The sequence below is a fragment of the Bos javanicus genome, chromosome 3 (assembly GCF_032452875.1).
Source record: "Bos javanicus breed banteng chromosome 3, ARS-OSU_banteng_1.0, whole genome shotgun sequence".
NCBI classification, from domain to species: Eukaryota; Metazoa; Chordata; class Mammalia; order Artiodactyla; family Bovidae; genus Bos; species Bos javanicus.
In genome coordinates, this window is record NC_083870.1 from 119,187,100 (window position 1) to 119,331,278 (window position 144,179).

Consider the following 144,179-nt stretch of genomic DNA (forward strand, 5'->3'; position numbering starts at 1 on the left):
GACAGCTGATGCGGGATCCCCGGAGCCCCTCCCCTCTGACCTCCTACCTGCACCTAGGTGGTCCCACTGGGTCTGTTCCCTGCTCAGGCTCCGAGGGGACACTGCACACCCCACCCTGGCTGGGGTTTCATGGTCCACTCAGGCCATCTCTTCCTCGCTAGACCCTGAGGGCTGCCGTGGCTGGCTGAGTCTCCCTCACCTTGTTTATCTGGCATGGACCTTGGACCTGGCACAGAGGGATGACCAGAAAGGGAACCAAATGGTAGCAAATGCACATGGCTGAAGGGACACGTGCAGAGCAGAGATGGGCCGGGGGTCCAGGCAGCACCAGGCACCGGCTTTGAAAGCCACTCACTTGGCATCCCCCCGTGCTGGTGTGAATCTGATGAATTTTACATGACTCCTAATGAGAGAGTGAATGAGAAAGGGCCTGTGCATGTCTCTATGGGTGCAGGACCCAGGAGGGTTAAGGGGTAGAGACCTCAGGACACAGAGACAAGGTGGAAGCCAAATCTCTGGGGCCTCCACAGAGAGAGGTGATCCATACAGAGCAGTTGAAATGCCCTGAGGTCGTCCGTGGTCTCCATAGCCCATCCCCCTTTCCTCGTGTTTCCAAACCTGGCCCTGGTCGTGTGGGTGCTCCTCAGATTATCTCTTTTTGATCCCAACTGCCTGACTGACCAGGGTTTGAACTCTGCAGCCTATCAGAGCCGTGTGGAAAGCTGTCTGATGTTTTGAGAGCCCTGACCTCTCTTGGGCCCACATCCCAAGATTCTGACTCTGCGGTCCCCAGGTGGCAACTTGGTGACCTCGCCCCTGAGGGATGCTGCTTCTAAGATGCCAGCTCCTCTTCAGGACACCTGGTGGGCTCCTTGGAGCATGCGGCTGAGGGGTTAGTGCTCCTGGTTCCTCCCTACAGATGGCTAGAACCTCTTGTTTGTACCTTGGGGAATTCCTTCAATAAATATTGGTGGGTTGCCCACCAGGCACCATGCAGGGCTGCCAGGGTCTCTGCACATGGCTCTCCAGTGGCCTGGGCACCTGGGTGTGTTACAGGTCAACCAGGATCACCTTGTGCGGTAAGAAAACTCATTCTCTCAGCAGTGATAGGTGAGGGGTGGGGGCTTATATACAGAAGACAGAGGGGTGGAGTCTAGCTGGGACCTGAGTGGAACAGGACTTTAACATTTAAACCAAAATCTACAGGCCCTGATGATTCCCAGACACACGTTGCTCTGTGGACATTGGTGCTCGGTTCACTGCCTAGTTCAAGGGCTCCATTCCCCAAAACACCGCACTTTGTTTAGGACGTGAAAACCTCAGATGACCTGATACATTTCACTGTTTCCCAAAAGGCGCAGGGTAATTTCAAAGATGAGGAAGCCTGCCTTTGCCTAGCCATAAAATAAGGAAAAGCTAAAGGCAAAGGAAAAAAGGAAAACTATACCCATTTAAATGAAGAGTTCCAAAGAATAGCAAGGAGAGATAAGAAATGTTTCTTCAGTGATCAATGCAAAGAAATAGAGGAAAATAACAGAATGGGAAACACTAGAGATCGCTTCAAGAAAATTAGAGATACTGAGGGAAATTTTCATGCAAAGGTGGGTAAAATAAAGGACAGAAATGGCATGGACCTAATCAAAGCAGAGGATATTAAAAAGAGGTGGCAAGAATACACAGAAGAACTATACAAAAAAGATCTTCATGACCCAGATAACCATCATGGTGTGATCACTGACCTAGAGCCAGACATCCTGGAATGGGAAGTAAAGTGGGCCTAGGAAGCATCACTACGAACAAAGTTAGTGCAGGTGATGGAATTCCAGTTGAGCTATTTCAAATCCTAAAAGCTAATGCTGTGAAAGTGCTGCACTCAATATGCCAGCAATTTGGAAAACTCAGCAGTGGCCACAGGACTGGAAGAGGTCAGTTTTCATTCCAATCCCAAAGAAGGGCAATGCCAAAGAATGTTCAAACTAATGTACACCTGCACTCATCTCACACTAGCAAAGTAATTCTCAAAATTCTCCAAGCCAGGCTTCAACAATATGTGAACTGTGATCTTCTAGATGCTCAAGCTGAAGTTAGAAAAGGCAGAGGAACCAGAGATCAAACTGCCAACATCTGCTGGATCATAGAAAATGCAAAGAATTTCAGAAAAAAACATCTACTTCTGCTTTATTGATTACGTCAAAGCCTTTGAGTATGTAGATCACAACAAGCTGTGGAAAATTCTTCAAGAGATGGGAGTACCAGACCACCTTACCTGCCTCCTGAGAAATCTGTATGCAGGTCAAGAAGAAACAGTTAGAACTGGACATGAAACAACAGACTGGTTCCAAATCAGGGAAGGAGTATATACATCAAGGCTGTATGTTGTCACCTGCTTATTTAACTTCTATACAGAGTACATCAGGTGAAATTCCAGGCTGGATGAATCACAAGCTGGAATCAAAATTTCCAGGAGAAATATCAATAACCTCAGATATGCAGATGTCACCACCATTTTGGCACAAGGTGAAGAGGAACTAAAGAGCCTTTTGATGAAAATGAAAGAGTAGAGTGGAAAAGTTGGCGTAAAGCTCAACATTCAAAAACCAAGATCATGGCATCCAGTCCCATCACTTCATGGCAAGCTGATATGGAAACAGTGACAGACTTTACTTTCTTGAGCTCCAAAATCACTGTGGATGGGGACTGCAGCTGTGAAATTCAAAGACACTTGCTTCTTGGAAGAAATGCTATGACCAACCTACACAGTATATTAAAATTCAGAGACCCAACTTTGTTGACAAAGGTCCATTAGTCAAAGCTATGGGTTTTCCAGTAGTCATGTATGGATGTGAGAGTTGGACTGTAAAGAAAGCTGAGCGCCAAAGAATTGATGCTTTCGAACCATGACATTGGAGAAGAGTCTTGAGAGTCCCTTGGACTGCAAGAAGATCCAACCAGTCCATCCTAAAGGAAATCAATCCTGAATATTCCTTGGAAGGACTGATGCCAAAGTCACTCAGCCACCTGATGTGAAGAGCTGGCTCATTGGAAAACACCACGATGCTGGGAAAAATTGAAGGCAGGAGGAGAAGGGAACAACAGAGGATGAGATGGTTGGATTGCATCACTGACTCAATGGACATGAGTTTGAGCAAACTCTGGGAGTTTTTGATGGACAGGGAAGGCTGGCGTGCTGCAGTTCATGAGTTCACGAAGAGCTGGACGTGATTAAGAAACTGAATTGAACTGAAAATGCAGAAAATAATGGCATTATCATCCCCACAGCTATTGTATCAGCATCCATGAGCTTAAAGGGAAAAACTGATGTGGAAGTAAATTTTAAAATAAATGAAGCACTGCAACGATGCAATGCATTTCCATGATTACAAATAAATGTCCTCAAAGAGAAGAGGTGTATTTTCAGATTCTGTTTCAGATGAACAGAATGAAAGCCCACAACATGTCTGCTACAGTGAAGCTCGACCAAAGCCCAGGGCCATTTTCAAGGCACCCTTGAACTCTTTGTTCCTCAGACAGTAGATCAAGGGGTTGATGATTGGGGTGAGGACAGTGTAAACAGCAGAGATGAGCTTGTTGGAGCTCCGGGAATCAATGGCCCGGGGCCGAACATACGTGAAAAGCAAGGCTGTGTAGAAGAAGGTGACCACGGTGAGGTGAGAAGCGCAGGTGGAGAAGGCTCTCCAGCGGCCCGAGGCCGAGGGGATGCGCAGGACGGCCAGGGTGATGTGCCTGTAGGACAGCACAGTGGCCACGAGTGGGAACACCAGGATGAGGAAGGCCAGGACAAAGTCGACCAGCTCTGTGGTTGAGTAGTCCATGCAGGCCAGTTTGAGGATGGGGGAGATGTCACAGAAGAAGTGGTTCAGGACGTTGGAACCACAGAACGTGGCGCTGGAGATAAAATAGACCTTGATCACGGAGATGGTGAAGCCACTCATGAAGGAGAAGGCCACCAACTGGACACACAGCCCTGTGGTCATGATGGCTTGGTAGCGCAGGGGGTGGCAGATGGCCACGTAGCGGTCGTAGGCCATGGAGGCCAGGAGCACACATTCGGTGCACACCAGGGAGCTGAAGAAGTAGAGCTGGGTCATGCAGCCCACGAAGGAGATGCGCCTCCTCTGCAGGAGGAAGCCGTCCAGCATCTTGGGGATGATGTCACACACGTACCAGATCTCCAGGGAAGACATGGAGCCCAGGAAGTAGTACATGGGCCTGTGGAGGGAGGGGCTGCCCCAGATGGTGAGGATGATGGCCAGGTTCTCCACCAGCACAAAGAAGTAGGTGAGCAGGAAGAGGAGGAAGAGCAGGTACTGCAGCCGGGGGGCCGTGGGGAAGCCCACCAGGATGAAGGCGCTGACCTGGGTCACATTCTTCCCCCTCATTCTCTTGTGCGGGGCACCCAGGGCCACAAACAACCTTCAGGCCAGATGAGGGCCAAGGACGGCTGGGGAAAGAAAGCAGAGGTCAGCCTGGCGGTGGGTTTTGACCCAAGGAGTGGGCGCCTGTGTCCTTGGACAGCAGGGGAACAGAAACTGTCTCTAAGTTAAGCCTGAAGCATTCAGTGTGGGGGGGGTTCTAGGTCTCCTGTGGACTGGACACCCTGAGAGCAGGTGGGGCTCTGGAATAGCCTGCCCATTTCCTCCCCCGGTTGATCTTCAAATCATCTGATTGCTTTTATAAGCTGGACTTTCCCGAAGGCGTCTAATAGCCATAAGGGATGTCCGCAGTCCTTGGCTACATTGGAAGATAGTTGTCCTTCACCTGGTTTCAGAGATGCTTTTGTAAAAGGAAGGGATACCAGGGGCTGGTAAGGTTTATGGGTCTCTCTGAGCAGCCAGACTCCAGACCCATGGCATCTCTCCACAGAGCTGGGGGTGTGAAGAGCAGGAGGAGCCTCCCAGGTCAACAGGAGAGAGTTGTCACCTCAAGCTCCCCTTGAGATCTGGTAAAGGATGAAAAGATAAAGCCCCACAACATCAGAAACTCCTGGGGGGAGTACCAGCAAGGGGAGGTGTCAACGGGGTTCCGGAGGAGAGCAAACAGAAGGCAGAGGGGCTGGGGCAGCAGAGTGGGGGAGTCCAGAACATTCTCAAGGGGCCTGTCACCGCTGAGGGAGGAGCCACCTGCCCAGCGAGCCCATGACCAGGGTTAAGGGGGTGTGTGTGACAGGGGCATAAAGACAGAGCTCTACATGCAGTGTCTGCAGAACAGTCCAGGGGCTGCCCCGGCACGCTTTCTCCACCTGCAGGTGGGTCCCCCAGAGCCAGCCTGTAGACTGTAGCCCACCAGGCTCTTCTGTCCATGGGATCCTCCAGGCCAGGATACTGGAGTGGGTTGCCATTTCCTTCTCCAGGGGATCTTCCCGACCCTAGCCCTTATCATATGTCAGATGTAACTCACATAAATTCCCTCTTGTAACCCTCACCATGGCCATGGGGAAACAGGGCTCAGATTTTTCACGTGAAAATCTGAGGTTCATGGTGAAAAATTCAGGAACTCACGAAGACACACGGGTCCTCAGACGCTGAGGCCACAACTCTTCCCAAGGGACGTCAACAAGAGAAACAGTGAGCCCATTTGGGTGCAGGCTAGAGACTCGGAATTATTAAGATGGACTGTTAGAGCTTTGGGTTGCCCTCTGACACTATTCTAACAGGCTATAAAACAGAAAGTCACAAAATAAATAGTATCATCAGAAGAAAAGGCAGAGGTTTATGCCGTGGTTTTCTTATAGCTTAATTTCACAGATGAAAATGACATGCCAAGAGCTTAGACAATTCCTAAAGGCACTCATGGGATGGCCAACATTAGAGTCTCAAGGTCTCCACTTTCTGAGAAAGCTGACAAGACAGAAGGCCCCATGTCCCCACGATATAAACACAAGAACTGTTAGAGATGCTTCAGAGACAGCCATGGCCTCAGATGCTGTACCAGAATGAATCTCCCTCTTCTCTCAGGAGCAGAGCTTTCTCGTGGCTTATAAACTGTCGCAGGGTGCGGGGATTTCCCAATTCATTTCACCAAGTGGCAATTCTCCACGAAAGGAGAACTAGGTGCCAATGACCTAGTGTGTGTGTGTGTGTGTGTGTGTGTGTATTTAGTGTAGTTACAAAACTCAAATGAAAAGCCAGGAGGTAGCACCCAGAAGCACGTTCAGACAGCAAATGCCACAGACAAGCAAGCGTGCCCATGCTCAGAGCGCAAGCTGCTGCCGGGCGATCAAACGTATCAGAGTGATGACGGGAGTCTTGCTGATGCAGAAAGGCTTTGACCAAAAACGATCCCAAACTTTGTATACATTTGCCATCCCCAAATAAGCGATTTATTTGAATATTAATATATAAAAAATCTCTGATTCAACATAGAAAATAACCTTATGGTTACCAAAGGGGTAAGTGGGGGGTACTTTAGGAGTTTGGGATTAACAGATACATACACACTACTATATATAAGATAGAGAGCCAACAAAGGCCTTCTCTGTAGCAAAGGGAACTACACTCAACATCTTGTAATAACCTATAACCGAAAAGAATCTATGGGTGAATTGCCTTCGGGCTTCCCTGGTGGCTCAGAGGGTAAAGCGTCTGCCCGCAATGCAGGAAACCCAGGTTCGATTACTGGGTTGGGAAGATCCCCTGGAGAAGGAAATAGCAACCCACTCCAGTATTCTTGCCTGGAAAATCCCATGGATGGAGAAGCCTGGTAGGCTACAGTCCATGGGGTCGCAAAGAGTCGGACACGACTGAGCGACTTCACTCACTCTTCACTCACACCTGAAACTAACACACCATTATAAATCAACTGGACTCCAGTAAAAATGTAAAAACAAGTCAAAAATGTCAATACCTATTGCAGTAGATTCTCTTAGCAATGACTTCCAATGAATCATGACTTCAGGTAAGAAAAAATATCTCTCACTCAGCCAACAGCCTGTGACATCCCTGTGGTTAGTATCAGAATCACTCACATTCTGCTGAGACTAGGATGAAGATGGGTATTCTTTAAAACCACCAAGAAGTAAGAACGCCGCCCTCTACTACCTACTACAAAAATGGATAAAGAAGTAGACAAAACTGTCATTATTTCCAGATAATGTGTCTTTAACCTAGAAAACCCAGATTATAATTGATTGTTGGTGTTGTTCAGTCACCAGTTGGGTCTGACTCTTTGCGACCCCATGGACTGTAGCACGCCAGGCCTCTGTGTCCCTCACCGTCTCCCGATGCTTGCCCAAGTTCATGCATAATTGATTAAGGGATTTCAAAATGATATTAAAGCTGTAGTCATCCTATATGGCTTCCCAGGTGGCACTGGTGGTAAAGAACCTGCTGATGAAGGAGGCGTAAGAGACACAGGTTCAACCCCTGGGCTACCAGCAATTAATCATGAATATGTCCCTTGAAGATATATTGTAAAGCTGTCAATATTTCCAAGTGGATTTTAAAATTTAACTTGACTATAGTTGTGCATGCATGTGCTAAGTTACTTCAGTTGTGTCTGACTCTGTCCGACCCCATGGACTGTAGGCCCCCAGACTCCTCTGTCCATGGGATTCTCCAGGCAAGAATACTGGAGTGGGTTGCCATGCCCTTCTCCAGGGGAATGTTCCCCAACCAGGGATCGAGCCCCCGTCTCTTACGTCTCCTGCATCTGCTACTAGCACTACCAGGGCAGCTTTGATCACAGTTGAAATCTCACCAAACTTTATTTTCCTTAAAACAGAATGAAATAATCCTTAAAATCATCTTCAAGTAAGAACAGATGGGAATATCAAAGAAGGTTCAGGAAAAAGAAAGGCGAGGATTAGTGAAGAGAACTTGCTATTTTGGAGATGAGAAAATGCAATTAAGTGAAAGTAGAGAGAAAGGCAGTGCCAAAGACCCTCAGACCAGTGCACAGCTGCACGCACCCCACACGCAGCAAAGCGCTGCTCAGAATCCTCCAAGCCAGGCCTCAGCAATATGTGAGCCGTGAACTTCCTGATGTTCAAGCTGGTTTTAGAAAAGGCAGAGGAACCAGAGATCAAATTGCCAACATCTGCTGGATCATGGAAAAAGCAAGAGAGTTCCAGAAAAGCATCTATTTCTGCTTTATTGACTATGCCAAAGCCTTTGACTGTGTGGATCACAATAAACTGTGGAAAATTCTGAAAGAGATGGGAATACCAGACCACCTGATCTGCCTCTTGAGAAATTTGTATGCAGGTCAGGAAGCAACAGTTAGAACTGGACATGGAACAACAGACTGGTTCCAAAGAGGAAAAGGAGTTCGTCAAGGCTGTATATTGTCACCTTGCTTATTTAACTTATATGCAGAGTACATCATGAGAAATGCTAGGCTGGATGAAGCAAAACTGGAATCAAGATTGCTGGGAGAAATATCGATAACCTCAGATACGCAGATGACACCACCCTTATGGCAGAAAGTGAAGAGGAACTAAAAAGCCTCTTGATGAAAGTGAAAGTGGAGAGTGAAAAAGTTGGCTTAAAGCTCAACATTCAGAAACCGAAGATCATGGCATCTGGTCCCATCACTTCATGGGAAATAGATGGGGAAACAGTGGAAACAGTGTCAGACTTTATTTTTCTGGGCTCCAAAGTCACTGCACATGGTAATTGCAGCCATGAAATTAAAAGATGCTTACTCCTTGGAAGGAAAGTTATGACCAACCTAGATAGCATATTCAAAAGCAGAGACATTACTTTGCCAACAAAGGTTCATCTAGTCAAGGCTATGGTTTTTCCTGTGGTCATGTATGGATGTGAGAGTTGGACTGTGAAGAAAGCTGAGCACCGAAGAATTGATGCTTTTGAACTGTGGTGTTGGAGAAGACTCTTGAGAATCCCTTGGACTGCAAGGAGATCCAACCAGTCCATTCTGAAGGAGATCAGCCCTGGGATTTCTTTGGACGGAATGATGCTAAAGCTGAAACTCCAGTACTCTGGCCACCTCATGCAAAGACTTGACTCATTGGAAAAGACTCTGATGCTGGGAGGGATTGGGGGCAGGAGGAGAAGGGGACGACAGAGGATGAGATGGCTGGATGGCATCACTGACTCGATGGACGTGAGTTTGAGTGAACTCGGGGAGCTGGTGATGGACAGGGAGACCTGGCGTGCTGCGATTCATGGGGTTGCAAAGAGTCAGACACGACTGAGCAACTGAACTGAACTGAATGGTTTGATAAAAGAAATGTTAAAAATAATGAGTGCTGCCACTTAGTCTATGGGACAGTGTGAAAACAGTATGTTGTTGTTTAGTTGTTCAGTCGTGTCCGACTCTGTGACCCCATGGGCTGCAGCATGCCAGGCTTCACTGTCCTTCACCATCTCCTAGAGTTTGTTCAAACTCATGTCCGTTGAGTTGATGATGCCATTCAACCATCTCATCCTCTGTCATCCCCTTCTCCTGCCCTCAATCTTTCCTAGCATCAGGGTCTTTTCCAAGGAGTCCCCTCTTCAACTATCTCTATCTCTAGTTCTTAGATAGAAAGTTCTAAATCAAATCTTATGGGGTATAATTAGGAAGAAAAGGGAAGATTGCTTAATGAATGATTCCAAGGTCATCTGTTAAATATTTGTTAAAAAACTAAATGAGTCTTTTCTTTATATGTAACACCAGAAAGCAGGGTTCTGATGGATAAGACATCAGTACTCAAAGGTCCACCGGCCCTGTCCTTGTCCACGGACACCATGGAGTGGAGAGCGTGGCCCACATGTGTGGAGGCAGAAGCCACTCTTTGGAATTTGGTTGTTAATGAATAAGTCAAAGATTAAGAGTGACATTTTAAAATACCTGAGAGGTCAGATTTCGTGGTGGGGCAGAGGGAAAGCTTAACTGGAGCTGAGCGAGTCTGAGGGTCCTTCCCAGACACCGGCGTGTTATCACACCCACATCTGAAAATTCTTTACACCCTCACTTTGGCCACTGTTTTGGACAGTCAGAACATTGCATGGAGAAGCACAGATTTCTGGTTTCTCTTGAAAAATTAAAAGGTCAGGGGTGGGGACAGCACGGTCGGAGTTCCTGCATGCCCACACAGGCCAGACCCTCAGACAGGCTGAACCCTAGGACGGTGTGAGAACCACTCCTGCTCCCCAGGCTGCCCTCAAATTGTTCACACCCATGGCCCCTCTGTTACCTGGCTCCAGCCATGGGCGCTAGGCTCCCACAGAGCTGAGCCATCCCCACCGCCCTGCGTGCGCCCTGTCCAGTCTCCTCCTGCTTCTTCTCTCCTTTGCCGTGGACTCTGCTGAGCGGTTAGACATCTCTCTGACTCGGGATCCCTGCTGTACCACCCTCTGTCTCATCTGCAACTGCTCAGCTGCGCCATGGTCTTAGCCCCCATGCCCACAGGCTTCTGTCCGCACACCAGCAGTCCCTCAGGTGCCTGTGACCAGCCCATCCTAATTTCCGGGCCACGATCCAGTTCTTTCTCCACCCGCCTCTCCTCCACGTGTGCTGCCTTGACCCCAGCCATCTTCTCTCACCGTCCATGCTCAGCAAGGCCACCCACTCCCAAGTCTCTACCTGGTGAGGCCCACACTCCCATCTCTCTACCGATCCTGCCCATGTGTCCAGCCAATGACGAGAGGCCTCCACTGGCCCTGGAGTCCAAACCCTCCTCCTTGTGTTCGTCATCAGGCAGCGGCACCATCATGCACCCAGCTGCCCCTGGCAGATGCCCAGCTTCAGTTCTTCTCCCCAGCGTGGCTCAGCCAAGGCTGGTCCTAGTCGTCCTGCATCCTTGGCGTCTCTAGAACTGGCTCCCTTGTCTCCACTCTCCTGGGCTTCCGCCCAGCTACCCTGCATTCAGGTTTCATCACCATGCCAGAATGACGGTCCCTGAACTCTAACTGATCCTCACTCGCCTTCCTGACTCCATCTGGTCCACCCTCCACAGGGTGGAGAACAGCATGCGGATCTTCCAGCCACATCCATGCAACATTCCTGGTACGAACTCTGCTTTCGCAACAGACCCGTCTTCTCCCCCCTCACCTCCTCCCCCTCCAACAACAACAGTCCTGCCCAAGGAGCCACTTTCAGTCCCTGAGAGCACCTTGCTGACCTCAGGTGCCCCTGATGCCCCGCCGAGGCCAGAACTCGGGCATCCATCAGGTCTCGGATGTCTTCTTCCCCAAGGGCTGGCTGGGCCCCCAGTGCTGCTCTGAGACACCCTGAAGGGGAGGCTTCAGGATCTGGGCGCAGAGGGGAGAAAGCATGCTTGCTAGAGAGGGGAAGAAAAAGCTGGGTTTGGGCTGTGCTGGATCTGAGGGACCCCCGTGTCCAGACCCCGCGAGTAGGGCCCTGATGTCCAGACCTCACGGGGTAGGGGGAAGGCAGGGGAGGGGCCAGTCCCTATCCATCTGACACTGAGCGCCCACTACTGGGAAGTTAGGATTGCGAGGCACTTGGGCTCAATCAGGAGAGAAAACAGTCTACAACTTCCGCCTTCATGAAATGCAAGTTCTAGGAGAGGCATAGAAGCAGAAAGAAAGGGACCTACACTTGTAACTTGCAGATCAGTTGCTGAGGGCGTTCCCAGGTGATGAGAAGATGTAGGGCAGGTCAGGGCGGGTGGGGCTGGCGATGCTGGGTGTGGGAGTGGGCATTGGTGAGGAGCTGATGCGGTGAGGACTGGCCGGGCAGCTGTATGGGGAGGACCCTAGGGTGCATCTGAGAGCGGGGAGGACAGCAAGGAGACAAGCCCATTGGAGCAGAGTGGGACAGTGCAGCCTCCGGGAGCTCCGCCACCAAGGCGGGGGGGGGGGGGGTCACCCCGTGGAGGACGAGAGGGCAGGAGCAGAGGATGCCAGGGTAGCCCTACCCCAAAATCAGGGGTCCCTTCCACTGAGACTCAGGTCTCCCCTGATGGGGGCGGTGGGCAAAGCGGAGGTCTCCCACCGCACCTGCTGTGACAGCAGAAGACAGAGCAGACGTGGACCAGCGTCCCTGTCTGATCACGTCCCTCCCTGTCCATCCCTGTGAGGACAGGAGGGGACAAAAGCAGGGCAGGGAGGCAGGGCCCAGCGGGGGCAGGGGAGACGCAGAGCAGCCTTGAGCAGCCTGGGGTGCCGGCAGGGGCAGCTGACCTCGGTGGAGGTGTCCCCCACATTTCTAGAGCAGGGGGACATCTCCTGGCGGACAGAGTGGATGATAGGAGGAGAGCCTGGGACCCTCCATGGATACCTTCAGAGCTCAGGGGGAGGATGCTGGAGATGTGGCTGGGTGGTGGTGGAGGGAGCGTGGGAGGGAGGAAGCCCTCGTCGTGAGATCAGGGAGGGGGACACAGGTCGCAAGGGGCCTCTCAGTCCTGGCCCCGCTCCACACACTCCCAAGACACCGGGTCCAGCCGCCAGACAGGCCCCTCGACCGAGAGGAAGCACCCCCAGGAACCTACCTAAGGGCCACAGGCGCCGCTGGCTTCCCCCAGCCCAGCACAGGCTGCTGTCGCCCCCTCTGCCCACTGACCCCCAAGCAGACAGCGCCCGTGTGATCTGGCCTTTCCTGAGAGGCAGCTGGCCAGCTCTGGGGCTCTGCTGGTTTAAAGGAGGTGCCGGGAAGAAGGCTGTTGGCTTCCTCCCCATCCCTCCCAGACGCGGGGCTCCAGGGTCTAATTACCCTGCCACAGAGACGTAACTGCCCCCACACCACCAATTAGCATGGAGTCTCCCAGCCTGCGCCTCCGGGCCCTGCTGGTGGCATCTGCTGACACAGCCCTGCTGGGCTTCAATGCTGACCCACCCTTGCCCTGTCCAGGGGTCCAGGCCCTTGATGGAGCTTTTGCCCCTGTCCACTCAGTCTCCCACCACAGAGTGCTGTCTTCACCCCAACCTCTGATACTCCTTCCCGTCATGACTGTGAAGGGGTATGACTCCTGTTTGGGGCCAGGGGGTGCTCCAGGGACAATGACCATGATCTTCTCCAGGGAGATGGACTCAGTGGGGACCCTGTGCTATCTCAGGGTTCATGGACGTTATTATTCATAAAGGGGCAGGGAAATTTGAGTTTTTGATTCAAGAGAAGAACATTTTCCACACATACATAATCAACACACACACCATTGTATCAGTTCAGTTCAGTTGCTCAGTCGTGTCCGACTCTTTGCAACCCCATGGACTGCATGCAGCATGCCAGGCCTCCCTGTCCATCACCAACTCCTGGAGTTTACTCAAACTCATGCCCATTGAGTCGGTGATGCCATCCAACCTTCTCATCCTCTGTCATCCCCTTCTCCTCCTGACCTCAATCTTTCCCAGCATCAGGGTCTTTTCAAATGAGTCAGCTCTCCGCATCACGTGGCCAAAGTATTGGAGTTTCAGTTTCAACATCAGTCCTTCCAGTGAACACCCAGGACTGATCTCCTTTAGGATGGACTGGTTGGATCTCCCTGCAGTCCAAGGGACTCTCAAGAGTCTTCTCCAACACCACAGTTCAAAAACATCTTCTGTGCTCAGCTTTCTTTACAGTCCAACTCTCACATCCATACATGACCACTGGAAAAACCATAGCCTTGACTAGACGAACCTTTGTTGGCAAAGTAATATCTCTGCTTTTTAATATGCTGTCTAGGTTGGTTATAACTTTCCTTCGAAGGAGAAAGTGTCTTTTAATTTCATGGCTGCAATCACCATCTGCAGTGATTTTGGAGGCCCCCAAAATAAAATCTGCCACTGAGTGATGGGACTGGATGCCATGGTCTTAGTTTTCTGAATGTTGAGCTTTAAGCCAACTTTTCCACTCTCTTTCACCTTCATCAAGAGGCTCTTTAGTTCTTCACTTTCCGCCATAAGGGTGGTGTCATCTGCATATCTGAGGTTATTGATATTTCTCCCGGGAATCTTGATTCCAGCTTGTGCTTCTTCCAGCCTAGCGTTTCTCATGATGCAGTCTGCATATAAGTTAAATAAGCAGGGTTACAATATACAGCCTTGACGTACTCCTTTTCCTTTTTGGAATCAGGCTGTTGTTCCATGTCCAGTTCTAACTGTTGCTTCCTGACCTGCATACAGGTTTCTCAAGAGGCAGGTCAGGTGGTATGGTATTCCCATCTCTTTCAAAATTTTCCACAGTTTATTGTGATCCACACAGTCAAAGGCTTTGGCATAGTCAATAAAGCAGAAATAGATGTTTTTTCTGGAACTCTCTTGCTTTCTCGATGATCCAGCAGATGTTGGCAATTTGATCTCTGGTTCCTCTGCCTTTTCTAAAACCAGCTTGAACATCTGGAAGTTCATGGTTCACATATTGCTAAAGCCTGGCTTGGAGAATTTTGAGCATTACTTTACTAGCATGTGAGATGAGTGCAATTGTGTGGTAGTTTGAGCATTCTTTGGCATTGCCTTTCTTTGGGATTGGAATGAAAACTGACCTTTTCCAGTCCTGTGGCCACTGCTGAGTTTTCCAAATTTGCTGGCATATTGAGTGCAGCACTTTCACAGCATCATCTTTTAGAATTTGAAATAGCTCAACTGGAATTCCATCACCTCCACTAGCTTTGTTCGTAGTGATACTTCCTAAGGCCCACCTGACTTCACATTCCAGGATGTCCGAATGTGGGAGTGATCACACCATCGTGATTATCTGGGTCCTGAAGATCGTTTTTGTACAGTTCTTCAGTGTATTCTTGCTACCTCTTCTTAATATCTTCTGTTTCTGTTAGGTCCATACCATTTCTGTCCTTTATTGAGCCGATCTTTGCATGAAATATTCCCTTGATATCTTGAATTCTCTTGAAGTAGTCTCTAGTCTTTCCTATTCTATTGTTTTCCTCTATTTCTTTGCATTGATCGCTGAGGAAGGCTTTCTTATCTCTCCTTGCTATTCTTTGGAACTCTGCACTCAAATGGGTATATCTTTACTTTTCTTCTTTGCTTTTCACTTCTCTCCTTTTCACAGCTATTTGTAAGGCCTCCTCAGACAGCCATTTTGCTAACTCCTGGGAGAGGGCTAATTAGTCTAAGCCTGCGCGCTTAGCATGGTTATCACATCCGTTTGCCCATCACCATGAAAACAGCAGCACAGCGTTCAGTGCACTGCATTGGCTGGCTCTTCTGTGCTTCAACCAGGGCTTTCCCATCAGTTGGTCATAGGATGGCAGGATTCCAAACAGGATGCTGCCTGTCCACCTGCAGCTGCCCTTCCTAAACCAGGACGCTTGCAGTTGGTCACTCAAGAGCCACTCGTAGGACGTTGTCCATGTGGCAGTGGGGTCTGGCTGCTCGGCAGACGTTCCTAAAGCCAGCCCTGGAGAAAGAGGCACCCAGCTCATGACACCAGGCTCCTGAACGGCCATTTCCGTGTTATCATGGAACTCCCCCCTTATTGCAGTGTTTCTCTGACATCACCCAAGACTTTATGGGTGTCTTGGCTTCAGGATTATTTCACATCATCAGTCCTGGGGACACTTGCACCCAATGCTCAACAGTAGCTGCTGACTGTCCCTCAGATGATAAGTTTCATCATCCCTGGGTCTAAAAGTGCCCTGCCCCAAATCCCGCTGTTTGCCACTAGGTGGCACTCACAGGCTTTAACCATGCGCTCCAGTCCGCAAAAGTGTGACTTACAGATTCTTCCCAAGCCATGTCTGAGATTGTATGCTCTTCAGGGCCAAGGGCACACTGCTGCTGCTGCTAAGTCACTTCAGTCGTGTCCGGCTCTGTGCGACCCCATAGACAGCAGCGCACCAGGCTTCCCCGTCCCTGGGATTCTCCAGGCAAGAACACTGGAGTGGGTTGCCATTTCCTTCTCCAATAAGGGCACACTAGAGACTCAGATATAAGCTGCTGTTGTTCAGCTCCCCTTCAGACATGGCTTCTGTCAGGTGTGGGTAGGAGCCAGCAGTCTTCAAATGTGGCACTTTGCATCCTCTGAACAACCCAACCATGCATGGCGTTTCTCCTTAGTTCCACGGAGAGGCAAGGACTGCAGTCTGTTTTCAGATGCCTGTGGGATGTCAAGGGTGGCTTCTCCTGTGTCGTTCCTAAGAATTTCTCTGTCTGCTGGGCCCTTCTGTCTTTGCTGGACTCACCTACCGGCTTCTGTTAGTCACGTGCACCAGCAGTGTACGTAAGTCACTCCCAGCTTGCTCTCCAGTGTCTGACATTACTGTGATATCAGTTTAGTGGTTATTACAGTCAGGCCCTGCATCAAGTACAAATGTCCTCCTACCAAATTATGACAGAAAGTTGGCAAATTCAGGAAACCCTGTGACTAGACGGTAAATGTAAAATGGGGTGCTTTCCACATGGAGACACACTGTGGTTGACTTCTATATAAGACTGAGATAAGAAAAAGGCCATCTGCAAGACCCATCCCTGAGTACACATCTCCTTTAGCTTGCTTGTTTTTTATTTTTTGCATTACTGAAACCATACGAAGAACTTCTGATGCTATTGGTGGTATGTGTATGCTCTGTCCTTGGGATTTCCCAGGCAAGAATACTGGAGTGGGTTGCTATTTCCTCCTCCAGAGGATCTTTCTGACCAGGGATTGAACCCACGTCTCCCGTGGATCCTACCCTGGCAGGCAGGTTCTTTACCACTGAGCCACCTGGGAAGCCCCGTTATGGGTGGTATTTGAGCCTTAATAGTCTATGTGGTGGAGAAGGCAATGGCACCCCACTCCAGTACTCTTGCCTGGAAAATCCCATGGACGGAGGAGCCTGGTAGGCTGCAGTCCATGGGGTCCCTGAGAGTCGGACATGACTGAGCGACTTCACTTTCACTTTTCACTTTCTTGCATTGGAGAAGGAAATGGCAACCCACTCCAGTATTCTTGCCTGGAGAATCCCAGGGATGGGGGAGCCTGGTGGGCTGCCATCTATGGGGTCCCACAGAGTGGGACACGACTGAAGTGACTTAGCAGCAGCAGTCTATGTGGGTCTCCACTAGCAGTCTGATTCTCTCACAGGTTGCACAGGGCTGTTGTACAGAAATTTGTTTACAAGCATCCCAGTTTCTAACATGTTATTAACTAAAGTTGTTATCTCTTCTTGTCTACTATACATTCATTTATAATTCTGCACTATTTCAAGTTAACAACCTGTATGGGCTCAGGCAATTCTTTGGGCACCCATGTGGTATACTGAATTAACACTGACTGAAGGGTGAGCTTACACATTTCCCGTATTACAAAACTAGGCAGGGGAAGTGTTGCCAAGTCAGACACAGTATCTATCCCAATAATATAGTCAGGTAAATGTGATGCAGCCACTTCAATGAAGTCCATTCAAGTATTCCAGTTTTCATCCAAACTTCCACCTTAATCCCATCACCGCCCTGTCTAGCTCTATTTCCTCCCAATCTACCTGTATTTTCCAGGTGGGACTCTACCTGGAAGGTTTACCAACAGGTTTTGGAACCAAGTCGGGCTCCTGTGTCAAGGTTTCCAAGACAAATATTTTCTCCACCCTCTGGTCATTTTTCCAACAACTACACTTATGTGCTAAGTCGATTCAATCATGTACAACTCTGCAACCCCACGGACTGTAGCCCATCAGGCTCCTCTGTCCATGGGATTCTCCAGGCAAGAACACTGGGGTGGATTGCCATGCCCTCCTCCAGGGGATCTTCCCGACCCAGGGATCGAACCCAGATCTCCTACACTGGCAGGTGGATTCTTTACCATCTGAACAACCAGGGAAGCCCAGATTTCTCCCTTACTCCTGCTTCTGTCTTTTCTCTCTCCCTATATTTATGATGTCTTTTGTAAAAAGTACATAGGTTTTATACAGGTTTTTTTATTTAGCCAATCTGATAATAAAATATTTATTACATTAAAGCTTAGTGTAAATGGTGTATAATTTTATTAACATGTGTTGCTTGTTTTCATTTGGCCCCTCTATTTATATTTTTTATCTACATGCAATTGAATGGATTTTTTTTTAGATTTTTGCTTTCCTCTTATTATTACATTACTGCACACTTTATACTATTATTTTCTTGCTATCTTACGAAAGACAACATGCATTATTCTCTCAGTGTAGTCAAAGGAGAACTATTATTTTGTAACTGCTATGATAATGCTAGAGCTTTAAAAGTTCAAGTTCACTTACTCTCTCCCAACTTTTGCAAATTTCCACATAAATCTTAGTCCACATATCATTTGTCTTATTTTTATACAACCAAAAAATTTAATATTTATCCATCTGTTTATGCTTAAATTACTCTTCATTGATTTTTACATTATTCTATTTCCATCTGGGATCATTTAAGGGAATTTGAAAAGCCTGAAAGTGAAAGTGTTAGTTGCTCAACCATGTCTGGCTCTGAGACCCTGTGGACTGCAACCCGCAGGTCCTCTGTCCATGGGATTCTCCAGGCAAGAGCACTGAAATGGGTTGCCACTCCTTTCTCCAGGGGATCCTCCTGATCCAGGAATCGAACTCGGGACTCCTACACTGCAGGCAGATTAAGGGAATTTAGTGTTTGTATTAGAAAAGTATGGACATAATACATTTCTCTATTAGGTCTATTTTAATTTTCCTTTTCAAGGTTCTGCAATTTATAGTGCAGACCTCGTGTATGCCTACTATTAAATTTATTCCTTATTTTTCTACTATCATAAATAGCTTTCACATTAAATTTTTTCCCCCGTTATTTGTTGCTTGTATATTAAAAAGCAGTTCATGTTCTATGGCTTAATTAAGTTCATTATTAGGCTGAATATTTGGGTTGTAGATTCCCGAATACTTTATACAATGAAAATCATATTATTTGTAAATAAATAGCATCTTAAATTTTTGGTCAAAATGGCTACGTCTCATGTCTTTTCTTTGTCTTCTTGCCCTTGTTGAAGTCTCCAGCACAAAGTTAAATGAGGATAGGGGGAGCAGACAGCCATGCTCCACTCCTGATCTTAGGGGAAACATTCCAATTTTCACCGTCATGTGTGATGTTAGCTGTAAGTTTAGAGATGCCCTTTTTGGCCAGATGACATTTTCGTTAGTTATTCTACTCCTACTTTCTCAGATATTTTGAAATGAGCATTGAATTTTGTCAAAGGTTTTTTTTTTTTTTTTTTCATGCATTTATTGAGATCATCATGTTTTTTTTCTCTTCTGTTAACTTGGTAAATTACCATAAAAATTTTTGAACATCCTCCAGCCTGGAATGGACCCTGCTTGGTCATGCCATGACACCCTTCCTGTATTTCTGGGTTCTTTGCTCCCACTTTGAGAGACTTCTGTGACTATGCTAATGAGAAAATGATCTGTTGTCTTCTGCTCTTGTAACATTTGTGTTTTGGAAGCAGGCTTTTACTAGCTTCAGCCACAGATTTTCTGGCAGTGTCTGTGGAGTGGGTATTATTTTTCATTACCTTTTTATAGAGATTTCTGTGAAATCATATGGACCTAGAATTTTCTTTGTTGGAAGATTTTGTACAAGTTCCATATGTTATAACTGAAATCTGTCTATGAATGCTTTCTACTGTGCCCGATGTCATATTTGATACGGTGAATTTCTAAAGTATGTAGATTTTTCATCCAAGTTGTCAAATTTGTTGGTGCTTCCCAAGTGACTCAGTGGTAAAGAATCTGCCTGCCAATGCAGGAGATGCAAGGGATGTGGGTTTGATCCCAGGATCAGTAAGGTCCTCTGGAGTAGAAAATGGCAACCCACTCCAGTGTTCTCGCCTGGAGAATCCCACGGACAGAGGAGCCTAGTGGGCTGCCATCCGTGGGGTCACAAAGAGTCGAACACGACCTAGTGTCGGAACAACAGCAGCAGTGAGAATCTACCGTACGCCCGGGGAACTCGACTCAGCACCGTGGTGACCTAATTGGGAAGGAAGCCCGTAAGAGAGGGCATCTGCGCGCACGCGTGGCTGACGCACCTTGCTGCGCAGCAGACACTAACGCAGCCTTGTAAAGCGCCTACACTCCAGTAAAAACTAGTTTAAACGTGTTGTTAGGCTCCTGGGACTTAGAAGAGGGAATCTTATTAGAGCTTCCGTTCAAAGCAATGTTGTGCTAACACTAATCACATAGGTCACATTAGGTTTGACTATGAATTTTGGAGCTAATTGTAAGATGAAAATTGGTTTTGACTGTCCAATTTGTGTTGGGTTGACAATTTTACAGTCAGAAATTTTTGGAGAAAGCTTCTGCTTTCCTTGGCCTACATTCCCCCTTCTTCCTGGGAAAGGGAGAGTGGTAATGTATTCTTCAGCCTTTTCAATGCATATTTATTTGAGAAGAAAAATGATTGCTCCTATTTTTCAGAGCTTAGAAAGCCACTAAGGAAAGGAGACAGGCCTCTCGGAATTCTTGGATAAGCACAGGGAATCTGTGCCAACAGCACTTTCAAAAAAATATCTGCCTTTTTAAAGCAAGGTTACTGATTTTTAAGTTTAACAGGCTTAAAAAAAATAAAGGCAAGAAGCTGCTGTATTACACAGGGAGCCCAGCCTGGTGCTCTGTGAAGACCTAAAAGGGTGGGAGTCCAGAAGGGACTTATGGGCTACAGTCCGTGAGGTTGCAAGAGTCAGACACAATCGACTGACTGAGCACACACACACAACCAATATCTTACTAAAAGTGGCTTAAATAAAAATGTCCTTATTACCGTGCCAAGGGTACAGCCCAAGAGTAGTTGGACTGAAAGTGCTCCAAGTGCTCAAAGATGCAGGCTCCTTCCTCCTTTTGCCACATTCCTCAGAGTATTGAGTATAATACTCAGGGTTTCAACGTGACTATTATAACTCCAAACATCACATCCACCCTCAAACATATCCAGAGAGAGAAAGAAAGGGACCATGGAGGAAAGTGTGTACTATTTAGGATTTGTGAGTGATAGAAAACCCCAAACAACAGTGGCTTAAATAAGAAAAAAAGTTCACTTATTTCTTGTTAACCCTTCCGGGTAGATAGTGCAAGGCTGCTGTGGAGCTCCATGTAGCAAGAACTCACATTTCTCCTTCCTTTTTGCTCCACCCATGTCAATATGAATTCATGGTCCAAGCTGGTAAGATCTGTTATAAATGGAAGGCCAGAGGAAGAGACAAATAAAGAGCAGAGGGTATACGTGTGCCATCTCTTTAGAAAGGTCCTGGGAAATTGTTCAGTTCAGTTCAGTCGCTCACTCGTTTCTGATTCTTTGCGACCCCCATGGACTGCAGCACGCCAGGCCTCCCTGTCCATCACCAACTCCTGGAGCTTACCCAAATTCATGTCCATAGAGTCAGTGATGCCATCCAACCATGTCATCCTCTGTCGTCCCCTTCTCCTCCTGCCCTCAGTCTTTCCCAGCATCAGGGTCTTTTCCAATGAGTCAGCTCTTCACATCAAGTGACCAAAGTATTGGAGTTTCAGCTTCAACATCAGTCTTTCCAATGAATACCCAGGACTGATTTCCTTTAGGATGGACCGGTTGGATCTCCTCACAGTCCAAGAGACTCTTAAGAGTCTTCTCCAACACCACAGTTCAAAAGCATCAATTCTTCAGTGCTCAGCTTTCTGTATAGTCCAACTCTCACATCCACACATGAATACTGGAAAAACCATAGCTTTCACTAGTTGGACCTTTGGTGGCAAAGTAATATCTCCGCTTTTTAATATGCTGTCCAGGTTGGTCATAACTTTTCTTCCACGGAGAAAGCATCTTTCAATTTCATGGCTACAGTCACCATCTGCAGTGATTTTGGAACCCAAGAAAGTAAAGTCTCTCACTGTTTCCCCATCTATTTGCCATGAAGTGATGGGAGCAGATATCATGATCTTAGTTTTCTGAATGTTGAGTTTTAAGCCAACTTTTTCACTCTCCTCTTTCACTTTCATCAAGAGGCTCTTTAGTTCTTCTTCACTTTCTGCCATAAGGGTGGTGTCATCTGCATATCTGAGGTTATTGATGTTTCTCCTGGCAAACTTGGTTCCAGCTTGTGCTTCATCCAGCCCAGCATTTCTCATGATGTACTCTGCATAGAAGTTAAATAAGCAGGGTGACAATATACAGCCTTGAAGTACTCCCTTCCTGTTTTGGAAAAATAAAGTCAGGAAGCTGCTATATTATACAGGGAGCCCAGCCTGGTGCTCTGTGAAGACCTAGAAGCGGGGGAGGGAGGTTCAAGAGGAATAGTATATATTTCCACCCGCCAATGCCAGAGACACAGAGACGCAGCCTTGATCCCAGGATCAGGAAAGTCCTCTGGAGTAGAAAATGGCAACCCACTCAAGTATGTTTGCCTGGAAAATTCCACGGACAGAGGAGCCTGGTGGGCTACAGTCTATGGGGTGGCAAGAGTCAGACACAACTGAGTGACTGAGCACACACACACACAAAACAAATATCTTACTAAAAGTGGGAAATTGCTATATTACATGAATCAGAACTCAGCTACATCGCCACACCCATTGCCAAAGAGAATGAAAATTGCTGTCTTTCTTCTGGGTGATCATGTGAACAGTTAATAATAGGGATGTTTTAGAATATAATAAAAGGAAATGGATGTTGATGGAAATTATTAGTCTTTTCTGCAGAGGGTATCTTGGCCTCCTCTCCCTTTTGAGCATGAGTAAACTGTTTGCCAGATCATTCCGCTTGACATCTCCTTGGTCACAACTGCACCAACATAAGTACCCCAGCTATAAGGTGGTAAAAAAAGCTGGGGTCTGGCATTTCTAATCTCTGCCATGGATGGTGGCTATGCTAATGAGCAGATAACAAAGAGAAGGCCGCTTAAGCAACAGTGAAAGAAAGTGAAAGTGAAATCGCTCAGTCGTGTCTGACTCTTTGCAACCCCATGGACTGTAACCTATCAGGCTCCTCTGTCCATGGGATTTTCCAGGCAAGAGTACTGGAGTGGATTGCCATTTCCTTCTCCAGGGGACCTTCCCAACCCAGGGATCGAACCCAGGTCTCCTGTGTTGTAGACAGATGCTCTACCATCTGAGCCACCAGGGAAGCCCAGTACAAGGTAAGCAACAGTACAAGATAGCATTACCTTTATAATACATGTGAATATCCGCTGGGGGAAAAAAAATCTCTCCTCATTGTTCTTTTTCAAAGTTTTCAGTTATTTTCAGTTTGTGATTGACATCTGAGTTTGCACAACCTGTTGTATCACCATTTGTCTAGGTCCCATTTTCTTTTGCCATCAAATGATAGGATTTGGCTATACGAACTTCTGGATATTTCCGAGGTTTCCAGTTCTGGTCCCACAAGACAGTGAGCTGTTCAGAAGCCAGTGTTTGACAGCTTAGACCGAGGAGGAGCATTTGTGTTTGGTGGGTGCATGTCAGAACTACAGAGTGTGAGGCTTAGCTTTGCAGCTGTTGGTTTGTCAGCATGGTGGTTCACCAAGGTGGTGCCCTGGAAGCTGGGGTGGAGACCTCGTGCTCATTACCACATGCACTTTGATCCAGCATGCTCATTGGGAGCTGGTTGTGCGCCAACCTCGCTCATTAGAACCCCCAAAGCTTCAAGGCTGAGTTCTCCAGGGGTTCAAATCTCAACCCTCCTTGTCTCAGAAGCCGCATCCTCTGAGGACCTTTCCTTGGCTGCGCTCTATCCATGTTTGATTACCTCATTAGAAACTCTTTAATGAGGCAAGAGTTTCAGGATGGTTAGCAGCAGAGTTAGCTTGAAGACAGAGCCCAAGGGAGTATATTACCTCATGGTTGGGGAAAAACAGGCTCTGGTATTATTGGTAAACAGTCCGAAGCCATAGTTAACTCATTTCTGATAAGGCGAGGTTAGAAGGCAATAGAAAAGAGCAGCTTTCATGCAGAATCAGTGCTAAGCTTGTATTATAAGACCTAGACCTGAGTCCCAGTTCAATCGCTAGGAGTAGGCTCTCTGAAAAGAGCCAATTACCAGGTACTATTACTACTCGATTCACAGTGGTGTTAGAATATATTTAAATAAGCATGTTAATGCATTTTAGCTGCATAGCATAGAATAGAATAGGTTGATTAGGATTATTATTTTGAAAGATGTATTTGAATACAGCATCTAATCACTTAAGTATTAGCATGTCATTTAAATACACTCAAATATATATCTGGCTTCCTTGGTGGCTCAGATGGTAAAGAACATGCCTGCAGTGCAGGTGACTCAGGTTCAGTCCTGGAGTTGGGAAGATCCCCTGGAGAAGGGAATGGCTACCCACGCCAGTATTCTTCCCTAGAGAATTCCATGGATAGATATAGTAAAGTGATATGTTAGTACTCATGTGCTTAGAAATTTTAAAATGCATTTTAACCCTCTGAATCTTTTTCAATCTCTTCATTGAATAAAAATTAATTAATTTGGAAGTTAATAAAAATTCAGATTAAAAATCCAAATAATAGGTGTCACTTATTGTATTGTTATACAAATTGAAACTGTATTGGACAAATGGCTGAATAAACACGTTTGGTTTTTGTGTCCACTCCAGATTTCATTAAATGACAGAAAAGATCATTTCTAAAATGTAAAACTGCATTAATAATTAGGAAAGTCAGAAGTAATGTCATCAGTTAGCAGATATTTTATAGATTACTTAGAAAGGAAAAGCCCTGTGAAGTGACTGAGACAGTGCAGATGAAAACCCCCAAATACGCAGGGAAGATGTCTATGAAGATAAGCATGATCGGTTTTCTATTAACAGATGCAAGAGGCAGAAACCACTGCAGGGCTTTGCCAGGTGATTAACTGGGGAGCTACTTGAACGAGTCTGCATGAACCAGTTCCTCCCCAGTTTTCTTAGGGTGCATTTGTTCACAGTTCAAAATTACTACTTGTTGAAATCAGAGCCAGAGAAGTGTGGTCCTGTATAGGTAGCCACAGATCCAAAAAGGTAAGACTCTGGTACATCATGTTTACCAAGTAAAGGAGATAATTGTATGTGATACACTCCAGTAAAATAAATGGTTCAAAAATGAGAGAGACAGGGGATAAAAGAAGTCAGGGTGAAAAACAAAAATGTAAAACATATTTTTAAGCCCATGACTTTTTATATAGAATGTAATACAGTTTTTTTTTTTTTTTTAAATAGAATCTGGTTCTAAAGTGCTAAATAATGTTAATTTTAGAGTAGTTGGTTTGGGGGAAGAGCATGCTAATGTTCTTGGTTTCTTGAAGCGCATTCTGATTCAATACAAAATATGTTTAATATGTGTTAAAAATGCAAGAGAAACTATAAAAAATATCTATAAATGTGAAATTTCCAAAATACTGAGTAAAAAGTGGAAGAAAAATCAATTATACAATTCACTGATAAAAGGTAAGAAAAATGACCAGATTTTAAATACCAAATAACATAATAAATACATGAGTTACAAATCAAAATATATCAAAAATTTCAATGAAGAAAAATGTAATAAATTAAACTTTTCATGGAGAATTGCTCTTCAGTTCAGTTCAATTGCTCAGTCATGTCCAACTCTTTGCCACCCCATGAACTGCAGCACGCCAGGCCTCCCTGTCCATCACCAACTCCTGGAGCTTACCCAAACCCATGTCCATTGAGTCGGTGATGCCATCCAACCATCTCATCCTCTGTCATCCCCATCTCCTCCCTCAATTTTTCCCAGCATCAGGGTCTTTTCAAATGAATCAGCTCTTCACATCAGGTGGCCAAAGTATTGGAGTTTCAGCTTCTTCATCAGTTGTTCCAATGAACACCCAGGACTGATCTCCTTTAGAATGGACTAGTTGGCTCTCCTTGCAGTCCAAGGGACTCTCAAGAGTCTTCTCCAACACCACAGTTCAAAAGCATCAATTCTTCAGTGCTCAGCTTTCCTCACAGTCCAACTCTCACATCCATACATGACTACTGGAAAAACCACAGCCTTGACTAGACAGACCTTTGTTGACAAAGTAATTGCTCTTAGTGCAATTAAAAAAAAAAAACTACATTTTTTTGATACTTTATCTATAAACTACATCTAAAACAAAATGGCATGGAAGGGTCAAAGAAGAAATACTGAATGCAAGAAAATATTTGCAAATGATGTGACTGACAAGGGGTTAATATCTAGAGTAAATGAACAGCTCACACAACTCAACATCAAAAAAATAAAGAAACAATCCTATTTAAAAATGAGCAGAAGACCTGAAAAGACATTTTTCCAAAGAGGAAATACAGATGGCCAACAGGCTGTGAAATGATGTTTCACATCACTAACTATCAGGGAAATGCAAATCAAAGCCTCAATAAGATATCACCCCATACTTGTCAGAATGGCTGTCAGCAAAATGGACATAAGAAGCAAATGTTGGTAAGGGTGTGGGGAAGAGGGAACCCTTGTACGCTATTGGTAGAAATGCATATTGGTACAACCATTGTGGAAAACAGTATAGATGGTTCTCAAAAAAGTGAAAATAGAACCAACACATGACCCAAGAAAACATCTATTCCCGCTTTATTGCCTATGCCAAAGCCTTTGACTGTGTGGATCACAATAAACTGTGGAAAATTCTGAGAGAGATGCGAATACCAGACCACCTGACCTGCCTCTTGAGAAATCTGTATGCAGGTCAGGAAGCAACAGTTAGAACTGGACATGGAACAACAGCCTGATTCCAAATAGGAAAAGGAGTACGTCAAGGCTGTATATTGTCACCCTGCTTATTTAACTTCTATGCAGAGTACATCATGAGAAATGCTGGGCTGGAAGAAGCACAAGCTGGAATCAAGATTGCTGGGAGAAATATCAATAACCTCAGATATGCATACGACACTACCCTTATGGCAGAAAGTGAAGAACTAAAGAGCCTCTTGATGAAAGTGAAAGAGGAGAGTAAAAAAGTTGGCTTTTAGCTCAACATTTAGAAAACTAAGGTCATGGCATCCAGTCCCGTCACTTCATGGGAAATAGATGGGGAAACAGTGGAAACAGTGTCAGACTTTATTTTTCTGGGCTCCAAAATCACTGCAGATGGTGATTGCAGCCATGAAATTAAAAGATGCTTACTCTTTGGAAGGAAAGTTATGACCAACCTAGATAGCATATTCAAAAGCAGAGACATTACTTTGCCAACAAAGGTCCATCTAGTCAAGTCTATTGTTTTTCCAGTGGTCGTGTATGGATGTGAGAGTTGGACTGTGAAGAAAGCTGAGCGCCGAAGAATTGATGCTTTTAAACAGTGTTGGAGAAGGCTCTTGAGAGTCCCTTGGACTGCAAGGAGATCCAACCAGTCCGTCCTAAAGGAGTTCAGTCCTGGGTGTTCATTGGAAGGACTGATGTTGAAGCTGAAACTCCAATATTTTGACCACCTGATGCAAAGATCTGACTCGTTGGAAAAGACCCTGATGCTGGGAAAGATTGAGGTCAGGAGGAGAAGGGGATGACAGAGGATGAGATGGTTGGATGGCATCACCGACTCGATGGACATGGGTTTGGGTGGACTCCAGGATTTGGTGATGGACAGGGAGGCCTGGCGTGCTGTGATTCATGGGGTTGCAAAGAGTTGGATATGACTGAGCAACTGAACTGAACTGAATATACTAAACAATAGAAAAAGAAAAAAAAGATACTAATTTGAAAAGATATGTGAATCCCAGTGTTCATAGCAATCTACAAATGTCAGTAAAGGAAGCAAATTAAGTGTTCATCAACAGCTGAATGACTTAAGAAATGTGCTATTTGTGTATGTATAGTTGATTTTCAGTCACTAAGTTGTGTCCAACTCTTCGTGACCCCCGGACTGCAGCACATCAGGCTTCTCTGTCCTCTACTATCTCCCAGAGTTTGCTCAAATTCATGTTTATTGGGTCACTGATGCTATCCAGCCATCTCATCCTCTGCTGCCCCCCTTCTCCTTTTGCCCTCAGTCTTCCCCAGCATCAGGGTCTGTTCCGATGGGTTGGCTCTTCACATCCGGTGCCGAAGGATTGGGTCTTCAGTTTTAGCCTCAGTCCTTCCAATGAACATTCGGGACTGATCTTTAGGATTGTCTGGTTGATCCCCTTGCCGTCCAAGGGACTCTCTAGAGTCTTCTCCAGCACCACAGCTCTAAAGCATAAATTCTGGCACTCAGCCTTCTTCATGGTCTAGATAGTAGTCCACAAGAAGGATAAAATAAAAAGAATGAAATTTTGCCATGGTTGAATTTGGAGGACATTACGCTAAGTGAAATAAATCAGACAAAGACAAATACTGTATTATTATCACTTATATGTGGAATCTATAAAACTCTGCAAATTAGTGAATATAAGAAAAAAGAAACATACTCACAGATATAGAGAACAAACTACTGGTTACCAGTGGGGAGAGGGAAGGGAGTAGGGCTTATATAGGGGAAGGGGTTAAGAGGTATAAATTATTACCTATATAATCCACAAGAATGTATTGCACAGCATAGGGAATATAGCCAATATTTTATACTAAACATAAATTAAGTAAAACATTTAGAAATTGTGAATCACTATATTGTACATCTATAACATAATATTGCACATTGAATATATTTCAGTTTAAAAAGCATATATTGGGTTTATTTTGTTTGTTTATTTTATAGAATATTCCAAAATTACATCTTTGCTTTGACATAGATTGAAATCTTCATAAGTTTAAGTGGCTAATTCATGCTGATGTACGGCAGAAATCAAACCAATATTGTAAAGTGAAAGTGAAAGTCGCTCAGTCGTGTCCAACTCTTTGCGACCCCATTGACTCTACAGTCCATGGAATTCTCCAGGCCAGAATACTGGAGTGGGTAGCCTTTCCCTTCTCTTCCCAACCCAGGGATTGAACCCAGGTCTCCCACATTGCAGGCTGATTCTTTACCAGCTGAGCCATCAGGGAAGCCCATATTGTAAGCCAATCATCAATCAATTAAAAATATATAAATATTTTTTAAAAGTCATTTGGTCACATACAATAAAATTTAAAATATTTATTCAAAGGGGGAAAATCCTAACTTTTGGAGACTTAGAAACATGTTTCTAAATGTGCCTTGAGTTAAAGAGAAAATAAAAAGGGAAATCATAAATTAATTGAAAAGTAATAAAGTAAGAAATTCTTCTACTAACTTTGAGCTTTTTTTTTTGCTTTTGCTAGTTCCTTGAATTGTATGGTTATGTTGTTTGAGCTCTTTCCTATTTCTGAATGTAGGTACATATTATCATTAACTTCCTTCTTAGAATTGTTTTTGCTGCATCTCACAAGCTTTGATATGCTGTATTTTCACTTGTCTCAATAGACTTTTTATTTCTCTCTTGATTTCATCTTTGATGTGTTGGTTTTTCAGTAGTATAATGTTTAAGCCCCATATAACTGTGAACTATCTAGTTTTCTTCTTGTATTTAATTTCTAGATTCATACATTTGTGGTAAGAATAAGTACTTAACCTGATTTCAGTCTCCTTAAATGTATTAAAACATTTTTTTTTTTGTGACCTAACATCTGGTCTGTCCTGGAGAATACTTCATGTGTGACTGAGAAGAGCGTGCATTCTGTTGCTGTGGGATGGAATGTTTGGTAAATGTTAAGTCCATCTGCTCTAATGTTAAAGTCTGATGTTTCCTTCTTGATTTTCTGTCTGGATAATTTACACATTGCTAAAAGGGGGCCACTGAAATTTCCTGCTATTGTTGTATTGTCTGTTTCTTCCTTCATGCCTGTTAATTCTTACTTTATATATTTAGGTGCACCTACGTTGGGTGCATATGGGCTTCCCTGATGGCTCAGACGGTGAACAGTCTGCCTGCAGTGTGGGAGATCTGGGTTCCATCCCTGGGTTGGGAAGATCCCCTGGAGGAGGGCAAGGCAACCCACTCCAGTATTCTTGCCTGGAGAATCCCATGGACAGAGAAACCTGGTGGCTGCAATCCACAGGGTTGCAGAGAGTCAGACATGACTGGAGTGACTAAGAACATATGCATACATTGCTTTTAGGGCTTCCCTGGTAGCTCAGGTGGTAAAGAACCTGCTTGCAATGCAGGAGGCCCTGGTTTGATTCCCCGGTCAGCAAGATCCCCTGGAGGAGGGATAGGCTGCCCACTCCAGTATTCTTGGTCTTCCCAGCTGGTCAAGAATAACCTAATTAACTGTCTTTAAGTAGATGTCCATAAGAAATAAAATTTAAATATTGGGAAATTTAAGACACAGTCTTTTAAGTAACTCTCAAGTCAAAGAAGAGATAATTAAAAGGTAAGTACATAAAACTAAATGATACGGAAAACTCTGCATATCAAAACTTAGGTAATCCAGCTAAAGTAGTATTTATATGAAACTTCATGGCAATGTTTTCACTTGATAAAATGTATCTATTAGAATCATACAGTAGACAGTAGTGAAACATTAATGTGTTTTTCTCCAAAGATATAATATCTTTTTGTATGGCCCAGCTAGCTCAGTCAGTAGAGCATGAGACTGTTAAAGATTTAACATTGAAAAAAAATACACATGAGTTTATCCTCTTACAGTTTTGGAAGGCAGAAGCCCAAGTCAGTTTCAATGGGTCAAAATGAAATTGTCTCTTGAACTGTGTTCCTCCTGCAAGCTGTAGAGGAAAATCAGTTTCCATGCCTTCTTCAGCTCCTACAGCCTGCTTCCATTCCTCGGCTTGTAGCCCATTCCTCCACCTTCAGAGTCATTCCAATCACTGTTTAAAGATTCAATATTCTTAAAATGCCCATACTACCTAAAATGATCTACAGATTAAACACGATTTCTATCAAAATCTCAATGACACTTTTTAAAGAAATAGAAAAATTTTTTCTGGATTCATATTGAATCACAAAGGACTATGAATATGCAAATCATTCTTAAGAAAGAAGAACACAGTTGAAAGTATTACATGTCCTAGTTCTAAAATATATTACAAAACTACAATATTCAAAAGAGCATGATACTGGCATACAGACAGATTTACAGATCAGTGGGACAGGATAGACAACCCAGAAAGAAATCAATGCATATATGATCAACTGATCTTTGACATGGGTGCCAAAAATACATAAGAGGGAAAGCATAGTTTCTTCAACAAATAGTGTTAGGAAAATTGTATATCACATGCAAAAGAATGAAATTGGATCCTTATCTTACACCACACACAAACATTAACTTGAAATAGATTAAAGGCTTAAACATGAAAACTGAAATGGTAAAACTCATAGATGAAAATATAAGAGAAAATCTTCAAGATTTTCGTCTTGGTACAGACAACATAAGGAAAACTAAACAAGTGGAACTATCAAATCACCAATGATATTCAGAACTAAAGCAAAAATTTTTATAATTTGTATGGAAACACAAAAGACTAAATAGCCAAAGCAATCTCGAGGAAGAAAAGCAGAGCTAGAGTAATCAAGCTCCCTGACTTCAGACTATACTACAAACTACAGTAGAAAAGACAGTACGGGCTGCCCTGCTGCCTCAGCTAGTAATGAAGCACCTGCAGTGCAGGGGGCCTGGGTTCAATACCTGGGTCAGGAAGGTCCCCCGGAGGAGGGCATGGCAACCCACCTCAGTATTCTTGGGCTTCCCTGGTGCCTCAGCTGGTAATGAATCCACCTGCAATGCAGGGGGCCTGGGTTCAAAACCTGGGTCAGGAAGGTCCCCCGGAGGAGGGCATGGCAACCCACCTCAGTATTCTTGGGCTTCCCTGGTGGCTCAGATGGTAAAGAATCACCTGCAATGCAGGAGACCTGGGTTCGATACTTGGGTCAGGAAGATCCCCTGGAGGAGGGCATGGCAACCCATTCCAGTACTCTGGCCTGGAGAATCCCCATGAACAGAGGAGCCTGGTGGGCTACAGTCCATGGGGTTGCAAAGAGTTGGACACAACGAGTGACTAAGCACAGCACAGCATGGTACTGGCACAAAAATGGAAATAAAAACCACAGGATAGAAAACCCAGAGATAAACCCATGCACATATTATCATCTAATCTTTGAAAAAGGAAGCAAGAATATACAATGAAGAAAAGACAGCCTCTTCAATCAAGGGTGCTGGAAAAACTAGACAGCTGCTTATAAAACAATGAAATTAGAACACTCACTAATGCCATACACAAAAATAAACTCAAAATGGATTAGAGACCTTAATGTAAGGTCAAACACTATAAAACTCTTAGAAGAAAACATAGGCAGAACACTCTGATATAAATTTTAGTATCTCTTTTTCAACCTACCTCCTAGAGCAATGAAAATATAAATGACAATTAGCAAATGGGACCTAATTAAACTTAAAAGCTTTTGCATAACAAAGGAACCTATAAACAAGATGAAAAGACAACCCTCAGAATGAGAGAAAACATTTGTAAATGAAGCAAGTGACAAGTTAATCTCCAAAATATGCAAACAGCTCATGCAGCTCAATATCAAAAAACAAACAATCCAATAAAAAAATGGGTGGAAGACTTAAATAGACATTTTTCCAAAGAAGATATACAGATGATCAACAAACACATGGGAAAATGCTAAATATCATTAACTATTAGAGAAATGCAAATCAAAGCTATAATGAGGTATCATCTCACATCTGTCAGAATGGCCATTATTAAAAAATCTACAAACAATAAATGCTAGAGAGGGTGTGGGAAAAAAGGAACACTCCTGCACTGGTGGCAGGAATGTAAATTGACACAGTCACTATGGAGAACTGTTCCTTAAAAAATTAAAAATAGAATTACCACATGACCCAGCAATCCAGTACTGGGCATATACCCAGGATGAACCGTAATTCAGAAAGGCATATGCACCCCAGTGTTCATTGCAGCATGATTTGCAGTAGCCAGGATGTGGAATCAACCTAAATGTCCATCAACCGAGTAATGGATAAAGACAACGTGGTACATACATGTGATAGAATATTAATCAGTCATTAAAAAGAACAAAGCCACGCCACTTGCAGAAACGTGAATTGACATGATTATCATACTAAGTGAAGAAAATCGGCAGAGAGAAACAAATATTGTATATTAACACATGCCGGGAGCCGGCATATTGCATATTGAGTGCATATTGCATATTGAGTGCAGCACTTTTCAGGATCTGGAATAGCTCAACTGGAATTCTATCACTGCCGGGAGCCAGCGTGAGGAACTCCGCCCATGACAAAGGTCATGAGGAAGGAGGCTCGGCATACGCAAAGGCGGGATCGAGCCTCAGGAGTCCCCCTGGAAATCGAGCATATAGTCTGCCTACTTTCTGCTTTAGGCTGTCCCCCACTACCTCTCTGAAAAGTTAGCTTACAGCTCCAGTTAATAATTCCTGGGTGTGACAGTGTTTAACCTACAAACTCCTTGGAAATCCTCTAGCCTGCCTGAATAGGTTTTTCCGGCAACATGTGATTGTTCAGAGCCTCCCAACTGTGAGAAGCAGGAGATGTTCTAACTGTCTAAACACAGATTCTTTTGAGTAGTTAAAAGATTGATTAGAAATTGTATTGATGAAGGGATTTTCACTTGTTGGGCCAATGTTTGCTGCTAAGTCTCCATATCCCTTACCTGCTGTGTCCCTGGCAGTGTATTGGTTAATATAATTGGTGTAAATAGTAGCTTTAATGTTTGTAACCTGGGACCCTTGAGTTAATGTAGCCCACCACACCTTTGCTCTGTAGGAATGCAACTTTATCTAATGCTTTTGGAGGGTGGCTCCTGACCAATCACCTTTAGAGAAAAATAAGTTTTCTGAAGAAAAGGTCTTAAAATGTTAACAGGCCTCCAGGCCAGAAGATGATGCAAATCACCTAAGCTTTTGCATATGATAAGTTTGCAGGAAGAAAGCCTGGTTTGCTGCAAGACTCTACCCTTCCCCCATTATCCTCTGTGCATAACTTAAGGTATAAAAACTACTTTGAAAAATAAAGTGGCCTTGTTCACCGAAACTTGGTCTCACCATGTCGTTCTTTCTCTTACCTTCTGGCTGAATTATTCAGCCTCTTTTCTCCACTGAATTTCCTCACTGAGCTATCCTTATTTCAGCCTCTTTTCTCCACTGAATTTCCTCACTGAGCTATCCTTATTTCAGCCTCTTTTCTCCACTGAACTTTACTGAGTTATCCTCATTCTATTACTCTTTATATCCTTAATTAACATTTAATTAAGCAATTGTTTCCTGATCTTCGCCTATCGAATACCTGGTTCAGCTGGTGCAAACACATGCTTGTGGAATCTAGAAAAACGGTATAGATAATCTTATTTGCAAAACAGAAATAGAGACAGATGTAGAGAACAAATATATGGGCACCAAGTGGGGGAAGGGGGGTGGGGGGTGAACTGGGAGATGGGGGTTGACATACGGACACTACTGACACTGCGTACAGATCAGATAACAAATGAACAACTATTGTGTAACGCTACCCCATCTTCTGTGGTGACCTAGATGGGAAGGAAATCCAAAAAAGAGGAGCTGTGTGTAGCTATAAGAGGAGCTATATGTGTACATATACCCGATTATCTTTGCTTTACAGTGTACGTATACAGGATACATAAGTAAATCAGCTATACCTATACATACAGCTCCTCTTTTTTGGATTTCCTTCCCATTTAGGTCACCACAGAACATGGAGTTATACACAGAACATGTATAACACCACAGAGAATGTTATACAATACGTTCTCATTTGTTACCTATTCTATCAGTTCAGTTCAGTCGCTCAGTTGTGTCTCTTTGCAACCCCATGAATTGCAGCATGCCAGGCCTCCCTGTCCATCACCAACTCTCGGAGTTCACTGAGACTCATGTCCATCGAGTCAGTGATGCCATCCAGCCATCTCATCCTCTGTCATCCCCTTCTCCTCCTGCCCCCAATCCCTCCCAGCATCAGAGTTTTCCAATGAGTCAACTCTTCGCATGAGGTGGCCAAAGTACTGCAGTTTCAGCTTCAGCATCATTCCTTCCAAAGAAATCCCAGGGCTGATCTCCTTCAGAATGGACTGGTTGGATTTCCTTGCAGTCCAACGGACTCTCAAGAGTCTTCTCCAACATCACAGTTCAAAAGCATCAATTCTTCCATGCTCAGCCTTCTTCACAGTCCAACTCTCACATCCATACATGACCACAGGAAAAACCATAGCCTTGGCTAGACAGACCTTTGTTGGCAAAGTAATGTCTCTGCGTTTGAATATGCTATCTAGGTTGGTCATAACTTTCCTTCCAAGGAGTAAGCGTCTTTTAATTTCATGGCTGCAGTCACCATCTGCAGTGATTTTGGAGCCCAAAAAACTAAAGTCTGACACTGTTTCCACTGTTTCCCCATCTATTTCCCATGAAGTGATGGGACCGGATGCCATGATCTTCGTTTATGCAGTACCAATAGTGTATGTATGTCAATCCCTATCTCCAAATTCACCCCACCCACAATATACTCCAGTAAAAATTAATTTATAAATAAAACAGATGAATAGGATTATATCAAACTAAAAAGCTGAACAACAAAGGAAACACTCAACAAAGTAAAATGGATATGAAAGAAAATATTTGCAAACTATCTGATAGGGCTTCCCTGGTGGCTCAGATGGTAAAGAATGTGCCGGCAATGCAAGAGATCTAGGTTCAATCCCTGGGTCAGGAAGATCCCCTGCAAGAGGGCGTGACAGCCCACTCCAGTATCCTTGCCTGGAGAATCCCATGGACAGAGCAGCCTTGTGGGTTACAGTTCATGGGATCACAAAGAGGGACACGACTGAGCAAAAAGCACAGCACATATATCTGATAGGAGGTTAATCTCCAAATACTTAAAGAATTCCTACAATTCAAACAAGCTGAATTTAGAAAAGGCAGAGGAACCAGAGGTCAAATTGCCAACATTTGCTGAATCAGAGAAAAAGCAAGGGAAATCCAGAAAAGCATCTACTTCTGTTTCATTGACTACAGTAAAGACTTTGACTGTGTGGGTCACAACAAATTGTGGAAAGTTCTTCAAGAGGTGGGAATACCAGACTATCTTACCTGCCTCCCGAGAAACCTGTTTGCAGGTCAAGAAGTAACAGTTACAACTAGACATGGAACAACAGGCTGGTTCAAAATTGGGAAAGGGGTATGTCAAGGCTGTATATTGTCACCCTGCTTAACTTAACTTATATGCAGAGTACATCATGTGAAATACAAGGCTGGATGAATCACAAGCTGGAACCAAGATTTCCAGGAGAAATATAAACAACCTCACATAGGCAGATGATTCCACTCTAATGGTAGAAACTGAAGAGGAACTAAAGAACCTCTTGATATGGGAGAAAGAGGGAGTGAAAAAGCTGGCTTAAAAATCAGCATTCAAAAAACTAAGATCAGAGCATCCACTCCCATCACTTCATGGCAAACAGATGGGGGAAAAGTGGAAACAGTGATGGATTTCATTTTCTTGGGCTCCAGAATCACTGCAGATGGTGACTGCAGCCATGAAATTCAAAGACACTTGCTCCTTGGAAGAAAGTTCAGTTCAGTTGAGTCGTGTCCAACTCTTTGTGACCCCATGGACTGAAGCATGCCAGGCTTCACTGTCCCTCACCAACTTCAAGAGTTTACTCAAACTCATGTCCATTGTGGCGGTGATGGCATCCAACCATCTCATCCTCTGTCATCCCCTTCTCCTCCCACCTTCAATCTTTCCCAGCATCAGGGTCTTTTTTAGTGAATCAATTCTTCTAATTAGGTGGCCAAAGTATTGGAGTTTCAGCTTCAGCATCAATCCTTCCAAAGAATATTCAGGACTGATCTCCTTTAGGATGGACTGGTTGAATCTCCTTGCAGTCCAAGGGACTCTCAAGAGTCTTCTCCAACACCACAATTCAAAAGCATCAGTTCTTTGGAACTCAGCTTTCTTTATGGTCAAACTCTCACATCCATACCTGACTACAGGAAAAACTATAACCTTGTTGGCAAGGTAATTTCTCTGCTTTTTAATATGCTGCCTAGGTTGGTCATAGCTTTTCTTCCAAGGAGCAAGTGTCTTTGAATTTCATGGCTGCAGTCACCATCTGCAGTGATTTTGGAGCCCCCCCCAAAATAAAGTGTATTCCACTGTTTCCCCATCTCTTTGCCATGAAGTGATGGGACCAGATGCCATGATTTTAGTTTTTCAAATGTTGAGTTTTAAACCAGCTTTTTCACTCTCCTCTTTCACATCATCAAGAGGCTCTTTAGTTTTCCTTCTCTTTCTGCCATAAGGGTGGAAGAAAAACTTGGAAGAAAAGCTATGACAAATTTAGACAGTGTATTAAAAATCAGAGACATCACTTTCCTGACAAAGGTCTGTATAGTCAAAGCTATAGTTTTTCCAGTAGTCATGTATGGATGTGAGAGTTGGACCATAAAGAAGGCTGAGTGCTGGAGAATTTTTGCTTTCAAACTGTGTTGTTGGAGAAGACTCTTGAGGGTCCCTTGGACTGCAAGGAGATCAAACCAGTCAATCCTAAAGAAAATCAACCCTGAATATTCATTGGAAGGATTGATGCTAAAGCTGAAGTTCAGATACTTTGGCCACCTGATGTCAAGAGCTGACTCATTGGAAAAGATCCTGATGCTGGGAAAGATTGAGGGCAAGAGGAGAAGGGGACACAGAGGTTGAGATGGTTGGATGGCATCACTATCTTAGTGGACATGAATTTGGGCAAACTCTGAGGGATAGTGAACGACAGGGAAGCCTGGCGTGCTGCAAGTTCATGCAATCACATAAAGTCGGACACAACATAGGGACAAAAACATAAATAGGCTAAGGACTTAAGTAGACAGTTCTCCAAAGAAGACATATTCATACAAATATTCAACAGACACGCTGAAAAATGCTCAACATCACTAATCATCAGGGAAATTCAAATCAAAAGCAAAGTGAAACATCATCTAATACTTGTCAGGATGGCTATTTTCAAAACTGAAAATGCAAGGCAACGGATTTTGGCAAGGATGTGGAGAAACCGTACAGTGTGGATGAGAACGCAGAGTGATGCACGTCTATGTAAAAAGTATAAACGTTTCTCAAAAAATGACAACTAGAACTACACATGAACGAACAATCCCTTTTCTGGGTATTTTTCCAAAAGAATTGAAATCAGCATCTGGAAGAGATTTTAGCATTCCTGTGTTCACTGCTGCAGTATTCACAGCTGCCAAGACGTGGACACAATCCAGCTGTCCATCAACAAGTGAATGAACAAAGAAACTGCTGTCTGTACGTACAGTGGAATACTATTTACCCTTTCAGAAAAGGGAAGTTTTGTTCACAAATTTTATGCTAGTGTCCATTGTTGCTTTGCACACCTTATTCAAGAGTCCACGTTGTATTTAGTTGCATTGAGCAGCTTCAGCACATGCAACAAATTCTGACAAGTTCTTTTCATTTTTATTGTTACAAATGTCTTCAAATTTTCCTTGTTTTGGCATCTTAGACACACCCATCATTTAAAAGTGGACATTTAATTTCCAAAAATTGGGTTTTTAAAAATATCTTTGAGATTAACTAATCATTTTGATATTAATTACTCATTTAAAGACTTCCTTCTCTACAGTCACCCTCTGTGCTTTTCCATTCTTTTAATTTTATCAAGGTTTTCAACGGCTAACTCAAAGAGCTCTCTCGGAAAACGTCACACTGCAATTGAAAATATGTGGGCTGTTTTCAAATATTTTTGATAGTTACTTCTAACATAATTCCACAGTAATAAGAGAGCAGCCTATGTGTGATTTCAATGCCTCTACACAATGAAATTTCTGCACCTTGTTTTATGTCCCTGGATATGTTCCAGTGTCTCCTTGTTTATAGTCTATGGGAACTTGAATAGAATTTGTATCCTGCTGTTGTGTGAAAATTGTGTAAATCTTTTTTTTTTTTTTAACTTTATTTTATTTTTAAATTTTACATAATTGTATTAGTTTTGCCAAATATCAAAATGAATCTGCCACAGGTATACACGTGCTCCCCATCCTGAACCCTCCTCCCTCCTCCCTCCCCATACCATCCCTCTGGGTCGTCCCAGTGCACTAGCCCCAAGCATCCAGTATCGTGCATCGAACCTGGACTGGCAACTCGTTTCTTACATGATATTTTACATGTTTCAATGCCATTCTCCCAAATCTTCCCACCCTCTCCCTCTCCCACAGAGTCCATAAGACTGTTCTATACATCAGTGTCTCTTTTGCTGTCTGGTACACCGGGTTATTGTTACTATCTTTCTAAATTCCATATATATGCGTTAGTATATTGTATTTATGTTTTTCCTTCTGGCTTACTTCACTCTGTATAATAGGCTCCAGTTTCATCCACCTCATTAGAACTGTAAATCTTAACTATATTGAATTGGTATATAGTGCTTTTCAGGTCTACTATATCCTTCTACTTTTTGTCTGTTCTATGAATTTTTGAGAAAATAATAATTAATTTTTTCTATTAATATTGAAACTCCAACTAAAAATCTTATCTAGTTAAAAAATAATTATAATACATAGTGGAACTATATGTAACCTGTTCTGTATTTTCCAAGTCTCCTGTAAATGTGTTATCATACTTCCATAACTTAAAAAATAAAACATTTTTTACAAAGGGAAATTTTGCACTATGCAAAAGCATGGGTTTATTATGCTAAGTAAAATAAGCCAATCACAAAATTGTATTATTCCACCCATTTGAGGTACCTAAAATGCTCAAATTCATAGAATCAAACAGTAAGCAGGTGGTTGCAGTGCAACTGGGCAGAGCTATTATTTAGGAGGCATAAATTTTCATCCAAACAAGATGAATAAGCTCTAGAGTTCTGCTGTACAATATTGTACCCACAGCCAACACGTTAAATTTTGTTAGGCAGTAGGTCTCTAAGTGTTCTTTACGTAACAACAACAAAAAAATAATGTGATGTCCTAAATATTCATTTTCGTGGAGTTCAGTCAACAAACTGTGATCTTCCCATACATTGGAGACACTGAAAGCCTGGCTTAGAAGGACAAAGATTACAGTGTTTGGTTAAAAAATCGCAGGCCTGATGTGTAGTGTGACCGTATTTTTGTAAGGAAAAATCAACTTCTACAAAATGCACATGCTCGCTGATGCCACCTCCTCCCCTCATGGTTTCAGAAGTGGACATCAAACTGCTGGCCAAGGTTAGGTCAGGGATTGGCAAAGACACAGGGGCATCCTCACAGCTGGCTCCAAACACCTTCTATTTGCCTGACTTTGTCAGACACTTTTATGGTTTTGAGAATCAAGATTGTTCAGTTATCATGCTTCACTTTCCTCCATCCTCCCCCGGGAAAGAAATATATTTAGGGTGGTCTTCTCTCTCTCATGGGGAGTGACTTGCACAAGGTCAGGATCCACTGGAGGGAGGAGCCCAGAGGGGTCCAGAGGAGGATTTGCTCCTCAGCAGCCATTTAAGACAGAGCAGCGCACTTTGGGTGGAGGAGGGGGGGCGATGGAGCAGCTTTGGACCCCGGCATCCACCCCTGCCACCCCGGGGGACATGTCCACTGAGGTCACGGGGGCTCTGGGCTTGGCTCCTGTTTGCCCCTCTGGAAGCTGAGGGGCTTCTGGGCTTTGCTCACTGGACCTTGAGGTGAAGCAGGATCAGACAAGGGCAGGTGACTGGGGCCCCAGGAGCACACGGAGTCCCAGTTTACCGCAGAGGCTGGGACGCAAAGCGGCTCACCTAATTAGCCACTGGAGGCAGCAAGTTTCACCATGCCCAGTAGAGAGGTCTCCCCAGCAGTGACCCCAGGGTAGGGGCCTGACCTGCTGCCTGGGTGATGCAACAGGAGCTGGGCGGGCAGGTGAGCTGATAGACTCCCCTGCTTCCACCAAGACCCAGGGCCTTCCCACTCCAGAACCCAGAGCACTGGCCTGACGCTCGCTGACACCACAGCATCCTCCCCTACCCACTCCCCACTGGCGCTTCACGGCGTGGGAAGCCAGAGGTGAATGGGGAGGGGTGGGGGTCCTCGATGCCACCTCAGATGCAGCACAGACCTGGGTCAGGAGCTCAGGAGACCTGGGCAAGCAGATCCTGCATGTGTGGGCTTGAGTGAGTCACGACCCTCACCCGGACAGGGTAAGGTCAGGGCAGCCACCCGGAGGGGCTGCAGGAGTGGGAGGAGACCATGTGTGTAAGGGGCAGCAGGGCCGTGTATACAGTAAGCACTCAGGTCTCCTCTCGGCAGGGGAAGTGGGGGTACCCTCCCGCCTGACCAGCCCTGCCTGTGGGCTGCAGGGCCATTTAGACTAAAGGGACAGTTTTCATTATAAACAGAGAGCACCACTGTCTACTTCACTTTCCATGCATTGCTCAGGGTCAGATCAGTACCACCAGACCCTGAGCACGGGCTACTAGGGCACAGACCCCATGCTGGGGGTGCACAAATAACAGACCAAGGCCAGCCTCAGGCCACAGACATGGAATCAAGTACCTGCAGTTTGACATGACCAGGACAGCAAGAGGGGGCATGATCAGGCTGCTGACGGCACAGAGGAGGAAACAGTCACAGCAGAGCAGGCCACAGAGGGTCCCTGGCGAGACGAGAGAGCTAGTGACCCCCGCACGGTGGACAGGGCTAGGCAGGTGTTTCAGACAGAATGAGACAGTGGAGGAGTCTGCCTCCTGAGAAATCTGTATGCAGGTCAGGAAGCAACAGTTAGAACTGGACATGGAACAACAGACTGGTTCCAAATAGGAAAAGGAGTGTGTCAAGGCTGTATATTGTCACCCTGCTTATTTAACTTATATGCAGAGTATATCATGAGAAACACTGGGCTGGAAGAAGCACAAGCTGGAATCGAGATTGCTGGGAGAAATATCAGTAACCTCAGATATGCAGATGACACCACCCTTATGGCAGAAAGTGAAGAACTAAAGAGCCTCTTGAGGAAAGTGAAAGAGGAGAGTAAAAAAAGTTGCCTTAAAACTCAACATTCAGAAAACTGAGATCATGGCATCCAGTTCCATCTCTTTGTGGCAAATAGATGGGGAAACAGTGGAAACAGTGAAAGACTTTACTTTTTGGGGCTCCACAATCACCGCAGATGGTGACTGCAGCCATGATATTAAAAGATGCTTACTCCTTGGAAGGAAAGTTATCACCAACCTAGATAGCATATTAAAAAGCAGAGAAATTACTTTGCCAATAAAGGTCCATCTAGTCAAGGCTATGGTTTTTCCAGCAGTCATATATGGATGTGAGAGTTGGACTATAAGAAAGCTGAGTGCTGAAGAATTGATGCTTTTGAACTGTGGTGTTGGAGAAGACTCTTGAGAGTCCCTTGGACTGCAAGGAGATTCAACCAGTCCATTCTAAAGGAGATCAGTGTTGAATATTCACTGGAAGGACTGATGCTGAAGCTGAAGCTCCAATACTTTAGCCACCTGATGCAAAGAGCTGACTCATTGGGAAAGACTCTGATGCTGGGAAAGACTGAAGGCAGGAGGAGAAGGGGATGACAGAGGGTGAGATGGTTGGATGGCATCGCTGACTCAATGGACATGAGTTTGAGTAAACTCCGGGAGTTGGTGATGGACAGGGAGGCCTGGCGTGCTGCAGTCCATGGGGTCTCAAAGAGTCGGACTCTTTGCGGAATCACTCGGATGACTGAGCGACTGAACCGCACTGAACTGAAAGAAATGAAGGAAGTGGTCAGAGAACCTGGCTGGGGACAAGCAAAGACTGGGGTCACCAAGCCTGAAAGGAAAAAGTCTAGAGAGGGAGGAAGCAGGGGCAAAAAACTGCTTGTTCATCTCACGTGACTTGAGGCAAGGTTACTTCTAACTCATCCTGGTGTCTGTCTGATCCATAAGGAAGCGGCATCTGTGCAGTAAATTAAGTGCTGTATGTGTTCCCTTTCAGTCTGGCTTGAGATCCTTCAGAGGAGGCGGTGGCGGCTGCTCCCCGGGTCAGCAAGGGCAGGTCTCCTGTGGACCCCTCTCCAGTGCCACGGCTTCAGGACGCGGACAAGTGCTCCAGCCCTCCACCTTCACTACAACACATGCAGAAGTGTGCACAGAGTCACACTCGGTGTCCAGGCATGATAGCAAAGCAGACCCCCGCCTAGGAAGCATGCAGGCCAAGACACGCTCTACCCCTCGTCTCAGCTCAGCAGTTCACATGCCCCACGTGCCCTGGCTGTTCAGGAGCCCCAGCTTCCATTGATCCCTGGTAACGTAGGCACTGTCCTGACGTTTAAGGTAATCATGGTATTTCTTTTCAAACTTCAACTTTTTATTGTATGTTGGAATATACTTGATCAACAATGTTGTGATAACTTCAAGTGTACAGCAGAGTTATTTGGCTAACGTACCTGTATTCACTCCTTTTCAAATTCTTTTCCCATTTATTTTGTCACATAGCATTGAGCAGAGTCCCTGTGCTGTGCAGTAGGTCCTTGTTGGCGATCCATTTTAAATATTGCTGTGTGCGCGTGCATCCCAAACTCCCTAGCTATCCCTTCCCCCCAGTCTTCCTCCCCAGTGACCATAAGTTTGTTCTCTAAGTCTGTGAGTCTGTTTCTGTTTTGTAAATACTTCTATCATTTCTTTCTAGATTGGGCATATATGCAATATCATGCAATGTTTCTCTTTGCCTGACTTCACTCAGTATGACAATCTCTAGGTCCGTCCATGTTGCTGCAAATGGCATTTTTTATTCTTTTTAATGGCTGAGCCCCAGGTGGGTAGTAATCAAGAACCCACCTGCCAACGCAAGAGATGCCAAATTGATGCCTGGGTCAGGAAGATTCCCTGGAGAAGGAAATGGAAACCCCTCCAGTGTTCTTGCCTGGAAATTTCCTTGGACAGAGGAGTCTGGTGGGCTACTGTGCGTGTAGTTGTGGAGTCGACGCGACTGAGCAGCTGAGCGCACACACACGCGCAATGCTCCCATAACGTGTTTCCGCGTCTTCCTTGCCCCTCCTCCGCTGATGGGCATTCGGGTTGCTTCCATGTCCTGGCTGCTGTGAACAGCGGGGTGCAGGCATCCTTTCAGACCATGGTTTTCTCCAGATACACGCCTAGGAGGGGGATCGCTGAATCATATGGTAGCTCTATTTTTAGTTTTTCGAGGACGCTGCCTCCAGTTCTCCACAGTGGCTGCACCAATTTACATTTCTACCAACAGTGGAGCTTGCCTGCGTTCTTCATTTCCTTCCATTCCTTTGCATTCACTGAAAACTGTTATTATTCCATTTCTTCTTTATATTACTTGGGATGTTTCACATTCCTTCACTTTTTCTCTCAGTTGTTACAAAAAAATTAAACTTGCATTTTTGAATTAATACAACTCACAATAGCATTTTTATTTACTTTCTGAACAAGGCAAAAAGCCTTAGACTATTTGTACCCTAATTGCCCCCTCCTGAATTGCATACATTTGGTGTTTTCTATTTTAATCCCTCTCTGTTTTAACCTTCAAGCATTTTATAAAATCCACATTTATTTAGATATCTCAATATTTTCGCCCTTTCCCTTGATTTCGTTGTTTCTGCCATCTCTGAGTTTCCATCTGGGATCAATTTCCTTTTACCTGAAGATCATCTTTCAGGATTTCCCGTGGTTTGTGTCTGTTAGTGACAAACTCTCTCCGTTTTATCTTGCTGGTAAATCTTTTTATAGCACCCTCCTTCTTTTGTTTTTGTTTAAATTGAGAAACAATTCTTATATGACAAACTTTTACAATTTCACAATTTTAAAGTGTATAAGCAGGTGTGTTTTCCTTTTTGTTTTAGCATATTCACGATGCTGTCTGTCATCACCACTAGCTAGTCTCAGAATATTCTCCACCCTCCTGGTCTCCCAGCCCCTGGCTACTGCTAATGTACTTTTTGCCTCTGCGTTTGCCTTTTCTGGACATTTCCATGGAATCATAGGATTTGTGCCCTTTCAGATCTGGTTTTGTTTACTTAGCATTGTTTTCAAGGCTTCTCCATATTTTGTCTTGTATTAGAACTTTATTCCCTTTATGGCTAAATATTATTCCATTCTACGGCTATATCAAATTTTGTCTATTCCTCATTTGATGGACATTTGGCTCACATCCACTTTCTGGCTATTATGAATACTGCTATTATAAATATTTGTGTACAAGCCTTTAAGTGACTTTATGTTTTCAGTGCTCTTGGGTTACATGCCTAAGAGGGGATTGTTACTGTACACTCTGGTAGCTCTACTGTTTTCTGGAGCAGCTGCGCCACTTTTACATCTATATTAATGTTGTGTGATGGTTCCAGTTCCCCCGCATCCTCACTGACAGGTGCTCTCCTCTGCTTTTTCACTATGGACGTTCTAGTGGGTTGAGTGGATCTCATACTGGGCTTCAGCCCTGATTCCTCTAATGACTAATGATGTTGAACATCTTCTCCTGTACTTAATGGCCATTTGTGTATCTTCTTTGGAGAAATGCTTATTCAAGTCCTTTGCCCATTTAAAAAATTGATTGTCTTTTTGTTGCTGAGTTGTAAGAGTTCTTTATGGTTTATGGAGATGAGGTCCTTATCAGATATATAATCTGCAGACATTTTATCTCATGGTTTTTATTTTCATTTTCTTGATAATGTCCTTTGAGACATAAAGTATTTTAATTTCGATGAAATCCAATCATTTTCTTACTATTGTTGCTTGTGTTTTTGAGTTATATTTAGGAAAATGCTGACTAATCCCAGGTCATGACAATTTACACTGACCTTTTCTTCTATTCTAATAGTTTCAGTGCTTACTTTTAGGGCTTTTCCTGTTTTGAGTCAATTTTTGTAAGTAGTGTGAGGTAGACCTTTTCATTCCTTTTTTTGCATGTGGATTTCCAGTTATTCCATCACTGTTTGTTGAAGATTTTATTCTTTTCCTATTAATTGGTCTTGGCACCCTGTTGAAAATCAACTGGCTACAAATGGATGGAAAGCCAACCCGAAGTCTTACTGCTGCAGTAGATTCTTTGAAGGGACAGTCTGTTTTTCCTCAGGCTGCATTTGAGACTTCTCCCTCTGTTTCAGTTTTAAATATTTTTACTCTGATATACATGAATGTGCTGTTCTTTGCATTAACTCTGCTTTAATTTAATAGGCCTCGTGAATCTGCAGATTAATATTTTCCATTGGTTTGATAAAACACTTGGCCATCATCTCTTCCAATTCAGATTCAGCCTGTCTCTCTGTCTCCTTTTTTAGTAACTTACTTCTGTGGATGCATCCTTGGTGGTTCCGAGTATCAAATACATGTTTTGCAAGTTTTTTTTTTTTTTCTATTGTCACCAGTAGTTCCACAAAACAAGCAACAGAGCAAAAAGTCACTGCCCGGGCACTGGGCCTCTCGGACTTTCTTTCCAAAACTGGTTTATGTCTCCAGGGCAAAGAACTCTCAGCACTGGAATCCCCGGTCCTCTGTGTTTATCTTGAACTTCGTTAGCAATTCTTCACTAAGTCATTAACTAACTCTCCTAAATGTTCAATCAAATTTCATTTTTATTGTTGATCTTTTCTAATAGTCTTCAGCAGGAAGTTTAGTTTGGGTTAGCTAGTTCACCATCACTGGAGGTGTAATTCTGCTGGTCTGAGGACTGAGGTCATGTCACCCCATGGAAATGGAAACCTCTCAGTAATGACTTTTCAGGAGTTCTTGCTGGAGGGATTTGAGGGTGGTCTGCAGACCCAGGCCCTGCTCTTTGCTCTGTTCCTGGTCCTGTACGTGGTGGCCATCCTGGGGAACCTCACCATGATCATGGTCATCACCCTGGATGCCCGTCTGCACTCCCCAATGTACTTCTTCCTCAAGAACCTCTCCTTCCTGGACCTGTGCTACTCATCTGTCATCGCCCCCAAGGCCCTGGTCAACTTCCTGTCCTCCTCCAAGGTCATCACTTTTGCAGGCTGTGCCACTCAACTGTTCTTCTTCTCCCTGATGTGCACCAGCCAGGGGTTCCTCTTGGCCGTGATGGCCTATGACCGCTTCGTGGCCATTGGCAGCCCCCTGCGCTATCCCATCACCATGTGCCCCTCAGTCTGTGCCCGCCTGGTGCTGGGCTGCTACTGTGGGGGCTGCCTCAACTCCATCCTGCAGACCAGCTTCACATTCAGCCTCCCGTTCTGCAGCTCCAACCACGTCAACCACTTCTTCTGTGATGTGCCCCCCCTGCTCCGGGTTGCCTGTGGCGACACAGCCCTCAATGAGCTGCTCTTGTTTGGCATCTGTGGGGTCATCATTGTGGGTGTGACAATTGTGGTCTTCATCTCCTATGGCTACATCATAGTGACCATCCTGAGGATGCACTCAGCAGCTGGACGCCACAAAATCTTCTCCACCTGTGGCTCCCACATGACTGCAGTGACGGTCCTTATTGGGACTGTCTTTGTCATGTATGCCCAGCCGGGAGCTGTGGAGTCCATGGAGCAGGGCAAGGCGGTCTCTGTCTTCTATACCCTGGTCATCCCGATGCTGAACCCTCTCATCTACAGTCTGAGAAACAAGGATGTGAAGGATGCCCTGCGGAGACTGGGCCAGAAGCACACAGCCACGTGAAGGAGGGTGGCCAGAGAGGAGGCATGGATTTGATCCTTGGTCAAGGAATTAATATCCTAAAACTGTTCTCTTGAATTTTTGTGTACTTAAAAAGTAGGCAAAATTAATTTTAATAGAATAAAATTGTCAAAGGACTTAAACAACTTGATTTCAGGATTTACTATAAAAACCAGAGAAATCACAACAGTGTAATTTGGGCATACTGAAACAGAATCAAGAATACAGACTAAATTTATGTATATAAGGTCCATTTATTTTTGACGTAACTGGCAGGCTAATTCAATGGAGAAATAGTGTTTTCAACAAGTTGTTCTGAAACAATTGAACATCCATATGCAAAAAGACACACATCAACCCCAATAATGATTAACTCAAAATAGACAAGATTCCTAAGTATAAAGTGTAAAAATTTAAAACCTGTGGAAGAAAATGCAGGAGACCATCTTTAAAACTTTGGGTTAGGCAAGCATTTCTTTGATAGGACACAAGTTGTGTAAGCTACAGAGGGAAACATTTGATAATTAGAACTTTATACAAGTTAAAAATATTTAGTTTACAGAGACACATTGAAACAGTAAAAGAAACAGACATGAAAAAAATATTTGCAAAACATGTATTTGATAAAAGACATACTTAGAGTATATTAAGAACTCTTAAAACTCCATAATAAGATATCTGAATTAAAAAGACACCTGAATTATAAAAAAGGCCAAAGGGGACCTCTGATTCCCGGTTCCACATGTAAAACTCTTAAAAATTGCCACTCCATCCCGATAACAAATAAAAAGCTAAACAGACTGACAAAATTACAACCATATTCTTGGATAACTTACATTTGTATAGCATAGTTTATAAACATAATTTTTTTCAAAATGATTGTGTAACCATGTAAAGACATTATATGGAATCATGTAAGCTGGATTGTTAATATAGATTATCTAAGGCAATGGCACCCCGCTCCAGTACTCTTGCCTGGAAAATCCCATGGATGGAGGAGCCTGGAAGGCTGCAGTCCAAGAGGGTCACTGAGGGTCAGACACGACTGAGCGACTTCACTTTCACTTTTCACTTTCATGCATCGGAGAAGGAAATGGCAACCCACTCCAGTGTTTTTGCCTGGAGAATCCCAGGGACAGGGAAGCCTGGTGGGCTGCCATCTATGGGATCACACAGAGTTGGACACGACTGAAGTGACTTAGCAGCAGTAGCAGCAAGGTCATACACTGGAGAAAGGAATAGCAATCCACTCCCGCATTCTTGCCTGGAGAATTCATGGACAAAGGAGCCAGGTGGGCTACAGTGCATGGGGTCACAAAGAATTGGACACAACTGAGTGAGTAACACACACACACACACATCATACATGGCTTTCCTGATGGCTCGGGTGGTAAAAAATCTGCATGCAATGTGGGAGACCTGGGTTCTATCCCTGGTTTGGGAAGATCCCCCAGAGAAGGGATGGTACCCACTCCAGTATTCTTTCCTGGAGAACTTCATGGACAGAGGAGCCTTGAGGGCTACAGCCCATGGGGTTGCAAAGAGTCAGACACAACTGAGTGACTAACACTTTCACACTTTTCACACAAGGTCATATATGGGCTTTCTAAGTGGCTCAGTAGTAAAAGAAACAAACAAAAAACAACAAAAAAAAGACTACCTTCAATGCTGGAGATGCAGGAGATTCAGGTTTAATCTCTGGATTCAGAAGGTCCCCTGGAGGAAGAAATGACAACCCATTCCAGTATTCTTGCCAGGTAATCCCATGGACAGAGGAGCCTGGCAGGCTACAGTCCATGAGGTTGCAAAGAGTCAGACATGACTTAGCTATTGAGCATGCACGCACCTAAGGTCACATATAAGCTTGTGTTATATGCTTATATGTTAGGAAGGAAACTGATCCAATTTTTTAAAGGAAAGGGGAAAATGACTACAGAAAACTCTGCCAACAATCATAAAAACAGCTTAAAAATCTGTATATAAAAATGTTTATTCATTTAAAGAAATTATATATTTGTGTATATAGAAAGAAATTAAAAACTATTTACATTCAGAAATTGAAACTTAATCATCTTTAAAGGAGTGACCCAAGTCTAGAGAACCTAGCACTGAACCTGGGCACATACAGAAACATGGCAAATGTGGGCAGAAGACATTTGGCTACAGGCACAATACTCAGGAGCAGCTTAGGCTGCAAGGACATGCTATTTTATATTACAAGATGCAAGAAATCAACTCCTTGTGCTTTTCTCGGATTACCTCCCATCGTCACTGCAGTTTTGAACACAGTTGTCAAGCACAGACATTAAGGTAGTCCTCACAGGGAAGGTCAAGAACTAGCCAAGCAAGTATCCCAGGAAGACAAAAGAAAAGCAGGTGCTATTTTGACCCAAGAGGAAGTGTGGCCAGCATGCTCGAGAAACATTAAAGAGGCCACAACAAGCTATCGAAAATTCTTACAGAGATGGGAATACCAGACCACCTTTCCTGTCTCCTGAGAAACCTGTATGTAGGTCAAGAAGCACCATTTAGAACCAGGCATGGGACAATGGATTGGTTCCAAATTGGGAAAGGAGCATGTCACAGCTGTATATTGCCACCCTGTTTATTTAACTTATATGTAGAGTACATCATATGAAATTCTGGGCTGGATGAATCACAAGCTGGAATCAAGATTACCAGGAGAAATACCAACAACTTCAGATATACAGATGATACCACCCTAATGGCAGAAAGTGAAGAGAAATTAAAGAGCCTCTTGATGAGGGTGAAAGAGGAGAGTGAAAAACCTGGCTTAAAAATCAACATTTAAAAACTAAGATCATGGTATCTGGTCCCATCACTTCAATAGTTGGGGAAAAGGTGGAAACGGTGGTAGATTTTATTTTCTTGGGTTCCAAAATTGCTGAGGACAGTGACCCACAGCCACAAAATTAAAAGACACTTGCTCCTTGGAGGAAAAGCTATGACAAACATAGAAAACATATTAAAAAGCAGAGACTTAACTTTGCCAACAAAGTTCTATATAGTCAAAGCTATGGTTTTTCCAGTAGTCATGTACAGATATGAGAGTTAGACCATAAAGAAGACTGAAGAATTGCTGAAGAATTGATGCTTTTAAACTGTGGTGCTGGAGAAGACTCTTGAGAGTCCTTGGATAACAAGGAGATCAAACTAGTCAATCCTAAAGGAAATCAACCCTGAATATTCACTGGAAGGACTGATGCTGAAGTTGAAGCTCCAACTGACCACCTTGTGCAAAGAGTCAACTCATTGGAAAGGATTCTGAGCTGGGAAATATTGTGGAACTGTAAGATGAGATGATAAGGCTATGAAGCCAGATGATGTCATTCAGCCAGTGACAGCAAGGAGGAAAACTCAGACCCCGAGTCCTGGGCACTGCCACAATCAGAAGTCAGCAAGTGCAAGATCCATAAGGAAGCTAGGAGGAAGCAGCTGGTGAGTCAGGTTAAACAGGTCAATCAGCTATGAGAGTGTGGCTTCCAAGGACTCATACCGCACCAATAGGTACCTGGATTCTTAGAGGAATGCCCAAGTCAGAACAGCGTGCCATTTCAGGAACAAAAAGGTGATCAAAGGCTGGTAGGTCAGGTCTAGATTTGGACCAAATAGAAGAGCTGCCCACTGGCTAAAAATGAGACAGTTTGATGTTATTAAGGATAGTAATTACAATACATTCAAATACATCAAATACATTCAATATGAATTCATAATAATACAAAAAAACTTAGTCACCATTGGAGAATGCTAACGAATCAATTCAATGTTTTTGAACTGCTCCTGATAAAGAAAGAAGCAAGTGTGCTGCTTCTCCTACATGAACTGAAGCCCAAAGGAATCGGAGAGTAGAGGAGGAAGTTCATCTTTGTAGGTGGCATTAGAGGGTATTAACCTAAGTGAGACGAGTCAGACAGGAAAAGAAAATACCGTATGACTCCACTTACATTTTGAATCTAAAAACAAATAAGCAAACAGAACAGAAATAAACTCACAGATACAGAGAATAAATGAGTGGTCGCCAGAAGGGAGGACACTAAAGGGGATAAATAGGTGAAGGGAATGTACAAAAATAAATCACTGGGCTGTCATATGCAGCATAAGGGATGTAGTCAAAAGTGTTGTAAAAACTGTGTGTGGGGACAGATAGTTACCAGACTTGTTCAAGTGATCATTTCATAATATATGTAAATGTCAAATCACTATGCCGTACACCAGAAACTAACATAGGATTCAACATCAACTATAACACACACAGACTCACATACATACTACAATTAAAAATATGTTCACATGGCCAGGCTCACCTGAGATAATGTATGTGAATAAAACACCTCAAGCAATGACTAGTACAAAAGATATGATTGATGGGTAAATTTTAATTGTGCCCTAATGGGTGATGATTCCAAAGAGAAACCAAATATTTAATCTTTCTTTCATACTTCACCCAAACCGAATATCCATGACCCTGTTTTAAATAACAAGAATGATAATTTAAATACATGGCCAAAATACTCCCTAAAGTGAGTCTGATGCCAGTAGGAATAATTTTGGCTGAGTGCCTCTCACATAGGAGAGAGGTCAGGGGTCTGAGGCAAAATCTTGTTTCCATTTGGGGCAGAAACTCTCTTGGGCTCCTGGTCTATCATCCAAGGGCATGGAGGGTATTTGCACTGGAGTTGGTGCCCAGAACTCCAGTCACAGCATTCACCTTTCTCATCTAGGACAGAAAAAATGATTTATTTTTATATTACACACATTTAGAGAAAAAATCATGAAGTCATATTTACTCATAGAATTCACCATCTTGCAGCTAAAGAGAATGAAATTTGCCTAAATGCCACTATAACTTTTGCCTGTTCAAAATTGTTGTCCTCCAAAGTTAAAGATTTTCATGATTTTATAGATTGATGCTATCCGCCCTTGATAGAGTTCCTACACAATGAACAAATTGATTAAACATAGAATGCACCATGTCAAAGGATATCCAAAGGAATTAAGGAAAAGAAGCAGGAGGAAAATGTCCTGAAAAAAATCACTTCCTCTAAGTGCTATTCCAGCGGAAACTGCAGTGTTGTCACATATCTAGTATAAAAATGAGAAAATGCCAATGCCTGAAAATACTTTGAAAACTTAGGAGAATTCATTGGCAGCAGGAAACACAGATAAAAACAAAAGGGTAGAGATTTAGCACCTTATGAAAGTAAGGGTAAATGGGGAAACAAAGAATCCTACTGCTCATTTTGTTTCATTGGTAAAATCATGTCAAGAAATACTTAGGCAGATAAGTGGCTAAATAGTATGTGATGCAGTTGCTCATGAAGAGTGCTGAAGGGGCAGAATGATTTACAGCAAGGACGATTCACCCTCTTGTTCTCATGGAAGTTATGAATGTAGGCAGTCCAGACCCATAGAGACTTGGTGAAAAAACTGCAACAGAAGAGAGGAATTGTCATGGATTATCAATCCTCTGTTCATGGGGTTCTCGGTGCAAGAATACTGAAGTGGTTTGCCGTTCCTTTCTCCAGGCTTCAACAGTATGTGAACCATGAACTTCCAGATGTTCAAGCTGGGTTTAGAAAAGGCAGAGGAGCCAGAGATCAAATTGCCAACATCCCCTGGATCATAGAAAAAGCAAGAGAGTTCCAGAAAAACATCTAATTCTGCTTTATTGCTATGCCAAAGCCTTTGACTGTGCAGATCACAGTAAACTGTGGAAAATCCTTCAAGAAATGGAAATACCAGGCCACCTGACCTCCCTCCTGAGAAATAAATCTGTATGCAGGTCAAGAAGAAACAGTTAGAATTGGACATGGAATAACAAACTGGTTCCAAATCAGGAAAGGAGTATGTCAAGGCTGTATATTGTCACCCTGCTTATTTAACTTCTATGCAGAGTACATCATGAGAAATGCTGTGCTGGATGAAGCACAAGCTGGAATGAAGATTGACAGGAGAAATATCAATAACCTCAGATATGCAGATGACACCACCCTTATGGCAGAAAGTGAAGAAGAACTAAAGAGCCTCTTGATGGAAGTGAAAGAGGAGAGTGAAAAAGTTGACTTAAAACTCATCATTCAGAAAACTAAGATCATGGCATCCGGTCCCATCATTTCATGGCAGATAGATGGGGAAACAGTGAGAAACTTTGTTTTTATGGGCTCCAAAATCACTGCAGATGGTGACCGCAGCCATGAAATTAAAAGACACTTGCTCCTTGGAAGAAAAGTTTTGGCCAATCTAGACAGCTTATTAAAAAGCAGAGACATTACTTTTCCAGCAAAGGTCCATCTAGTCAAAGCTATGGTTTTCCCAGGAGTCATGTATGGATATGAGAGTTGGACTCTGAAGAAAGCTGAGTGCCAAAGAATTGATGCTTTTGAACTGTGGTGTTGGAGAAGACTCTTGAGAGTCCCTTGGATTGCAAGGAGATCCAACCAGTCCATACTAAAGGAAATGAGTCCTGAATATTCATTGGAAGGGCTGATGCTGAAGCTGAAACTTCAGTACTTTGGCCGTCTGATACAAAGCGCTGACTTATTTGAAAAGACCCTGATGCTGGGAAAGATTGAAGTCAGGAGAAGGGGATGACAGAGGATGAGATGGCTGGATGACATCACCGACTCAATGGACATGAGTTTCAGTAGACTCTGGGAGTTGGTGATGGACAGAGAGGCCTGGCATGCTTCAGTCCATGGGGTCGCAAAGAGTTGGGCACAACTGAGTGACTGAACTGACTGAACTGATCAACCCTCTGTGCCCACAGTTATCCAACACTGTGGTCACTGGAGCAGCTTATAGATCACTTCTCTCCCATGGAACCAGGACTTCTTAAAATGGAAAGTTTTAGAGTTGAGTAGAGTAATTGAATGGCAAAAACTAAGATGGAAGGAAAGGAACCTTAATAAAGTAAGATTAAGATGAGAAAATTAATGAGCTTAAAAAAAATGTGCCTTTCTACTCAGGAATACACATCTAGATATCCACTTAAGAGGGGAAGATGTCCATTGCATAATATTCGTTACTGAGTAAGGAATATAAAGAAAGAAACAACCTAACGTGTCTCTACTAAGCAGATTCCACAAGTAAATTGTTGTACATTACCATGTTTAAAACAATTGAAATAACTGAACTAGAATATGGAATAACTGGGAAAGATGCTGAAGATCCCTGCAAAGTGCATTTTGACATAGAGCTGGAGAACAAGATAAAACAGTAAAGTGTATTGCTGACTTTGCCAAGTGAAAGCAGACTCCCTCACCACCCTCCTGCTTCAGTCACCAGGGCCACCATAGCTAATTAACACAAATTTGGTGACTTATAGCAAAAGGAATTTTACTCTTAGGTCATAATGCTGCTGCTGCTGCTGCTAAGTCGCTTCAGTCGTGTCCGACTCTGTGCGACCCCACAGACGGCAGCCCACCAGGCTCCCCCGTCCCTGGGATTCTCCAGGCAAGAGCACTGAAGTGGGTTGCCATTTCCTTCTCCAATGCATGAAGGTGAAAAGTGAAAGTGAAGTTGTTCAGTCGTGTCTGATTCTTAGCGACCCCATGGACTGTAGCCCACCAGGCTCCTCCATCCATGGGACTTTCCAGGCAGGAGTACTGGAGTGGGGTGCCATTGCCTTCTCCGGAGGTCGTAATGATAGATGTTCAAAATCAAGTTGTCAGCAGAGACCACTGCCCTTGAAAACTCTCGACAAACATTCTTCCTTGCGTCTTCCTGGAGGCTCCTGGCATCTGGGGCATTCCTCCCCCTGTGCTGCGTCCCTCCAACCTCCGTCCATCTTTACATGCGCTTTGCCCTGTGCCTTTGTGTCTCCGTGTCGTTTTCTCTTCCTATAAAGACCCCAGTCATTGGACTTAGGGTCTACCTAATCCAGCATGACCTCATGCTAGCCGATTCCTTTGGAAATAAGATCCTACTCTGGTTTTCTGGGTAGACATTATTATTATTATTTTTTTTTGGAGGGAGACACTTTTCACCTTATTACAGTGATATTCTGGTGTCTCGAGGGCATTTAAATTCTGCAGTTGCTGAGTGTTTTTGACTATTTGTGCTGAGGAGGTTCAATTAGTTAATATTTTAAATCTAACGTATTACTCTAATTTTCCCCTTGTTTTATCAATTACTGGGAGATGTATGATAAAATGTGCACTATTATTTGGATGTATGTATTTCATTTTTAAATTAATTTCATTGGAGTGCAGTTGTTTTACGTTTCATTAATTTCTACTGAACAGCACAGTGAACTAGCTACACATACACATATATTCCCCCTTGGATTTCCTCCCGGTTCAGGCCACCACAGTGTGTTGGGTCCAGTCCCCTGAGCCATACAGTAGATTCTCATTAAGCGTCCATTTTATACATCGTATCAGTAGTGTATGTGGGTCAGTCCCAACCTCCCAATTATTTGGATGTATATATTAATTTAAATTATACTTTCTGTATTTTTCTAATAATCACATATCACCTTCAGACAGTGAAGAATCTGCCTGCAATGCAGGAAACTCAGGTTCAATCCCTGGGTTGGGAAGATCCCCTGGAGAAGGGAATGGCAACCACTCCAGTATTCTTGCCTGGGCAATCCCATGGACAGAGGAGGCTGGTGGGCTACAATCCACGGGTTCGCAGAGAATCAGACACAACTAAACTACTCACTGTCTCATTTTCACTTTGGATTTCTAACCAGGATTACAGTGATCCAGCACATATATTTAAACTGATTTAGCACATATATTCAAGTCTTCATTGAGGGTCAGGCCACACCGAAGACAGGACACTATTTCTGTGCATCTAATGATAATAGAATAGAAAGGGCTGTGCTTGGAACACAGGTCCAGATTTATTACCCATCAGTTTTCCTCAAAACAACCAGTGGGGGTGGGGTGGGGGTGGGGGGGTGGGGATGGGCCATGGACCAAGATGTCACACCTGCTGCCCGGAGGACACCGCTCCAAGGAGGGCCACTGGGCCCCTCTAAGTTCTCTTCCTTCTCTCCTGTTGGCCCCCTGTGCTTCCTGAGGGGGTTCAGGCTTCTTGCCTCCTCTGTCTTGCATTGAGGGGAATCAGAGCAAGATTGGCCACGGGAGGGCAGCTTCCAGGGACCCAGGGAGTTGGGTGTCCCAGTGCACTAAGAGCCCAAGTCTCACCTAATTGGCCATTTGAGGCCTGTATTCCCAGCTAACTGAGATAGATACATCTTCCCCAGCAGAGAGACCCTGAAGTGCAGGTTTCAGGACATACCACCCAAGCACAGGATCAGATCTAAAGGAGCAAGTGAACTGAATCCTCCTATCCCTTACTTGTTCTAAGACCCAGGAGCTTCCTCAGCAAGAACATGGACACTGGACAGACCCTCACTGGGAACACAGGAGTCCTCTGCTAACCCCTCCCCACTCTCACTTCCCTGCACAGGAAGCCAGAGCTGAACAGGGTAGTGTCCTGGGCTCCACGTCATCATCAGCACTGACCTGGGTCAGGAGTCCCATCCTCCCCGGGAGCACAGGGTCCTGAGTGAGCCGTCCCCCTCCTGACATCACAGGAGCAGGGCAGTCATCACTCAGCAGGGCGTGGTCAGCATCACTGACAGGTGAGTCCTGGGGGCCGGCCCCCGTCCACCCCTGCTGCACTGCACAGGGTCGTTGAGGGCAGCCGGTCTGAACTTAAAGAGAATAGAAATAATCAGTGGGTCTCTTATAAGTGTGGGGTTTAGTTCATTGCCTGAGGCTCTCTTTTCTGACAAGCTCCAGGCTCTGCTGGATGCTATAGGCCCTCAGACCACATGTGAGATCAGCTCACAAGGAAGGATTCAGCCATAGTTAACACAAATTGAGGCTTGCAGATAACAACTGATTTTTTTTGCTTTATTAGGCAAGACTTTCTCAGGCTCAATTCACACAGGTTTACTAAAGCCACTAAAATAGCCTCACTGGATCATCTCAACAAGCCAAAGGAATGTGTGAGTTTGTTTTTTATAACAAAGCTGGTAGCTTGGCTTCCTAGAAGAAAAGCCAGTCCCTCCTCTGGGGCTCCCCCAGGCATCCTAGGGTCACTGCTGTGATGACCCGAGGCCCCTGATGCAGACGAATTGTCCTGGAAAACATTCACAAACATGAAGCTAGGAACCCCAAGGACATAGGAGCAAGGCCAGTCAACCTGAGAATGGTGGAAGATGGTCACTTTGGTCACATTTGCCAGGATTATGTTTGTGAGGACCTGGCTGAGCAGAGGTGGACAGCTAGGTCATGGCCACCTCAGCTGTGAGCACAGGGGCACAGGAACTGGCTGGGTACCAGGGTGTGCAGCCAACATGTGTAGGGCAGACCCTCAACTCCACCCTGAGCACCAGCTCCAGCCCTGAATTTGAGAGGGATCTGCCTGGACATCCAGGTCAGACTGTCCTGCTCTGCTGTCATGTGAGGGTGGGGGTCAAATAGCCCAGGAGAGGAAAGCTGGACAACCTCCATGGTCATCAACCACTCCTTTGTTGGAAAGTATAGAATCTTTCAGGGCACCTTCTAAGAAAACTTCAAGAGAAGTTCCTGAGAAGAAACGTGGAGGTCATTGCTTCTCCAGAGGAACCACTGACCACCCAGCCTCTGCTGGCACACCCCCTCTCTTTCCAAAGTAAGCCAGCTCGCGATGCTATAGATCTGACCTCTAGACCACATGGGCTCTGCTCTGAAATACACCTTCTTATTGATCCTCATCTACACTGTGGGAGACGCTGCAGCTCTGGGCCCTCCATCCTTCACTACTCCTCCCCCTTCAGGCTGCATCTCCCCTGATAATTCCTCTGGCCATCACAGAGCTGGTCCCCATGTGCCATGAGAGTGTGGTGGTCAGCCCTGCTCAGGGCAGACCAGGGAGGTCTGGGCTGTTGCAGGGACAGGAAGCAGCACCCAGCAGGAGGACGGAGACACTGAGCAGATGTGACAGTGTTGGAGGCTCCCACTGCTCCAAGCAATCACTACACAGGGTGTGCAGAGGAGCCAGGGGCATGGAAGTAAGGACAGGAGAAGACATGCCCATCTCCTGAATGAGTCACAGCCCCTGTCCTGCTGCTTCTCAGACTGTGCAGCTGGGTTATTTCCTTCCCAAATTTGTCCAACACTAGAGGTCCCCCGAGATCCTCAAGGATGCACAGTGCTCTGGGGACAGAACGATAGTGTAGTCCAGGTTCCAAACAGTGATGTTGAGATGGGGCTCAGGGTCTGCAAAACAAAACGACAGAAATTCGCCCGATCATTGCTAATTCCTGCTCTCCTTCCAGCTTGGTCTTCCACGTGGGCAGGAAGCACTCAGTAAACATTTCCAAAATTTGTGAATGGGTTAACAAGGCAAAAAAGTGTACGATTAGATGTTGAAGAAGGACAGGTAATGACACAATTCAGAAGCATCCCCTTGGGGATGGAAACCGTGTATTAAAGGAGGCACAGGGGCTGCAACACTCCTCACACTGAAGGTCCTGAACTCTGCAAAGCCCCTGATATGCCCCCACCCCACAATGACAGCAGCTCAGAGCCTCTGACAGAGGGAATGAACTTGCATACTTATGAATCAGTGAACTGGAGGAAATGTTCCTTTCCAGGTCAGTCTGAGCTCATCTGGCAGCAGAATTGGGCAGCTGGTTGTCTCTTGGTCAGTGGGCAGTGAGACACTGAAGGGCTCCTATTCTCCAAGAGAGTGTGACCCTGTGGCCTTGACCTGCTCCCTCTCCCTGCCTCCCACCAGCTCTCTGCTCTCTGCCCTGTGTCCCCCAGCTCAGGACCATGTCAACCCCCCAAAATGGAAACCTCTCAGCGATGCCTCTGCAGGAGTTTGTGCTGGATGGATTTGCAGGTGATCCACAGACCCAGGCCCTGCTCTTTGCTCTGTTCCTGGCCCTGTACGTGGTGGCCATCCTGGGGAACCTCACCATGATCGTGGTCATCACCCTGGATGCCCGTCTGCACTTCCCGATGTACTTCTTCCTCAAGAACCTCTCCTTTGTGGACCTGTGTTACTCATCTGTCATCGCCCCCAAGGCCCTGGCCAACTTCCTGTCCTCCTCCAAGGTCATCACCTTTGCAGGATGTGCCACCCAGTTCTTTTTCTTCTCCATGCTGGTCACCACAGAGGGTTTCCTCCTGGCCCTGATGGCCTATGACCGCTTCATGGCCATCTGCAGCCCCCTGCGCTATCCCATCTCCATGTGCCCCTCGGTCTGTGCCTGCCTGGTGCTGGGCTGCTACTGTGGGGGCTCCTTTAACTCCATTGTGCAGACCCCCTTAACATTCACCCTCCCGTTCTGCGGCTCCAACCACATCGACCACTTCCACTGTGATGTGCCGCCTCTGCTCAAGCTTGCCTGTGCTGACACTACGACCAATGAGCTGGTCATGTTTGGCCTCTCTGGCCTCATCATCACGGGCACCACACTCGTGGTTCTCGTCTCCTATGGCTACATCACAGTGACCATCCTGAGGATGAGCTCAGGAGAAGGGAGACACAAGCTCTTCTCCACCTGTGGCTCCCACATGACAGCCGTGTCCCTCTTTTATGGGACCCTTTTTGTCATGTATGCCCAGCCAGGAGCTGTGGAGTCCATGGAGCAGGGCAAGGTGGTCTCTGTCTTCTACACCCTGGTCATCCCGATGCTCAACCCTCTCGTCTACAGTCTGAGAAACAAAGATGTGAAGGATGCCCTGTGGAGACTGGGCCAGAAACACACAGCCAAGTGAAGGAGGGTGACCAGAGAGACCCAGTGTCCTGAGGGCTGGACAAGAAGACTTGAGGGGAGGCACTGGGTTTGGTTTGAGGAATTCACTCTTTATTCATCTAATTCATTCTTTCATCCAGCATTTCATTCAACCCTTCTTGGAAACAAATCATGGGTCGCCCATTTCAAGGGTGAGTGGCAAAATCTTTGCCATCAGATAATTAATGGTTCATGATGATGAAGGCCCTAATCTCGAAGCTAAGGTAATATAGTCAGTAGAGTCATGACTTTCCTGGTGGCTCAGGTGGTAAAGAGTCTGCCTGTAATGCAGGAGACCTGGGTAGGACCCCTGGCTCAGGAAGATCCCCTGGAGAAGGGAATGGCAACCCACTCCAGTATTCTTGCCTGGAGAATTCCATGGACAGAGGAGACAATTCATGGGATTACAAAGAGTTGGACAAGACTGGTGACTAGCACAACACACCAGAGTCATATAAGTAGGATAGGTAGGAGTCATAGAAACAGGCTACATTCTCTACCTCAACTCTACATGACAAGACCTTTCCATTCATGGCTGATACATGAATCTCTTGAGGCTGAATGGTTTACTGATGGGAGCAATTTTGTAGAAATAGGAACCTGAAAGGCAGGCTGTGCCACAGTTAGTCTAGATGAAGTCATAGAAGAAGAAAGAGGAGGAGGAGGAGGATGAAGAGGGCAAGGGAGAAGGGAGTGGAGGAGAAGGGGAGTGGGGAGGAGGAAAAGGGGGGAGGGACTGGAGAAGTTGGGGAGGAGGACGGGGAGGAACTGAGATAGAGACACAGAGAGAGGAGAGACACAGAGAGAGGAGAGACACAGAGAGGAGAGACACAGAGAGGAGAGACACAGAGAGGAAGCCCGCCCTCTTAGGTGGGTCTTAGAGACACTGAGACAATCACAGAGAGCACCTGTTTTGATACCAATTAAAATAAATGCCATTTAAAAGCATTTATTACATTTATGAGATAGACATTCAAGCAACAGCTGATATTTGATGATATTAAAGAATTTATTTATTGTGGATATTCTTTTCTTTTAGAGATGCATGCTGAAATACTTATAATTGAAACCCTATTTATTTAATACTTACTTCAAAATAATACAGGGGCTATGGGAGTAGGGTAGGGGCTAGACAAGCCTGGCCAAGAGTTGATGGCTGTTAAAGCTGGGCATTGAGTAATCGGGGCTCATTACACCATGTGCTCGTCTTCTTTTTTTTTTTTAATTTTATTTTTAAATTTTACAATATTGTATTAGTTATGCCAAATATAGAAATGAATCCACCACCGGTATACCCGCGTTCCCCATCCTGAACCCTCCTCCCTCCTCCCTCCCCCTACCCTCCCTCTGGGTCGTCCCAGTGCACCAGCCCCAAGCATCCAGTACCGTGCATCGAACCTGGTCTGGCGACTCGTTTCATACATGATATTATACATGTTTAAATGCTATTCTCCCATATCTCCCCACCCTCTCCCTCTCCCACAGAGTCCATAAGACTGATCTATACATTGGTGTCTCTTTTGCTGTCTCGTACACAGGGTTATTGTTACCATATTTCTAAATTCCATATATATGCGTTAGTATACTGTATTGGTGTTTTTCTTTCTGGCTTACTTCACTCTGTATAATAGGTTCCAGTTTCATCCATCTCATTAGAACTGATTCAAATGTATTCTTTTTAATGGCTGAGTAATACTCCATTGTGTATATGTACCACAGCTTTCCTATCCATTCATCTGCTGATGGGCATCTAGGTTGCTTCCATGTCCTGGCTATTATAAACAGTGCTGCGATGAACATTGGGGTACACGTGTCTCTTTCCCTTCTGGTTTCCTCAGTGTGTATGCCCAGCAGTGGGTTTGCTGGATCATAAGGCAGTTCTATTTCCAGTTTTTTAAGGAATCTCCACACTGTTCTCCATAGTGGCTGTACTAGTTTGCATTCCCACCAACAGTGTAAGAGAGTTCCCTTTTCTCCACACCCTCTCCAGCATTTATTGCTTGTAGACTTATGGATTGCAGCCATTCTGACTGGCGTGAAATGGTACCTCATAGTGGTTTTGATTTGCATTTCTCTGATAATGAGTGATGTTGAGCATCTTTTCATGTGTTTGTTAGCCATCTGTATATCTTCTTGTGTATTTAAATTTTCCTCCTCTCCCTCCTCATCCACATCATGATGCTTAGTCAGGATGTGTCTTGGAGTTCATCGCTCTGCAACACCCTCCCTTCCAAAAAACACATTGCCAATGGGATTCCTTCTTCTGTGCTCTAAGACTCTCTTCTATTCTGTTTTTGAAAATATTTTCTCTTCCATTGTTGGTTTTTCTCTGTCAACATTAGTTAATTTTATATTGAATTTTACATATCTGTCCTTTATACTTATTAACTTCTCTTTAATACATTTTTTCTTTTTCTTTTTTTCTCTATATTTATCAAGAAAGTCTTAAGACTGTCTCCTGTGCCAGAAATATCTTGTTTGGTTGTGTAAAGTCCACTTGCTTTATAAACAGTTTCAACTCCAGTGTTATGAAAGCTGATATTCTAATTTTGTGGTTTTTTGTAGCTCTAAACATGCTTAGCAAGATGACCTGTATGAACATGGTATTTTTCTCTTGGGTATAGGTGAGTTGCAAAATTTTTTTTTTTACTATTTTTATTTATTTATTTATTATTATTAATATTTACTTTACAATATTGTATTGGTTTTGCCATACATCAACATGCATCTGCCACAGATATACATGTGTTCCCCATCCTGAACACCCCTCCCACCTCCCTCCCCAAACCATTCCTCTGGGTCATCCCAGTGCACCAGCCCCAAGCTTCCTGTATCCTGCATCGAACCTGGACTGGAGATTCATTTCTTATATGATATTGTACATGTTTTCCATTACATGTTGGTTCCCAATAACAAAAATAATGGGAGAGCACATGTGAAATCTGAGCTTCCATTTCATTTGAAAATCAGTCCTTCCAATGCATATTCAGGACTGATTTCCTTTAGAATTGACTGGTTTGATCTCCTTGCAGTCCAAGGGACTCTCAAGAGTCTTCTCCAACACCACAGTTCAGTTCAGTTCAGTTCAGTCGCTCACTCGTGTCTGACCCCCTAGGACCCCATGAATCGCACGCCAGGCCTCCCTGTCCATCACCAACTCCCAGAGTTCACTCAGACTCACATCCATCGAGTCAGTGATGCCATCCAGCCATCTCATCCTCTGTCATCCCCTTCTCCTCCTGCCTCCAATCCCTCCCAGCATCAGAGTCTTCTCCAATGAGTCAACTCTTCGCATGAGGTGGCCAAAGTACTGGAGTTTCAGCTTTAGCATCATTCCTTCCAAAGAAATCCCAGGGCTGATCTCCTTCAGAATGGACTGGTTGGATCTCCTTGCAGTCCAAGGGACTCTCAAGAGTCTTCTCCAACACCACAGTTCAAAAGCATCAATTCTTCGGTGTTCAGCTTTCTTCACAGTCCAACTCTCACATCCATATGTGATCACTGGAAAAAGCATAGCCTTGACTAGACGGACCTTTGTTGGCAAAGTAATGTCTCTGCTTTTGAATATGCTATCTAGGTTGGTCATAACTTTTCTTCCAAGGAGTAAGCATCTTTTAATTTCATGGCTGCAGTCACCATCTGCAGTGATTTTGGAGCCCAACAAAATAAAGTCTGACACTGTTTCCACTGTTTCCCCATTTATTTCCCATGAAGTGATGGGACCAGATGCCATGATCTTAGTTTTATGAATGTTGAGCTTTCAGCCAACTTTTTCACTCTCCTCTCTCACTTTCATCAAGAGGCTTTTTAGTTCCTCTTCACTTTCTGCCATAAGGGTGGTGTCATATGCATATCTGAGGTTATTGATATTTCTCCCAGCAATCTTGATTCCAGCTTGTGTTTCTTCCAGTCCATCATTTCTTATGATGTACTCTGCATATAAGTTAAATAAGCAGGGTGACAATATACAGCCTTGACGTCCTCCTTTTCCTATTTGGAACCAGTCTGTTGTTCCATATCCAGTTCTAACTGTTGCTTCCTGACCTGCATATAGGTTTCTCAAGAGGCAGGTCAGGTGGTCTGGTATTCCCGTCTCTTTCAGAATATTCCACAGTTTATTGTGATCCACACAGTCAAAGGCTTTGGCATAGTCAATAAAGCAGAAATAGGTGTTTTTCTGGAACTCTCTTGCCTTTTCTTTAACTTCACTCAAAACTTTAAAATGCAACTCAAAATAATAATATATGGTTTTTCACCTATCAAATTTAAAAAATCATAAGTTTTGTAACATTGGTTGTCAGTGAAATTTGGAAAGCAGAGACAGTTTTATATTTTTTGAAGAAATAACTTTAAAATCAAAATGGTTTCAGTAACTATGGAAAGGTCAGAATATTCAGTAAACTTTTTCTGCTTGGGAAAAAATTAGCATCAGCTTCACGGAACACACCAGTGTGGATTTTGGATGTATTAACCATGTGATTGTTGAAAAAGTAAAGACTCCAAGGTTATGAGATGAACATGAAGAAGGAGTCTTCATTGAGGGTGTACTTGTTAGCTTGATGTGTAGTCAAGAGGGTAGTCAATCCTTAGGAAACCCCAATTTCCTCAGGAGGAGGGTGAGGAGAGGATGGGAGTATCCCTGGGGAAAGTCATATGAGAGCCAAGGAGACCACTCAAAAGCCAGCAGCACATTGAACAAATGTAAGATATACAAGGTATGTAAGATGGTTGGATGGCATCACCAACTCAAGGGACATGAGTTTGAGTAAACTCTGGGAGTTGGTGATGGACAGGGAAGCCTGGCATGCTGCAGTCTATGGGGTTGCAACGAGTCAGACACGAACAAGTGACTGAACTGAACTGAACTGAATATGGAAAGAGCTCAGAATCCATGAAAAAAATGAAAAATATGTTGTAAAATAGAAAGTAGAGACTGAGAGAGCAAAGATTGACTGTTGTGTGCGAAGTTTTCCTCCCAGTAGGGAACTGGACCAGGCTTTAGTCTAGGATGAGGCTGGGTAGGATTTTTAAGGCCAAAGACTGAAATAAAAGGGACGAGCTCTGCCTCACACTGGAACAGCAAGTATGTGAGTCACTGAGCCCAGTGATACGGGCTATCAGGCCAGTGTTCCTGGGGCTGCGGTCCACAAAGTAGTGGGCAAGTCCAGGCTCAGCCTCCCCTGCTTGTCTAATTTGGATCATAGCCCCCAGGCGGGACTGCGTTACAGTAATGTGCTTGTAAAGGAGCAAATAACAGAATTAGAAACACAAACAGCCAATGACTGTATGGAAAGATGTCTGTCCACACTAACAGTGGTGCTCGTTAGAAGTAGACACTAGTGCTAGTGGATCAGTCGGGGTTTCCCAGAGACCCAGAGCCTGTAGGACACGTACAGGCATGTTTAGGGCTTCCCTGGTGGCTCAGTGGTAAAGAACCCACCTGCCAATAAAGGAGACATGGGTTCAATCCCTGGGTCGGGATGATACTCTGGAGAAAGAAATGGCAACCCACTGCAGGAGTCTTGCCTGGGAAGTCCCATGGACAGAAGAGCCTGGCAGGCTACAGTCCACGGGGAAGCAAAGAGTCAGATATGACCTAGCAACTAAACAGCAATGCAGACATATATAGACAGAGAGTAACTACAAGAAATCACCCCCACACTATTATGGATGCCGGCAGGCCCCCAGATCTGTGGTTGGCAGGCTCAAGATTCAGGAAAAGCTGCTGTTTTCAGTTTCGAGTACCAGAACAGGAAAACCCTGATGTCCCAGCTTAAAAGGTAGTCAGGCAGATGGAATTCCTTCTTATTTAGAGGTGGGTCAAGGTCTTCTATTCCAGCTTTCAACTGATTGGACGAGGCCCACCTACATTAGGGAGTGCAATCTGCTTTGCCCTGTGTACCAATTTAAAATCCATCCAAAAACATCCTCACCCAAATACCTAGAATCATGTTTGACCAAATATCTGGACATCCCCTGGCCCAGTCAAATTGATGCAACTAGTCATCACACCATGTGAGATACACAAATATTCAGAAGATGAAAGATGTTAAGTACTGAGGGGAGACCCATGTGAATTTTTCATGTGCTGATGCTAGAGGCGGAGATTGTACCAGGTCTGAGAGGGCAGTATGGAATAGGCATAAATATCAGCTGCCAGTCCCCAGCAATGTGACCAGGAGGACAGAGTGAGCATTCTTCCCCATATTGTTTATAACAGAAAAAATAGTCTCATGGTCCACTAATATGATGGATAAATAAATTTAGTTAATATATCCATTAAAGGCAAAAAACTGACTTAGATATTCATAGAATTAGTGAAAAGATCATCTTATAGAATTAATGAATGTCGTGATCCATATTTTAGAAAAGTTAAAACCAATAAAATAAAACCCACCAGCATGCACACATGTCTGTAGGGAATCCACCTGGTTCTAAATAGGACTGAGGTTTTTACATGGGTTAAAGTTTCTGTTTTTCCTTTGCCACGTCTTCATTGCTTGGATTTCTGCAAACAGATGTTCATTTTGAATTTTTTTTAAATAGATAATTTTAAATATGTATGTTAGAAATAAAAAATGTAAAAAAGGATGCTCTTAAATTACCTGATACGTGTGATAAGGACAGAGCTATTTACACAAGGTCATGGGGCTTGAGCGAGGAGAACCATGATAGAAGGGAGGGACCCAGTTCCTCAAGGCAGGACTCTTACACACCAGGTCACTTTTTCTCAACCAACATAGTGGGAATATAGCAGGAGGGCTTGGTTATGAGGAGGGGCTCTGGGCCCAGGGATTCACACCTCTTGCCCCTGAGGGAAGGCCATGGGCTCTGCTGTTAGACTCAGCGCTTACCTCCTATTCATTGCTCTGGGGTTCAGAGGAATTTCTGGGTTCGGTTCCCAGCCCTGCAGGTGAGAGGGGTCAGAAAATGGTTGCCACAGGGGACACAGTAGAAGTGGAAGTCCCAGGCACTTTAGAGGCCAGAACACAAACAACTGCAGCTAATTGGCCATTCAAGGCCCAAAGACCTGCTGTGCCCTTGGAGAGATCTTCCCAGCAGAGTGTCCCCAAGGTGCAGGCAGCTTAATGTGCTTCCCAGCTGATGGACAGTGTGGAGGGGCAGGTGAACTGAGTTCATGCCCTGCTCTGCTTCTATCAAGACCCAGGAGTTCCTGCAGCCAGAGCCTGCTGCCCTCCTCTGTCCCCCTCCTCACTCTCACTTCCCTGCACAGGAGGCCAGAGGTGGACGAGGGAGGGGGCCCTCAACACCACATCATTATCATCAGCACAGACCTGGGTCAGGAGTCCTGTTCTCCCAGGGAGCACAGGGTCCTGGGTGAGCCACGCGCCTCCTGACATCACAGAGGCAGTGCGGTCATCACTCAGCAGGGCATGGTCAGCCTCACTGACAGGTGAGTCCTGGGAACCTGGATCCTGGACAACAAGGTCCCCACTTCCCACTGCCCTGGGCAGGGTCAGTTAGGACAGTGGGTCTGAGCTTAATGAGAGTAGAAATAATCAGGGGTTCTACAGTAAATGTGGGTTTTACTTTGGTTCCCAAGATTCTGCATTTCTGACAAGCTCTTGGCTTCTCAAGCTGATGCTGTAGGAGCTTAGACCACTTGAGTAACGAGAGTTCACAAGGAAAGGGCTCAGGACACAGTCACTACAAATAGACACTCATAGACAGCATGGATTCTTCTGCTTCGCCTGGGAAAGTACTTTTCAGGCTCAACTCAAAGGTAGGTTTACTGAACCTATCACCACAGCCCCACTTGGGTCAACTCAAAAGCCAAAGGAATATGAGTTTGTTTTTTCAAAAACCAAACCAGGAACTTGGCTTCCCAAATGAAAATGCCAACTGCTTCTCATGTACTCCCCCAGGCATCCTAGGGTCACTGTTGTGATGACCCAAGGGCCCGTGAGGTGGACAAATTGTTCTGGGACATAGTTTCAAATATGAAGCTGGAAACCCCAGGGGACACAGAAGCAGGGTCACCCAATCTGGGGTGGTGGGTAGGAGATGGCCCCTCTGGTCACATTTGACATCATTATGTGGGTGAATACATGGGTGGGCAAAGCAGAGGGCAAGGGCATCACTCCTCAGGTGTGAGTGTGGGCACAGGGTCTGGCCAGGCGCACAGCTAAGGTGTACGGGGCAGACCCTCAACTCCACCCTGAGCACCAGGTCCAACCCTGAATTTGAGGGGGTCTACCAGCATCCTTTCTGCTGTCATGTGAGGGTGGGGTCAAGTAGCCCAGGAGAGGAACACTGGACCACCCACTCTTTCACCACACCCTGTATTGTTAGAATGCCATGGCTCTCACAGACCACCTTCCAAGAGAACTTCAGGATGTTAGGGAACATGAGGATCATCCCTTCTTCCCCCTTCACTGACCATCCAGCCTCAGCCTGCACACCCCCGCCCACATGGAGCTCACTCCCTGCAAAGAAAGCCAGATCCATGATGCTACAGCTCTGATCCCTAGAAAACATGGAATCTCTCTGAAACCAGACTCTGCCCTCTCACTGATCCTCTTCCCCTCCCTGGGAGGCACAGTTGCTCTGTGCCCACCTTCCTTCCCCACTCCTACCTCCTTAGACTCAATCTCCTCGGACTATTCCTCTGGCCACCACACAGCAGGTCCCCATGTCCCACGTGACTGTGGTGGTCAGCCTTGCTCAAGACAGACAATGGAGGTCTGGGCTGTGACAGGGACAGGAAGCAACACCCAGCAGGAGGACCCAGACACTGAGCAGATGTGACAGTGTTGGAGGCTCCCACGACTCCACGCAATCACCCACAAGGATATGCCAAAGAGCCAGGGGCATGGAAGTAAGGACAGGGGAGGACATGCTCAGGTCCTGAATGTGTCACAGTCCTTGTCCCACTGCTTCTCAGACCATAGAGTTGGGCTGTCCCCTTTCTATGAATTGTCCAACATCTGGACATTGGCCAGAAGCACCCTGAGGTCCTCAATGATGCATAGAACTGGCCCTGGCTCAAAAAAAAAAAAAAAATGCTGAGTTGGGGCTGAGCATCCACAGGGGAGAGAGACAAAAAGCACTTGAATTAGCCTGGTGAGGACTGGTCCCTGCTCTGCTGCCAGCTTAGTGTAGCGGTGGAACAATTACTAGGTCAGTCCTGAAACAGAAAGTGCTTAATAATACTTCTGAAATTAGTGAATCAGTAAAATAAGGTGCAGAAAACACAGGATTACATACTTAAGTGAGATGTGTAAATGCAACAGCTTAGGAGCATCCTTGAGGTGAAGCAATATTTCCTTGAAAGGAGTGAAACATGGCTATATTGCTGTTTTACACCGAAGGCTCTCAGCTCAGATAGACACCTGTGACGCCCCCTCAGATCCTCAGCAACACTCAGTTTCTCACGGAGGGAGTGCTCCAAGCAAGTACATGAAGATATGAATCAGAGGAATGTCTGCCATTTCAGGCCAGTCTGAGCTCATCTGAAAGCAGAACTGGGCAGCTGGTGGTCCCTTGGTCAGTGGGCAGTAAGGCACTGAAGGGCTCCTATTCTCCAAGAGAGTATGACCCTGTGGCCTTGACCTGCTCCCTCTCCCTGCCTCCCACCAGCTCTCTGCTCTCTGCCCTGTGTCCCCCAGCTCAGGACCATGTCAATTGCCAAAAATGGAAACCTCTCAGTGAGGCCTCTGCAGGAGTTTGTGCTGGAGGACTTTGAGGGAGGTTTGCAGACCCAGGCCCTGCTCTTTGCTCTGTTTCTTGTCCTGTACATGGTGGCCGTCCTGGGGAACCTCACCATGATCGTGGTCATCACCCTGGATGCCTGTCTGCACTCCCCTATGTACTTCTTCCTGAAAAACCTCTCCTTTGTGGACCTGTGTTACTCATCTGTCATCGCCCCCAAGGCCCTGGCCAACTTCCTGTCCTTCTCCAAGGTCATCACCTTTGCAGGATGTGCCACACAGCTGTTCTTCTTCTCCTTACTGGCTACCAGTGAGGCATTCCTCTTGGCCGTGATGGCCTATGACCGCTTCATGGCCATCTGCAGCCCCCTGCTCTACCCCATCACTATGCGTCCCTCGGTCTGTGCCTGCCTGGTGCTGAGCTCCTACTGCGGGGGCTGCCTCAACTCCATCCTGCAGACCAGCTTCACATTCACTCTCCCGTTCTGCAACTCCAACCACATCGACCACTTCTTCTGTGATGTGCCTCCTTTGATCCAGATTGCCTGTGCTGACACTACCATCAATGAACTGCTCTTGTTTGGAATCTGTGGCCTCATCATCGTGGGCACCACACTCGTGGTCCTCGTCTCCTATGGCTACATCACAGTGACCATCTTGAGGATGCACTCAGGAGGAGGGAGACACAAGCTCTTCTCCACCTGTGGCTCCCACATGACAGCCGTGTCCCTCCTTTATGGGACTGTCTTTGTCATGTATGCCCAGCCGGGAGCTGTGCAGTCCATGGAGCAGGGCAAGGTGGTCTCTGTCTTCTACACCCTGGTCATCCCAATGCTCAACCCCCTCATCTACAGTCTGAGAAACAAGGATGTGCAGGAAGCCCTGTGGAGACTGGGGCAGAAACACACAGCCACATGAAGGAGGGTGGACAGAGAGAGAGTGTCCTGAGAACATAACAAGAGGGTTTTATGGGAGGCACTGGGTTTTGTTTGAGGAATATATTCTTTCATGCAATTCATTTTTTCACCCATTTCACTCAGTCCTTTGTGGAAGCACATGTTGGACCACACATGCAAGTCCGAGATGCAGAGATAGATAATGCCACTGGAAAAATAATGGCCCATGATGGGGCAAGATTCTAATCTCAAAGTCTGGATAATATAGCAGGCAGAGTAATGAGCAGAGTATTGAAACAAAACGTGTATTCCAGGGTCAACATCCTCCAGGGGAGGTATGAAACTAACAGTCTCAGGCCTCTCTCTCCACTTCATCTATGAATCTAATGTAAATGTGTGCTTAGCAATCTCCCCTGGAGCACATAGAAGGGGCGGGCATCATGACGCTCATCCTGGCCCCTTCCTTGGTGATAGCCTGGGTCACCATAGCCAATTAGGGGGTTAGGAAGACCGTGCTTCCCCTCAGTCCTGCAGCGGGGCTGTTCCTCCTCCTTCCCCTTCTGTTCACTGATGTCACCACCCAACTCCTGCTTCAGATGCTCCTAGTGCTCCCTGTCCTGAGTTTCTCCCCTTAGACAGCAGCTGGGAGCCCCAGGGAGCCAACATGGATGCCTGACACCCAAAGTTCACCATCCAACCTGACAGGTGACACTGTCCTGACTACTTGCGACCATAAGAAATGGGACCTTGTCAGCACAGACACCTCTGAATAAGGATGAAGCTCACAGTGGCTGAAATAGAGAGCAGGCGGTGGAGAGGGAAGGTACACTTTCTTGCTGGTGAGCACCACTCCCTGCTCTCTGTCCCAGACTTCCTGGGACCCTTAATTTTGACCTGCCCATTCAGCGCTCTGTTCTTGTGCTCCATGGACCCAACACACAGCCTGGACTCAGAGCCCAGTGGCCTCCTTAACATGTCTCCTTTTAGTAGAATCATCCCCTCTCAGTCACTCCCAAGGCCCCTGAACATGGAGATGGTCTGTACTCTGTAGGGTCAGTAGGAATGTGGCCTGTCTGTCGGATCACGGCTCTCCATCTCCCTGCTCTCCCTTCCCAGGAGAACTGCCTGAAGGGGCTGACAGCTAAGTTATTGTTCTGCAGCTCACGATTACTCAATTTAACATGTATGACACGGTCTCTGTCAAACTCTTTTGCCCACTGATCTCCAAAATTAATTCTATGTCTGTCCTACTTGACTATATTTATCTGAGAATGCAATTTTTAAAACGAAATCCCCACATTTTCTGCTCCACAAATGACATGGTTTCTTAACTTTCAAGTGATAGTGTCGTTCCACCCCCAGCCTCTTTTCCCCACCCTCTTCCTGCTCCTCCTCTTCCCTCTTTTCTCTTCCTGCTTGTTTCACTCCCTGTCTCTCACTTGTTCTCCCATTCCATGGGTTTTCTAAAGCACTGGACTCCTAATCTTAAACCAGATTTGGAATGGAAAAAAGCAAGTGCAATCTTCTTTTCTTCTTACACAAGAGTGTAATTATCATCAACATGTAAAATTTAAATGTACAAACAGTGAAGTATCCATTGTTCTTAGGCTTCCCTGGTGGCTCAGTGGTAAAGAATCTGCCTGCTGATGCAGGAGATGCGGGTTCAATACCTGGTCTAGCAAGGTCCCCTGGAGAAGGAAATGGCAGTCCACTCCATTACTTTTGCCTGGAAAACCCCATGGACTGAGGAGCCTGCCAGGCAATAGGCCATTGGGTCACAAAGAGTCGGACATGACTTAATGACTGGACAACAACAACTTATTGTTCTTAGAAAAGCATTAATTAAGACTTTGGAATAAATCAAGAAAGCTGGTCAGATATTGATGGAATAGAAATTCTCCAATAATCTGAAGAAAAAGTTTTTTTTTAATCCTACATATTGTCTTTTTGTTTACATTACGTACATTTCAGATATCAGTGGAAATCACTGCACAATGTTAGAAGTGATTTATTTTGTTTGTAGATCCCATAAAATGCTTTGTAAGCTGCTGTCATAGGTAAGTTCTCAGTACATATCTTTTGGTGATTATCAGTTCATTCAGTCACTCAGTCGTGTCCAGCTCTTTATGACCCTAAGGACTGCAGCATGCCAGGCACCCCCTTTCCAACACCAACTCCCAGAGTTTACTCAAACTTTTGTCTGTTGAGTCAGTGATGACATCCAACCATCTCATCCTCTGTCATCCCCTTCTCCTCACGTCCTCAATCTTTCCCAGCATCAGGGTCTTTTCAAATGAGTCATTTCTTCCCATCAGGTGGCCAAAGTATTGGAGTTTCAGCTTCAGCATCAGTCCTTCCAATGAATATTCAGGACTGATTTCCTTTAGGATGGACTGGTTGGATCCCCTTGCAGTTCAAGGGACTCTCCAATATCACAGTTCAAAAGCATAAATTCCTTGGTGCTCAGCTTTCTTTATAGTCCAACTCTCACATCCATACATGACTACTGGAAAAGCCATAGCTTTGACTAGACAGACCTTTGCTGGAAAAGTAATGTCTCTACTTTTTAGTATGTTGTCTAGGTTGGTCACAGCTTTTCTTACAAGGAGTAAGTGTCTTTGAATTTCATGGCTGCAGTGACCATCTGCAGTGATTTTGGAGCCCTCAAAAATAAAGTATGTCAATGTTTCCATTGTTTCCCCACCTATTTGCTATGAAGTGATGGGACCAGATGCCATGATCTGGCATTGCCTTTCTTTGGGATTGGAATGAAAACTGATCTTTGCCAGTCCTGTTGGCACTGTTGAGTTTTCAAAATTTGCTGGCATATTGACTGCAGCACTTTCACAGCATAATCTTTTAGGGTTTGAAATAGCTCAACTGGAATTCCATCACCTCCACTAGCTTTGTTTGTAGTGATGCTTCCTAAGGCCCACTTGACTTTGCATTCCAGGATGCCTAGCTCTAGGTGAGTGATCACACCATCATGATTATCTGGGTTGTGAGATCTTTTTTGTATAGTTCTGTGTATTCTTGCCACCCCTTGTTAATAACTTCTGCTTCTGTTAGGTCCATACCATTTCTGTCCTTTATTGTGCCTATCTTGGACATTCAGGTATGACCTAAATCAAATCTCTTACGATTGTACAGTGGAAGTGAGACATAGATTCAAGGGATTAGATCTGATAGAGTGCCTGAAGAACTATGGACAGAGGTTTTTGACATTGTACAGGAGGCAAGGATCAAGACCATCCCCAAGAAAAAGAAATGCAAAAAGCAAAAATGATTGTCTGAAGAGGCCTTACAAGTAGCTTTGACAAGAACAGAAGTGAAAGGAAAAGGAGAAAAGGAAAGATATGCTCTTTTGAATCCAGGGTTCCAAAGAAGAGCAAGGAGAGATAAGAACACCTTCCTCAGCATTCTCTTGGCAAAACTCTATTAGCCTTTGCCTGCTTCATTCTGTACTCAATAGCCAAATTTGTTTGTTACTCCAGGTGTTTCTTGACTTCCTACTTTTGCATTCCAGTCCCTATAATGAAAAGGACATCTTTTGGGGGTGTTAGTTCTAGAAGGTCTTGTAGGTCTTCATATAACCATTGAACTTCAACTTCTTCAGCATTACTGGTTGGGGCATCCACTTGGATTACCGTGGTATTGAATGGTTTGCCTTGGAAATGAACAGAGATCATTCTGTCGTTTTTGAGATTGCATCCAAGTACTGCATTTCAGACTCTTTTGTTGACTACTCTTTTGTTGACTACTACTATAATGGCTACTCCATTTCTTCTAAGGGATTCTTGCCCACAGTAGTGGATATAATGGTCATTTGAGTTAAATTAACCATTCCAGTCCATTTTAGTTAACTGATTCCTAAAATGTCGACGTTCACTCTTGCCATCTCCTGTGTGACCATTTCCAATTTGCCTTGGTTCATGGATATAACATTCCAGGTTCCTATGCAACATTGCTCTTTACAGCATAGGACTTTACTTCCATCACCAGTCACATCCACAACCGGGTGTTGTTTTTGCTTTGGCTCCATCTCTTCATTCTTTCTGGATTTATTTCTCCACCCTTCTCCAGTAGCATTTTGGGCACCTACCGACCCAGGGAATTCATCTTTCAGTGTCCTATCTTTTACCTTTTCATACTGTTCATGGGGTTCCCAAGGCAAGAATACTGAAGTGGTTTTCCATAAATGGCATAGATTTGATATACCCGTCAATATGACCAAGGATGGGAGAAACAGAGACTCCTACACTGCTGGATGTGTTACATTGCTACAAAAGTTTTGTAAGAAAATTGGCCAGATGAGTAGAGAAAGGAGGACTTTTATATGCTGCAGTTGCTCACCAAGAACGCTGAACAGCCAGAATGATTTACAGCAAGAACAATTCATCCTCCTGTCCTCGTGGAAGTCATGAATGTAGACAGTCCAGACACACAGAGACTAGGTGAAGAAACTAGAACAGAAGAGATGGATCGGCATGGGTAACCTTTCTGCTGACGCTTAGTCAATACTGTGTCACTAGGGCACCTTATAGACTGCTTCAATTCCACAGAACTTCATTAAAAGGGAAGGCCTCTAGCCTGAGTACTGAGTAATTGGTTGACAAAAACGAAGAAAGATGTAAGGAAGGGAACCTTCATAATGTAAGATTAATATGAAACTTAATGAGATTGAGAAAAATGCATCTTTCTACTTAGGAATCCATTTCTTTTGTAGATATACACTTAGAGGGGGGAAATGTCCGTTACATAATATATATTATTGAAAAATTCAAAAGGGAAGCAATATAAACATTTCTCTAAAGAATATTTCAGAAGTAATTAGAGTATGTTATCACGTTTAAACAATAGAAATAAGTGAACTAGAATAAGGAAGAATTAAGAAAGGTGATGAAGATCTCTGAAGAGTGCATTTTACATAGAGCTGGAGAGATGGCCCACCCCTGAGATAGGAGAGTAGAGGTTATTGCTGGTCATGCCAGGTAAAAGAAAACTCCCTCCCTGCCCTCCTGTGTCAGTCACCAGGGCCACTGTAACTAGTTAACCCAAAACTGGTGACTTATAGCAACAGGAATTTACTCTCTTGAGGTCCGGAGAAAGATGTCCAAAATCAATTTGTCAGCAGGGCCTGCTGCCCTTGAAAGCTCTAGACAAGCATTCTTCCTTGCCTCTTCCTGGAGGCTCCTGGCATCCTTGGCGTTCATTATCCTGTTCCTGCATCATTCCAACCTCTGCCCAGTCTTTACATGCCTTTCATCCACGTGTCTTGTGTCTCTGTATCAGTCTCTTTTCTTTTTTTTTTCTTTTTTCATCCAGTGTATCAACCTGGACTGGCGACTCGTTTCATACATGATATTATACATGTACAGAGTCCATAAGACTGATCTATACATCGGTGTCTCTTTTGCGGTCATTGGATTTAGGGTCCGCCTAATCCAGCATGACCTCATCCTAACTCATTCATTTGGAAAGACCCTATATTAAAATAAGATCACCTTCTGAACGTCTGGGTCGACACTTTTGCGGGAGACACTATTCACCTTTCTACAGTGATGTTCAGTGTGCTTCAAGGGAATTTATGTTCTGCGATTGCTGAGTATAGCGCTCATCTATGCCAAGTGGGTCCATTAAATTAGTATTTTGACTCAGTCTAACAAATGACTACAATTTTCCCTTGTTTCATTATTATTGAGAGGTATGTTAACACATCAACTATAATTTGAATGTATGCATTTCACTTTAATTCTATCAGTTTTTATATTTTAAATCTCCATTAATTGTACACAAATTTAAAATTTCACATTATCCAGTTGAAAGCTCACATTATCCAGGATAAAATATTCTCATTATAAAATGTCACCATATGAACATTTAGTCCTGAAATCTGCTTTTTCAAATAATTATTGAGCCACCCAGTCTTATGTTTTTTTAAAAGAATGTTTACAATACAACTTTATCCAGCATATTTTCTGTTTTAATATTAAACATTTATCACATTTGTATATTTGTTTTCCTTTTCCAGCCAGGATTACCATTTTTTTAGTGGATATATTTAGCGCTTCCCAGGTGATGCTAGTGGTAAAAAATTCTCTTGCCAATGTAGGAGACATAAGAAACGTGAGTTTGATCCCTGGGTCAGGAAGATCCCCCAGAGAACAAAATGGCAACCCATTCCAGTATTCTTGCCTGGAGAATCCCATGGACAGAGGATCCTGGTGGGCTACAGTCTATGGGGTTGCAAAGAGTTGGACACATCTGAAGTTACTGAACACACTGAGTGTAGGGCTGCCTTGAAGAGAATCCAAATAGCCAAAACAGGACAATTTTAGCATGAAAAAGGGTCATAAGGGTAAGAAGTGTCATAGAAAGGGCTGTGCTGTTGCCCTGGGTACAGACTCCCCACCTGTCACTTTTCCTCACAACAACAGATGAGTATGGAGCAGAGGAGGAGAAAGGGCTGTGGGCCAGGAGGTCCCACCTGCTGCCCAGGGAGATCTTTCCAAGGACATCCATAGACTCCGTATAAGTTGTCTGCATTTCTCTACTGTTTGCCCCACCCACACTCAGGGCTCCCTAATGGACTTCAGTCTTCCTGCCTCCCCTGTACTGGACTGAGATGTATCAAAGGACGATTGGCCACAGGATTGCAGCTCCTGGGACCCAGGGGTTGTGAGTCCCAGTGCACTCAGAAGCCCAGGTCTCACCTAATTGGCCATTTGAGGCCTCAAGTCGCAGACCTGCAAATAGAGAGCATTTTCCCGACAGAGTGGCCCCAAAGTACAGGAACCTGACATGTTGCCCAGATGGCAGATAATGTGGAGAGTCAGGTGACTGAGTCCATCCCCTGCTCTGCTTCTATCAAGACCCAGGAGTTCCTGCAGCCAGAGCCTGCTTCCCCCCGTGTCCCCTCCTCCCTCTCACTTCCCTGCACAGCAAGCCAGAGGTGGATGATGGAGGGGGTTCTCAGTGCCATGTCATTATCATCAGCACAGACCTGGTGAGGAGTCCTGTCCTCCCCGGGAGCACAGGGTCCTGGGTGAGCCATGCCCCTCCTGACATCACAGGAGCAGTGTGGTCATCACTCAGCAGGGTGTGGTCAGCATCACTGACAGGTGAGTCCTGGGAGCCTGGATCCTGGACAACTTGGTCCCCCACTCTCAATTGCCCTGGGCAGGGTCAGTTAGGGCAACGTGTCTGAGCTTAATGAGAGTAGAAATATTCAGGGAATGTTGTATAAATATAGGTTTTAATTAGTGCCTGAGACTCTGAATTTCAGAATAGCTCACAGTCCTGCTGTTTCTGTGGGACCTCAGACCACACCTGAGTTACTAGATTCACAATGAAAGGATCCAGGATGCAGTCACTAAAATTGAGTCTCACAGACAACACTGATTCTTCTGCTTCATCTGGGAAAGTATTTGTCAGGATCAACTCAGAGGCAGGTTTACTGAAGCCACCACCACAGCCCTACTGGGTCATTTCAACAAGCCAAAGGAATGTGAGTTTGTTTTTCGAAAATCAAACCACAACTAGCTTTCAGGATGAAAACGTCAACCTCTCCTCATAAGCTTCCCCAGGCATCCTAAGGGTCACTGTTGTGATGACCCAAGTTTTCTGAGGTGGATGAATTGTCCTGGGAAACAGAACAGAAACAGAAAACTGGGAAGCCCAGGGGACAAAGAAACAAGACAGCCTGCCTGAGAATGGTGGATGAGAGAGCTGGTCACTCTGGTCAAAGTGGCTGCATTGTGTGCGTGAGCAGGAGTGAGCAGAAACGGACAACAAGGGCATGGCCATCTGGGGAATGCACAGAGGGGGTCCATGTACGGGCTGGGTGACCAAGGTGTGTTGGGCAGACCCCAGCTCCACCCGTAACACCCAGCTCAAAACCTGATTTGAGAGGAGCCATCCTGGGCATCCCTGGTCTGACTGTCCCCTCTGCTGTCATGTGAGGGTTGGAGTCAAATAGCCCAGGAAAGAAATGCTGGACAACCCACTCTTTCACTTGCACTTCTACTGGAAAGTCTTGCCTCTCATGGATCACCTTCTAAGAACTTCAGGCTGGGAGGGAACATGGGGGCCATTGCTCCTCAACAGGCACCACTCACCACCACCCTCTGCCTGCACACATGCACTTCTGGGGAACTCTCTCCCTCCAAAGGCAGCCAGCTCCATGATGTTGCAGATCTGACCTCTAAGAAGCATGGGATCTCTTTGAAATCAGCCTTCACCCTCTCATGAACCCTTCATCCCCACCCTCCACCCCCAAGAGGCACTGTGGCTCTGTGCCCACCATTCTTCCCCACTCAACCATTCCTCAACCATCCCTCTGGCCACCACACAGCGGGTCCCCATGTCCCACGTGAGTGTGGTGGTCAGCCCTGTGCAGTGCAGACAAGGGAGGTCTGGGCTGTGACAGGGACAGGAAGCAGCACCCAGCAGGAGACGCAGACATTGAGCAAATGTGACCGTGTTGGAGGCTCCCACGGCTCCAAGCAGTCACCTCACAGGGTGTTCCCAGGAGCCAGGGAGGGGAAGGCATGCCCATCTCCTGAGAGTGTCGCAGCCCCTGTCCTACTGCTTCTCAGACCATGGAGGTGGTGTCCCCTCTCCATTTTTTCCAACACTGGGACATTGGCAGGAGGCTCCCTGACATCCTCAAGAATACACAGTGCTCTGTTGACACCATGACACTGTGGTCCAGGCTCCAGACAGTGAAGCTGAGATGGGGCTCAGGGGTTGCAGGAGAAGCAGACAGAAAACACACATTTGCCTCATGGGGGCTGGTTCCTGCTCTGTTCCCTGCCTGGAGATGGAGTCATCACCAACTCAAGAGCAGGTAGGTATAAGGCCCTCAGTTCGCATTTCTAAAATTAATGAATTAGTTACTGAGGCACAGATAATTTAAGATAAAATACATGAGCAAGTGTGGAAATGGCACCATTAGGAGGCATTTCCTTGGGGGTGGAAAGCTTTTCTCTGAGAGGAGGGACAAGGGCCTGCAATGCTGCTCACACTGCAAGGTCTCACTGAAGCACCCAGTCCCTGCCCCAATAAATAGCAGCTCAGACTTTACCACAGAGGGAATGTTTGTGATTTAGTGAATTGGAGGAAATCTTTGCATTTCAGGTTAGTCTGAGTGCATCAGAAATGGGCAGCTGTGGTCTCTTAGTCAGTGGGCAGTGAGGCACTAAAGGCTCTCTGGTTTACAAGAGATATGACCTTGTGACCTTGACCTGCTCCCTCTTGCTGCCCCGGCCTGCTCTCTGCTGTCTACTCTGGGTATCATCAGCTCAGGGCCATGTCACCCCACAGAAATGGAAACCTCTCACTGATGCCTCTGCAGGAGTTTGTGCTGGATGGATTTGAGGGTGGTCTGCAGACCCAGGCCCTGCTCTTTGCTCTGTTCCTGGTCCTGTACGTGGTGGCCATCCTGGGGAACCTCACCATGATCATGGTCATCACTCTGGATGCCCGTCTGCACTCCCCAATGTACTTCTTCCTCAAGAACCTCTCACTTGTGGACCTGTGTTATTCGTCTGTCATTGCACCTAAGGCCTTGGCCAACTTCCTGTCCTCCTCCAAGGTCATTACCTTTGAGGGATGTGCTACCCAGTTCTTCTTCTTCTCCCTGCTGGTCACCACTGAGGGATTCCTCTTGGCCGTGATGGCCTATGACCGCTTCATGGCCATCTGCAGCCCCCTGAGCTATCCCATCTCCATGTGCCCCTCGGTCTGTGCTCGCCTGATGCTGGGCTGCTACTCTGGGGGCTGCCTCAACTCCATTCTGCAGACCAGCTTCACATTCAGCCTCCCATTCTGTAGCTCCAACCACATCGACCACTTCTTCTGTGATGTGCCGCCTCTACTCAAGCTTGCCTGTGCTGACACTACGATCAATGAACTGCTCTTGTTTGGCATTTGTGGCCTCATCATCATGGGCACCATACTTGTGATTGTCATCTCCTACTGCTACATCACAGTGACCATCCTGAGGATGCACTCAGGAGGAGGGAGACACAAGCTCTTATCTACCTGTGGCTCCCACATGACAGCCGTGTCCCTCCTTTATGGGACTGTCTTTGTCATGTATGCCCAGCCGGGAGCTGTGCAGTCCATGGAGCAGGGCAAGGTGGTCTCTGTCTTCTACACCCTGGTCATCCCGATGCTGAATCCCCTCATCTACAGTCTGAGAAACAAGGACGTGAAGGATGCCCTGTGGAGACTGGGGCAGAAACATACAGCCATGTGAAGGAGGGTGACCAGATGGGGACAGTGTGTCCTGAGGAGAGGACAAGAGGGCTTTGGGGGAGGCACTGCGTTTGGTTTGACAAATTCATTCCTCATGACCCAATTCATTATTTCATTAAACATCTTATTCAACCTTTCAGGGAAGCACATCATGAAACACATATGCAAGTGTGAGATGCAAAGATGGATAAAGTATCTTTGCCACCAAAAGACTAATGGTCCACAGATAAGACCCTAAACTTGAAGGTTGATAACACACAGTGGACAGAGTTATTTACAGGGACTGTTTGAAGCAGGATATGGATCCCAATTCAAAATATACCAGTGAAGGTACATGACTAAAAAATTGTGAGATCTCTCTCTCTACTTTAAGGCCGAATCTTTGTAAATCTGCATTCAGCAATCTCCCTGAACTTCCTAGCAGGGGCCTTGGGACCCTCAGCCTTGGTCCTTCCTTAGAGATGGCATGGGATCACCCAGAACCAACCAGAGGCGTTAGGAAGACCATGCTTCCCTCAATCCCGACCTGGGCTGTTCCTCCCCTCCCCCTTCTGTTCACTGATGCTGCCACCCAACAGGGCAGCAGGGAGCACCTGTGCTCCTGCTTCAGATGCTCCTAGTGCTCCCTGCCCTGGGTTTCTCCCCTCAGACAGCACTGGGAGCCCCAGGGAGCCAGCATGGATGCCTGACACCCAAAGTTCCACTGGCCCTTTGAGAAAGTTAACTTAGGCAGGTTGATAAGGAACCCAAGCCTAAGTAAGACCCTTCAAGGAGGAGGTAAACATTCTTTCTTTTTCACATTCTTTTGCCTTAGACAAGTAGGCAGCAGTATCTCTTGTTCAAAGGCATGCCTTTTTTTTTTTTTTTTTTTTTTTGAGCTTTGGATGTATGTTAAGGAAGACAGTCCAGGTGAAAACTTTCATAGCCTTGAGCTCGGGTTAACCTGTTCCTTCTGGGTAATCTCATACTAATGTCATCCCAGGATGTATGTTCTGGGAAAGGGTCTGGACAAAATTCCCACAGCCTTGAGGTATTTTTTATCTGTTCCCAGCAGCTAGTTGAGAAGTATACAAGGCCCTGCTTAAACTAGTGAAGTGGGTAGTCTCCTGTCCCCTTCTGATGTCTATACCCCCTTATGATGTCTTCTATATGACAGAAGATTTCTCTGTCACTTTCACTTTAAGTAAAATTTACACAAAAGCCTGAGTGACTGAGACTGACTTTGGTCCTGGAGTTAAATCTTTTCCTTCAGAGACCATGAATCTGGCAGCACCGTTCACCACTAAGCTATTGGCTTTACCATCTACCTAACCAGTGACAGTGTCCTGACTACTTGTGACCCTAACAAATGGTGTCTTGTCGCACAGACATCTCTGAATAAGGGTGGAGGTCCTGGTGCTGCTGCGGAGAGCAGGGGGTGGAGAGAGAAGATGCACTTTATTGATGGTGAGCACAGCTCCCTGGCCCTCTGTCTCACACTCCCTGGGGGAAATGGATCCTTGGTCTTCACCTGCCTGTTCAGAGATCCATCCTTGTGCTTCATGGACCCAACAGACAGCCTGGACTGAGAGTCAATGGCCTCCTTGTCGTATCTCCCCTTGGTAGAGTCATCACTCCCGTGGTCACTACCAGGAGGTTGTCCTCTCTTCCCTGTATCCTCAGTGGGGACGCGCCCTGTCTCTCTGATCACAGCTCTCCATCTCCCTGCTCTCCTGCTCAGGAGGGCTGGGGAGAAACTGTAACACCCAGGCCATCAGATTGCTGATCACTACTACTCAAATGGAACATCCTTCAAGGTCTCTGCTCAATTCTTATTCCCACTATCTCATATCTGGCTTCATAATTGCTTCCACCTTTGCCTGTTCTTCTCCAAAATATCTTTTCTTTCCAAGTTGCATCACTCTGTCTCCCACTCTCCCTTGTTTCCTCTATTTCTCTCTTCATCTCACTGCTCCTCATTTTCCCTCCTTCCCCCCTTCCTTCCTTCATTGTTTTCTCTTTCCCTCTTCTTCCTCTTCCTCACTGTATTTTTTCATTCTATAAGTTTCCTTCTACTACCTTAATCAAAATTTCTAAAGGAAAATGGAAAATGTAATATTTTTCTATGAAGTGTAGATTTGCCATCATCTATTATAGTAAAATTTAATGGTACAAATATTAAGGAATCAGTGAATCTTAGTAAAAAATCATTAATTCTGAATTTGACTAAATCAGGAAAGCTGGTTCAATATTAGATATAGTAGAAATTCTCCAACAGTCTTGAAGAAAATGATTTTTAAACTCTGCACTTTGACTTTACCTCTATGTAAACTGACATGTCAGACTGTAGTGAAGATCACTGTACAATGTTAGAAGTGGTTTATTTGTCTTTTTTTTTCATCATGTTATAGCTTTGCAAGCTGCTGGTACATAGTAGGTTCTCAACTCACACCTGTTGCCTGATTATAATTTGAGTTCAGTGTTAATTAGTCATTGAACTCCAAAATACACACGATTCAGCTCTAGTTTGTTTATTGTGTTTAGGTGGACAATAAACACATTACATTGGAAGACTATACTGTAGTTTTGATGTTGATTTTATAATAAGCTTCAGAAGTGTCTACTTTTTAATGTAAAATATAACTTTTGCTGTAACTAATTTTCCTTGTACAGTTCAGTAGTGTTTAGCATACTCACCTTGTGTGAATCAGATCTCTGGAATGTTTTCATCTTAAAAGCCTGGGACTCCATACCCCAACTCCCTGTTTCCCCCTTATCTCCACCACTGGCAGCCATCATTCTGCTTTCTGTCTCTATCAATGTGACTTCCTCAGGTGCCCCAGATAAGTAAAACATACGGCATTTGTCTTTCTGCATCTGATTGTTTCACTTAGCACAGTGTCCTCAAGGTGTGCCCATGTTGCAAATGACAGGATTTCTATCCTTTTTAAGCCTGACTAATATTCCATCACATGCGTATGTGATGGATTTTTGTTAATCTCTTCATCCATCAAGGGACACTTGGGTTGCCTCCACCTTTTAGCTATGAGGAAGAATGTGCTGTGTAAATAGGCATGCACATATTTCAGAGAGACTGCTTTTTTAGTATATTATCAGACATTTGATTGTATCATTTTTTTTTTAATTTTGAAGAGAACTATATAGGACATTTCATCATGGCTGCACCTGATGTGAAGAACTGACTCAGTGGAAAAGACGCTGATGCTGGGAAAGATTGAAGGCAGGAGGAGAAAGGGACGACAGAAGATGAGATGGTTGGATGGCATCACCGACTCGATGGACATGAGTTTGAGGAAGCTCCCGGAGTTTGTAATGGGCAGTCAAGCCAGGCGTGCTGCAGTCCATGGGGTCACAAAGATTCATACATGACTGAGCGACTGAACTGAACTGTATCATTTCATATTCCCACCAACAGTCCATTCTTTGCAACCCATGGACTATAGCCTGCCACGATCCTCTGTCCGTAGAATTCTCCAGGCAAGAATACTGGAGTGGGTTACCATTTCCTCTTCCAGGGCATCTTCCCAGGGATCAAACCCAAGTCTCTTACATCTCCTGCATTAATAGGTGTGTTCTTTACCACGAATGCCACCTGTGAAGCCCATATAGTACTTTTCATCATGGCTGTATCATTTCATATCCCCACCAGCAGTGTGAAACAATTTCAGTTTCTTGATATCCTAATCAACATATGTTTTTTCTCACAGTATCCCTCATATGATTGTGAAGTGTTATATCTTTCTTCTTTTCACTTTCCTAATGATTAGCGATTTTGAGCATTTTCTTATATATTTGCTTGCAATTTATAAGTCGTCTTTAGAGAAATCGTCAAGTAGTGTGAACACCTTCAATTTGGTTATCGGTCTGTTTAATTGTAGAAATTATTTATATATTCTGAATATTATCCTCTTAGTAGAGATAAGATTTTTCAACATTTTTGGGCTTCCCAGGTGGCTTTGTGGTCAAAGAATCTGCTTACCAATGCAGGTGAAATGAGTTTGATCCCGATCCAGGAAGATCCCACATGCTGTGGAGCACAAAGCCTGCACACCGCAACTACTGAGCCTGTGCTCTAGATCTGGGGAGCTGCAGCTACTGACGCCTGCGTGCCCCAGAGCCCGTGCTCCACAAAAGAGGAGCCAGGGCAGTGAGTGTGTGCCACAGCAACGAGAGTGGGCAAAGTGAGCAGCTGCACACCACAGTGAGGAGTAGCTCCACCATCTGCGACTAGAGGAAAGCCAGAACAGCAACGAAGACCCAGCACAGCCAGCAAATATAAGTAAGATCATTTTCTAAAGGATTTCAACGTTTTCTTCCATGTTGTATGTTGCTTTCTCACAATGTCGTATATGTGCTTTAATGCTTTGATGTTTAATTTAAGTTGTAGGAACTCTCTCTATATATTCTGGATACTACCGTATATCAGACATACGATTTGCAAACATTTTCCACCATCCCACAGGTTGCCTTTTCATGCTGTTAAGACTTTAATGCACAGGTGTTCAACTTTGATGGAGTCCCTTGTGTCTATTTTTACTTTTATTTGGTTTGTTTCTATTAATTAATATATTTTTTAATTGAAGGATAATTGCTTTACAGAATTTTGTTTTCTGTCAAACCTCAAAATGAATCAGCCATAAGTACACTATATCCCCTCTCTTTTGAAACTCTCTCCCATGTCCCTTCCCATCCCACCCCTCTAGGTTGATACAGAGCCCCTGTTTGAGTTTCCTGTGCCATACAGAAAATTCCCATTGGCTATATATTTTACATATGGTAATGTAAGTTTCCATGTTACTCTTTCCATACATCTCACCCTCTCCTCCCCCTCCCCATGTTCATAAGTCTATTCTCTATGACTGTTTCTCCATTGTTGCCCTGCAAATAAATTTTTCAGTACCATTTTCCTAGAGTCTGTATATATGTATTAGAATATGATATTTACCTTTCTCTGACTTACTTCACTCTGTATAATAGGCTCTAGGTTCATCCGCCTCATTAGAACAGACTTAAATGCATTCCTTTTTATGGCTTAGTAATATTCCATTGTGTATATGTACCACAACTTCTTTATCCATTCATCTGTCGATGGACATCTAGGTTGCTTCCATGTTCTAACTATTGTAACTAGTGCTGCAATGAACAATGGGATACATGTGTCTTTTTCAATTTTGGTTTCCTCAGGGTATATGCCTAGGTGGGGTTGCTGGGTCATATGGTGGTTTTATTCCTAGTTTTTAAAGGAATCTCCATACTGTATTCCATAGTGGCTGTATCAATTTACAGTCCCACTAACAGTGCAAGAGCATTCCCTTTTCTACACACCCTCTCCAGCATTTATTGCTTGTAGACTTTTTGATGATGGCCATTCTGACTGGTGTGAGGTGATTGATATCTCATTGTAGTTTTGATTTGCATTCCTCTAATAATGAGCGATGTTGAGCATCTTTTCATGTGCTTGTTAGCCATCTGCGTGTCTTCTTTGGAGAAATGTCTGTTTATGTCTTTTTTTCCCACTTTTTGATTGGGTTGTTTATTTTTCTGGTATTAAGTTGTATGAGCTGTTTGAATATTTTGGAAATTAATCCTTTGTCAGTTTCATTTGCTATTATTTTCTCCCATTCTAAGGGTTGTCTTTTCACCTTGCTTATAGCTTCCTTTGCTGTGCAAAAGCTTTTAAGTTTAATTAGGTCCCAGTTGTTTACTTTCGTTTTAAATTCCATTTCTCTAGGAGATGGGTCAGAGAGGATCTTGCTTTGATTTGTGTCATGGAGTGTTGTGCCTATGTTTTCCTTGGAAGAGTTTTATAGCTTCTGGTCTTATATTTAGGTCTTTAATCCATTTTGAATTTATCTTTGTGTATGGTGTTAGGAATTGTTCTAATTTAATTCTTTTACATGTAGCTGTCCTGTTTTTCCAGCGCCATTGACTGAAGAGGCGGTTTTTGCCCCGTTGTATATTCTTGCCTCCTTTGTCAAAAATAAGGTACCCATAGGTGCGTGGGTTTATTTCTGGGCTTTCTATCTTGTTCCATTGGTATATATTTCTGTTTTTGTGCCAGTACCATACTGCCTTGATGACTGTAGCTTTGTAGTATAATCTGAAGTCAGGAAGGTTGATTCCTTCAGCTCCATACTTCTTTCTCAAGACTGCTTTGACTATTCGGGGCCTTTTGTGTTTCCATATGAATTGTGAAATTTTTTGTTCTAGTTCTGTGAAAAATTCCATTGGTAATTTGATAGTGATTACATTGAATCTGTAGGTTGCATTTGGTAGTATAGCCATTTTAACAATATTGATTCTTCCTACCCAGGAACAGGGAATATCTCTCCATCTGTTAATGTCATCTTTGATTTCTTTTATTAGTGTCTTGTAAGTTTCTGTGTACAGTTCTTTTGTCTCCTTAGGTCGGTTTATTCCTAGATATTTAATTCTTTTTGTTGCAGTGGTGAATGGGATTGATTCCTTAATTTCTCCTTCTGATTTTGCATTGTTAGTATATAGAGATGCAAGTGAGTTCTGTGTATTGATTTTGCATCCTGCTGCTACTGCTAAGTCACTTCAGTCATGTCCAACTCTGTGCAACCCCATAGACGGCAGCCCACCAGGCTCCTCTGTCTATGGGATTCTCCAGGCAAGAACACTGGAGTGGGTTGCCATTTCCTCCTCCAATGCATGAAAGTGAAAAGTCAAAGTGAAGTTGCTCAGTCACATCCTGCAACTTTGCTAAACTTACTGATTAGCTCTAATAATTTTCTGATACTATCCTTAGGGTTTTCTGTGTATCGTTTCATGTCATGTGAAAAATGGTGAGAGCTTTATTTCTTCTTTTCAATATGGATTCCTTTTATTTCTTTTTCTTCTCTGATTGCTGTAGCTATGACTCTCAGAACTATGTTGAATAATAGTGGTGAAAGTGGACACCCTTGTCCTGTTGATCTTAGGGGGAATGCTTTCAGCTTTTCACCATTGAGAATAATATTTGCTGTAGGCTTATCATATATGGCCCTCACTATATTGAGGTAGATTTCTTTCATGCCCATTTTTTGAAGAGTTTTAATCATAAATGGGTTCTGAATTTTGTCAAAGGCTTTTTCTGCATCTATTGAGATTATCATTTGGCTTTTATCTTTCAATTTGTTAATATGGTGTATCACGTTGTTTGATTTTCTTATACTGAAGAATCCTTGCATCTCTGAATAAAACCAATTTGCTCGTGGTGTATGAGCTTTTTGATGTGTTGCTGAATTCTGTTTGCTAAATTTTTGTTGAGGATTTTTGCATCTATGTTCATCACTGATATGGCCTGTAGTTTTCTTTTTTTGTGTTGTCTTTGAATTGGTATCAGGGTGATGATACTCATCGAATGAGTTTGGAAATGTTCCTTCCTCTGCAATTTTCTGGAAACAGTTTTAGATGGCTAGGCATTAGCTCCTCTCTAAATATTTGATAGCATTCCCCTGTGAAGTCATCCAGTCCTTTGCTCTTGTTTTTTGGGATATGTTTTATCACAGCTTCAATTTCAGTCGTTGTAATTGGTTTGTTCATAATTTCTATTTCTACTTGGTTCAATCTTAAAAGATTGAACTTTTCTAAGAATCTGTCCATTTCTTCCAGGTTATCCACTTTATTGCCATATAGTTCTTCATAATAGTCTCTTATAATCCTTTGTATTTCTGCACTGTCTGTTGTAACCTCTCCTTTTTCATTTCTAATTTTGTTGATTTGATTCTTCTTTCTTTTTTCTTGATGAGTCTGGATAAAGTTTCTTAATTTTCTTTATCTTCTCAAAGAATCAACTTTTAGTTTTATTAATCTTTACTGTTGTTTCCTTCATTTCTTTTTCATTTATTTCCACTCTGATCTTTATGATTTCTTTCCTTCTACTAATCTTGGGGTTTTTTTAATTTTTTGGTTCTTCTTTTCCAGTCACTTTAGGTGTAAAGTTAGGTTGTCTGCTCGATGTTTTTTCTTGTTTCTTGAGGTAGGATTGTAATTGCTATAAACTTCCCTCTTAGAACTGCTTTTGCTGCCTCCCATAGGTTTGGAGTTGTTGTGTTTTCATTGTCATTTGTTTCTAGAATTTTTTGATTTCCCTTTTGATTTCCTCAGTAACCTGTTGATTATTTAGAAATGTACTGTGGTATTTGTGTTTTTTACATCTTTTTTTTTTTTTTCTTGTAATTGAGATCTAGTTTCATGGCATTGTGATCAGAGAAGATGCTTGATATGATTTCAGTTTTCTTAAACTTACTGAGTTGTGACCCAAGACATGGTCTGTCCTGGAGAATTTCCTATGGGCACTTGAGAAGAAGGTGTATTCTTCTGGCTTTAGATGGAATGTCCTGAAGACATCAATGAGATCCATCTCATCTAATGTATCTTTTAAGACTTGTGTTTCCTTATTAATTTTCTGGTTTGATGATCTGTCTATCGGTGTGAGTGGTGTGTTAAAGTCTCTTGCTATTATTGTGTTACTGTCAGTTTCTCCCTTTATGTCTGTTAGTGTTTGTCTAATGTACTGAGGCACTCCTATGTTGGGTACAGAGATATTTACAATTGTTATGTCTTCCTCTTGGACTGATCCCTTGATCATTATGTAGAGTCCTTCCTTATCTCTTGTAATCGTCTTTATTTTAAGGTCTATTTTGTCTGATATGAGGATTGCTACTCTGGCTTTCTTTTGCTTCCCATTTGCATGGAATATATTTTTCCATCCTCTCACTTTCGGTCTATATGTGTTGTTAGGTCTGAAATGGGTTTCTTGTAGACAGAATTTATATATAGGTCTTATTTGTTCATCCATTCAGCCAGTCTGTGTCTTTTGGTTGGAGCATTTAATCTGTTTACATTTAAAGTAATTATTGATCTTTATGCTCCTATTGCCATTTTCTTAAATGTTTGGGGTTGATTTTGTAGATTTTCTTCTCTTGTATTTCTTGACTATACAGGTCCCTTTAACATTTGTTGTAAAGCTGGTTTGGTGGTACTGAATTCTCTTAACTTTTGCTTGCCTGGAAAACTTTCTATTTCCCCATCAATTTTGAATGAAATCCTTGCCAGGTACAGTAATCTTGGTTGTAGATTTTTCCATTTTTTACTTTAAATATATCCTGTCATTGCCTTTTGGCCTGCAGAGTTTTCTGCTGAAAAATCAGCTGTTAAGCACAGGGGATTTCCCTTGTGTGTTACTTGTTGCTTTTCCCTTGCTGCTTTTAATATTCTTTCTTTGTGTTTAGTCTTAGTTTGATTAGTATGTGTCTTGGTGTGTTTCTGCTTGGGTTTGTCCTGTATGGAACTCTTTGTACCTCTCAAACTTGATTGACTATTTCCTTTTCCATGTTGGGCAGATTTTCAACTATAATCTCTTCCAAAATTTTCTCATATTCTTTCTTTTTCTCTTCTTCTTCTGGGATCCCTATAATTCGAATATTGGTGCATTTGATATTGTCCAAGAGTTCTCTGAGACTATCTTCAGTTCTTTTAATTCTTTTTACTTTATTCTGCTCTTCAGAAGTTATTTCCACCATTTTATCTTCCAGCTCACTGATTCGTTCTTCTGCTTCAGATATTCTGCTATTGATTCCTTTTAGAGTATTTTTGATTTCAGGAACTGTGTTGTTTGTCTCTGTATGTTTATTCTTTAATTCTTCTAGCTCTTTCTTAATTGATTCTTGCATTTTCTCCACTCTGTTTTCAAGGTTTTTGATTACCTTTACTATCATTATTCTGAATTCTTTTTCAGGTAGTTTGCATATTTCCTCTTCATTTATTTGGACTTCTGTATTTCTAGTTTGTTCTTTCATTTGTGTATTATTTATCCATCTTTTCATCATTTTTTTTAACTTATTGTGTTTGAGGTCTCCTTTTCCCAGCCTTCAAGGTTGAATTCTTTCTTCCTTTTAGTTTCTTCCCTCCTAAGATTAGTCCAGTGGTTTGTGTAAAATTCGTATATGGTGAGCTTTGTGCTGAGTTTTTTCTTTCTTTTTTTTTTTTTAACATCTTATGATTTTATTTTTTTAATTTAAATTTATTTATTTTAATTGGAGGCTAATTACTTTACAATATTGTATTGGTTCTGCCACACATCATCATGAATCCACCACGGCCGTACATGTGTTCCCCATCCTGAACCCCCCTCCCACCTCCCTCCCCATACCATCACTCCACGTCATCCCAGTGCACCAGCCGCAAGGATCCTGTATTGAACCTGGACTGGCGATTTGATTCTTATATGATATTATACATGTTTCCATGACATTCCCCCAAATCATCCCACCAAAAGACTGTTCTATACATCTATGTCTCGTTTGCTGTCTCGCATACAGGGTTATCATTACCATCTTTCTAAATTCCATATATATGTGTTAGTATATTGAGTTTTTTCCTTTGTTTTTTTTTTTCCTCTGATGGGCAAGGCTGAGTGAGGTGGTAGTCCTGTCTGCTGATGATTGGGTCTGTAATTTTGCTTCGTTTGCTGTTTAGATGAGGCATCCTGCATAGGGTGCTACTGGTGGTTGAGTGATGCCGGGTCTTGTATTCAAGCAGTTTCCTTTGTGTGAGTTCTCACTATTTGGTACTCCCTAGGGTTAGTTTTCTGGTATTCTAGGGTCTTGGAGTCAGTGCTCCCACTCCAAAGGCTCTGGGCTTGATCTCTGGTCAGATTCCACAAGTAGTTTCTTATGGCATTAAGTGAGATTAAAACAAATACCCCAAAACGAGTAACCAAAGATGAACCCTGACAAATGGCAGTTACAAAATCAGGCAAATAATAATTAAGATAATGGAATATACACATATACATATACACCCATAAGCAAAATCAAAACAGCCCAACAAAAATAAAGTACAGCAGATTGACCCAGCAAACCAAGTTAATCAAAAATTATATTTACCAGTTAAGAACAAAACTAACTATAGCACAAACTGGGAAGGAAAACTAATGCAGGGTGCCAAGGGGAGAATAAAGCAATGAAAACAAAACTAACAAATATGTTGAGAAGAAAGGAAAGGGAAAAAAAAACTGAATAGATATGCAAAGTTAAATAGAGGTAGATGAAGAGGATTTATATACATTACAGATTAACTGCAAGGAGAAAAGAATAGTAGGAAAAGCAAACAAAGGAATAGATGTAGAAAAAATAACAATAAATTAAAAATAATTAAACTTTAAAAAAAGAGAGAGAAAAAAAGGAAAACTCCACAGAACTGCAAAAGCCCAATGTAGACACAGAGGTTTACAACAATAGTAAAAAATATGACTGAGGAAAAAAAAGAAAAGCTCAAAAGCTTAATTAGATTTCATAGTGACAAAAAATTGACAACTGCAACAGAGCGGGGAGGAGGGAAAGGCGGGGGAGAAAAAAACCCAAAGAATCTACAAAACAAGTCTAAATATAAGAATAATAAATGTTTTTCTTGAGTCACTGCTGTCAGAGTCCTTTTCCTCACTGGGAGTCACAGTCCACCCCACCTCCCTAGGATGTCCTCCAACACTGTGCTGGTCTCTGGACCTGCTGTGAGGGCAGCTCAGATTATAATCTGGTGCTAATCTTGTGTGTTCTTGCCTTCAATGTCCACAGCTATCAGAACAAGTGTGTTTTCTTTTGTGGGAGATCTCAATGTCCTTGTATATATTTCATAGACACAGAGTCTGCCCAGTTGATCACGTAGATTTAATGTGCAGCTTGTACAGCTGGTGCGAAGGTTTTGGGTCTTCTTTCTTAACCACACTGCCCTTGAGTTTCAATTGTGATTTTATTTCCACCTCTGCATGTGGGTCATCCATCCACTGGGGTTTGCTCCTGAGGCTGCCCTGGAGGACTTGGATCTGCCCCAGTAAAGGCCAGGTGTGGAGGTGGTGCAGCTGCTTGGGTTGCAGGAGTTCTGGCAGCACCAGATACTCAGGGGAGTGGTCAGCTATGGCAGCAGGAAATGTAGTGCTCTAGAAGGGTATGGCAATGAGTATTGGCATATACACTTCAATATTCTAGCCTGAAGAACTCCTCAGACAGAGAAGCTTGGCAGGCCACAGTCCACAGGGTGGCAAAGAGCCAGAAATGGCAGAAGCAACCCTGCAAGCATAGACACAAGGCTTTTTTTTTTTTTTTTTTTTTGCCTGTGGCAGCTCTGCCCCAGTGAGGGCTGGCATAAAGGTGCATAGCTGCTTGGCTTGCAGGGACCCTGGCTGCACCAAATGTGCAGGGACACAGATGGCCTCCAGTGCAGGAGTTACGGCCCTATCAGAGTCTTATTTTGAGCCTCTTGTAGCTGGTGATCAGGAGGCCTCTTCAGCCAGTCTTTTTCTATAGATCCACCCATTTAGGAATTTAGGCGGCTCCCTTGCCTGGGGTCCTTCTCAGTTGTTTGGTGCATCATGAACATAGAGGGGCCCTCCTGGCTGGGGTCCTACTCTGTAGATTGGCACATCAGGCACTTAAAGGGACACCCTAGGTGGGGTTCTTGCCTTGAGAACCCCATGAACAATATGAAAAGGCAAAATGATAGGATACTGAAAGAGGAACTCCCCAGGTCAGTAGGTGCCCAATATGCTACTGGAGATCAGTGGAGAAATAATTTCAGAAAGAATGAAGGGATAGAGCCAAAGCAAAACCAATACTCAGTTGTGGATGTGACTGGTGATAGAAGCAAGGTCCCATGCTGTAAAGAGCAATATTGCATAGGAACCTGGAATGCCAGGTCCATGAATCCAGGCAAATTGGAAGTGGTCAAACAGGAGATGGCAAGAGTGAACGTTGACATTCTAGGAATCAGCAAACTCAAATGGACTGGAATGGGTGAATTTAACTCAGATGACCATTATGTCTACTACTGTGGGCAGGAATCCCTTAGAAGAAATGGAGTAGCCACCATGGTCAACAAAAGAGTCTGAAATGCAGTACTTGGATGCAATCTCAAAAACGACAGAATGACCTCTGTTCATTTCCAAGGCAAACCATTCATTAACACAGTAATCCAAGTCTATGCCCCAACCAGTAACGCAGAAGAAGCTGAAGTTGAACGGTTCTATGAAGACCTACAAGACCTTTTAGAACTAACATCCAAAAAAGATGTCCTTTTCATTATAGGGGACTGGAATGCAAAAGTAGCAAGTCAAGAAACACTTGGAGTAACAGGCAAATTTGGCCTTGGAATACAGAATGAAGCAGGGCAAAGACTAATAGAGTTTTGCCAAGAAAATGCACTGGTCATAACAGACACCCTCTTCCAACAACACAAGAGAAGACTCTACACATGGACATCACCAGATGGTCAACACTGAAATCAGATTGATTATATTATTTGCAGCCAAAGATGGAGAAGCTGTATACAGTCAACAAAAACAAGGCCAGGAGCTGACTGTGGCTCAGATCATGAATTCCTTATTACCAAATTCAGACTTAAATTGAAGAAAGTAGGGAAAACCACTAGGCCTTTCAGGTATGACCTAAATCAAATCCCTTATTATTATACAGTGGAAGTGAAAAATAAATTTAAGGGCCTAGATCTGATAGATAGAGTGCCTGATGAACTAAGGAATGAGGTTCGTGGCATTGTACAGGAGACAGGGATCAAGACTACCCCCATGGAAAAGAAATGCAAAAAAGCAAAATGGCTGTCTGGGGAGGCCTTACAAATAGCTGGGAAAAGAAGAGAAGTGAAAAGCAAAGGATAAAAGAAAAGATATAAACATCTGAATGCAGAGTTCCAAAGAATAGCAAGAAGAGATAAGAAAGCCTTCCTCAGCGATCAATGCAAAGAAATAGAGGCAAACAACAGAATGGGAAACACTAGAAATCTCTTCAAGAAAATTAGAGATACCAAGGGAACATTTTATGCAAAGATGGGCTCGATAAAGGACAGAAATGGTATGGACCTAACAGAAGCAGAAGATATTAAGAAGTGGTGGCAAGAATACAAAGAAGAACTGTACAAAAAAGGTCTTCAAGACCAAAATAATCACAATGGTGTAATCACTCACCTAGAGCCAGACATACTGGAATGTGAATTCAAGTGGGCCTTAGAGAGCATCACTACAAACAAAGCTAGTGGAGATGATGGAATTCCAGTTGAGCTATTTCAAATCCTGAAAGATGATGCTGTGAAAGTGCTGCACTCAATATGCCAGCAAAGTCGGAAAACTCAGCAGTGGCCATAGAACTGGAAAAGGTCAGTTTTCATTCCAATCCCAAGGAAAGGCAATGTCAAAGAATGCTCAAACTACCGCACAATTGCACTCATCTCACATGCTAGTAAAGCAATGCTCAAAATTCCCCAAGCAATACGTGAACCACGAACTTCCAGATGTTCAAGCTGGTTTTAGAAAAGGCAGAGGAACCAGAGATCAAATTGCCAACATCTGCTGGATCATCAAAAAAGCAAGAGAGTTCCAGAAAAACATCTATTTCTGCTTTATTGACAATGCCAAAGCCTTTGACTGTGTGGATCACAATAAACTGTGGAAAATTCTGAAAGAGATGGGCAAACCAGACCACCTAACCTGCCTCTTGAGAAACCTATATGCAGGTCAGGAAGCAACAGTTAGAACTGGACATGGAACAACAGACTGGTTCCAAATAGGAAAAGGAGTACATCAAGGCTGTGTATTGTCACCCTGCTTATTTAACTTATATGCAGAGTACATCATGAGAAACACTGGGCTGGAAGAAACACAAGCTGGAATCAAAATTGCCAGGAGAAATATCAATAACCTCAGATATGCTGATGACACCACCTTTGTGGCAGAAAGTGAAGAGGAACTAAAAAGTCTTTTGATGAAGGTGAAGGTGGAGAGTGAAAAAGTTGGCTTAAAGCTCAACATTCAGAAAATGAAGATCATGACATCTGGTCCCATCACTTCATGGGAAATAGATGGGGAAACAGTGTCAGACTTTTTTTGGAGGGGGGCTCCAAAATCACTGCAGATGGTGACTGCAGCCATGAAATTAAAAGACGGTTACTTCTTGGAAGGAAAGTTATGACCAACCTAGATAGCATATTGAAAAGCAGAGACATAACTTTGCCAATAAAGGTCTGTCTAGTCAAGGCTATGGTTTTTCCTGTGGTCATGTATGGATGTGAGAGTTGGACTGTGAAGAAAGCTGAGCGCAGAAGAATTGATGGTTTTGAACAGTGGTGTTGGAGAAGACTCTTGAGAGTCCCTTGGACTGCAGGGAGATCCAACCAGTCCATCCTAAAGGAGATCAGTCCTGGGTGTTCATTGGAAGGACTGATGCTGAAGCTGAAACTCCAATACTTTGGCCACCTCATGCGAAGAGTTGACTCATTGGAAAAGACTCTGATGCTGGGAGGGATTCGGGGCAGGAGGAGAAGGGGATGACAGAGGATGAGATGGCTGGATGGCATCACCGACTCGATGGACGTGAGTCTGAGTGAACTCCGGAAGTTGGTGATGGACAGGGAGGCCTGGCGTGCTGCGATTCATGGAGTCGCAAAGAGTCGGACACGACTGAGCGACTGATCTGAACTGAACTAGGTGGGGTCCTACTCTCTAATTCAGTGCCTCAGGCGTTTGATGGGCCAGCCTCTCTATTGTTCACCTGCCATGCTGGCGTATAGGGAGAGGCTATGGTGATGGCTCCACCCACTTCGCGTGACTCTGCAGTCATGGCTGCCTGGCTTTCCTCCACAGGCATTTCCCCCACAATCTCCTCCCTCACATCCCCTCAATCAGTCTCTCTATTGTCAACAGCAGCTCTCACCCTGGGATTGCACCACAATCCCTAAACTCCAGTGCCCAGCCTCTATGCCTTCCAGGGGACCAGCATTCCTGTCCAGGATACATGTGGCTGCAGCAAGGACTGTCTCATTCTCATTCCATTTAGGCTGCCACTGATCAGCTGTTTCACTCTCAGCCTTAAATGTTCTCCTCTGCCTCAGACAATTGCCCCCGTGTGGGGATCAGTACCCTGCTTCAGTTCCCCTGCCCGCTGAGGCAGGTCCAGTCCTTCTAACACTCCTGTTCTTCCCCCTAGTTCCTTCATCCTACCGAGTTCTGCGTGGTTCTATAGATTCTTTTCCTCTGGTCAGGTCCTCCTGTCCGCTCTCAGCTGGTGTTCTGCATGCACTGCTGTCTGAAGGTGTATCACTGATGTGTCTGTGGAGAGAGATGTACCCCACGTCCACCTCCTCCACCGCCTTCTTGTTCTCCTATTTTTACTTTTGTGTCCTGTGCTTTTGGAGTCATAGCCGAAAAATCATTGCCAAATCCGACATCATAAAGCTTTTTCTTGTACGTTTTCTTCTGGGAATTTAGGAGGTTGATGTCATACAGTGATGTTTTTAATCCATTTTGAGTTACTTTTTGTTACGATGAAAGCTAAGGGGTCAACTTTATACTTTTGCACACAAACAGTCAGTTTCCCAATGCTGTTTGTTGAAAGATCTGTCTTTTCCCCATGAGATGTCTTGGCACTCTTGTTTTCAATCATTTGATTATATCCATGAAGTTTCATTTCTGGGCTCTCTGTTCACCTCCGTTGTTCTACAAGTCTGTCTTTGTGCCAGTACCACCAGTTTTGATTATTGTAGATTTGTAATATATTTCAAATTTAGAATTCTGAGACCACCAACTTTGTTTCCAAGATTTTTTTTTTTTTTAGCTATTTGGTCTTTCTTGAGACTCCATATGAATTTTAAAACGTAATTTTCATTTTCTGCAAAAAAACAGCATTGTGATTTTGATAAGGATTACACTGAATCTTAGATCACAGTGGGTAACTTTCCCATTTTCCAACTCATGCACATGGGATATCTTTCATTTATGTTGATATCTTTAATCGCTTTCAGCTATGGTTTCTAGTTCTATAACTCTTTTGTTTCCCTGGCTAAGTTGAGTCCTCAGTACTTTTTCTTTCTGATATTTTTGTAAATGATTGGCTTTATTAATTCTTTGTTAAATAGTTCATTGACAGTGCATAGTAATGCTGCTGATTTTAATGTGTTGGCTTTGTATATTGACACTATGCTAAATTTGCTATTATAACAGATTTGTATCTATCTTTAGGATTTTATATATATTGTATATATATTTTTATATATTGGATTTACCAAAACACTCTTTTTGTTTTTAAGTAAAATAAAAGGCACATTTTTCATTTTCACAAAGAACTTATTGAACAATGTATTCACCATTTTGTTCCACTATCTTCTGCCATTTTTCAGGAAACTTTATAATTCCATCTTCCCAAAACTCTTGATCGTTTTGAGCCAAGAACTGCTTTAGGTACCTTTTACAGTCTTCCAGGAAATTAAAATGTTTTCCATTAAGAGAATTCTGTAAAGACCTAAATAAATCAAAATCTGAAGGTGTAGTGTTTGCTGAATATGGTGAATGAATCAGAACTTCCCAGCCAAGCTATAACAGTTTTGCCTGGTTATCAAAGAAACATGTGGTCTTGAATTATCCTGATGAAAGATTCTGCAGTTTATGTTGACTAATTCCGGATGCTTTTCATTGAGTGATGCTTCAGTTGGTCTCATTGGTAGTACTGCTTGTTGGAATTAATTGCTTTCTTTTCCAGGAGGAGCTCACGATAGACGACTCCCTTCCAAACCCACCATATATGCAACATCACTTACTTTGAATGAAGGTCAGTTTTTGATGTGATTGGTGGTGGTTCATTTCACTTGTCCCATCATCCTTTCTGTTCTACATTATTGTACAGTATCCACTTTTCATCCCGTGTCACAATTTGTTTTAAAAATGAAATATTTGTCACATTTAATTAGAAAATTGGAAGCTAAAATATGGTCAAGAAGGTTTTCTTTGCTTAACTTACATGAAACAACAGAGCACTTAATATAACCAAGCTGAGTAAATGATTTACCATGCTGGATTTGGATATTTCCAATATGTTGGCTATCTCCATATTGATACAATATTGATTTTTCTCAGTTAATGTCTTGATTTTATCACTCTCATCTTCAATTGGTCTACCTCACCATGGATTATCGTTCAGTGAGAAATCTCCAGGACAAATTTTTTCAAATCACTTTGAAACATACAATGTTTCGATAAGGTCAGTCACAGCACCTTCTGCATACAGTGCACACTTTTTTTTTTTTTTTCATTTCAGTTGCATTTCAACCTTTCTTGAAATAATAAAGCATAATATGCCAAAATGTTGCTTTTTTCTTTCATCTTCAATAATAAAATGGCTACACTGAATGCAACAGTGCATGCACAAGACTTTTGAACGAGGTTGCCATTATCTTCATTCACCTCAGTTCAGTCTCTCAGTGTCTGAGTGTCTGACTCTTTGCAACCCTATGGATTGCAGCATGCCAGGATTCCCTGTCCATCACCAACTCCCAGAGCTTACACAAACTCATGTCAACCAAGTTGGTGATACCATACAACCATCTCATCCTCTGTCATCTCCTTCTCCTGCCTTCAATCCTTATAGTCTTTATAGATTTTTTATACTCCCAACTCTTACATCAATACATGTGATTATCTTCATTACACCTACCATTAAACAGGTTAAACAATAGGGGGGGAACACAGCCTTGCCCATCAACAGAAATTGGATTAAAATTTACTGAGCATGGTCCTACCCATCAGAACAACACCCATTTTTCCCTAAGTCAGTGTCTCCCATTAGGAAAATTCATAAACCTCTTGTCTTTATCCATCAGAGGGCAGACAGAAGGAAAATCACAATCATAGAAAACTAATCAAACTGATCACATGGACCACAGCCTTGTGTAACTCAAAGAAACTATGAACCATGCTATGTAGGGCCACCCAAGACAGTTGGGTCATGGTGGAGAGTTCTGACAAAACGTGGTCCACTGGAAAAGGGAATGTCAAACCACTTCAGTATTCTTGCCTTGAGAACCCCAGGAAGGGTTTGAAAAGGCAAAAAGATAGGACACTAGAAGATGAATTCCCCAGGTCAGTAGGTGCCCAATATGCTACTGTAGAAGATTGATTATATTCTTTGCTATACAGTCAACAAAAACAAGACCGGGAGCTGACTGTGGCTCAGATCATGAACTCCTTATTGCCAAATTCAGACTTAAATTGAAGAAAGTAGGGAAAACCACCAGACCATTCAAGTTTGACCTAAATCAAACCCTTTATGATTATACAGTGGAAGTGAGAAATAGATTTAAGGGACTAGATCTGATAGACAGAGTGCCTGATGAACTATGGAATGAGGTTCATGACATTGTACATGAGAGAGGGATCAGGACCATCCCCATGGAAAAGAAATGCAAAAAGGCAAAATGGCTGTCTGGGGAGGCCTTACAAATAGCTGTGAAAAGAAGAGAAGTGAAAAGCAAAGGAGAAAAGGAAAGATATAAGCATCTGAATGCAGAGTTCCAAAGAATAGCAAGAAGAGATAAGAAAGCCTTCCTCAGCGATCAATGCAAAGAAATAGAGGAAAACAACAGAATGGGAAACACTAGAGATCTTTTCAAGAAAATGAGAGATACCAAGGGAACATTTCATGCAAAGATGGGCTTGATAAAGGACAGAAATGGTATGGACATAACAGAAGCAGAAGATATTAAGAAGAGATGGCAAGAATACACAGAACTGTACAAAAAAGACCTTCATGACCCAGATAATCACAATGGTGTGATCACTCATCTAGAGCCAGACATCCTGGAATGTGAAGTCAACTGGGCCTTAGAAAACATCACTACGAACAAAGCTAGTGGAGATGATGGAATTCCAGTTGAGCTCTTTCAAATCCTGAAAGATGATGCTGTGAAAGTGCTGCACTCAATATGCCAGCAAATTTGGAAAACTCAGCAGTGGCCACAGGACTGGAAAAGGTCAGTTTTCTTTCCAATTTCAAAGAAAGGCAATGCCAAAGAATGCTCACACTACTGCACAATTGCACTCATCTCACACGCTAGTAAAGGAATGCTGAAAATTCTCAAGCCAGGCTTCAGCAATACATGAACCGTGAACTTCCAGATGTTCAAGCTGGTTTTAGAAAAGGCAGAGGAACCAGAGACCAATTTGCCAACATCTGCTGGATCATGGAAAAAGCAAGAGAGTTCCAGAAAAACATCTATTTCTGCTTTATTGACTATGCCAAAGCCTTTGACTGTGTGGATCACAATAAACTGAAAAATTCTGAAAGAGATAGGAACACCAGACCACCTGACCTGTCTCTTGAGAAATTTGTATGCAGGTCAGGAAGCAACAGTTAGAACTGGATATGGAACAACAGACTGGTTCCAAATAGGAAAAAGAGTACATCAAGACTGTATATTGTCATCCTGCTTATTTAACTTCTATGCAGAGTACATCATGAGAAATGCTGGACTGGAAGAAACACAAGCTGGAATCAAGATTGTCAGGAGAAATATCAATAACCTCAGATATGTAGATGACACCACCCTTATGGCAGAAAGTGAAGAGGAACTAAAAAGCCTCTTGATGAAGGTGAAAGAGGAGAGTGAAAAGTTGGCTTAAAGCTCAACATTCAGAAAACGAAGATCATGGCATCTGGTCCCATCACTTCATGGGAAATAGATGGAGAAACAGTGGAAACAGTGTCAGACTTTATTTTTGGGGGCTCCAAAATCACTGCAGATGGTGACTGCAGCCATGAAATTAAAAGATGCTTACTCCTTGGAAGAAAAGTTATGACCAACCTAGATAGCATATTAAAAGCAGAGACATTACTTTGCCAACAAAGGTCTGGCTAGTCAAGGCTATGGTTTTTCCAGTGGTCATGTATGGATGTGAGAGTTGGACTGTGAAGAAAGCTGAGTGCTGAAGAACTGATGCTTTTGAACTGTGGTGTTGGAGAAGACTCTTGAGAGTCCCTTGGACTGCAAGGAGATCCAACCAGTCCATTATGAAGGAGATCAGCCCTGGGATTTCTTTCTTTGAAAGGAATGATGCTAAAGCTGAAACTCCAGTACTTTGGCCGCCTCATGCGAAGAGTTGACCCATTGGAAAAGACCCTGATGCTGGGAGGGATTGGAGGCAGGAGGAGAAGGGGACGACAGAGGATGAGATGGCTGGATGGCATCACTGACTCGATGGACGTGAGTCTGAGTGAACTCCAGGAGTTGGTGATGGACAGGGAGGCCTGGCGTGCTGCATGGGGTCGCAAAGAGTCGGACACGACTGAGCGACTGAACTGAACTGAATGAACTGTGAAGAGTGGAGAAATAACTCCAGAAAGAATGAAGAGACAGAGCCAAAGTAAAAACAACAGCCAATAGTGTAATTGACTGGTGATGGAAGTGAAGTCCAATGCTGTAGAGAACAATATTGCATAGGAACCTGGAATGTTAGGTCCATGAATCAAGGTAAATTGGAAATGGTCAAACAGGAGATGGCAAGAATAAACATCGACATTTTAGGAATCAGTGAACTAAAATGAACTGGAATGGGTGAATTTAATTCAGATGACCATTTTATCTACTATTGTGGGCAAAAATCCCTTAGAAGAAATAGAGTGGCCCTCATAGTAAACAAGAGTCCAAAATGCAGTACTGGAGTGCTTTCTTTAAAACGACAGAATGATCTCTGTTCATTTTCAAGGCAAACCATTCAATATCACAGTAATCCAAGTCTATGCCTCAACCACTAATGCCAAAAAAGGTGAAGTTGCAATGTTTCTGTGAAGACCTACACGACTGTCTAGAACTAACACCAAAAAAAAAAAAAAAAACATGTCTTTCCATCATAGGGGATGGGGATGCAAAAGTAGGAAGTCAAGAAACACCTGGACTAACAGGCAAGTCTGGCCTTGGAGTACAAAACGAAGCAGAGCAAAGGCTAACAGAGTTTTGCCAAGAAAACACACTGGTCATAGCAAGTATCCTCTTCCATCAACACAAGAGATGACTCTACATATGGATATCACCAGATGGTAAATACAAAAATCAGATTGATTATATTCTTTGCAGCCAAAGATGGAGAAGCTCCATACAGTTAGCAAAAACAAGACTGGGAGCTGACTGTGGCAAGAATACACAGAAGAACTATACAAAAAAAGATCTTCATGACCCATATAACCAGGATGGTGTGATCACTCACCTAGAGCCAGACATCCTGGAATGCAAAGTCAAGAGGGCCTTAGGAAGCATCACTATGAAGAAAGCTAGTGGAGGTGATGGAATACCAGTTGACCTAGTTCAAATCCTAAAAGATGATGCTATGAAAATGCTGCACTCAATATGTCAGAAAATTTTGAAAACTCAGCAGTGGCCACAGGACTGGAAAAGTCAGTTTTCATTCCAATCCCAAAGAAAGGCAATGCCAAAGAATGCTCAAACTACCGCACAATTGCACTCATCTCACATGCCAGCAAAGTATTGCTCAAAATTCCAGAAAAACATCTACTTCTGCTTCATTGACTACATCAAAGCTTTTGATTGTGTGGATCACCACAAACTGGAAAATTCTTCAAGAGATGGAAATACCAGAACACCTTACCTGCCTCCTTAGAAATCTGGATGCAGGTCAAGAAGGAACAGTTAGAACCAGACATGGAACAACACACTGATTTCAAATTGGGAAAAGAGTACATCAAGGCTGTATATTGTCTCTTCGTTATTTTACTTCTATGCAGAGTAAATCATGCAAAATGCCAGGCTGATGAAGCACAAGCTGGAATCAAGATTGCCGGGAGAAATATCAATAACCTCAGATATGCTGATGATACCACCCTAATGGCACAAAGTGAAGAACTAAAGAGCCGCTTGATGAAAGATAAAGAGGAGATTGAAAAAACTGGCTTAAAATTCAACATCCAGAAAACTAAGATCATGGCATCTGCTCCCATTACTTTATGGCAAATATATGGGGAAACAGTGGAAACAATGACAGATTTTATTTTGGGGGTGGGGCTCAAAAATCACTGCAGATGGTGACTGCAGCAATGAAATTCAAAGATGCTTGCTCCTTGGAAGAAAAGTTATGACCAACCTAGACAGCATATTAAAAAGCAGAGACATTATTTTGCCAACAAAAGTCCGTCTAGTCAAAGCTATGGTTTTTCCAGTAGTCGTGTATGGATGTGAGATTTGGACTATAAAGAAAGCTGAGCGCTGAAGAATTGATGCCTTTGAACTGTGATGTTGGAGAAGACTCTTTAGAGTCCCTTGGACTGCAAGGAAATCAAACTAGTTAATCCTACAGGAAGTCAGTCCTGAGTATTCATTGGAAGGAATGATGCTGAAGCTGAAACTCCAATACCTTGGCTACCTGATGCAAAGAACTGACTCGTTAGAAAAGACCCTAATGCTGGGAAAGATTGAAGGCAGGAGAAAAAGGGGACGACAGGGGATGAGATGGTTGGATGGCATCGTTGACTCATGGTTATGAGTTTGAGTAAACTCCGGGAGTTGGTGATGTACAGGGAACCCTGGCTTGCTGCAATCCATGGGGTCTCAAAGAATCGGACACAACTGAGTGCTGAACTGAACTGATACCAGGGAGGTCCATGTGGTTGATACTTTGAACCAATTCTATCATATAACAATATTTCTGCTTGCTTTATCAGTTACAGAGAGAAGCATTGCCAGGGACCAGCCCCGGCTGATCCAGGGTATTCGAAGTGGGGACGGCGTCGGTAAGCATCAGGAAACAACTGCTTAATTAAACGTTAATTAAGGATATTAAGAGTAATAGAATGAGGATAGCTCAGTAGGAAAATTCAGTGGAGAAAAGAGGCTGAGTAGCTTGGTTTACGCGGGAGACCAATAAAACTTCAAGACAAGAAGTTTGCACCACTTACGTAGGCCGCAGGCGTCCTTCCGTTCTCCCGAAGGAGAGGAGACACTGAGGCCTCCCCAGTCAGATCTTAGAAGCCCAGGCATAATTAGCAAGCATGGCAGGTTCCGCGCTCCAGATGGAGACTCAGCCAGAATTTGAGAGAGAGAGCAACATGGGGAGACCAAGTTTCAGTGAACAAGGCCCGCACTTTATTTTCCGAAGTAGTTTTTATACCTTAAGTTGTGCATAGAGGATAATGGGGGAAGGGGTGGAGTCATGCAAGGACAGCAGTTCCTGGTCCTAATCGAAGCCAGGCTTTCAAACTTATCATATGCAAAAGTTCAGGTGAATTACATCATCTTCTGGCCAGGAGGCCTGTTAACATTTTAAGAAACGTATCTTTCTCTAAAGGTGATTATTCCAAATTCAGGCACCAGCCTCCAAAAAAGCATTGGACAAAGCTGCATTCCTATAGGGCAAAGGTGAGGTGGGCTCAATCAAGAAAAGAATTAACTCAAGGGTCCAAGGTTACAAACATTGAGGCTACTACTTACATTTCTATACACCCATTATATCAATAAATACACTGCCAAGGACACAGTAGGTAAGGAGTATGGAGACTTAGCAGCAAACATTGGCCCAATAAGTGAAAAACCCTTCACCAATACAATTTCTAATCAATCTTTTAACTACTCAAAGGAATCTGTGTTTAGACAGTTTAGAACATCTCCTCCCTCTCGCAGTTGGGAGGCTCTGAACAATCACATGTGGCCGGAAAAACCTATTCAGGCAGGTTAGAGGATTTCCAAAGGAGTTTGTAGGTTAAACACTGTCACACCCAGGAATTATTAACTGGAGCTGTAAGCTAACTCTTTTTCAGAGAGAGGTAGTGGGGGACAGTTCCCCATAAAGTCAAAGGTGTAGGTGAAAGCACAAAGCAGAAAGTAGGCAGACTCTGGTTTTGGGGGTAGATGCTCGAGAATTTCCAGGGGGACTCCCGAGGCTTGATCCCGCCTTTGCGTATGCTGAGCCTCCTTCCTCATGACCTTTGCCACGGGTGGAGTGCCTCACGCTGGCTCCCAGCAGTGATAGAATTCTAGTTGAGCTATTCCAGATCCTGAAAGATGATGCTGTGGAAAGTGCTGCACTCAATATGCAATTTGCAATATGCACTCAATATGCAATATGCCGGGTCCCGGCAAAGCATGATAAAATATCAACCATGCTTTGGAGATTTACATTTCTTTTCACTTCTGTCAGTTTTTACATTACATATTTTAAATCTTTATTAGTTGTATACATATTTATATTTTTCACATTACCCAGTTTGATTGAACATTTGAATTATGAAATGGCCCTTTATGAGCAAAATTTTCTCCTGAGGTCTATTTTGTATTTTGATGGTTATTAAGCCACAGAAGCCTTGGTTTTCTTAGGATATTCATGATCCAAGTTTCTCCAGCTTTTCACTTGCATACTTTCTATATTTTAACGTGTGTATGTTCAGTCGCTCAGTCATGTCTGACTCGTTGTGACCAATGGGCTATAGCCTGACAGGCTCCTCTGTTCATGGAATCTTCCAGGCAAGAATACTGGAGTGGTGGCCATTTCTTTCTCCAGGGGATCTCCCCAAGCCAGGGATGGAGCCCACATCTTCTGTGTCTTTGGCGGTAGGCAGATTCTTTACCACTGTGCAACCAGGTTGGCCCCTATATTTTAATAGTAAATATAAATCACATTTATGCTTTGGTTTGGGATTTCTGTCCAGGATTAAAATATTTTGTTTTAACAGATACTTTTACTCGACCTGCCCTGAGGGAAGGACCATATTATGACTTAGAGTGGGCTGTGTGGCTCCCGCAGACACAGAGTCCTGCACATCTTCATCACACTAACACGCCAGGATGGAGCAGAGGAGGAGGAAGAGCTGCGGGCCAGGAGGTCACACCTGCAGCCCTAGGGAAGTCTTTCCAAGGATGGCCACTGGGTCCCTCTGATTTGCTTCTCATCTGGTGGACTGCAGCACTCCCAGAGGAATTTCAGGCTCCATTACCCCTCTTGTTTTGGGCTGAGATGCATCAAAGGAATTTTACCCACAGGACTACCTCTTTCAGGGACTCAGAGTGTTGGGAGTCCCAGGGTACTCAGAGCTTAGGCAGCAGCTAATTGGCAACTTGAGGCCTCGAATCCCAGCTGTGCCAGGTGGAGAGATCCTCTCCATAAAAAGATCCTAGTGTGCAGGTGCCACGGATGCTGGCCAGCTGAGGGGACAGAGAGAGGGGCAGGTGAGTTCAACATGGTTCACTCTGGTTGAACTGTGTTGTGGGAGCTCCTGGTACCCAGAACTGGAGGACCTGGACAGACTATCACTGGCACCTCAGGGGTCCACCTCTGCCCCCTCCTCAGTCTCACTTCACTGCAAGGAAGGCAGAGCTGAAGAGGGAGAGGGGACGGTTCCTTGTGCCACTTAGAGTACAGGGCTATTTGCACAGGGGTGGGTGGCCAAGATGGGTAGGTGCCACCACACTTAGCACTAGCTTCAAACATATTCGAGAGGATCTTGGGCATCCAAGGTCAGACTATCCGCCTCTGTTCTCATGTGAGAGTTGGGGTCAAATATTCCAGAAAGGAAAGCCTAAATATTCCAAATAGGACAGCCTATTCTTTCATCCACATCCTGTATTAAGAGAGAGCCCTGGCTCTCATAGATAACCTTCTAAGAGAACTTCAGTCTCAGAGGGAACGTGGGGGTCATCACTCCTCCACAGGCACCACTGACCTCCAGCCTCTGCCCGCACACCCCGACTCCTGGGGAACTCACACTTCCAAAGTCAGATAGCTCGGTGGTGCTGCAGATCTGACCTCTAGAAAACATGAAACTCTATAAAATCAGCTTTCACCCTCTCACTAATCCTCCTCCCCTCCCTCGGAGGCACTGTGGCTCTGTGCTAATGATCCATCCTTCCCACTCCTCCTCTTAAGTTGCATCATATCCTGTTAATTCCTCTGGTCATCACACAACTGGTCCCCATGTTTCATGAGAGTGTGTGGCAGACAAGGGAGGTCTGGGCTGCGACAGGGACAGGAAGCAGCATCCAGAGGGGGACCCAGACACTGAGGCAGATGTGACCATGTTGGTGGCTCCCATTGCTCCAAGCAATCACTACACGTAGTGCCAAGGTGCCAGTGGCATGGAAGTAAGGACAGGGGGAGGACATGGCACGCCCTGAGTGTGTGACAGTCCCTGTCTGGCAGGTTCTCAGGCTGTGTAGCTGGGCAATCTGCTCTCCATGAATTATGCCACATCAGGACTTAGTAGGAAAGAACCCTTAGATTCTCAAAGATGCAGAGAGCTCTGCTGATGGTTGCCATAATAGTCAAATCTCAGAGACAATGAAGCTGAGATATCTCTCATGGTCTACAGGGGTGACAGACAAATCACCCACATTAGCCTGGTGAGGACTGGTCCCTGCTCTGGTCCCTGCCTGGCCTAGAGATAGGACCATCACTGGGTTGAGTCAGGATGGCAAAAAAGGCTTTACAATTTCTGAAATTAAAGTAGGGCTAAAATAAAGAGCTTCCCTGGTGGCTCAGAGGTTAAAGCATCTGTCTGCAATGTGGGAGACCTGGGTTAGATCCCTGGGTCAGGAAGATCCCCTGGAAAAGGAAATGGTAACCCACTCCAGTATTCTTGCCTGGAGAATCCCATGGACTGAGGAGCCCGGTGGGCTACAGTCCATGGGGTCGCAAAGAGTTGGACATGACTGAGTGACTTCACTCACTCACTTCACTCAAAATAAGGAACAGAACGTGCAGTATTAGATACTCGAACAAAGTGTAGAAATGGCACGACTCAGAAGTATCCCCATGGGGAGGGAATACATGTTCCTCATAAATGACCAGGAGATGCAAGCCATACTTACACAGTAGACACTCAGCTCTGGAGGAGCCCTGGACAAACCCCATGACAACAGCTCAGAGTCTCCCAGAGAGGGAGGGCTCCATGCATGATTATGAAGGTGCAAGTCAGTGGAAACGTTTACAATTTCAGGTCAGTCTGAGCTCATCTGAAAGGAGGAATGGGCAGTGGATAGTGTGTTGGTCAGTGGGCAGTGAGACACGGAAGGGTGTGTGTGATCCACGGGAGGATCACCGTGTGACCTTGACCTGTTCCATCTCACTATCTCTCTCCTGCTCTTTACTCTCTGCTCCTGTCGCCCAGTTCAGGGAAATGTCACCCTATGGAAATAGAAACCTTTCAGCGATGCCTTTGCAGAAGTTTGTACTGGATGGATTTCAGACTCAGGCCTTGCTGTTTGCTCTGTTCCTGGCCCTGTACGTGGTGGCTGTCCTGGGGAACCTCACCATGATCGTGGTCGTCATCCTGGATGCCCGTCTGCACTCCCCAATGTACTTCTTCCTCAAGAACCTCTCCTTTGTGGACTTGTGCTACTCATCTGTCATCTACCCCAAAGCCCTGGCCAACTTCCTGTCCTCCTCCAAGGTCATCACCTTTGCAGGATGTGCCACTCAGTTCTTCTTCTTCTCCATGGTGGGCACCACTGAGGCATTCCTCTTGGCCGTGATGGCCTATGACCGCTTAGTGGCCATCTGCAGCCCCCTGTGCTACCCTATCTCCATGCGCCCTTCGGTGTGTGCCTGCCTGGTATTGGGCACCTACTGTGGGGGCTGTGTCAACTCCATTATTCAGACCAGCTTCACATTCAGCCTCCCATTCTGCAGCTCCAACCACATCGACCACTTCTTCTGTGATGTGCTTCCCTTACTTAAGCTTGCCTGTGCTGACACTACCATCAATGAGCTGGTCATGTTTGGCCTTTGTGGGCTCATAACTGTGGGCTCCATACTTGTGATCCTCACCTCCTATGGCTACATCACAGTGACCATCCTGAAGATGCGATCAGGAGGAGGGAGACACAAGCTCTTCTCCACCTGCGGCTCCCACTTGACAGCTGTGCCCATCTATTATGGGACAGTTTTTGTCATGTATGTCCAGCCAGGAGCTGTGGAGTCCATGGAGCAGGGCAAGATGGTCTCTGTTTTCTACACCCTGGTCATCCCGATGCTCAACCCCCTCATCTACAGTCTGAGAAACAAGGACGTGAAGGATGCCCTGTGGAGACTGGGCCAGAAGCACACAGCCACGTGAAGGAGTGTGGCCAGAAGGGGCAGTGCATCTTGATGTCAGGACAAGATGGCTTCATGGGAGGCACTAGGTTTGGTTGGAGGAATTTGTTCCTTATTCCCTCAATTCATTCTTTCGTCCAACATTTCATTCAATCCTTCACATACCATCGGCCGCTCATTTTGAGTGTGAGATACAAAGTGAATGAGACATTTTCTTTGGCATCAGAAAATTAATATCATCAATGGGGCATGACTCTAATCTTGAACTTTGTAGGTAGAGTGACGAACAGAGAGTCTTTGAGGCATAGTATGTGTCCCAAGTTCAACTCTACCAGTGAAGGTACATAACTAGACAAAGTCTCTAGCCATTTCCTTCACTTCTTTCCTGAATTGAATGCAAATGTGTGCTCAGAATTCTCCCCTGGACCACCTAGAAGGGGCGTTTTAGCACACTCAGCCTCACATCTTCCTTCGTGGTAGCCTGAGATTACTACTGCCAATTAGGAGGAGGTAGGAAGACCAGGTTCCCCCTTAATTTTGCAGTGTGGTTGTTCTTCCACCTTCCCCTCCTGTTCACTGATACTACCGCACCAACGAGGCAGCAGGGTGCACCTGTGCCCGGCTTCAGAGGCTCTCAGTGCACCCTGTCCTGGGTTTCTCCCCTCAGACAGCAGCTGGGAACCCCAGGGAGTCAACGTGGATGCTTGATTCTCAAAGCTCAACTGACCCTTTACCACACAGCCTGGCAGGTGACACTGTCCTGACTACTTATGACCCTGACAAATGGTGCTTTGTCAGCGCAGACATCTGTTAATAAGGGTAATGTTATTAACATTATTCTGGTGGCTGCAGAAGAAATCAGGGGTTGCTAAGAGATGGTGAACTTTCTTGGCAGGGAACATAACTTTCTAGCCCTGTCCTGCACTCCCCAGGAGCCTGGTCCCTCAATCTTGACCTGCCCATTCAGAGATCCATCCTCGTGCTCCATGGACCCAACACACAGCCTGGACTCAGAGCCCAGAGGCCTCCTCATGGTGTCTTTCTTTGGTAGCGTCATCCACTCCCATGGTTACTACAAGGAACTTGTCCAGTGAACTTGGGAGTGGTCTCTGATCATAATTCTCCATCTCTTGCTCAGGAGAACTGTGGGGAGGAGCCCACACCCAAGCATCAAATTGCTACTCACCATCACTTATTCCCAGCACACTCCAAGGTATCTGTTGGCCCCATTTGTCTTCGCTTTGAGTTCTCCAAAATTATTTCTGTCTCTGTAGTATATTTCTGTAATCATCTGATACAATGTATTTTTTGTTGAGTTCCCCGAATTACCTCTCCATGATATCGTGCTTCTCATCCTCTCATGCTGTAATATTGTTCTATCTCCCACCCACTTTCCCCTTGTCCTCCTCATCATCCTCATTCCCCACTCCCTCCTCCTCCACTTCCCCTCCTCCTCTCCTCTGCCCCCTCCTCCCCCTCCAATGCCCCCTCCTCCTCCTTCTTCTCTCTTTCCCTCTCATTTGTCCTGTATCATTGTATGGGGGTTCAAATAGATATTCTTTTACCTATACCATCTTACAAGAATATCTTTCACACTCATTTAGAGCCGGGCATTGTAGAATGTGTAGTCAGGTAGGCCTTAGGAAGCATCACTATGAACAAAGCTAGTGGAAGTGATGGAATTCCAGTTGAGCTATTTCAATTCCTAAAAGATGATGCTGTGACAGTGCTGCACTCAATATGCCAGCAAACTCGGAAAACTCAGCAGTGGCCACAGGACTGGAAAAGGTCAGTTTTCATTCCAATCCCAAAGCCAAAGAATGCTCAAACTACCGCACAATTGCACTCATCTCACATGCTAGTAAAGTAATGATCAAAATTCTTCAAGCCAGGCTTCAGCAATATGTGAGCCATGAACTTCCAGATGTTCAAGCTCATTTTAGAAAAGGCAGAGGAATCAGAGATCAAATTGCCAACATCTGCTGGATCATCGAAAAAGTAAGAGAGTTCCAGAAAAACATCTATTTCTGCTTTATTGACTATGCCAAAGCCTTTGACTGTGTGGATCACAATAAACTGTGGAAAATTCTGAAAGAGATGGGAATACCAGACCACCTGACCTGCCGCTTGAGAAACCTATATGCAGGTCAGGAAGCAGCAGTTAGAACTGGACATGGAACAACAGACTGGTTCCAAATAGGAAAATGAGTATGTCAAGGCTGTATATTGTCACCCTGCTTATTTAATTCTGTACATGCTTTGCAATCTTCTGCCACTTAATAGGTTCTCAGTCTATATCTACTGGCTGATTATAATTTGAGTTCAGTGTTGATTAGCCACTGAACTCCAAAATGTAACTTAAATAGTTCTAGTTACATTACTGAGTTAGTGTAGAATAAACATCTTGAATTTCAGGACCATACTGTACTTTAAATTGTTTCTATGCTAACTTTTTTTAAAGTTATAAGTTTCTAATTGTGTTTAAAAAGCAACATTTTTGTTGTACCTGCTTTTAAGTGTACAGTTCAGCAGTGCTCAGCATATGCATCTTCTTGTGTAACAAATCTCCAGAACTTATTTCATCTTTTTTCATCTTGCAAAATTGAACTGCATACCCCTCAGCAGTAACTCCCTATTTTCCCTGCCTCAACCACTGGCAGCCAACACTTTGATTTGTCTCTATGAATGTGACTACTTTAGATACCTCACATAAGTAAAGCCTACGATGTTTGTCTTTTTGTGTGTTTGGTTATCTCACTTAACAAAATGTCTTCAAGTTTCACCCATGCTGCAGTAAATATCAGTATTTTAATCTTTTAAAAGGCTAAATAATATTCCCTCATATATACACCACAACATTTTGTTTACCATTTTATTCACCAATGAACACTTGTGTTTCTTCCACCTTCTGCCTATGAAGAATTCTGCTATGTATGTATGTGTGCCAATATCTCTTGTAGTTACTGCTGTCAAATTGAGGCAGGATATACACTCAAATATGTGATTACTGGATCATATAGTAATTTTTTTTAACTTTGGGGGAACCTGCAAAGAATTTTCCATAGTACTTTTTACATTCCCATCAACAGTGCAAGAATGTTCCAATTTCTTCTAGTCAACATATGTACTTACATACATACAACATACATACTTTTGTTTCTTTTGTATACCCATCTTGATAGTTCCAACGTATTATCACATTGTTTTTTATTTGCATTTAACTAATGATTATTTCTGTTGAGTATATTTTCATGTTAGTTGTCAATGTGTATAACATATTTAGAGAAATAAGCATTTATATTTAAAGAAATATATATTCATAGCTTGAAGATTTTTCATTGAGTCTTTAATTGTTGTTGCTGTCATTCAGTTGCTCAGTTGAGTCTGACTTTTTACAACCTCATGGACTGCAGCACTCCAGGCTTCTCTGTTCTTCACCATCTCCCAGAGTTTGCTCACACTCATGTCCATTGAGTTGACAAATGCCATCCAACCATCTCATTCTTGGTCACCCCTATCTCCTCCAGCCCTCAGTATTTCCCAGCATCAGGGTCTTTTCCAATCAGTCAGCTCTTCCTATCAGGTAGCAAATATATTGGAGCTTAAGCCATAGTATCAGTCTTTTCAAAGAATATTTAGATTTTATTTCCTTTAGGACTGACTAGTTTGATCTCCTTGCTGTCCAAGGAACTCTCAAGAGTCTTCCCCAACACCACAGTTCAAAAGAATCAATTCTTTGGCACTCAGACTTCTTTATGGTCCAACTCTCACATCTATACATGACTAATGGAAAAATCATGGATTCAACTAGATGGACCTTTGTTGGCAGTTATATCTCTGCTTTTGAATATGCTGTCTAGGTTTGTCATACCTTTGCTCTGAATTTCTTGGCTGCAGTCACCATCCATAGTGATTTTGCAGTCCAGGAAAATAAAATCTGTCACTGTGTCCATTGTTGCCCCAACTATTTGCCATGATGTGATGAGATCTGGATGACAAGATCTTAGTTTTTTGAATGTTGAGCTTTAGGCCAGCTTTTACACTTTCCTCTTTCACCTCATCAAGAGGCTCTTTAGTTCATCTTCACTTTCTGCCATTAGGGTGGTGTCATCTGCATATCTGAGGTTGTTGATATTTTTCCCAGCAGTCTTGATTCCAGCTTGTGAGTCATCCAGCATGGCATATCGCATGATGTACTCTTGAGAGAGTTAAGACTTAGGCAGGTTGATAGGGAGTCCAAGGCCCCTTTAAGGTGGAAGTGAACATTTTTGTTCACAATCTTTTGCATTAATCATGTAGGCTGCCAAGGCATCCATATGTCTTGCTCATGCTTTCATCAAGTCTTGTGCAGCAATGTATATTGCCCCAGAAACTTTTTTTTTTTTTTTAGATATGGAACTAATAAATGTGCAGCAGTAATATATCTTATTCATGGGTATGATTTTCTTTGTCTGTATGTTAATGATTATAATTGTAACAAGTCTTGCCTGGGAACCTGTTTTCTCATATCTGTTGCTTTAATCTCACCAAGAGACATTCTGCCAGGAACCCATTCTCCTTGACTAATCTTGGATCGATGTTGTTTGGGGATGTACCCTGTGGGAGAAGGATTCTGGTAAAACTTTTGCAAACTTGTACAGTCTTGAAGTATTCTTTTTATCTTCTTAGCAGCCAACAGAAAAGTATATCAGTGAGTTCAGTCAGTTCAGTCGCTCAGTCGTGTCCGACTCTTTGCGACCCTATGAATCCCAGCATGCCAGGCCTCCCTGTCAATTACCAACTCCCGGAGTCCACTCAAACTCATGTCCATCGAGTCGGTGATGCCATCCAGCCATCTCATCCTCTGTCGTCCCCTTCTCCTCCTGCCCCCAATCCCTCCCAGCATCAGAGTCTTTTCCAATGAGTCAACTCTTCACATCAGGTGGCCAAAGTATTGGAGTTTCAGCTTTAGCATCAGTCCTTCCAAACAATTCCCAGGGCTGATCTCCTTTAGAATGGACTGGTTGGATCTCCTTTCAGTCCAAGGAACTCTCAAGAGTCTTCTCCAACACCACAGTTCAAAAGCATCAATTCCTCGGAGCTCAGCTTTCTTCACAGTCCAACTCTCACATCCATACATGACTACTGGAAAAACCATAGCCTTGACTAGATGGACCTTTGTTGGCAAAGTAATGTCTCTGCTTTTTAATATGCTATCTAGGTTGGTCATAACTTTTCTTCCAAGGAGTAAGCGTCTTTTAATTTCTTGGCTGCAATCACCATCTACAGTAATTTTGGAGCCCAAAAATATAAATACTGTTTCCCCATCTATTTGCCATGAAGTGATGGGACTAGATGCCATGATATTACTGCCCTGCTAAAACTAGTGAGGAGGGTGTACTCTTTCTTCCCCCTTCTGATGTCTATGTCAGAAGCTTTCCTATTCTTTGACTTTAGTAAATTTTCTGCTGCACAAAGCTCTGAATGACTGAAACCATGTCTTTGGTCCCAGGGTGACATTTCCTTTGAATATCATGAACTTGACACCAACCACCGGAAGATATCACTCTGAATATCAGTTAAATAAGCAGGATAACAATATACAGCTTTGACATACTCCTTTCCCAGTTTTGAACTGGTTTGTTGCTCCATGTCTGGTTCGAACTGTTGCTTCTTCACCTGCATACATATTTCCAAGGAGCCAAGTGAAGTGGTCTGGTATTCCCATCACTTTAAGAATTTTCCACAGTTTGTTGTGGTCAACAGAGTCAAAGGCTTTAGCATAGTCAATGAAGCAGAAGTAGACTCTTTGGGAATTCCCTTACTTTTTTGCGATTTCCCTTGCTTTTTAGAATAGATTCGAAGGGGTAGATATGGTAGACTGTGTGCCTGAAGAACTATGGACAGAGGTTTGTCACATTGTACAGGAGGTGGTGACCAAAATTATCCCCAAAAAAAGAATTTCCAGAAGGCAAAGTGATTGTCTGAGGAGGCCTTACAAATAGCTGAGAAAAGAAGAAAAGCAAAAGGCAAAGAAGAAAAGGAAAGATATACCCAGATGAATGCAGAGTTCCAGAGAATAGCAAGGAAAGATAAGAAAGCCTTCTTAATGAGCAATGCAAAGAAATAGAGGGGGAAAATAGAATGCAGGTCTCTTTAAGAAAATTGGAGATACCACGGGAACATTTCAAGCAAAGATAGGCACAATAAAGGTAAGGAACTAACAGAAGTAAAGGAGATTAAGAAGAGGTGGCAAGAATACACAGAAGAACTATACAAAAAGGATCTTAATGACCCAGTTAACCATGATGATGTGGTCACTCACCTAGAACCAGAACTGTGAAGTCCACTGGGCCTTAGGAAGCATTAATACAAACAAAATAGTGGAAGTGATGGAATTCCAGCTGAGCTATTGCAAATCCTAAAAGATGATGCTGTCAAAGTGCTTCAGTCACTATGCCTACAAATTTGGAACACTCAGCAGTGGCCACAGGACTGGAGAAGGTCAGTTTCCATTCCATTTGCAAAGAAAAGGAATGCCAAACATAGTTCAAATTGCCATACAGTTGCATTCATTTCATATGCCAGCCAAATTACGCTCAAAATACTTCAAGCTAGGCTTCAACAGTATGTGAACCAAGAACTTCCAGATATACAAGCTGCATTTAGAAAAGGCAGAGGAACCAGAGATCAAGCTGCCAACATATACTGGATCATAAAAAAGGCAAGGGAATTCCACATATGAGTGATACAATGTTTGTTTCTCTGTCTGACTTTCTTTGCGTCGGATGATAATCTCTAGGTCCATCCATGTTGCTGCAAATGGCATTATTTCATTATTTTCCTGGCTGAGCAATACTCCATTGAACATATTTGCAAAACAGAAATATGCTTACAGATATCAAAACAACTTATAATTACCAAACAGAAAATGTGCAAGGCAGAGAAATGATCAAACAGGAGTTTGGGATTAACATACACAGACTACTATGTGTAAGAGAGATAAGCAAGAAGGATCTACTAGTTAGCACAGGAAAATCTACTTAATGGCCCGTGATAGTCTAAACCAAAAAAGAATGTAAAAAAGAATGAGATTTTGCAAATAGTTGAGCAAAGAAGAGAAGCAAAAGGAAAGGGAGAAAGGGAAAGATATACCCCCACTTGAATGCAGAGTCTCGAGAATAGCAAGGAGAGATAAGAAGGCCTTCTTAAATGAACTATGCAAAGAAATAGAGGAAAACAATAGAATGGGAAAGACTAGAGATCTCTTTAAGAAAATGAGATATCAAGGCAACATTTCATGCAAGGATGGGCACAATAACAGACAAAAATGGTAAGGACCTAACAAAAGCAGAGAAGATTAAGAAGAAGCAGCAAGAATACACAGAAGTCTACAAAAAGATCTTAATGGCCCAGATAACCATGTTGGTGTGGTCACTCACCTAAAGCCGAACATCTTGGAGTGTGAAGTCAAGTGAGTCTTAGGAAGCATTTATACAAACAATGCTAGTGGAGGTGATAGAATTCCAGCTGAGCTATTTTACATTCTGAAAGATGATGCAGTTAAAGTGCTGCACTCAACAAGTCAGCAAATCTGAAAAACTCAGCAGTGGCCACAGGACTGGAAAAGGTCAGTTCTCATTCCAAACCCCAATATCAAAGGGCAATATCAAAGACCGTTTTAATGATTCTACAACTACTCATTTCACATGCTAGTAAGGTTATGTTCAAATTCCTTCAAAATAGGCTTCAGCAATACAGGAACTGAGAACTTCCAGATATACAAGCTGGATTTTGAAAAGGCAGAAGAACCAGTGATCAAATTGGCAACATTTGTTGGATCTTGGAGAAAGCAAGGCAATTCCAGAAAAAGTCTGCTTCTGCTACATTGACTAAGCTAATGACTTTGATTGTGAATCTCAACAAACTGTGGAGAATTCTTAAAGAGATTAGAGTACCACATCAACTTACCTGCCCCCTGAGAAACTTGCATGTGAATTAAGAAGGAACAGTTAGAACTGAACATGAGACAACTGACTGGTTTGAAGTTGGGGAAGGAGTACAACGCTGTATATTGTCACACTGCTTATTTAACTTCTATGTGGAGTACATACGGAGAAGGCAATGGCACCCTACTCCAGTACTCTTGCTTGGAAAATCCCATGGATGGAGAAGCCTGGTGGGCTGCAGTCCATGGGGTCGCTAAGAGTCAGACACGACTGAGCGACTTCACTTTCACTTTTCACTTTCATGCATTGGAGAAGGAAATGGCAACCCACTCCAGTGTTGTTGCCTGGAGAATCCCAGGGACAGGGAAGCCTTGTGGGCTGCTGTCTATGGGGTCGCACAGAGTCGGACACAACTGAAGTGACTTAGCAGTAGCAGTAGCAGTGGAGTACATCATGCAAAATGCCAGGCTTGTTGAAGAACAAGCTAGAATCAAGATTGCTGGGATCAACAACCTCAGATATGCAGAAGACACGACCCTAATGGCAGAATGTGAAGAGGAAGTAAAGAACATCTTGATAAGGGTGAAAGAGGAGAGTGAAAAGGCTAGCCTAAAGCTCAACATTCAAAAGCTAAGAATATGGCATCTGATCCCATCACTTCATGGCAAATAGAAGAGGGAATATTGGAAGCAGGGACAGATTTTATTTTGGGGGCTCCAAAATCACTGTGGACAGTGACTGAGGCCATGAAATTCAAAGGTGCTTGCTCCTTGGAAGGAAAGCTATGACAAACCTAGACAGCATATTAAAAAATAGAGACATCACTTTGCCCACGATCGTCCATATAGTCCAAGCGACTGGCACACTAAGCGTGACTGAGAGGAGCTACCCCACATCCGAGGTCAGGGGCAGAAGCCGAGAGTGCCAGGCTGCGACGGCGCAGGAATGGCCAAGAGGAGGTACCCCACAACCGAGGTCAGGGGCAGCGGCCAAGAGGATCTACCCCGAATCCGAGGTCAGGGGCGGCGGCCAGGAGGAGCTACCCCACGCCCCCACGCCTGAGACCAGAGGCGGCAGATGGGAGGAGCTACCTCACACCCCTACACCTGAGGCCAGGGGCAGCGGCCTGGAGGAGCAACCCCACGTCCAAGGAGCAGTGGCTGTGCAGGCGCAGGAGGGCCTAGAGGAGCTATCCCATGTTGAAGGTCAGGAAGGGTGGTGGTGAGGAGATACCCCTTGTCCAAGGTAAGGAGCAGCAGCAGTGCTTTGCTAGAGCAACCGGGAAGAGATACCCCACGCCCAAGGTAAGAGAAACCCAAGTAAGACGGTAGGTGTTGCAAGAGGGCATCAGAGGGCCGACACACTGAAACCATACTCACAGAAAACTAGTCAATCTAATCACACTAGGACCACAGCCTTGTCTAACTCAATGAAACTAAGCCATGCCTGTGGGGCAACCCAAGATGGGCGGGTCATGATGGAGAGATCTGAAAGAATGTGGTCCACTGGAGAAGGGAATGGCAAACCACTTCAGTATTCTTGCCTTGAAAACCCCATGAACAGTATGAAAAGGCAAAATGATAGGAGACTGAAAGAGGAACTCCCCAGGTCAGTAGGTGCCCAATATTCTACTGGAGATCAGTGGACAAATAACTCCAGAGAGAATGAAGGGATGGAGCCAAAGCAAAAAGAATACCCAGCTGTGGATGTGACTGGTGATAGAAGCAAGGTCCCATGCTGTAAAGAGCAATATTGCATAGGAACCCGGAATGTCAGGTCCATGAATCAAGGCAAATTGGAAGTGGTCAAACAAGAGATGGCAAGAGTGAATGTTGACATTCTAGGAATCAGTGAACTAAAATGGACTGGAATGGGTGAATTTAACTCAGATGACCATTATATCTACTACTGCGGGCAGGAATCCCTCAGAAGAAATGGAGTAGCCATCATGGTCAACAAAAGAGTCTGAAATGCAGTACTTGGATGCAATCTCAGAAACGACAGAATGATCTCTGTTCATTTCCAAGGCAAACCATTCAATATCACAGTAATCCAAGTCTATGCCCCAACCAGTAATGTAGAAGAAGCTGAAGTTGAACGGTTCTATGAAGACCTACAAGAACTTTTAGAACTAACACCCAAAAAAGATGTCCTTTTCATTATAGGGGACTGGAATGCAAAAGTAGGAAGTCAAGAAACACCTGGAGTAACAGGCAAATTTGGCCTTGGAATACAGAATGAAGCAGGGCAAAGACTAATAGAGTTTTGCCAAGAAAATGCACTGATCATAGCAAACACCCTCTTCCAACAACACAAGAGAAGACTTAAACATGGATATCACCAGATGGTCAACACCGAAATCAGATTGATTATATTCTTTGCAGCCAAAGATAGAGAAGCTCTATACAGTCAACAAAAATAAGACCAGGAGCTGACTGTGGCTCAGATCATGAATTCCTTATTACCAAATTCAGACTTAAATTGAAGAAAGTAGGGAAAACCACTAGACCATTCAGGTATGACCTAAATCAAATCCCTTATGATTATACATTGGAAGTGAGAAATAGATTTAAGGGCCTAGATCTGATAGACAGAGTGCCTGATGAATTATGGAATGAGGTTTGTGATGTTGTACAGGAGGAAGGGATCAAGACCATCCCATTGAAAAGAAATGCAAAAAGCAAAATGGCTGTCCAGGGAGGCCTTACAAATAGCTGTGAAAAGAAGAGAACTGAAAAGCAATGGAGAAAAGGAAAGATATAAACATCTGAATGCAGAGCTCCAAAGAATAGCAAGAAGACATAAGAAAGCCTTCTTTACTGATCAATGCAAAGAAATAGAGGAAAACAACAGAATGGGAAAATAGAGATCTCTTCAAGAAAATTAGAGATACCAAGGGAACATTCCATGCAAAGATGGGCTCGATAAAGGACAGAAATGGTATGGACCTAACAGAAGCAGAAGATATTAAGAAGAGGTGGCAAGAATACACAGAAGAACTGTACAAAAAAGATCTTCATGACCCAGATAATCACAATGGTGTGATCACTGATCTAGAGCCAGACATCCTGGAATGTGAAGTCAAGTGGGCCTTAGAAAGCATCACTACGAAGCTAGTGGAGGTGATGAAATTCCAGTTGAGCTATTTCAAATCCTGAAGATGATGCTGTGAAAGTGCTGCACTCAATATGCCAGCAAATTTGGAAGACTCAGCAGTGGCCACAGGACTGGAAAAGGTCAGTTTTCATTCCAATTTCAAAGAAAGGCAATGCCAAAGAATGCTCAAACTACTGCACAATTGCACTTATCTCACATGCTAGTAAAGTAATGCTCAAAATTCTCCAAGCCAGGCTTCAGCAATACGTGAACTGTGAACTTCCTGATGTTCAAGCTGGTTTTAGAAAAGGCAGAGGAACCAGAGATCAAATTGCCAACATCCACTGGATCATGGAAAAAGCAAGAGAGTTCCAGAAAAACATCTATTTCTGCTTTATTGACTATGCCAAAGCCTTTTGGCATAGTGTGGATCACAATAAACTGTGGAAAATTCTGAAAGAGATGGGAATACCAGACCACCTGACCTGCCCCTTGAGAAATCTGTATGCAGGTCAGGAAGCAACAGTTAGAACTGGACATGGAACAACAGACTAGTTCCAAAAAGGAAAAGGAGTACATCAAGGCTGTATATCATCACCCTGCTTATTTAACTTCTATGCAGAGTACATCATGAGAAACGCTGGACTGGAAGAAACAGAAGCTGGAATCAAGATTGCCGGGAGAAATACCAATAACCTCAGATATGCAGATGACACCACCTTTATGGCAGAAAGTGAAGAGGAACTAAAAAGTCTCTTGATGAAAGTGAAAGAGGAGAGTGAAAAAGTTGGCTTAAAGCTCAACATTCAGAAAACAAAGATCATGGCATCCGGTCCCATCACTTCATGGGAAATAGATGGGGAAACAGTGGAAACAGTGTCAGACTTTATTTTGGGGGGCTCCAAAATCACTGCAGATGGTGAGTGGAGCCATGAAATTAAAAGACGCTTACTCCTTGGTAGGAAAGTTATGACCAACCTAGACAGCATATTCAAAAGCAGAGACATAAATTTGCCAACAAAGGTCCGTCTAGTCAAGGCTATGGTTTTTCCTGTGGTCATGTATGGATGTGAGAGTTGGACTGTGAAGAAGGCTGAGCGCCAAAGAATTGATGGTTTTGAACTGTGGTTTTGGAGAAGACTCTTGAGAGTCCCTTGGACTGCAAGGAGATCCAACCAGTCCATTCTGAAGGAGATCAGCCCTGGGATTTCTTTGGAAGGAATGACGCTAAAGCTGAAACTCCAATACTTTGGCCACCTCATGCGAAGTGTTGACTCTTTGTGCCGGGGATCAGCCCCGGCTGATCCAGGGTATTCGAAGGAGAGACGGCGTAGGCGAAGATCAGGAAACAACTGCTTAATTAAACGTTAATTAAGGATATAAAGAGTAATAGAATAAGGATAGCTCAGTAGGAAAATTCAGTGGAGAAAAGAGGCTGAGTAGCTTGGTTTACGCGGGAGACCAATAAAACTTCAAGACAAGAAGTTTGCACCACTTACGTAGGCCGCAGGCGTCCTTCCATTCTCCCGAAGGAGAGGAGACACTGAGGCCTCCCCGGTCGGATCTTAGAAGCCCAGGCATAATTAGTAAGCATGGTGGGTTCCACGCTCCAGATGGAGACTCAACCAGAGTGAGAGAGAGAGCGACATGGGGAGACCAGTATTTCGAGAAACTGATCCCAACTCTTTCTTTTCCATGGTCTACTTTTATACACTGAGATGTTATGCAAAAGTCACGCGGGGTCAGCAGTCCTGACTTTTATCAAAGTCAGGTGCTTCATACAAATGTATACAGAGGTCTTAGGGGTGTTACATCATCTTCTGGCCAGGGGGCCTGCTGACAATTTATGACCCTCTCCTTGTGACAGTGGTCAGTCAACCAGAACACTTTTTTCTCCAAGGGTGATTATTCTTAAAACAGACGCCACCCAAATAAAGTTACATTCCTATAGGGTGAGGGTGTAGTGGGTTTTAGTTAAGGAAAGAATTTACTTAGCCTAAGGTCTAACGTGATTAATATCAAAGGTTAATCCTTATTTCTTCTATATATTCATTAATGTGTGTAAGGGCAGGGGATGTGGAGACTTAGCAACAAACATTGGCTCAACAAATGAAAAACCCTTCACCAATACAGTTTCTAATCAGCCCATTATACTTATACTAATAGTTTTCTAACTTTTCTAAGGAACCTGTTTTTAGAAGATTTAAAGCATCTCGTGCCTCTCACGGTTGGGAGGCTGTGAGCAATCACATGTGGCCAGACAAGCCTGTCAGGCAGGCTAGAGAACCTTCAGAGGAGTTTGTAGGTTAAAACACTCTTATCACGCCCAGGAATTATTATTAACTGGAGCTCTAAGTTAACTCCTTCTCCGAAAGAGGTGGTGGGGGACAGCCCCCCGTAAAGTCAGAGGTGTAGGTGAGCACAAAGTAGTAAAGTAGGCAGGCTCTGGTTGTGAGGGTAGATGCTCGAGGAGTTCCAGGGGGACTCCTGAGGCTCGATCCCGCCTTTGCATATGTCGAGCCTCCTTCCTCATGACCTTTGTCACGGGCGGAGTACCTCACTCTGGCCCCCAACATCTTTGGGAAAGACTCTCATGCTGGCAGGGATTGGGGGCAGGAGGAGAAGGGAACTATAGAGGATGAGATTGGTGGATGGCATCACTGACTCGATGGATTTGATTCTGAGTGAACTCCAGGAGTTGGTGATGGACAGGGAGGCCTGGCGTGCTGTGATTCATGGGGTCGCAAAGAGTCAGACACGACTGAGCGACTGAACTGAACTGATGGTTTTTCCAGTAGTCATGTATGGATGTGAGAGATGGACCATAAAGAAGGTTGAGCACCAAAGAAGTGATGCTTTCGAATTGTGGTGCTGAAGAAGACTCCTGAGAGTCCCTTGAACTGCAAGGAAATCAAACCATTCAATCCCAGAGGAAATCAACCTGGAATATTCATTGAAAGGACTGATTCTGAAGCTGAAGGTTCAATACTTTGACTACTGGGTGTGAAGAGACAATTCACTGGAAAAAAAAAAAAAAACCTGATGCTGGGAAGATTGAAGACTAAAGAAGGGGGCAGAAGAAGATGAGATGGTTAAATAGCATCACCAACTCAGTGGACATGAATTTGAGCAAACTTCTTGAGATAGAGGAGAACAGAGGAACCTGGTGTAGTACAGTTTATTGGGTACAAAGAGTCAAACATGACTTAGCGACTGAACAACAACAACAAAATAACTGAATTACTTTGTTGTGCTTTTGAAACTAGCAAACATTGTAAATCAACTATAGTTTAATAAAATAAAAATTCCAAAAACCAAAAAACAAACCACCCAATTAAAAATTGGCTGAGTACCTAAATAAACCTTTATCAGAGGAGACATACCATGGCTAACATGCAGTTGAAAAGACTCTCAACACCACTCATCCTCAGGGCAATGCAAATCAACAGCAAATTGAGATATCACTTCACACCTATTTGAATGATTATCATAAAAAGTGAAAAATAGTGAGTATTGATAATGTAGAGAAAAGGAACTCTCAGTCACCATTGCTGGAATTTAAATTTGCTGTGGCCACTGTGGAGAACAATATGGCATGCTCCCCCACTTACCAAAACTGAAAATAGGACGTCTATGACATCTAGCAATTCCCCTTCTGCGTATTTCCCTGAAGAAAACAAAAACACTCTTTTGAAAATACATACACACATTGATTCTTTTTCTGCAGCATTCTATACAATAGTCAACATAAGGAAACAATCTAAGTGTCCCTCAAAAGAAGAATAAACAAATATGTGACACATAGTTGAATAGACACACAAACACTGGAGTATTAATCAACTATAAAGTAATGAAATCCTTTCCTGCTTTTTGTGATAAATGGATGGATTTAGATGGTTTTATCCTTTGTGAAAGAAGTCATTTAGGAAAAAGAAATACCATATGACCTCACATATATGTGGCTTTTTTTTAAATAAAAAAAAATAATAAATCAGAATCAGATTCATACATAGAAGAAATGGTGGTTGCCAGAAGGGAAGGCATTGAGGGGCCAAATTGATAAAGGGAGTATACAGGCATAAACTCTGTAATAAATTAAAAAAGAAATCTGGGGATATGATTTACAGCATAAAGAATATGTATTCTTAGTCATTGTATTATTAATATAAAAACTTACATGGGAACAGATGGTTATTAGATTTATTGAGATGGTCATTTCATAATGTATGTGCTGTGTGTGCATAGTCACTCAGTCATGTCCGACTCTTTGTGACCCCATGGACTGTAGCCAGCCAGCCTCCTCTGTCCATGGGGAACTCCAGGCAAGAATAACGGAGTGGGCTGCCGTGCCCTTCTCCAGGGAATCTTCCCAACCCAGGAATTGAACCCAGGTCTCCTGCACTGCAGGCAGATTCTTCACCATCTGAGCCACCAGGGAATATAACTGTCACATCACTAGGCAGTGCACCAGAAACTAACCCAGCATTACAGTCGACTACACTGCAATTAAAGCATATTCACATGGCCAGGCTCACCAGAGCTACTGTGCGCAATAACACACCTTAGGCAATGGCTAGTATATAAAAGATTATTGATGGATAAATATTCATTGTGCCTTTATGGGTGATTATTTCAAAGAAAAGTTAAATCCTTAGCTTTTTTCCTTCATACTTCACCTCAACCAATAAGGCCAATACTCAAGATCCAGCTTTTTGTAAACTCTTTACTGAATTTATTACAATATTGCTTCTGTTGTATTTATATTTGTTCATTTGGCCATGAGACATGTGGAGTATGTTGAGGCTGTATACTGTCACCCTGCTCATTTAACTTATATACAAAGTACATTATGAGAAATGCTGGGCTGGAAGAAGCACAAGCTGGAATCAAGATTTCCGGGAGAAATATCAAAACCTCAGATATGCAGATGACACCATCCTTATGGGAGAAAGTGAAGAGGAACTAAAAAGCCATGAAAGTGATAGAGGAGAGTGAAAACGTTGGCTTAAAGCTCAACATTCAGAAAACAAAGATCATGGCATCTGGTCCCATCACTTCATGGGAAATAGATGGGGAAACAGTGGAAACAGTGTCAGACTTCTTTTGGGGGGGGGGGGCTCCAAAATCACTGCAGATGGTGACTGTAGCCATGAAATTAAAAGACACTTATCCTTGGAAGGAAAGCTATGACCAACCTAGACAACATATTAAAAAGCAGAGACATTACTTTGCTGACAAAGGTCCGACTAGTCAAGGCTATGATTTTTCCAGTGGTCATGTATGGATGTGAGAGTTGGACTGTGCAGAAAGCTGAGTCCCAAAGAATTGATGCTTTTGAACTGTGGTGTTGGAGAAGACTCTTGAGAGTCCCTTGGACTGCAAGGAGGTCCAACCAGTTCATCCTAAAGGAGATCAGTCCTGGGTGTTCTTTGGAAGGAATGATGCTAAAGCTGAAACTCCAATACTTTGGACACCTCATGCCAAGAGTTGACTCATTGGAAAAGACCCTGATGCTGGGAGGTATTGGGGGCAGGAGGAGAAGGGGACGACAGAGGATGAGATGGCTGGATGGCATCACTGACTCGATGGACATGAGTTTGAGTAGACTCCGGGAGTTGGTGATGGACAGGGAGGCCTGGCATGCTGCGATTCATGGGGTCGCAAAGAGTCAGACACAACTGGCAACTGAATTGAACTGAACTGAACACATCAAACCTTAGGGAGGACAAAAATGTCCATTGCATAATATGCTTTACTGAAAAAATAAAAAAGGAAGTAACCTAAACATCTCTGTAAAGAAGATTCTACAAGTAAATTGTGATGTGTGATCATGTTTAAAACAATTGAAATAAGTGACCTAGAATATGGACGATTTGGAAAAGGGGATCAATATCTCTGCAGAGTACATTCTGACATAGAGCTGGAGAGGGGACATAGCTCTGAGACAGGACAATGAAGGTGTATTGCTGACCTTGCCAGGTGAAAGCAGACTGCCTCACTGCTCTTCTGTGTCAGTGACCAGGGCTGCCAGAACTAATTAACACATGGTGATTTTCACAACAGGAATTTGCTCTCTTGAAGGTCTAGAGGAAAGATGTCCAAAATTAAGTTGTCTCCAGGGCCTGCTGGTTTGAAAATTTGGGCAAACACTTTTCCATGACTTTTCCAGGCTTCTGCAGCCTCTGCCATCCTTGGCACTCCTTCCCTGGCCCTACTGATGCATCACTCCAACCTGTGCCCAGCTTTTACTTGCCCTTCTTCCTTGTGTCTTGTGTCTCTGTTTCATCTCTTCTTCTCTGAAGAACACCTATGAATGCATTTAGGGCCCACCTAATCTAGGGTGACCTCATCCTAACTAATTTATTTTGAAAGATCTTATTTCCAATTAAGATCACTCTTTGCATTTTCAGGCAGACATTTATTGAGGTGAGGGGGTCACTATGGAGCCTACTAGAATCCTGTTCCATGTGCTAAAGGTAATTTACTCTGCAGTTGCTGAATGTATTGTTCTCTCTATGTCAAGTAGAATCAATGTGGTTGATAGGTATATTCAATTGTAAGATGACTACAATTTTTCTCTTGCATTATTATTTAGAGATATGGTAAAACATCACTATATCACCCATAATTTGAATATGTATGTATCTTAATCACTCAGTTGTGTCTGACTCTTTGAAAACCCTTGGAATGTGCCCACCGGGCTCCTCTGTCCATGAAATTTTCCAGGCAAGAATACTGAAGTGCATTGCCATTCTTTTTCTTTTTTTTTTAAATTTATTTATTTTAATTGAAGGCTGATTACTTTACAATATTGTAGTGATTTTTGCCATACATTGACATGAATCAGCCATGGGTGTACATGTATTCCCTATCCTGAACCCCCTCCCACCTCCCTTCCCATCCCATTCCTCAGGGTCATCCCAGTGCACCAGCCCTGAGCACTGTCTCATGTATCGAACCTGGACTGGTGATCTATTTCACATATGATAATATACAAGATTCAATGCTATTCTCTCAAATCATCCCACTTTCGCCTTTTCCCATTGAATCCAAAAGTTGGTTCTTTACATCTGTGTCTCTTTTGCTGTATCGCATATAGGGTCATCATTACCATCTTTCTAAATTCCATATATATGTGTTAATATACTGTATTGGTGTTTTTCTTTCTGACTTACTTCACTCTGTATAATAGGCTCCAGTTTCATCCACCTCATTAGAACTTATTCAAAAGCATTGTTTTTAATAGCTGGGTAATATTCCATTATGTATATGTACCACAGCTTTCTTATTCATTCATCTGCCAATGGACATCTAGGTTGCTTCCATGTCCTAGATATTGTAAACAGTGCTCTGATGAACATTGGGGGTACATGTGTCACTTTTAATTCTGGTTTCCTTGGTGTGTATGCCCAGAAGTGGGATTATTTCTTTTTAATTCTGTCGGGTTTTACTTCCTATATTTTAAGTCTCTGTTAGTTGTATACACATTTAAATTTTCCTATGATCCAGGTGGATAAAACATTTTCATTATGACATGTCCCTTTACAAATAAACTTTTTCCCAGAAGTCTAATTTGTCTAATAATTATTAAGGCATGTGAGCCTTGTTTATCTTAAAATGTATATGATACAATTTTATCCAGCATTTCCATTTCAAATTTTCTATATTAAATTAAACATTAAATACATATCATGTTTATAATTTTGTTTTGGTTTTCCAACTGAGATTAAAATATTTTGTTTCAATGGAAGTGATATATTTAAGCTATATTCAGTGACTGTGGGGCTGCCTTGAAGAGAATCCAAATAGCCAAAAACAGGACAGTTTTAGCATAAAAAGGATCATAATGGTAATAGGTGTCATAGAAAGGGCTATGCTGTTGCCCTGGGTCAGACTCCCCACCTGTCACTTTTCTTCACAACCACAGATGAGGATGGAGCAGAGGAGGAGAAAGGGCTGTGGGCCAGGAGGTCCCACCTGCTGCCCAGGGAGACCTTTCCAAGGACGTCCATAGTGTCCGTATAAGTTGTCTGCATTTCTCTACTGTTTGCCCCAACCACACTCAGGGCTCCCTAATGGTCTTCTTGCCTCCCTTGTACAAAGGATGATTGGCCACAGGATTGCAGCTCCTGGGACCCAGGGGGTTGTGAGTCCCAGTGTACTCAGAAGCCCAGGTCTCACCTAATTGGCCATTCGAGGCCTCAAGTCCCAGACCTGCAAATAGCATCTTCTGAGCAGAGTGACCCTCAGGTACAGGAACCTGACATATTGCCCAGATGGCAGATAATGTGGAGAGTCAGGTGACTGAGTCCATCCCCTGCTCTGCTTCTATCAAGACCCAGGAGTTCCTGCAGCCAGAGCCTGCTTCCCCCTGTGTCCCCTCCTCCCTCTCACTTCCCTGCACAGAAAGCCAGAGGTGGACAAGGGAGGGGGCCCTCAACACCACATCAGCAGCAGCAGCACAGACCTGGTGAGGAGTCCTGTCCTCTGCAGGAGCACAGGGTCCTGCGTGAGCCATGCCCCTCCTGACATCACAGGAGTGGTGTGGTCATCACTCAGCAGGGCGTGGTCAGCATCACTGACAGGTGAGTCCTGGGAGCCTGGATCCTGGACAACATGGTCCCCCACTCCCCACTGCCCTGGGCAGAATCAGTAAGGGCAGCAGGTCTGAGTTTAACAGGAGTGGAAATAATCAGGGGTCCTCGTACAAAGGTGGATTTTAAGTCAATGGCCTGAGATCCTGAGCCTAACAAGCATCAGGCACTGCTGGTGCTGAAGGAGCTCAGATCACACTTGAGTGATGAGAGTTTGCAAGGAAAGGATTCAGGACACAGTCACTACAAATATTCAATAGATCCTCAATAGCAACACTGGGTTTCTCTGCTCCACCCTGGAGGTATTTGTTAGGCTCAACTCAGAGGCAGGTTTACTAAAGAAACTGCAGTAGCCTCACTTGGCCATCTTAACAAGCCAGAAGAATGTGTTTGTTCAGTTTTTCAAAACAAGTTTGGAAGCTTGGCTTCCCAGGTGAAAATGCCAAGCACTGGTCATGTGCTCCACAGGTATGCGAGGGGTCACTGCGGTGATGACTCAAGGCCCCTAAGGTGTATGAATTGTCCCAGGAAACAGCCAAATAAATAAAGCTGGGAACCCCCAGGGATATAACAGCAAGGTCACCAAATCTGGGGATAGTGGGTGAAGGTGGGTCACTTTGAGATTATTATGAGATGAGGACCTGGATGGGCAGACAGGGTGTGTGTGTGTGTGTGTGTGTGTGTGTGTGTGTGTGTGTGCAGGACAGGCCTCGGTGCATAGGGCTGGTGGCCAACATGTGTAGGGCAGCACCCTGTCCAGCCTCAGTGCCCATATCCAAATTCACATTTGAGTGGACCCTGCCCGCTCAAATAAGAGCCCCCTGAGATCCTCAAGGATGCACAGTGCTCTGCAGACAGAATGAAGCTGTGGTCCAGGTTCACATATTGATGCTACATGGGGCTCATGGTCTTCAGGACAGACTGAGAGAAAATTTCCTGGTTGGTGCTGGTTCCTGCTCTGGTCCCAGCCTGGCCTGGAGGTACAATCATCAACAATACACCACCAGGCTGGCATGAGGTGTTCAATAAATATTTATAAAATTAGTGAATGAATTAATAAGACAGGAAAGTGCAGGATTAGATACTTGAGTGAGGAGTGGAAATTACAGAGCTCAGGAACATCCCTATGGAGATGGAAAGCATTTATTGAGAAGAGACAGAGGAGGTTACAACACTCCTCACACTTCAAGTTTTCAGCCTCTAAAGCTCCTGGCAGCCACTACACACCCCATAACAGCAGCCCAGAGTAACCCAGAGAGAATAAACTTCCATATTTATGCATTAATGAATCAGAGGAAATGTTCCCTTTTCAGGTCAGTCCATACTCATCTGGAAGCACAAATGGGCAGCTGGTGGTCTCTTGGTCACTGTGCAGTGAGGTGGTGCAATGTCCTTGATCTCCAAGGCAGGACGATCATGTGACATTGACCTGCTCCCTCTCCCTGCCTCCCACCTGCTCTCTGCTCTCTGCACCGTGTCATGGTCAGGATCATGTCACCCCACAGAAATGGAAACCTCTCAGTGATGCCTCTGCAGGAGTTTGTGCTGGATGGATTTGGGGGTGGCCCACAGACCCAGGCCCTGCTGTTTGCTCTGTTCCTTGTTCTGTACTTGGTAGACGTCCTGGGGAACCTCACCATGATCGTGGTCATCATGCTGGATGCCCGTCTGCACTCCCCAATGTACTTCTTCCTCAAGAACCTCTCCTTTCTGGACTTGTGCTACTCATCTGTCATCTACCCCAAGGCCCTCACTGACCTCCTTTCCTCCTCCAAGGTCATCACCTTAGGGGGATGTGCCACCCAGTTCTTCTTCATCTCCCTGCTCCTCACCACTGAGGGATTCCTCTTGGCCGTGATGGCCTATGACCGCTTCATGGCCATCTGCAGCCCCCTGCGCTACCCCATCTCCATGTGCCCCTTGGTCTGTGCCCGCCTGATGCTGAGCTGCTACTGTGGTGGCTGCCTCAACTCCATCCTGCAGACCAGCTTCACATTCAGCCTTCCATTCTGCAGCTCCAACCACATTGACCACTTCCTGTGTGATGTCCCTCCATTGCTCAAGCTTGCTTGTGCTGACACTACCGTCAATGAGCTGGTCTTGTTTAGCATTTGTGGCCTCATCATTGTGGGCACCACACTCGTGGTCCTCACCTCCTATGGCTACATCACAGTGACCATCCTGAGGATGTGCTCAGGAGGAGGGAGACACAAGCTCTTCTCCACCTGTGGCTCCCACATGACAGCCGTGTCCCTCTTTTATGGGACCCTTTTTGTCATGTATGCCCAGCCGGGAGCTGTGGAGTCCATGGAGCAGGGCAAGGTGGTCTCTGTCTTCTACACCTTGGTCATCCCGATGCTAAACCCCCTCATTTACAGTCTGAGAAACAAGGAGGTCAAGGATGCCCTGAGGAGACTGAGGCAGAAACACACAGCCACATGAAGGAGAGTGACCAGAGAGACTGGTTGTTCCAAGACAGGACAAGAGGGCTCTGGGAGAGGTACAGGCTTTGGTTTGAGGTATTCATTCCTCATTCATCCAACTCATTTCTTTCATCTAAACTTTCATTCAGCCCTTCATAGGAGTACTTCATGGAGCATACATTGCATGGATGAGATGCAATAAAGAACCAAGCTGTTTAGCCAGCAGAAAAGTAACAGTGCAAGGATGGAGCAAGGCCATAATCTTGAACTCTGGGTAACACGGTGGGCAGCATCATGAACAGAGAATCTCTGAGCAGTCTGTATGTCCCAAGTTCAATATCCTCCAGGGAAAATACTTAGACTAGACAGATTTTGAGGCTTCTCCCTTCAAGTTGTTGCTGAACCTAATGTAAGTAAGTGTTCAGCTGTCTCCCCTGGACCACCTAGCAGGGGGGCCTTAGGACACTCAGCCTTGGTGATAGCCTGGGCATTCCCACAGCCAATTAGGGCAGTTAGGAAGACCGTGCTTCCCCTCAGTCCTGCAGCAGGGCTGTTCCTCCTCTTCACCCTTCTGTTCACTGAAGCCACCACCCAACAAGGCAGCAGGGAGCACCTGCGCTCCTGCTTCAGACACTCCTAGTGCTCCCTGTCCTGGGTTTCTCCCCTCAGACAGCAGCTGGGAGCCCCAGGGAGACAACATGGATGCCTGACACCCAAAGTTCACCATCCAACCTGACAGGTGACACTCTTCTGACTACTTATGACCCTAAGAAATGGGACCTTGTTAGCACAGACACCTCTGAGTAAGGATGGAGGTCCTGGTGGCTGAAGCAGAGAGCAGATGGTAGAGAAAGAAGGTGTCCTTTCTTGCTGGTGAACACAGCTCCCTGCTCTCTGTCCCACACTCCCTGGGAGCCTGGCCCCTCAGGCTTAACCTGCCCATTCAGAGCTCCATCCTCATTCTCTGTGGACCTAAGACACGGCCTGGATGCAGAGCCCAGCAGCCTCCTTAACTGGTCTCCCTTTGGTAGAGTCATCCACTCCCATGGTCACTCCCAGGAAGTTGTCCTCTGGAAGAAGGGTGGTCTGTACCCTGTAGGGGCAGGGGGACGTGCCCTGTGTCTCTGATCACAGACTCAATCTTCTTGCTTCTTTGCTCAGGAGACATGAGGAGGGGCTAATAGCCCAGTGAGAAGATTTCTGCTCACAATAGTCAACTGAAACACACTCCAAGGTCTTCACTCACTTGTTCCTGTTCCTTCTCATTTCTGGACTTTCTGTAAAACTATTTCTATCTCTGCCAGTTTACTGTATTCCCTCGATGTAACACCTGTTTCTTTGAGGAGTTCTCTAGTTTTCAGCTATTAGGGACACTCCTTTTCTTCTCGAGCTGTAAGAATGTTGTTTCCCATGCTCCCTTCTTCCTCTCTTTTTCTCTACTCTGTTTCCTCCTGACCTCTTCCTCCTTTCTCTGCTTTTCCTTCTTTCTTTCATTCCTTTCCCCTTCCCTCCACAACCACCTCTCTTTCCCTCCACTTACCCCTCCTTCCTTTCTCCCACTTCCCCCACTCCCAGCTCGCTCTTCCTCCATCCCTTGTTGTATTTTCTCATTTCATTTTTAGTCATTGATCCACCTGCAATGCAGGAGACCTGGGTTCGATCCCTGGGTTGGAAAGATTCCCTGGAGAAAGGAAAGGTTACCCATTCCAGTATTCTGGCCTGGAGAATTCCATGGCCTGTATAGTCCATGGAATTACAAAGAGTCTGACATGACTGAGCGACTTTCACTTTCACATGTCTTTTCACAAGACAAAACTTCGGTTGTCTACTATTTCAGTTAACATTTCTAAAGGAAATGGAAAAACACAGTCTTTGTTTTCCTATACAAGTGGAGATTTATCATCATTATTTCATACCTAATGGTATTAAAGAAATCAGGTGTTCTTAGTAGAAAAACATTAATTATGACTTTGGAATAAGTTGTGAAAGCTGATCCAATATTGCATGGAGTAGAAATTCTCCAAAAGTCTGGAAAAAAATTATTTTAAGACGCTACAGATTATCTTTATGTCTGTGTTAACCTACGTATCAGACTATAGTGAAGATAGCTGCACAATGCTAAAAGTGGTTTGCCAGCAAATTTGGAAAAGTCTGCAGGGGCCACAGGACTGGAAAAGTTCAGTTTTCACTTCATCCCAAAGAAAGGCAATGCCAAAGAATGCTCAAACTACTGCATAATTGCACTCATCTCATGTGCTAGTAAAGTAATGCTCAAAATTCTCCAAGCCAGGCTTCCGCCATATGTGAACCATGAACTTCCAGATGTTCAAGCTCGTTTTAGAAAAGGCAGAGGAACCAGAGATCAAATTGCCAACATCCGCTGGATCATCGAGAAAAAAGAGAGTTCCAGAAAAACATCTATTTCTGCTTTATTGACTATGCCAAAGCCTTTGACTGTGTGGATCACAATAATCTGTGGAAAATTCTGAAAGAGATGGGCAAACCAGACCACCTGACCTGCCTCTTGAGAAACCTATATGCAGGTCAGGAAGCAATAGTTAGGACTGGACATGGACCAAAAGACTGGTTCCAAATAGGAAAAGGAGTATGTCAAGGCTGTATATTGTCACTCTGCTTATTTAACTTAAAGGCAAAGTACATCATGAGAAATGCTGGGCTGGAAGAAGCCCAAACAGGAATCAAGATTTCCAGGAGAAATACCAACAAACTCAGATATGCACATGACACTATCCTTATGGCAGAAAGTGAAGAGGAACTAAAAAGCCTCTTGATGAAAGTGAAAGTGGAGAGTGAAAAAGTTGGCTTAAAGCTCAACATTCAGAAAACGAAGATCATGGCATCTGGTCCCATCACTTCATGGGAAATAGATGGAGAAACAGTGGAAACAGTGTCAGACTTTATTTTGGGGGGCTTCAAAATCACTGCAGATGGTGATTGCAGCCATGAAATTAGAAGATGCTTACGCCTTGGAAGGAAAGTTATGACCAACCTAGATAGCATATTGAAAAGCAGAGACATTACTTTGCTAACAAAGGTCTGTCTAGTCAAGGCTATGGCTTTTCTAGTAGTCATGTATGGATGTGAGATTTGGACTGTGACGAAAGCTGAGCACCATAGAATTGATGCTTTTGAACTGTGGTGTTGGAGAAGACTCTTGAGAGTCCCTTGGACAGAAAGGAAATCCAACCAGTCCATTCTAAAGGAGATCAGTCCTGGGTGTTCATTTGAAGGACTGATGCTAAAGCTGAAACTTCAGTGCTTTGGCTACCTCATGAGAAGAGTTGACTCATTGGAAAAGACCCTGATGCTGGGAAAGATTGAAGTCAGGAGGAGAAGGGGACGACAGAGGATGAGATGGCTGGATGGCATCACTGAGTCGATGAACATGAGTTTGAGTAAATTCTGGGAGTTGGTGATGGACAGGAAGGACTGGCATGCTGCAATTCATGGGGTTACAAAGAGTCAGACACGACTGAGCAACTGAGCTGATCTAAACCGAACTGAAACCCATTCTATACTTTGCAGATTGCTGTAACATAGTTCATTCTCATTTCATATCTACTGGCTGATTACAACTTGAGTTTACTGTTAACTCATCATTGAACTCCAAAGTATAATTGGCATAGCTCTAGTTGTATTAATGTAAAATAAACACCTTACATTCAAGATCATATTACATTTTTAAGTCTGATTCTGCATTAACTTTTAACAAAGCTTAACAACTTTATCGTGTTTGTGTCTAAAAGTAATCTTTTGTTGTAACTAATTTTAAGTGTAGAGTTTAGCCACTCTATTGAGAGTCCCTTGGACTGCAAAGACATCCAACCAGTCTATTCTGAAGGATATCAGCCCTGGGATTTCTTTGGAAGGAATGATGCTAAAGCTGAAACTCCAGTACTTTGGCCACCTCATGTGAAGAGTTAACTCATTGGAAAAGACTCTGATGCTGGGAGGGATTGGGGACAAGAGGAGAAGGGGACGACAGGGGATGAGATGGCTGGATGGCATCACTGACTCGATGGACGTGAGTCTGAGTGAACTCTGGGAGTTGGTGATGGACAGGGAGGCCTGGCATGCTGCGATTCATGGGGTCGCAAAGAGTCGGACACCCCTGAGCGACTGATCTGATCTGATCTGATCAGTCAGTCAGTTCAGTCACTCAGTCCTGTGTGACTCTTCATGACACCATGGACTGCAGCACACCAGAATTCCCTGTCCATCATCAACTGGAGATTGCTCAAACTCATGTCCATCAAGTTTGTGATGCCATCCAACAATCTCATCCTCTGCTGTCCCCTTCTCCTCCTGCCTTCAATCTTTACCAGCATCAGGGTCTTTTCCAATGAGTCAGTTCTTCGCATCAGGTGGTCAAAGTACTGGAGCTTCAGTTTCAGCATCAGTCTTCCAATGAATATTGAGAATTGATTTCTTTCAGGATTGACTGCTTTGATCTCCTTGCAGTCCAAGGGACTCTCAAGAGTCTTCTCCAACACCACAGTTCAAAGGCATCTATTCTTTGGTGCTCAGCTTTCTTTATGGTCCAAATCTGACACCCATACACAACTACTGGAAAAACCATAGCTTTGACTAGAGAAAGCTTTGACTAGAGAAACCTTGGTTGGCAAAGTAATGTCTCAGTTTTTTAATATGCCGTCTAAGTTTGTCATAGCTTTCCTTCTAAGGAGCATGCGTCTTTCAATTCATGGCTGCAGTCACCATCTGCCGTGATTTTGGTGCCCCCAAAATAAAGTCTTTCAGTGCTTCCACTGTTTCTCCATCTACTTGCCATGAAGTGATAGGACCAGATGCCATAATCTTCATTTTCTGAATGCTGAGCTTTAAGTCTGACTTTTTCAGTCTTCTCTTTTACCTTCATCAAGAGGTTCTTTAGTTCCTCTTCACTTTCTGCCATAAGGGTGTTGTCATTTGCATATCTGAGGTGAGTGGTATTTCTCCTAGTAATCTCATGCTTCATCCAACCCAGCATTTCACATGACATACTCTGCATATAAGTTAAATAAGCAGGATGTCAATATACAGCCTGGATGTAATACTTTCCCAATTTGGAACCAGCCCATTGTTCCATGTCCTGTTCTCACTGTGGCTTCTTGTTCTGCACACAAGTTGCTCATGTGGCAGGTAAGGTGTTCTGGTATTCTCATCTCTTGAAGAGTTTTCTACAGTTTGTTATGATACATATAGTCAAAGGCTTTAGCATAGTCAATGAAGCAGAAGTAGATATTTTTCTGGAATTCTCTTGCTTTTTCTATGATCCAATGGATCATAGAATTGGCAATTTGATCTCTGGTTCTGCTGCCTTTTCCAAATCCAGCTTGAATATCTGGAAGTTCTCAGTTCATGTACTGTTGAAGCTAAGCTTGGAGAATTTTGGTAGCTCAGACAATAAAGAACCTGCCTGCAATGCAGGTGACCCAGGTTTGATCTCTGAGTCAGAAAAGTCCCCCAGAGAAGGCAATGGCTACCCAGTCCAGTATTCTTGCCTGGAGAATCCCATGGATAGAGGGGCCTGGTGGGCTATAGTCCATGGGCTCAAATACAGTCAGACACGACTGAGTGACTAACACTTTTCTCTGCCTTTTCTAAATCCAACTTGAACATCTGGAAGTTCTTGGTTCATGTGCTTTTGAAGCCTAGCTTGGAGAATTTTGAGCATTACTTGGCTAGCATGTGGAATGAATGCAATTGTGTGGTAGTTTGAACATGCTTTGGCATTCCCTTTCTTTGGAATTGGAGAGAAAACCTTGTTGTGTAACAGATCTCCAGAACTTTTTCATCTTGCAAAATTGAACTTTCATACCCCTTCAGCAAAGCCTCCCTATTTCCCCCTTACCTCCAGTACTAGAAGCCAGCATTTTACTTTCTGTTTTTTGAATGTGACTACTTTAGATACCTCGTGTAAGTAAAACATAGAATATTTGTCTTCTTGTGTCTGGTTATGAGACTTAACATGTCTTCAGGGTTCATACATGTTGCAGTAAATTAATGGATTTACATCTTTTTAAAAGCTGAATAATATTCCATCATATGTTTATGCCACATTTTGTTTATTTATTCATCCACCAGTGAATACCTTGGTTGTGTCCATCTTTTGCCTATTGTGAAAAATGCTGCTATGAGATGGATGCACAAATATCTCTGATAGTCACCTTTTTTTTATTTTGGGGAAATATATACACAACCATGTGACTACTGAATCATAGAGTAAACATGTTTTAAGTTGGAGGGAACCTCCAAAGAACTTTACATAGTGGCTATACCACTTTACATTCCCATCAATAGTGCAAAATGTTCCAATTTCTTGACTTCCTAGCCAAACTAACTTCTCTCTTTCTTTCTTTTTGAATACTCATTCTAATACTTGTGAAATATCATCTTGTTGTGCATTTCACTAATGATTATTGGTGTTAGGCATCTTTTCATACTTTGTTGGAAACATGTAGTTCATCTTTGAAATTTTTCTATTGGGTTATTGGTCTTTTTTTATATAAAGGAGTTTATTTTCTAATTTATTCAAGTATAGTTGATTTACAGTGGTGTGTTAACTTCTGCTGTACAACAAAGTGATTCCAGTTATATATGTATCTACACACATTATTTTTTTCCTTTTTTTTTAATTTTTTATTTTATTTTTAAACTTTACAATATTGTATCGGTTTTGCAAAATATCTAAATGAATCCGCCACAGTTATACATGTGTTCCCCATCCTGAACCCTCCTCCCTCCTCCCTCCCCATACCATCCCTCTGGGTCGTCCCAGTGCACCAGCCCCAAGCATCCAGTATTGTGCATCGAACCTGGACTGGCAACTCGTTTCATATATGATATTATATGTATTTCAATGCCATTCTCCCAAATCATCCTACCCTCTCCCTCTCCCACAGAGTCCAAAAGACTGTTCTATACATCAGTGTCTCTTTTGCTGTCTCGTATACAGGGTTATTGTTACCATCTTTCTAAATTCCATATATATGTGTTAGTATACTGTATTGGTGTTTTTCTTTCGGGCTTGCTTCACTCTGTATAATAGGCTACAGTTTCATCCACCTCATTAGAACTGATTCAAATGTATTCTTTTTAATGGCTAATACTCCATTGTGTATATGTACCACAGCTTTCTTATCCATTCATCTGCTGATGGACATCTAGGTTGCTTCCATGTCCTGGCTATTATAAACAGTGCTGTGATGAATATTGGGGTACACGTGTCTCTTTCAATTCTGGTTTCCTCAGTGTGTATGCCCAGCAGTAGGATTGCTGGATCATAAGGCAGTTCTATTTCCAGTTTTTTAAGGAATCTCCACACTGTTCTCCATAGTGGCTATACTAGTTTGCATTCCCACCAACAGTGTAAGAGGGTTGCCTTTTCTCCACACCCTCTCCAGCATTTATTGCTTGTAGACTTTTGGATCGCAGCCATTCTGACTGGCATGAAATGGTACCTCATAGTGGTTTTGATTTGCATTTCTCTGATAATGAGAGATGTTGAGCATCTTTTCATGTGTTTGTTAGCCATCTGTATGTCTTCTTTGGAGAAATGTCTATTTAGTTCTTTGGCCCATTTTTTGATTGGGTCATTTATTTTTCTGGAATTGAGCTGCAGTAGTTGCTTGTATATTTTTGAGATTAGTTGTTTGTCAGTTGCTTCATTTGCTATTATTTTCTCCCATTCTGAAGGCTGTCTTTTCACCTTGCTTATAGTTTCCTTTGTTGTGCAGAAGCTTTTAAGTTTAATTAGGTCCCATTTGTTTGTTTTTGCTTTTATTTCCAATATTCTGGGAGGTGGGTCATAGAGGATCCTGCTGTGATGTATGTCAGAGAGTGTTTTGCCTATGTTCTCCTCTCGGAGTTTTATAGTTTCTGGTCTTACGTTTAGATATTTAATCCATTTTGAGTTTATTTTTGTGTATGGTGTTAGAAAGTGCTCTAGTTTCATTCTTTTACAAGTGGTTGACCAGTTTTCCCAGCACCACTTGTTAAAGAGATTGTTTTTAATCCATTGTATATTCTTGCCTCCTTTGTCAAAGATAAGGTGTCCATATGTGCTTGGCTTTATCTCTGGGCTTTCTATTTTGTTCCATTGATCTATATTTCTGTCTTTGTGCCAGTACCATACTGTCTTGATGACTGTGGCTTTGTAGTAGAGCCTGAAGTCAGGTAGGTTGATTCCTCCAGTTTCATTCTTCTTTCTCAAGATAGCTTTGGCTATTCGAGGTTTTTTGTATTTCCATACAAATTGTGAAATTATTTGTTCTAGCTCTGTGAAGAATAATGTTGGTAGCTTGATAGGGATTGCATTGAATCTATAAATTGCTTTGGGTAGTATACTCATTTTCACTATATTGATTCTTCCAATCCATGAACATGGTATGTTTCTCCATCTATTAGTGTCCTCTTTGATGTCTTTCACCAGTGTTTTATAGTTTTCTATATATAGGTCTTTAGTTTCTTTAGGTAGATATATTCCTAAGTATTTTATTCTTTCTGTTGGAATGGTGAATGAAATTGTTTCCTTAATTTCTCTTTCTGTTTTCTCATTATTAGTGTATAGGAATGCAAGGGATTTCTGTGTGTTGACTTTATATCCTGCAACTTTACTATAATCATTGATTAGTTCTAGTAATTTTCTGGTGGAGTCTTTAGGGTTTTCTATGTAGAAGATCATGTCATCTGCAAACAGTGAGAGTTTTACTTCTTCTTTTCCCATTTGGATTCCTTTTATTTCTTTTTCTGCTCTGATTGCTGTGGCCAAAACTTCCAAAACTATGTTGAATAGTAATGGTGAAAGTGGGCACCCTTGTCTTGTTCCTGACTTTAGAGGAAATGCTTTCAATTTTTCACCATTGAGGATAATGTTTGCTGTGGGTCTGTCATATATAGCTTTTATTATGTTGAGGTATGTTCCTTCTATTCCTGCTTTCTGGAGAGGTTTTTTTTTTTTTTTTTTTTTTTATCATAAATGGATGTTGAGTTTTGTCAAAGGCTTTCTCTGCATCTATTGAGATAATCATATGTTTGTTTGTTTGTTTTTCAATTTGGGTTATTGGTCTTTTTAATTGTAGAAAAACATTTTATATTCAGATATTACCCCTTATCAGATATAAGATTTGGAAACGTTATCTCCCATCTCATAGGTTTTTTTTTTTTTTTCAACAGTGTTTCTTAAGTTTTTTTAGTACACTGGTTTCTCATCTTCATTTTGCCTATTTTGTCTACTTTTATTTTTTGTTTCGGTGCTTTTGTTATCATTTTCACTACATTAAACCAACAAGAAGAGTCAACAGTTGTATATGCACACCAAATGTAGGAGCACCAAAAACAAAACATACACTAAGAAACATGAAGGGAATAATTTAAACTAATACAATAACAGTAGGGGGTTTAACCACTGAATTCAATCAATGGAAAATCACACAGACAGAAAATCAATATGGAAATACTGTCCTAAATGACACTTTGGACATATGGATTTAGTGGAAATATACAGAATATTTTATTCAAAAACAGAAGAATACATCTTGTCAGGTGCATGTGGAATGTTTTTCCAGGATAGATCACATACGAGGCCTGCTAAACAACTCCCATTAACTTTAAGATAATTAAAATTATATCAAGAATTTTTTCTTATCATGGAAGCATGAAGAGAAACAGACGACAAGAAAAAACAACAAAAACCAAAAACACATAAACAATATGCTCTTAAAAAACAAATGGGTGACTAAATTAATCAAAGAGGAAATTTTTAAAAATATGGAGTTAAATGAAAAGGAAGATGAGACTATTCAAAATCTATGGGATTCAACTAATGGAGTTCTATGAGAGAAGTTTACAGTGATAAAAGCCTACTTCAGAAAATAAAAATATCAAATAAAAAATCAAATTTCACAACTAAGGGGGCTAGGAAAAGAGAAAAAACAAAATCCAAATTTACTGGAAGGAATGAAATAATACAGATCAGCCCCAAAACAAAAGGGACTAAAAAACAATAGAAGAGATCAATGAGACTAAGAACTGGTTCTTTTAATAGATAAAGAAAAGTAATAAATGTGTAGCTAGACTCACTATGAAAAAAAACAGAGGGCCCAAGTAAGTAAAATTGGATGGGAAAAGAAAATACAAGGAACACCACAGAAATACAAAAGATTATAAGAGATTATTAGTAACTATTTTATGTCAATAAAACAGAAGATCTAGAAGAAGTGAATAAAAACTGTACAAGCCCTCAAAACTTAATTAGGAAAAAATAGAAAATATTATAAGTCCAATAATGAATAAGGAGATTTAATCAGTAATGAAAAATCACCCAGTAAAGAAAAGCCAAGGATCAGATGGCTTCAGGATGCATTCTAGAAAATATTAAAAATAATTAATGCCCAAAGTTCTCGAATTATTCCAAAACATTGAACAGGAGGGAATACTCCCATACTCATTGTACAAGGCCAGCACTAGTCTAATACGAAAACAAGATAAGGCCACTACAGGACAAGAAAACTAGAGCTCTATATCTGATAAATATAGATTGAAAAGTTCTCAATACAGCATTAGGAAACTGAATTCAATAGCAATTAAAATGTTCGATCATATACCATTGTCAAATAGGATTAATCCACGGGATGCAAGAATGTTTCAACATACACAATCAATCAAAGTGATAAAACACATTAACAAATGGAAGAGTAAAAATCATATGATCATCTCAATGGATGCAGAAAACACTTCTACCAAAAATAACTATGAGTTTGTGATAAAAACTCTCAACAAAGTAGATATAGAGGGAACATGTAAGTGAAGTGAAAGTCACTCAGTCGTGACTCTTTGTGAGCCCAGGGACTATACAGTCCGTGGAATTCTCCAGGCTAGGATACTGGAGTGGGTAGCCTTTCCCTTTTGCAGGGGATCATCCCAACCCAGGAATCGAACCCAGGTCTTCTACATGGCGGGCAGTTTCTTTACCAGCTGAGCCACAAGCAAAGCCTATACAAACCATACGTATGTGAGAAACCCACAGTCAGCATCACACCCAGTGGTGAAAAGTTCCAAACTTTTCAACAGGATGGAAGTGCCAACTCTTGCCATTTGCATTCAACATAGTACTGCAAGTCCTAGCCACAGCAATCAAACAAGAAAAAGACAAAAAGGATCCTAATTGGAAAGGAAGAAGTAAAACTGTCACTGTTTGCAGATGACATGATACTATATAAAGTAAATCTTCCGTTCAGTTCAGTTCTCGCTCAGTCGTGTCCAACTCTTTGTCATCCCATGAATCACAGCCCCCAAAGATAAAGTCTGACACTGTCTCCACTGTTTCCCCATCTATTTCCCATGAAGTGATGGGACCAGATGCCATGATCTTCATTTTCTGAATGTTAAGCTTTAAGTCAATTTTTTCATTCTCCTCTTTCACTTTCATCAAGAGGCTTTTTAGTTCCTCTTCACTTTCTGCCATAAGGGTGGTGTCATCTGCATATCTGAGGTTACTGATATTTCTCCCGGAAATCTTGATTCCAGCTTGTGCTTCTTCCAGCCCAGGGTTTCTCATGATGTACTCTGCATAGAAGTTAAATAAGCAGGGTGACAATATACAGCCTTGACGTACTCCTTTTCCTATTTAGAACTAGAGTGTTGTTCCATGTCCAGTTCTAACTGTTGCTTAAACACTACCAAAAAGCTTTTATGGCTTAAGAAATGAATTCCTTAAGTTTCTCTAAAAGAATGAATATACAGAAATCCTTATGCTGCACTTAGTCGTTCAGTCCTGTCCGACTCTTTGTGATCCCATGTACTGTAGCTCACCAGGCTCCTCCACCCATGGGATTTTCCAGGCAAGAATACTGGAATGGGTTGCCATTTCCTTCTCCAGGACAGAAATAATTACCTACACATTAATAAATACCTGCTAAAAAAAGAAATTAGCAAGACTATCCTGTTTATAATTACATCAGAAAATATAAAATACCTAGGAATATATCTGAACAAAGAGGTAAAAGACTTGTACTCTGAAAAATGAAAAACAGTGATGAAAGGAATGGAAAACACAAATGGGGAGATATATATCATACAATTCATATGAAAATGCCAATGGCATTTCCCACAGAGCTAGAGTGAATAATGATAAGATTTCCTTGGTGGTCCAGTGGCTAAGACTTCATCTTCCACTGCAGGCTGCAAGGGCTCTATCTCTCGCAGGAAACTAAGATTCCACATGCTGTGTGGTACAGCCAAAAAAGGCGGGGTGGGCTCAAAAGACTATTTATAGCCAACACAGTCTTGAGAAAGAAA

General features: G+C 43.6%; 7 protein-coding genes, 1 long non-coding RNA gene and 1 other non-coding gene across 9 annotated transcripts; 6 read left to right on the forward strand and 3 right to left on the reverse strand.

Moving 5' to 3' along the window:
• Positions 1-3,046: 3,046 nt before the first annotated feature.
• LOC133245374 (olfactory receptor 6B2-like) lies at positions 3,047-4,504 on the reverse strand. Its single transcript, XM_061413254.1, has one exon. It carries the CDS (start codon positions 4,398-4,400, stop codon positions 3,462-3,464), a length of 939 nt encoding a protein of 312 aa, XP_061269238.1. The 5' UTR covers positions 4,401-4,504; the 3' UTR covers positions 3,047-3,461.
• An 18,343-nt stretch (positions 4,505-22,847) lies between these two features.
• Positions 22,848-22,919, reverse strand: TRNAC-ACA (transfer RNA cysteine (anticodon ACA)). The gene has a single exon. It is a non-coding gene; the product is annotated as a tRNA-Cys (tRNA).
• A 3,626-nt stretch (positions 22,920-26,545) lies between these two features.
• Positions 26,546-56,907, reverse strand: LOC133245376 (uncharacterized). The gene is made up of 3 exons (XR_009735660.1): positions 56,858-56,907; positions 49,021-49,076; positions 26,546-27,993 (listed from the first exon to the last, which is right to left on the reverse strand). It is a non-coding gene; the product is annotated as an uncharacterized LOC133245376 (long non-coding RNA).
• LOC133245375 (olfactory receptor 9S13-like) lies at positions 46,404-47,451 on the forward strand. The gene has a single exon (XM_061413255.1). The coding sequence runs from the start codon at positions 46,413-46,415 to the stop codon at positions 47,361-47,363; it is 951 nt and encodes a 316-aa protein (XP_061269239.1). The 5' UTR covers positions 46,404-46,412; the 3' UTR covers positions 47,364-47,451.
• Positions 56,908-59,104: 2,197 nt separating the features above from the next.
• On the forward strand, positions 59,105-60,239 carry LOC133245377 (olfactory receptor 9S13-like). Its single transcript, XM_061413256.1, has one exon. The coding sequence runs from the start codon at positions 59,159-59,161 to the stop codon at positions 60,107-60,109; it is 951 nt and encodes a 316-aa protein (XP_061269240.1). The 5' UTR covers positions 59,105-59,158; the 3' UTR covers positions 60,110-60,239.
• A 9,495-nt stretch (positions 60,240-69,734) lies between these two features.
• LOC133245379 (olfactory receptor 9S13-like) lies at positions 69,735-70,715 on the forward strand. Its single transcript, XM_061413257.1, has one exon. It carries the CDS (start codon positions 69,765-69,767, stop codon positions 70,713-70,715), a length of 951 nt encoding a protein of 316 aa, XP_061269241.1. The 5' UTR covers positions 69,735-69,764.
• A 9,288-nt stretch (positions 70,716-80,003) lies between these two features.
• Positions 80,004-80,954, forward strand: LOC133245380 (olfactory receptor 9S13-like). Its single transcript, XM_061413258.1, has one exon. The coding sequence runs from the start codon at positions 80,004-80,006 to the stop codon at positions 80,952-80,954; it is 951 nt and encodes a 316-aa protein (XP_061269242.1).
• Positions 80,955-108,903: 27,949 nt separating this feature from the next.
• Positions 108,904-110,015, forward strand: LOC133245381 (olfactory receptor 9S13-like). The gene has a single exon (XM_061413259.1). It carries the CDS (start codon positions 108,904-108,906, stop codon positions 109,840-109,842), a length of 939 nt encoding a protein of 312 aa, XP_061269243.1. The 3' UTR covers positions 109,843-110,015.
• A 20,914-nt stretch (positions 110,016-130,929) lies between these two features.
• On the forward strand, positions 130,930-131,954 carry LOC133245382 (olfactory receptor 9S13-like). The gene has a single exon (XM_061413261.1). The coding sequence runs from the start codon at positions 130,930-130,932 to the stop codon at positions 131,878-131,880; it is 951 nt and encodes a 316-aa protein (XP_061269245.1). The 3' UTR covers positions 131,881-131,954.
• Positions 131,955-144,179: the final 12,225 nt, after the last annotated feature.

What these genes read in the sequence shown, in the direction of transcription:
- LOC133245374 (XM_061413254.1), bottom strand. Translation starts at nt 4,400, where the DNA reads ATGAGGGGGAAGAATGTGACCCAGGTCAGCGCCTTCATCCTGGTGGGC.
- LOC133245379 (XM_061413257.1), top strand. Translation starts at nt 69,765, where the DNA reads ATGTCAATTGCCAAAAATGGAAACCTCTCAGTGAGGCCTCTGCAGGAG.
- LOC133245382 (XM_061413261.1), top strand. Translation starts at nt 130,930, where the DNA reads ATGTCACCCCACAGAAATGGAAACCTCTCAGTGATGCCTCTGCAGGAG.
- LOC133245380 (XM_061413258.1), top strand. Translation starts at nt 80,004, where the DNA reads ATGTCACCCCACAGAAATGGAAACCTCTCACTGATGCCTCTGCAGGAG.
- LOC133245381 (XM_061413259.1), top strand. Translation starts at nt 108,904, where the DNA reads ATGTCACCCTATGGAAATAGAAACCTTTCAGCGATGCCTTTGCAGAAG.
- LOC133245375 (XM_061413255.1), top strand. Translation starts at nt 46,413, where the DNA reads ATGTCACCCCATGGAAATGGAAACCTCTCAGTAATGACTTTTCAGGAG.
- LOC133245377 (XM_061413256.1), top strand. Translation starts at nt 59,159, where the DNA reads ATGTCAACCCCCCAAAATGGAAACCTCTCAGCGATGCCTCTGCAGGAG.